The sequence below is a fragment of the Vigna umbellata genome, chromosome 2 (genome assembly GCF_029865625.1).
Source record: "Vigna umbellata cultivar VRB3 chromosome 2, Vumbellata_1.0, whole genome shotgun sequence".
Lineage (NCBI taxonomy): Eukaryota > Viridiplantae > Streptophyta > Magnoliopsida > Fabales > Fabaceae > Vigna > Vigna umbellata.
The window spans coordinates 43,964,509-44,099,949 of NC_142166.1; the positions used below are offsets into that span (position 1 = coordinate 43,964,509).

The 135,441-nt window shown below is 32.2% G+C and overlaps 9 protein-coding genes across 14 annotated transcripts in view; 5 read left to right on the forward strand and 4 right to left on the reverse strand.

Moving 5' to 3' along the window:
• LOC124842594 (transcription factor bHLH93-like) overlaps positions 1–1,538 on the forward strand; it is a 1,770-nt gene extending 232 nt beyond the window's left edge. The window contains exons 1-4 of the mRNA XM_047319147.2: positions 1–449; positions 544–702; positions 850–1,014; positions 1,141–1,538. The exon at positions 1–449 is cut by the window's left edge and continues 232 nt beyond it. Of these exons, the coding sequence (XP_047175103.2) occupies positions 1–449; positions 544–702; positions 850–1,014; positions 1,141–1,227 (860 nt within the window). The 3' untranslated portion in view covers positions 1,228–1,538. The remainder of the gene's footprint in view (positions 450–543; positions 703–849; positions 1,015–1,140) is intronic.
• Positions 1,539–13,223: 11,685 nt separating this feature from the next.
• Positions 13,224–14,248, forward strand: LOC124842505 (uncharacterized protein At5g65660-like). The gene is made up of 2 exons (XM_047319041.2): positions 13,224–13,512; positions 13,619–14,248. The coding sequence occupies exons 1-2, from the start codon at positions 13,288–13,290 to the stop codon at positions 13,769–13,771; spliced, it is 378 nt and encodes a 125-aa protein (XP_047174997.2). The 5' UTR covers positions 13,224–13,287; the 3' UTR covers positions 13,772–14,248.
• An 11,857-nt stretch (positions 14,249–26,105) lies between these two features.
• On the forward strand, positions 26,106–31,198 carry LOC124831863 (auxin-responsive protein IAA8-like). Of its 4 annotated transcripts, none has more exons than XM_088106969.1 (7): positions 26,106–26,266; positions 27,282–27,725; positions 27,794–28,008; positions 28,100–28,326; positions 28,400–28,583; positions 30,072–30,190; positions 30,814–31,198. In XM_088106969.1, the coding sequence occupies exons 2-7, from the start codon at positions 27,318–27,320 to the stop codon at positions 30,849–30,851; spliced, it is 1,191 nt and encodes a 396-aa protein (XP_087963095.1). In that variant the 5' UTR covers positions 26,106–26,266; positions 27,282–27,317; the 3' UTR covers positions 30,852–31,198. The 4 variants fall into 4 exon arrangements, with proteins under 4 accessions (XP_087963095.1, XP_087963097.1, XP_047161911.1 ...); XM_088106971.1 differs by having other exon boundaries at positions 30,129–30,190; XM_047305955.2 differs by having other exon boundaries at positions 28,442–28,583; positions 30,129–30,190.
• An 18,348-nt stretch (positions 31,199–49,546) lies between these two features.
• LOC124831862 (Zinc finger (C3HC4-type RING finger) family protein) lies at positions 49,547–52,448 on the forward strand. The gene is made up of 2 exons (XM_047305954.2): positions 49,547–50,297; positions 50,386–52,448. Exons 1-2 carry the CDS (start codon positions 49,962–49,964, stop codon positions 52,309–52,311), a joined length of 2,262 nt encoding a protein of 753 aa, XP_047161910.2. The 5' UTR covers positions 49,547–49,961; the 3' UTR covers positions 52,312–52,448.
• Positions 52,449–56,135: 3,687 nt separating this feature from the next.
• Positions 56,136–59,201, reverse strand: LOC124831860 (glutamyl-tRNA reductase 1, chloroplastic). Its single transcript, XM_047305952.2, has 3 exons — positions 58,747–59,201; positions 57,793–58,034; positions 56,136–57,550 (listed from the first exon to the last, which is right to left on the reverse strand). Exons 1-3 carry the CDS (start codon positions 58,988–58,990, stop codon positions 56,420–56,422), a joined length of 1,617 nt encoding a protein of 538 aa, XP_047161908.1. The 5' UTR covers positions 58,991–59,201; the 3' UTR covers positions 56,136–56,419.
• A 3,351-nt stretch (positions 59,202–62,552) lies between these two features.
• LOC124831859 (ubiquitin-fold modifier-conjugating enzyme) lies at positions 62,553–64,785 on the reverse strand. The gene is made up of 3 exons (XM_047305951.2): positions 64,392–64,785; positions 64,238–64,299; positions 62,553–62,865 (listed from the first exon to the last, which is right to left on the reverse strand). The coding sequence occupies exons 1-3, from the start codon at positions 64,722–64,724 to the stop codon at positions 62,736–62,738; spliced, it is 525 nt and encodes a 174-aa protein (XP_047161907.1). The 5' UTR covers positions 64,725–64,785; the 3' UTR covers positions 62,553–62,735.
• Positions 64,786–70,436: 5,651 nt separating this feature from the next.
• Positions 70,437–99,023, forward strand: LOC124831858 (symplekin). Of its 2 annotated transcripts, none has more exons than XM_088106973.1 (27): positions 70,437–70,850; positions 71,394–71,553; positions 72,217–72,309; positions 74,922–75,024; positions 75,190–75,358; positions 81,250–81,424; positions 82,046–82,174; positions 82,289–82,903; positions 83,018–83,632; positions 84,105–84,170; positions 85,213–85,326; positions 85,414–85,659; positions 89,359–89,406; positions 89,489–89,641; positions 90,033–90,191; positions 90,286–90,348; positions 90,787–90,897; positions 91,000–91,083; positions 91,176–91,223; positions 91,950–92,024; positions 92,266–92,361; positions 93,717–93,797; positions 93,875–93,946; positions 94,401–94,445; positions 94,526–94,609; positions 97,510–97,613; positions 98,192–99,023. In XM_088106973.1, the coding sequence occupies exons 1-27, from the start codon at positions 70,648–70,650 to the stop codon at positions 98,304–98,306; spliced, it is 4,026 nt and encodes a 1,341-aa protein (XP_087963099.1). In that variant the 5' UTR covers positions 70,437–70,647; the 3' UTR covers positions 98,307–99,023. The 2 variants fall into 2 exon arrangements, with proteins under 2 accessions (XP_087963099.1, XP_087963100.1); XM_088106974.1 differs by lacking the exon at positions 98,192–99,023 and adding an exon at positions 97,748–98,115.
• Positions 99,024–100,482: 1,459 nt separating this feature from the next.
• IRX9-L (Nucleotide-diphospho-sugar transferases superfamily protein) lies at positions 100,483–104,590 on the reverse strand. 2 transcript variants are annotated; one of them, XM_047305947.2, is made up of 4 exons: positions 103,460–104,590; positions 101,291–101,540; positions 100,975–101,163; positions 100,483–100,730 (listed from the first exon to the last, which is right to left on the reverse strand). In XM_047305947.2, exons 1-3 carry the CDS (start codon positions 104,269–104,271, stop codon positions 100,993–100,995), a joined length of 1,233 nt encoding a protein of 410 aa, XP_047161903.1. In that variant the 5' UTR covers positions 104,272–104,590; the 3' UTR covers positions 100,483–100,730; positions 100,975–100,992. The 2 variants fall into 2 exon arrangements, with proteins under 2 accessions (XP_047161903.1, XP_047161902.1); XM_047305946.2 differs by having other exon boundaries at positions 100,960–101,163; positions 103,460–104,589.
• Positions 104,591–130,501: 25,911 nt separating this feature from the next.
• Positions 130,502–133,084, reverse strand: LOC124840646 (protein DETOXIFICATION 48-like). Its single transcript, XM_047316731.2, has 2 exons — positions 132,339–133,084; positions 130,502–132,113 (listed from the first exon to the last, which is right to left on the reverse strand). Exons 1-2 carry the CDS (start codon positions 132,483–132,485, stop codon positions 130,626–130,628), a joined length of 1,635 nt encoding a protein of 544 aa, XP_047172687.2. The 5' UTR covers positions 132,486–133,084; the 3' UTR covers positions 130,502–130,625.
• Positions 133,085–135,441: the final 2,357 nt, after the last annotated feature.

Below are 135,441 nucleotides of genomic sequence, written 5' to 3' on the forward strand. Positions count from 1 at the left end.
ATCAAAACTCTCTACCTTACCTCCCAAACTCTTCTTCTGGTCAACAAGTTCCTGAAAGCTACAACGACTACTACCCATTCAATGAAAACTATGGCTCTTTACTCGATGAATCCTCACCACAGATTATCGATTCTTACTATAGTACACTTGATACTCCACTCAACACCCTTGGTCAAGAGGATTATCCATTGTCCTTTATGGAAGAAGAGGACCCCGGTATGCTTGGAGAAGAGCTTAAGAATTTGGAGCTGCAAACTACGTGCAAAGCGGAGCCAACCCGGTCCTCCGAAATGCCAGTTTTCAACATCGGAACGGGTCTGGAAAGAAAAAATCGGTCAAAGAAGCTTCAGGGGCAACCCTCCAAGAATCTAATGGCGGAGAGGAGAAGAAGGAAGAGATTAAATGACAGACTCTCAATGCTGAGAGCTATTGTTCCCAAGATAAGTAAGGTATGCAGTGAGTGTGATTCATTCGTTGAATGAGTACTGTACTAACAGAAATGAATGAGCAGATCTAATTTTTTGTGTTGAATGCTTATCACAGATGGATAGAACATCTATACTTGGGGACACTATTGATTACATGAAAGAACTTCTGGAGAAGATCAACAATCTTCAGCAAGAAGTAGAAGTGGATTCTAAAATGGCAGGCATTTTCAAAGATGTGAAGCCAAATGAAATCCTAGTGAGAAATTCACCCAAGGTATAAATGAAACCGTAATGTTCTTTGAACTTGTAATAATTTCTGATAGACCCTTTTGAAATATATGTTTGTTGATATGATAAATCTCCATTGTGATTGGTGTAATCCTGCGTTGGTTTTTATATTATAGCCTTTTGGTGAATGCAGTTTGAAGTGGAGAGGAGTGCGGACACACGGGTGGAAATTTGCTGTGCAGGAAAGCAAGGATTGTTACAATCAACAGTAAACACTCTGGAGGCTTTAGGCCTTGAGATTCAACAATGTGTTATTAGCTGTTTCAATGATTTCACAATGCAGGCTTCTTGCTCAGAGGTACATTAGCACACCATGTTTTGGCACTCCTTACAAATACTTACATAGCTTCATATTTTCCGTTGATGGTATTTGTTGGTTGAGGCACGGTGTAAAGAAGTATCCTTTTTGTCTGTCATGTAACAGGAATCGGAGCAAAGGGCAATGCTGAGTTCTGAAGATATAAAGCAAGCGTTGTATAGAAGTGCAGGATATGGAGGAAGGTGTTTGTGAGAGTTGAACAGAGGAAGAAGAGGAGAAAATGCACTTAGGATAGTTTTCTATAATGTTCATTGGTTTTGTTAAGACAGAGGCTAGTTTTTTTTTTTTTTTCATCAAATCTCCAGATTATGTTGGACTCGTCCGTGTGATTCTGAGGCAAAGTTAGCAATTATTAATGTTGAATTGTGGAAGTGATCATGTAAGTGTAATAATAGAATCGAAGGACGAGAATCTAGTCATTGTCCCTGAATGCATGTGGAGGGCACAAGCAAAAATGTTAAGACATAATAATAAGAGTAAAGTTCGGATTTTGTTTCTATTCTTTTGATACGGCTTTCCAATATCTCTCTTTGTGTGACTTCTATGTACAAAGACACTTTTCTTTGTAATGATGTGACATTCATAATTGAGTGCTTTTGATCTTCTGTTAGTTTTGTAAACGTAAGAACGTGATCTTCAGTAATTTTCTAACTCTAAGAAAACTCTTCCTTTATTTTCTGTGCAATTTCAATCAAGCCATGTATTATTTATAAACTTTGCTACTTTTTATTTTATTTTAGACTTAGTTTTTGTTTGTACTTCCAAACTAGTGGTGGGTTTACAAGAGCGACACTGAAAAGTTTAAAGTTTACGTACTTTTCTCCATAAAAACAATTCTTTTCAACAGCTATTCGTCCCTGTCTGTTCGTCTCTCTCTCCAAAATTCGAAATGGACTTTAACCAATATAATTTAACAAGCAACCATAGATTAACAAGACCATGAATATGCCATCTACGGTGTTCGTTATATAATAACCAGAAGAGACAATTTAGAGTGTCACGTAATGTTACACTTTTTTGGCCGGATCAAAACAACCATACCTATGTAACTATATCCTTAAAGCATGATTTATAATAGGATGTAATATGAATCACAAGGATGAATTTCAGTTGTCTCTACAGAAGAAGGTTTCAAATTTCAATCACTTTTGGTCGGCACTAGTTGCCAGAAACATGAATGTGAAAGAAATTGGAACGCAACGTGAAGATGTTGCAGATAAATCCAAAACTAAAATAGCTCCAAAAACATGAGGTATTATTATTATTATTACTGCATGTTAGTACTAACTCCAAAACTGTTGTTTGAGTGAGGGTTCATATGTGTCGTTTACTACTATCCACGTTCACATTCTGTAACAAAGAAACGTAGATTCCAATGATATAATACGATGCCATTGTTGCTAAAATCAAATCAAAGTCTTATCCAAACCTTGTTTTGGTTCTGTTTTTTTTTTTTTTCTATACTCAGATTTGAGTTGCCATTGCTATATAATCCAAGAGAATCTTTCAGACATGATCAATGCACTGGCGTCACTGCTTTTTAGAAAGCTCAAATGTGAAAACAAATGTGGTGTAAACTCGTAAAGCCAACAGCAACGGGAAGAAGCATTTGGTGTTTTTGGATGCATGAGAGAGAAACGCATTCCATAATTTAAAAAAAGAAAAATATTCTTTTCCCACACTTAAATTTTTTAAATTCATTTCACATTCACGTTATTCTTTTCTACTTTTTACTCTCTTATTTCTTAAAAAAATACAAAAATTTATAGTTTTATTTATCTTTTTACTTTCTTTAAAAAATAAATAATACAAATAAAATTAGTGTAAATATATTAAAGTAGTATAATAGATTCTACAGTTTTTAAACTTTTTTTTAATCTTTTTTCTAGACTTTCAAACACTCTGTTTTTTGTTATCTTGTTTCTTCTCCAATCCTCTTCTATCCTAACAATTAAACTTGTTTATTTTTATAAAAAATAAATAAATACTTAGTAGGAAAAACATCAATAAATCTGCTTTATATATGTCTATTTTATTTTCATTTAACCAAAATAGAAATATCTAAGAAATGAATGCCAAAAACAACCTCGTATACCCGTCCCACGACATTATCGTCCCTACCAAGAACTGTCACCCTACATTGTGAGTTTATGTTGAAAAAATCAACTGTCAAAAACAAATAGCTTCAATAACAAAGAAACACCCAAATCCAATTAATTAATAAACTTTTATACAATATTAAAATTGTATAATTTAAGTTTAACTTAATATCATAAAATTAGTTAAATAAAATAAAATGTATTCTACTTATATAAAATCGTCTTATTTCACATAAAATCTTCAACTTATTATAAAAAATTAAATATATGTAAACAACCTTTCATTAATAATGACGATTAATGAAAACATAATGCAGATAAATCTTTTCTTGAAGAGTTTGTCCCTAAATTACTTCCGATACCTGCATCTCCCAATTATAGCCACTTATAAAACTATAGGAAGTTTGAATTAAACTAAATATAAATACAATAATGCTATAGAAGAATTTATTATATCAGTATCAGAGTAATTTGGACAGGTTAAAGCGTTTCTGTTGAAAAAATTAAATCTGGGTAGTTGTTTATTTTTATACATACGAAACATGTTTTAAATAGTGAAGAAACTTCTTTTTACAGCAATTTAAAGTCAAAAAAATTTTACTAGTTTTTTTTATACATTATGACCTTAATTTTGCTATTATCGGGATGCAAATAACTACACAATATTTATATTCTCTTGCGTTTCTTGTCAATAAGCATGTGTTTATACACATTGCGATATTCACTGCTATGAAAATAATATATGTTGTTTTAATATTAAACTCTAGTAACCATTTTTAAAATTAAAATAATTAACTTATCCTTTAAATGTTTTTAATTTAATTAATTTTTAAATTTAATTATGTTCTTAACTAAAATTAACTATTTTTAAAAAATACTTATAAAATAAAATAAAAATTATTCATTATTTTTGTTATTATAAAAAAAATACATCTTCACTAATTCACTAATTACTGTAATAAGTTTCAATAGTTTTACAAGATTCATTTATTGAATAGTAAAACCTACAACTTTTTTAACAAGTTAAATAATTTATCTTGTATGAAATACTGGGAATAGTGTTAAAAATACGATTATTGGGCTGTAGTCAAAATAAGCAATTGCTTCTTGCACTCCATAACTTTTTAAAATGACGATTTTATTATTATAAAATTCACTTTTGGATTATAAATTCTGGATCAGGCTTTCCAAAAAAAAATTTAATAACATTTCCATAACGAAATTTTTCGGAGAAGAATTTCTGAAGCAAAATTTTGCGGAGAAAATTTTTCAAAACAAGATTTTTGAAATAAATTTTTTGAACAGCATGAAATACATTCCAGAATACAATTTTCATAATGCATATAATATTTTCCAAAATAACTTTTTGGAGCATTTTTATATGAAATAAAACATAATAAATATTTTCTGGAAAAAGAACTTTTTGCAATAGATTCTTTTAGTATTTCCTCTCTTCTTCTTCTTATCCGGTACCAGTCCGGTTGCATCACAGTGATAGCAACAATGTAGGAGTGTGATAAAATAGTGAAGGGTATTTAAGTATTTTACTATATTGATGGAACTGCAGAAATAAACTGATGCGGTGCATGAAGTAATTTCCTTCAAAATTTATAAGCCTGACACAAAAAATTTATGGCTCAAATTATTAAATGTGGTGCAATATTTGTCAGTAAAACAAAGGCCACTCTTTATTTTTGGGCAACGATTATTTGCACTCAATTTTTACTACGCATACTCCCATGTTCTTAAATTGCTAAATTATTCATTCTCTTCCTCTGCGTCATCCACTGCTTTTGTAAATAAGTTTTTTTTTTCATTATTGGTTGAATCAAACAAACAAGTCTGTCTGTCAAACGAATGTGAAAAGAAATCGTATTCCGTTATACACTTTTGGTTCTAAGTATTTTAAATTTTTATTAATATGTTTTATTACTGTTTTGGGTTATTGTTATTACCATATATTATTTTATAATTTTTTATATTAAAATTTGTTTTTATTATATTTTTGTTATAATATTATTTTTCCCAGCTTTGTCAACGATGAAAACATAATTTTTTATTTTAAAATAATTGACTTAACATATTCTATATTTTATAATGATAGACTATAATGTTGACAAAAGAATTTTAACTTTAGATCTAAGTTGCACACGAGATTAGAGTACTAAATAAAAAAATTTATTAATCAAAGCAAATAAATAAATTGTGTTAATTATATGAATAAACTACCATTTTGGTATATCAAAATTTGTAACATTAAAGTTAATTTGAATTTTTGTGATTTGGTGTATTTAAGCACTAAATTCAATTGTTCAGCCTAACATATGTTTCTAAACATATTTATCATTATTATTATTTAAATTAAAAATTAATAGATATAATTGACATTTTAAATATTGATTTGAAAATTTCAAATTTCATAAACTAATGTCATCGTTAAATTGAATTTAAAAAACATAAAACAAAATTTATAATATTACGGATCATATATATATATATATTAAATATTTTAAATAAACTATTAAATAAAATTTTTATACATATTTCTATGTATATATGATTAGTATAATTAATTTTTAGGTAATATCAATTTAAATTTTAAGTATTAAAATATGAAGAATATTCAATAATAAAAATATCTATATTATAAATTAATTTACATAAATTTTATTATTATAGTTTTTTGAGATAAAAATATTATTATTATTATTATTAAATGATAGTATTTTATAAAATAAAATTAAAAATATATTTAAAATTTAATTTTATTAAATGATTAAGTAACAAAAAATTATAAAAGAAATATAAAAAATATTTAATTTATTAAAAATATTATTTTATGAAATAAAAGTAAAATAAATTAAAAAATTAAGTAACTAATTTTTTTTTATGATATAAACATTTGTCAAAAAATTAATTTGCTTCTTCTTTTATATTATAATATAGAGAATATATTTGAGTATTTTGAATGATTTTCCCTTGACAGTTAGCTTTTGATAAGTTAGGTTAGAGATTATAGTGCCCTCCACCTAGGATTTCCAATTTTGCGACAGGGACTGAGACCTAATATTATCATCTCTCAGATGCAGAATTCAATTTGACTCCCTTTTTAGGGATATATATCAATCCAATTAGATTAAATTATTACAAAATGTGAGTTATATTTTAAATCTTTAGAACTAATCTTATTTTAAATTATATTTTAAATGTTTACAAAATGCGAGTTAGACTATATGTTTAAGGTGATAATAAATATCAAGTTATAATTAATAAAATAAATTATTGATGTAGACAAAAGTCAAATTTTCTCTTTGAAACAAATACCATATATATAACTAGTCATCAAATATATAAATTAATCAGATTATGATTGTTTCAGCTTGATTAGTAATGTTTCGTACAAGATTTACGTATTGTGAAATGTGAAAAGAAGTTGTGTTATCCATAAGGATTTAATTTATAATGTACTCAATCAACCATATGATCGTTGAAGACTGTTTTTTAATTTATTAAAAATGGTTTCCTTAAAAATTTGTGTGAAGTCTCTGTTGTGTTGTGTATAAATTTGATTAATCATTTAATATAGATTTACATATTGTACATCTAAGTGAATATTTATAAAATCAATTATAGTAAACAATTATGATTTATTAAAAAAATCATTTAACATTCATCATCATCATCATCATCATCATTATTATTATTATTATTATTAGGGTTAAATATGTTTTTAGTCCCTAAACTATTGGTCGTTTCTGATTTTCGTCCCTCTTTCAAAGTAAGGTACAATTTGGTCCTCATTCTTTTCGAAACGTTCGTTTTAGTCCTCGGAATTTTGGTTTTAGTCCTCATTTGTTGCTAAATGACGACCAAATTTTTAAACAGTGTTTAGTTTTCGAGGACTAAAACGAACGTTTCGAGAAGAATGAGGACCAAATTGTACCTTACTTTGAAACAGGAACGAAAACCAGAAACGACCAATAGTTTAGGGACTAAAAACATATTTAACCCTTATTATTATTATTATTATTATTATTATTATTATTATTATTATACTGTTTTGGAAATAAATTGTACTTACAGGTTCTTTATTTATCTGATACAGTCTTATTTATTTCAAAATTGAGAGGTTTTGTGGTAATAAATTTATTTCAATATATAATATACTTATTTGGTCTAATAAATATGTTAAAGAATACGATCAAATAAAATTTAATTAGTAATAAGTGTGAAAAAGAGTTGTTTTTACACTTATAAATGATCTCAATCTTGGAATGATTCATGTTATTACTTTCAGTAAAATGTTGTAATAGGAAGTAGATTGTTTTGTAAATCATTGTACAGTAAAAAATGTATAATTGGGAGTCTGTAAGCCAATTCTCGCATAGCGCAAGCCAAAACTCGCACTGTCAGGAAACGGAAATTCGCATAGCGCACCATTACTTGTGCGTTGTGCGAATAACATCAGTTGAGAGACAACAGTTACACGAAATTCGCATAGCGCGCACACACCTATGCGCTGAACGAATTAATGAAGTTATGATGTTTTAAAAGACGTGACAGAAAGGCAGAAAACATTTTTTGACACACGAAAATAGCCAGAAAAATAATGGTGAATTCAAGAGACGATCAGGAGACCTTTCAAGACATCAAGACTTCACTTTCTGCAAGGAATTGCTGCAAAGAGTACGTTTGAATTGGTTGTATGACGAAACATTAATGTAAATTTCGTGTGCAATATATGTTTATGTTCTTGTTCTTTTCTTGACTTGCTTTTGATTATACGGAAGTATTAATCTCTTTAAAAGTTTTGTTGTATTGGAAAGTATTTTTAGAACCAGAAACGTAAGAAAAGAAACTAAAAGTAACTACGTTGTTAATTTCATGCTTAATTCCAAATTGAAATCACAAATGTTCTCATCAGTAATTGATCTTGATAAACAATTATAGTTGAATAACGTAACTCAAATTCCCTTAAGAGAACGATACTCTTTTACTTATTCACTGTATTACTTGAAACGATTTGGTATAGTTACCAAAAAGTTATCCATTAGCCTAATATTTTAACAGTCCAAAAATAATGTCTATAAAAATAAATATTTTCATATTAACACTAATCGTTACAAATATCGTCAGTACATTATTATTGTTATTTATGGTGAAGTACTACATTATTATTATTATTATTATTTTATTATTATTGTTACTTGCTTGAGGTATGTCCCTATTTTATTATATTATTTAATATTATATTAATTTTATAACATACTATTTGTCAATAAATATTTTTTTTTACTTTTGTTCATTCTCTTATATAGATTTAATTTTTTTTTATTAATTTAAGCGATAGAAAATCCTTTATAGATAGATATTTCTCATATTTCAGTCTTCAAGAATATATGTCAAAATGTTTAATTTATTCAAATCTTCTATAAGGACTACACTCAAATCTTCATAAAAACATATATCATCTTACTTGTTTGGAGATTGTGAAGTTATATAGTGATAAGTTTTACTTTGATTTACTTTATATAATCTTATTTACTAAAAAAATAAAATAATTTATAGTGATAAATTCAATCTGATTTACTTAATATAATCTTAATTGTTCAAAGAATGAAAGATTGTATACTGATAAGTTAAATCATAATTTAACTGACACTATACTACTCAATATAAAATAAATCGAGTGATTATATAATGATAAACTCAGTTCCCACGTGATAATATTTCTTGCTATAAAAACTAACTAAATACACCCAGATGCACATTTATTGAAATATATAAATATTAACAATATTTATCATAATATAATATATAATCAAGACAAATTAATGTAAAATAAATACATTATAATGTGAAACGAATACATAAAACAATTTATAATAAGAGTAAATGAGAACAATTAATAATTAAATTAAAGAACAAATAAAAGTATATGATCTTAATTTAGAAATTATAAAGATACGTGACTACAAAAAGATTGTATCATCCCAACAATAAACTATATAAAGGAGTTATCATATAATAATACAATAGGATAATTAATGGAAATAAAGTGTGTAACCTTACCGTTATCACAAAATAATCATAAAATTTAAAACTTTACAAAGTTCATATACTATTACAAAACTATGTACACAACTGAACGGTGATTACAAAATTAGAGTTGTGACCGAACGGTTCACACAAAACTATAAACAATAGTGTGAACGACCGATCATAAACTAAACAACAGGGTTCTCGTCATCCAACGCATGCTCCAACGCACACTCTTGTCCCTCTGCTCACACCCAAAAAGTGATCATCACAAAGAAGAATTACCGAACGGACAACATAACAAAAAGAAAACAAAAAGGATAAGCTAGAGTAATTTAATTAATCATTCAATTAAAAGGAGTATAAAATAACATGCAACATACAAACATATCAACCATACCAAGATAACCATAAAATACATGCTATGACCGACCAAATGACTTGACCATCCGGATTGTATGAATATGTAGCTTGAGGGCGTTCATGCACTCGGGTGGTGTAGTAACTAGCAAACCATCAGCTGCCACTGAGGTTAGTCCGTTATAACTCACCCAAGAACCTATGGGCTAGGACCTCCTGCCATTCTCACACAATGCATTACCCATCTCTACTTGAGAATTGGTAACCATCAGAATTTCAGGATGAACTCCGTGGATTTCGTTGTCCATACTCATATTTTACCACCTTGATAATCAGCACCAAGACATCCCTCCTTGGAATTCTCTTTCATACCAATAGGAACATCATACCTTATTTGAATATCAATATAATTTCTAATACACAATAGATCAATGCAACTATAACGAGCAATCAGAACCAAACAACGAAATCAACATTTAAAGACTAAATAACCTTTCGTAGAAGAAGACCAAACGACAACAACACAGACCCTGAGTACAACCGAACGAAAACTCACTAACTATGACAAACTCGAACACCATTATAAGACTGTGTACCAGTACAAGGCTGAACGCTAGCACTAAACAAGATACTTATACAAGACCGAGCGCTATGACATAAGACGAACATCTACAACTTAGTCCGAACACTTAAGATTGATACTGAATACTATTCATAAAACCTAGCACTACTGAGAGACTGAGAGTTACAACAATATGACCGAACTGTATACAAGAATTACTATCCAATCATAACCGAATATTCACGAACATGTAAAGTCCATGAGAAGCCGAACACCTATAACTTAGACCGAACGCAATTAAGCCGAATACAAGTACAAGGTCGAGCACTAGTATAAGAATGAGCGCTAATAAGAGACCAAACACTAGTGCGAGAACAAACGCTATAGAGAAATCGTATACTAGTACGAAAATGAATGTTATGCAAGACTGAATACTACTAAAACTGAAAGTTAACACAACACCGAGCACTAATCAGACAGAACACTTAAAAGATTGAAGGTGAATACAAAGCCTAACACTTACATGAGTCCTAACACTACTAAACTGAACGTTAATACATAGTACTACTAATAACGAACGCTAATACCTAGTACGACTAAGAACGAATGATAATATCAAACCGAATACTTGACCTGACCAAGCATTCAACAACGAGCGCTCGACTTTCTGCACAACTTCTACAGAATGAAATACATACTAAAATTTACTACAACTGAATATTTTTCTCAACCCATAATTCACCCAAGATCGGTATAATCTACAACTCGACAATCACAACATTTAACATGTCAAACAACAATGTCGATCACCCAAACATTCAATTTCACTCACATGCAAAACCATCAAACAATTAAATTAACTAGCTTCCCTTACCTCTTAACCAAACCGAACGACTTTTATCCTTCCAAAAATTTGATCACTTCCAGAAAATCCTAAGGACACCTATATAACTCACTGATTGGTGAGAAGAGACCCACCAAAGTACCAAAAAGGAAGTTAGAAAGAGAAAGAAAAGACTGATGAACACATGCAAACAACAAAGTTTACTTGCATGTGCCAGAAATTCCAGAAATTCACAAGAATTAAAGGAATGAAACTTACCAGCCCTAAATAAGAGTTTGATCGGTAGAAATGGAAGCTCTTGACACCACGATTCCAGAGGCACAATCTGATTGTAGAATAAATGAAATGAGATGAAAGAAATCAAGAGAGAATGAGGAGAAAAGAAGGATTCAGAAAGTTAGAGTGAGATGATGCATGCAGAAAGTGGAACATGAAATTTGAAAATTTCATATATATATCACTGCCAAAACCGATCGGTCCAATCAATTGCATACACTTGTCCTTCTCCACTTTCTTTGAATTTCTTAGTCCTTACAAAGATGATTGACAAGCGGTCAAAAGAAGACAAACACTATTTAAAGTATATGTAACAATTTCTAACCTATTATTAAGGAATATGATATTGGATGATGGTTGTTCATGATGGCATAATATAGTATACTCACAATAAAAATGACAATTTTTATTCTCTTTACACAAATATGCATGCTATAGTTTTTTTATTCGTTAATATAATATTTGAGTTTTGTTAACGAGAGTATCAATTGTATGGAAATAATTAAGGTCAATTAAATGAAGGTTAGATATGTTTAAGTTAGAATCAGATTTAGCGCTTTGAATGTTTAGTTCTTTTAAATAAAAAAAAAATTGTAATCTAATTATTATTTATAATTTTAGTTCTTACTTTAAATTAAGTCATAACATATTTCTTACTTTGATCTAAGTTAAAATTCAATTGTAAAAATGACAATTTTGCATATAAATAATTTTAATTAATTAATTGATTAATAATTTTAGAATTTGTTTTAATTGATAAACTGATATTTTTATTGGATAAGAAGGAAATCAGAGGAAGACGTTAAAAGATATAATACTAATAAAATCTAAATTTAATTTTATATAATAATTAATATCACTTTTTATTTAAAATTTTAAACCAATATGTTAATGAGTTTTACTTTTACATACTGTCTCAATTTCTCATTTTTATCAAAGATTCATATTGGATTCACAATTTTTGAAATGGGAATTGTTTTTAACTTAAGAAATGAAGTGATTTAAAATGTTTTATTAGACTATAATGGTTATAGAGAGTTTCCATTAGAATGGAAGGCACGATATCGATGGTAATCCATAGTTTTATGAGATTGGGAGTGGCACTTTAAATCCTGTGGTCTGTTGGTAGTTTATTATTAGTGTGTGGATGGAATTAGGAAATGGCAACAAAAGTTGAAAAATATAATAAGCAAGCACAAAACCCTTATTATTCGTTAATTAATGCTGCTTTCCATAAAGTTCTCCACTAACTATTATTATTATTTTCGGTCCATTGAAAAGAAGTGACTCCACTGTGAACGGTATATAATAATGTGTGTCGACCTACCCAACCAAACTCAACCTTTGTCAGTGTACATCAGTGTTAAGCACGGCTGCTTATAAAGCCATATTTTTCACATAACACTAATCTCCATTTCTAAAATCATTTCCTCATTTACTTAAATTTATGTTAATATACAGACTAATAAGATTACAATTAGAAAAATATACTTTGACACACCTAATTTTTTATATTCGTTTAACAACATTCTTTCTTTTCTTAAAAAAAAAACTACAAAAATTTATTCTTTTAAAATCATTTTATTCTTATTAAGAATGTTAAATGAATGTCAATGTATGTTATGTTATTTTTACTCTTATAATTATACAGTGTAAAATAAAAAAATAATTCTTTAACGTACTTAAATTTTTACATTTATTTAACCCTATTTTTATTTATTTTTTACTTTTTTTTTAAATACAAAACTTTACTGTTTTATAACTATTTTAAACTTGTATCTTATATTAAATAAATATAAAAGTATCTTGTAGCAGTGTTTATCTAATAAAAAGAGTGACATATTGATTCCGTACTAAACGGAAAATGTACCTCCACCAACTCATATTCTAAAGTCACATCAAACATCTATCTCTAAAAATCATGTCACACCCCACTAACCACTAAGTGCACCCGTTGTCAACGATCCAATGAAACCCTTCGCACTCTCTTTCTCTTTCTTATAAAAAAAACTCATGCTTTCTGTGACTTCATTCATTCATCCATTCAGGTGAAATGACAGCAGAGAAAAAAAATGGAGATTGAGGACGCATCAAGTGGAGCATCCATTGCCTTCCCTCTTGGCTTAGCTCTTCTCATTGCCGTATTGTTCTTCTTTTGCACCTTCTTCTGCTGCTGCTTGCATTGGGAAAAGCTCAGACCTTTCTTTCCATTTTCTTCTCGGAATATCACCACTCTCCCTCATCACCCACTCACACCCATAACTCCCCCTCCTCACAAACCAGGCTTTCCCGTCTTGGTAACCATTGCTTTCTAGTTTTAATTTATCATCGTATTGTTTTTCCATAAACAAAACATGTTTTTTTTTAGGATATAACTGATTGGATTTGTTTGGTGGTGTTCAGATGATGAAACAGAACAGTGGTGAGAGCTTTCCGGTGCTGATGCCAGGAGATGAGGTTCCAAAGTTCATAGCTTTATCATGCCCGTGTCAGCCTCCGACAAATGAAAGGATCACAATCCATGTGCACAAGGCAGAACCAAATGATTTTTGTTGAGCAAAGTAAAAAACTGTATAGCCTTGCTTAAATACCAAGTTGCAATCGGCAAACTCGTCTCAAGTTCCTGCAAGAAATTTCGGCTCTACAAACTCAAACATCTGTGGATAGCTTTGTGTTGAGTTGAGAGAAATGATTAACAAAAGCTCGCGGAGTTGAAGTGATGATTGGAAAATTAAAGCTGTGCATCATCATCATCTCTAGCTGTTTATAACTTTCCTTTTGGATGGCACAGCATAGAATTTTCTCTTCTGTAGAATTTGTAAGTTGGTAGGAAGATGCTTTAAATGACAGGGTAGAGGTTGGTGACAAGATCTTGAATACGACAGGGTCCTTCTGTAAGATTGCAGAGATACGGATTGTTAGCTAAGGAAATTAATTTTTCTGAAACAATTCAAACATTTGCACGGTACAAATGTTTTGTAAATGAATAAATGTTGTGTGTTTGAACATTATAACATTTTTTTTTCTTCTCGAGTTTTGCATTAAATTGTGGAAAATCAGAAACTGGAAAAAGAGAGTAAAATATTAGATTTTTTAATTATGTGAAAAATAATGAAAATGAGATGTTTTTTTAATTTTTACTATTATTATAAAGAAAAATGTAAATATCAATAACATTAATTGTGTCGGATTATGTAATATATTTATGAAATAATCACACGTAAGGCAAATATTAACTTAATGAATTATGCAATTTTGTAGTTAAATTTCTTCACTTTAGAACGAAAATTTTAAGGAGTTTTTTTTCTGCCGATACATAAATTTAATAATTCAAACTTTGCCACTTATTAAGAAAGTTTTTTTTTGTTGCTTATTAATTTAATTTGTGTATTTGTGTGTATTTTAAAATGAGGGAAAAAGAAGAAAAAGCCAGAGATGGTTTATAAGAATGAACAACAATGAGTTGTACGGTGGACATCGACATCAGTTTAATTAAGCGACGGACTTTTGATAGGAACGAGGAAAATTTATCTAACAAGGTAAAGTCGTTGTGACTTTCCTTCAAAGTCACGTATGCGCATGCTTTATCGATATGTTTGTTAAATAAAAAAAAAATAAATAAATATTTGCATACAGATTTTCTTTTAATTATGAACTCTAGAGAGCGCATATGGTAGAAGTTACTTACTACTTATGGATGGTAATATGTTTTCATCTAAAAAACCTCGTTTACTTTACAGTCAATATTAATAACGGGATAAATAGTTATTTCAATATAATTAGAGTTGTCAAAAGGGATCACTCGGTCTGATCCGGCCCGGTTCACCACAGGTTGATCGTTTATTGAGTCAATTTAACCCGGCTCATTTATTAACGAGTCAGAAACATTCGAACCCAGCCCGACCTATCACGGGTTGGTGGGTAAACGAATTGACTCATTGACTCATTTATTACAATTTTTTAAAATAATTTTTTTTTTACAAACTTTCTATAATTCAAATCTAAACAAATTTCACTCTCAAATTTAACTCATAATATGGATGTTTAACTAATTTTGAAAATAAGGAACTTAAATAATTTTTTTAAGCAAAAACAAAATAATAAATATTTTTTTATAAAATTAAAATTAAATTTTAAATAAAATAAAATTAGGTAGGTGGGTTGGTGGGCCAACTCGGCTCACTATGGGTTCAACCCGTATGAGCCGGGTTTAAATGAGCCGGGTTGAAATCTAACCCACATAAAAAAAATACATTTTTTTCAAACCCAACCCGGCTCAAACCCGTGGTGGACCGGGTTGGCTCGCGGGTTGTGACCCATTTTGACAGCTCTAAATATAATGAGTATTAACTAGTACAATAGTTAAAAAAATTATAATTTTAATACACATATTTCTATTTCACTAAATTAAGATACACATATGCGTATTTAATATTTAATAATCATCATGTTTATAATAGAAGAAAAATTAACACTAATATACAATTAATTTTTTAAATTATTGTTTTAAAATTTCATGTTTTAATTTCAATAACTTTTTTATTTTATTTTTATGCATAATGTGACATCCCAATTATATATAGAAAGCATATATAATAAAGACATCATCATTGCATAATATAGGAAAGCAGTCAAGAGTAATTAAGGATTACAGTCATCCGTAGAATAACGTGGAATTGAAAATAGAGTATTAGAGTTTCTTCCTGGAAATTACAGAGAATTTAAAACTTTAAATGCACAAAAGTTCTTCAAAGCTAGCAAATCTAAGCTGCAGCACTGCCGTCTCCATCAAGAGTTATTTCCAAAGTATCCTCCTCGCCATCTGCTCCCACCCAAGTGGGTGATCATCGCAAAAGAATCATACACAAGCAACACAAACAAACAAGGGTGAGCTAGACATAAAAAGCATGTTATTCAACCTCACACGACATGCAAAAATCACTCAAACATGGTAAAATGACATCACAAGACTTGTTACTTTATAAATCGACTCGACCGGACTAGAATGATTGCCGAGCTATGGCGGGTTATGCACTCGTGGTGGCCTCTACTGCTTTGCAAAGCCATTGCCAATGGGTTTCACCCTACCACACTAACGAGGTTAGTCCGTTATCACTCACCTTGGGTCATACTGGAAGCACCCAAGACTAGGACCTCCTGCTACTCCTCACCACATGAATCAATCCTCTCTACTTGAGAATGAAAGACCATTGGAGCGTCAGGAAAACCCCAAAGACTGAGCTACCATGCGAATCATTCTAGACACCACCAGGACACCACCATGTATCCTCTCCTTGAGGATCATGGAATTACGTCCATGAACCATACTATCACTGTGAAACTTAACCCAAGACATGAATAACCAGATACCATCATATTATCACAGTGAATCCAACATATCTCATACATTCCCATACTTCCCACATAAACCACATCATACTATGCATGCCAAGCAATTGATCCAATCAAAGATATCAAAAGAAGAGACTTGACCCAACAGGAGTCGCACAGCGCTTCGCAAGGCGAGACAGGAGGATCTCGCACAGCACACACCTTAATTCGCATAGCGAATTAAGTCGCAGCATACATAAGACTTCAAACCTCTCGCATAGCGCACCCAGGTCGCACAACGAATTTCCCAAACAGTGAGCACCCTTTACAGGGTCTCGCTATGCGAGACAACTCGCATAGCGACTCTGCATAATCAGTAGAACGAAATTTCTGCAGAATTATCTACTCAACCATTCCTTACCACTTCTAGACCTTTCTTCTAACTTCTAATGCCCCTAACTCATATTTCATACCTAGTTAAACTTGTCTAGGCGCTCCTAAAGTGGCATTAACATGATTCTAAAGTGATCACTACCAAAATTTTCATTAAAACTCTAATGTTATTAAACTAAGGACCCAATTTCAATTCTACCTTGTTGCTAATGACTTTACTCAGTTTTTTGACCCTAACAAGTTCTAATTTACTATCTAGACTAGCCCAACATGCCCAATTGGTCATCGGAGAAGAACCCAATGTCTGAACGCATCAAACTCACCTTCGACGCCAGCACATATGACTAGTCACAACTGACTGGATCAGATCAGGACTGCTCTATGATCAGGGATGTGCCAACTAAAGTTTTTAAGGTTCCTCTATCCTACTAACAAAGTACTCTCAATAAGTCACCATTTATTTATCTAAGTCATCCAAAGTGTCCTATGGTGTTCTAGACTCCAATTGCCCAATTACAATACTTCATTTCCCTTCTTAGTAACCGAAAACAGTATATGTACACCCACTCACCATCCATATTAACTATTTTACAACATTCTTACTCCAAACCAGTAATCCAATACAACCAACAAGCTCATCCAAGTCAGAGAATACTTAGTATACCATGGTTACACAACTTTCACATATTCAACAAATACAAATCAACATGCTCTCCACAAAAAAATATAACTCAACAGTAAATAATCATAAATTATCAAGCATACGCATCATATAGTTCAAACAAAACATAACTAGCTCCCCTTACCTTTATTCCAAACTTCTCTTGCTCCGAATTTGTTTCTCCGAAAAAACCTCCAGAGCCTCTACTCTTGCAACTAAAAATTTCTTCCTAACTCTTTATTCTCTATTTCTCAAGGTTTCTCACTTGATTCTTCCTCTCTTTGTGCAAAATAGCCTCCCCCTCATGGCTATTTATAGTCCAAAAATTTTATTATTCATCAATTTTTTAATATTATTTATTATTTTAATATTATTTTATTATATTAATTTCTTAATCACCACTTACATAATTGATTCATAATGGATTCCTCAATAATGCTTTCTCCATTATCAATATTTTAAATTTTATTTTACTTTTTCGTTTTTTTTTTTACAAAAAGGTAGAAAAGAGTTTGAACCCATCACCAAAATTTTCTACCAATTAAGTTACCAAAATTTCTTATTTAACTTTCCACATTTTATATTATAAACTTATTATATTTTCCATTCCTAAAAAAATATATTTTTACTAGTAATAAAATTGTAAATATTTTTCATGGGTCTTACACATAATCCTATTAATTTATTTTAGTTTCTATAAATTTATATTAACGGAACTTAAAAATTAAAAAAAATTGTATTAGACTGGAGAAATTAAAATAGTATGTGTAAAAATTAAAATTCGTAACTTTTAAATATGGACACAAAGAATTGTAAAGTTTGTATAACTTGTTAAAGTTAAATGATTGTTTTTTTTTAAACTCGTTCTAATTTACTTAAATAAATTATGGCTTAAAAATTCGTATTATGGTCATTGTCTTAAAAAAAATAGTGTTTTCGAAATTTCTCTTTTTGTTTTTTTTATTCACGGATGTCTAACTATTTTTATTTAATTAAAATATTGCGATTATTGGGCACGTGGTCTTCGAGAGGACGACATTAGCCCAATATGAAAGCCCAAGATTCAGCAGGTAGTATGAATTTGTCAAAGGAAGTGAATTGGAAGTAGGCAGTTTCTTTCTCCACCTTCCTGCACTTTCATATAAGAATATTTCCCAATTTTTCCTTTTCCAGATTATATAATATTAAAAGAAAAATACTTTTGTATATATAACTTGAAATAAAAAATAACTTTTAAATAGTATCATTCAAAAGTCAACTACTTTCATAACCATTTTCAATCTTATTGGTTGGAATTGAATTCTTGCTACTCAAAAACGATAAATCTAGTTGCAAAAGATTTTATGACGCTCAAGTTAGTAAGAAAACTTGAATCTTTTTTAATATACACTTAAGTCAGTAAGAAAGTTTAAATCTTTATCAATATACTGAAGATTAACAACTATTAAGTGTGTATTTTCTAGAGAATACTAGTTGTATTTATAAAATTAATACGGATTGTAAACTTATGTTATCATTAATACTTATCTCAAGTATATAATAAAAGAATAATAATAACATCATGATATCTTATTATAAATAATAAGCATAATATCAAATAATCGAAATTATAATTATGATAAATGGATATTGTTTAAATAGACGTATGTTTGGATTGCTTCAAAATAAAAAGACCGAATAAACCTTAGGAGGTTGTATTATTTGATATGTCTATTGAATTAGATAAAAACAAATGTTATTAATGATTTCTAAATTATGTGATTAATGAATTATTTTTATTTTTAAAAAATTTAAATTACACGATTTAAAGAGGATAAAATAAAAAGTTCTTTTTTATATGTGGAAGCATGAAGAAGCTTATGAAGGTGGTGGAAGAAAGTGCGATAGAATTATGATATAAGACGTAATTGTTATTGGGTCAACTGATTAAATACTATTAAAGTCCGTCTCCTTATGTCCTTACTTAAGTATGTTGAACACCAAAGTCCTTATGTCGAATTAAATTTTGAGTACAAGAACGTTATTTCTTATACCTTATGTGAATAAGCACGAGGAGGGAAATAAAACTACATTTAAGGATTATGATTTTTGTGTGTTTAAATATCATGTGTGTAATATTTTATTAATGATAGGTAAGTTTGATTAATCTTAAATTCTTCACGTAATTGTTGATATAATGTGTATAATTTTTACGTGATAGAAGTGAATAGTAAGAAATATAATTTTATTTTAGGAGGATTTCCTTTGACTGTTAGGCTTGCATATTTTGTAAACTTTGGGTTGTCTGCGAATGTAACAAAAGAAAAGGTGAACTTAGTATATATTTATAGTACCATCAGTATGGATATTGATGGTTAGGTTGAAAAGGAAAAAACGCTTAACTCAATAAAATTTATCTTTGTGTTCTTTTCACTCCTTTTTCTTAATATTATTTGGTCTAATAAATTATTAAAGAGAATGATTTTAAGTCTCTTCAAACCTATTATATTTTAATCATATTTATATATCATAATTAATATTGATACTTTAATATTATAATTATTATTTATCATTCTATTATTATTTATTACAATGTTATTATACCGATTTTAAGTAAATATTATTATTATAATAATACAAACTCATTATTCATATTTATCCTATAAATAATATTAATATTTTTAAAAAAATATTTATTTCATAATCACTCATATTCCTAAAATCTTAAACTTTTTTACAACAACAACATAACCATTTTTTTTGGTGTTTTTCTCAATCCAAACCAACTACTCAGATTATTTTTTGAAGTTATTTTTGGCTTAGTTAAGCTTTTACTTTCTCTTGATTCCAATCCACATTTTTCTTTACAGTTCTGCATGTAGTCTTTGGAGTTTCGAAATCTTAGTTTTGATGCTTAGGAATCAAACTGCTATATGGCGAAGAAGCTGTTGTAAATTGTGTTTCAATCACCTATTTTCAATTCTAGCTTCTTCTTTGGAGCACAAACAAAGATAAGGGATGTTAGTGTTTTGTTTGAATCTTAGATTATAATTGAAAAACCTAAAATGGTTACGAGAAAAGTGTTGCAAAGCGGTGTTCTGTTATCAAATGATTGAAATTTAGAATGTTCTGTTACTGTAGGTGCTATAATGAATGGTCTGGTTGAGTAAAGAAAACTTTCTCTTGTTTGATGAAAGATAAGAACATTGATTTGTATTAGCTTATAATGTAGATTCATAGAGAAGGAATTTTGATTATCGAATTGATAAGTTTTTTTACTTATATTATTTTTCATATTCGATGAATTGAATTACTTGGTTTCAGAAAGAAAGTATTGTTTTAATTTTGTTGATATCAATATAATTAATTAGTTTAAGTAATAGATAAATGTACGAAATCGATAAAAAAAAAAAGGCTGTTAAATAAAACGTTTTTTTTTTATTTTGTGAAAATGTGCTGCTAGCTTGACAGGTGGAAGGTTAAAACGTAATGAAAAGAGTCTGAGAATGGCGTGAGTGGTATGATTGAGAATGTTTAAATCCAACGGTGTTGAACAGATATCATAATTAGCATGCAGCACCTTCCAACATTGAGCATCATGCATGGTTTTATTTAACAGCAGAGCGTGCAAATGTAGCACTTCTTAATCATTCTTTCTCTTAATCATCCAACACTCTCTACTTTTTATAGTTAAACATTACTTATGATTACTGTATTTATTTCAAAATGTTTTCTTTCTTCTAAATAACATTTTTTAACTATTTCTTAAATCCCATCTCTTCGGTTATGTTTCACTTCAAAATAATAGACCAGTAACATTTCAACTACTGGCAATTTGCAATTGAGCATGATTCATTTTAATTCAATTGCTAATATTGAATTTGAATTTAAGAGATGTAATTGTCTTAAATATTTGGATATGAAGGTTTGTCATCTACAACAGCTTTATTTGTTCTAAATATATATTTCTGATAATAAAAAATGTAATATATGTGATCTCTTAAAAAACGAACTGGTGATATATGGGTATAAAGTCGAACACTTTAAAGTAAAATAAAAATAAAAATAAAAGTGAATGTCTAATATAATGTGTAATTACAATTTAATGTTAACATGAACAGGTGATTTTGAGAAGTTAACTATACATTCATAAATTACAATATTTAATTGAATGATTATATTTATATTTATATATTGTTTATAATTTTAATAAAGATGTTGAAAAGATAGATAGTTCTTTATTTAGAAATAGTTCTAAAAAAATGGTTAAAGAATGAAGGTGTTGGATTAGGGAAGAGAATGGATGAATACATTTTTTTTAATTTCTCTTTTAAAATGTTTTATTTCTTTATTTGTTAATTATTAACAAATCTCTTCCTAACCATTCGTGTGGCCGACAAACCATACCTATGTTGAGTCTATCAAGAAGAAGGTTCACTGAAAGATACAATCACCAATAAAATTTAGTGCAATCATATAAAGGATTGATACCACTCTCTAACACAATAAACTAATGAGTCTTTCATCTTTATATATTGTTTTACTTTCTCATTTCTCTCTTAAACTTAGATTCACAATTGGATTCGCAACAATAAATAATTGTAAGAAAATAAAATTTGATCCTAAAATGTAATTTTAATAAAATTTCTATAATTTAATTTTTTTAAAGTAAATTTACATAAGTTACCATTCTAAAAAATTCCATCTTTAATATTTTTCCTAGAATTTATTATCTTGTAACTCATTTTCTTTCTAAAATTCAATGACCATGAATAACGAGGGTTTACATATTCGATGGGGTAATATTTATGAATGATCTAATTTATTAATAATACTTATTAATGAATAGATAATAAAAATATTTTAATTATAATATTACATTGAATATAATCTTATTGGGCAGTTAACTTAATATATATTTTTTTGAGAGGTTGGATATTGGAGAATGAAGTGTTGGAGCATTGTGGTTGGAGAGTGGAAAAGAGTGACAGAAACGAGAGCGTGATAGAGAGACAGTGAAGAGAATAGGTTATATGTCGCACTCTGAACCCGACAATCCAAAATTAAAAGCCGCTTTCTTGTCTCCCAAAACATCATTTCACTTTATACTCTTTTTCCTCTGTCTCCAAACACACTCTTTCTATTTTTAATCCTTCATCCTCTTTCAACTCTCACACTCCAACTCAATTCATTTTTCTTCCTCACCAATTTATGCTCCACACCACTATTTTATTACACTTATCACTCAATAAATAAAATATTACTATCATATACGATAATCTTACATGATTTAAAAGTTAAAATTAAGTGTACTTTAAATATTGTTTTTACCTATACTTTTTAGAACTGTATAAACTTAAAAAAAATGCAATTATGTAAAACATTCATCTATCATAATTAAATTTTACTGTAAGTGTTGGATAAAATCATCCTAAATTACTGCTGATTTAATTAAGATTATTTCTTTGTTTATAGTTTTATTGTTGATACTATATTCATATTGTACCAGTAGGGACCGGGCGCCGTACGGAACGGCCGCCCACGTCATTGGACCATCGAACGGACCAGACGCCCCTGTCATCGTATGGGACCCAGGAGATTACCTTTTTACTTACTGTTGGAAAGGGTTAGGCATGGTAGGGCGGAGGCCCGTATGCCTATAATCATGCAAACTTACCGCTCAACACCTGGGGAAAACAACTTGCACGAAGAAGGGCGGCTGGCCATGGGGATAATTCCCACGAGGACGGCCGCCCAAGTTGCTAACCAACTTAACTTAAAGGTAAGTAGGGGTTTAAAAGCTATTGGGCTGATTTGGGCCGTGATTAACTTTTCACTAATCCCAAACCCATAGCGAAAACTATAAATACAGATCCAGGGTGAGTGGTAGATAAGTGGCATTTACTGTACATTTATTACTGTATGAGAAAAACGCCATAGCTCTCAACTGACTTTGGCAAGGAGCGAATACTGAGGGTCAAACGTACGAAATACGAGAAGAGAGTGACGTGGAGACGTGAGACTAGCACAACCCTTCATATTCCAAACACATATAATACTCAATTAGGAAAAAAAAAACGTTTTTAGTGTTTTAAATGATGGCTAACAGATGCACCCTAGATTTATAAATGAGTTAAAAACAAGTTCAATTATGTCACTTTGTATTTAAGTAACTCACTCATATCTTATTTTATTAAAAGACAATCCAACATTTTTATTGATTCGTTAATCTTGTTAATTAAATATATATAAAAAAACTTTCTAAAAAATATCTATATTCCAAAAAAGTAAATTACTGAGATAATAAAAGGTGTAGTTGTGACAAACTACATTGTTTTCTTTGTTTTTTCTATACAGTGAAGTATTTTTTACTGAATAAAAGGCTACTAAAATGTAGTGAAGTAGGTTGATAAATTTTGGTGTTGTATTTATGTTTCCTATTTTGGATGAAATTGTGTTGTTGGACCACAATGCATTGAAATTTAATATGGTGGCCTAGTGATTCTTTTTCAGGTTTGCTGTATTCCTATAGCACTATGAGGAGGGAAACAGTTTGAATAATGAAAGAATGTAGAACTAAAATACTTTATTGTTGTTTTCCTTATTTGCCCTTTAATGTAACCTAAGAGCCTTACAAGTATGACCCACAAGATGTATGAGAGACAGTAATGAGTGGGATCCATACAGTGGTGATGCTTCTGGCTTTGCGTGCGTGGACATATATGGTAATTGCATTAACTTAGCATTTTGTAAGTAAAATGATATTTTGACAATATTTTTTTATAATATTTTAATATTATTTGTGATTGATTTATATTAATGTTTATGAATCGTGAAATAATTTTGAACCAATTATAGAATAACACATAGATAATATTAAAATATTATAAAAAAAATATTATCAAAATATCATTATTTGTACTCAGTGGATGAATGAAGTGAGAATCTTACCACTTTTATTTTATTTCATTCCTTCAACTTATTTATCTCATTTTTACCAAACAAATTAAATATAATTTCAAATTTCAAGTGCATACGTCCTACAAATAGTTTAATAGTTTGTAGAGTTAAACTTAAATTCATATATACTTCAATTTCATATCACATCATATATTTTATATATCAAGTATTAGTTTAAGTCTTATATGAAATAAAAACAAATTAAACTCATGTTTCAATGTTATTATATTTTCCAATGGAATGATAATCAATAGAAAACTAAAATAATACATTCAAAATTTATAGGTTTAAAATTTTATTTAATATGGAATTTATTTTAAATAAGTTTTTCTAAATTCATTTCTTTGATGTTTTTATACTTGATGATCTTTTTTTTATCACATTCTAAATAATTAATATCAAATCCTTACCTATAATTCTTTAAATCTTTAAGAAATAACTCATCTAATTAAACAATTAGATAATTAATATCATATTTAAAAGTATATAAAGAAAATAAGTTGAATGTGTCTTGTTTTCTTCTTCACAACTAATTTTTCTTTAATCACTTTTAAAAGATAATCTATCTTTTTAAGTTTAAAATTAAAAAACTTATTATCATAATCTAATTGAAATTTCGTAATTACTAAAAAATAATCTGTAATAATTGAGCCACAATAAAAAAATGTTATGAAGAAATACATGGTATATTTATAAAAATTAAATATACAAAAACTCATGAAATAAAAAAAATAATAATATGAATTATTACACTAATATTTCATATCAAGTCAAATAAGAGTTAATTTTTTTTCTTCAAATATGAAAAAAAGAAGACATAAAAAATGGAACAAAAATAGTGAAATTATGTCTATTTTTTTTCTTCAAAAACAAAAAATAAATAAAATTGAAAAATAAGTATAACTTATGAAAAACTCAAAAAACAATAAAAAGCTAATTTAATTTTCATTATATATTACATATAATATGAAAATTTAAATTTCTTTTAAAAGTTTCTAATTTATAAGTTTAGAAAATTTTAAAAAAAATTGGGAAGACATGATTTTGTGTTGAAAAACTCATCGGAATACCGACTTTACCTGAATAAATGAAAACAATATTTTGCAGCAGAATGATAAAATACATGTTATTTTCTTTCTGTTTCATAAAGTTTTGTATTTTGTTATTTTGGAAGCACGCAAGCATGGTTCAGAACTCTGCAGAATTTAGATCAGAAAAATACTAAATTGGGTCTTAAAATGAAGTTTTGGCATGTAGCTCTTAGTTTCCACAGATCAATTCATACAAGAAGAATAAATGAGCCGTGGTGCGCTCTCAATCATCATAAAAGCAGGGCCATTCAGGACTGAAGGTGTGTTCCATAGTATATGTTCGGCGGAATACTATTAAAAAGGTGACAGTACCTTACTCAAATTTAAATAAATTAAAATTAAAATTAAATGAAGGGATACTGCAAACAAACAAACTTTGTCTTGGACATAGGAGGAAAATTGAAAATTACAGAAAGAGAAGTTTTTTTTTTACAAGAGGCTTTCCTTTTTATTAAAGTCATATATTTTAATGCATGGAGTTTCACATCAGACAGCAAAAGCTTTAGTTACTTTATGCCCAATGGAGGGTCCTTAGTTCTCTCTCTCTCTCTCACTCTCTCTATCTTCTCTTCGTCTCAAAGTTTCAATCACTCTTCTTCTTCATCTTCATCCTTTCTGATCTTCTGTTTTTTTCAGGTAAAATGTTTTCATATTGCAGCTTGTGTGCTTTGCTTCCACGTTTTGTTTTCTTATGTTGGTTGGACTAAGCAATTGGACCCTGAATTTCTGGAACCTTTCTGCAACCAACCCTCTGTCTGTGTGTCTTTGTTTTTACCCTTTTTGCTTTCATGCCTCTTACTTTGCCATGGGTCTTTGTCTTTCTCATTATTAATGGCCGAAGATAGTTTTCAATCTTTCTTAATACTTTCCCAAATTCCTCTCAGACCATTCAGACAAGTATGATCTTTTCTTTCTTTCTCTTCTTTTTTGAGAGTTTTTTTTTTACTTAATGGTTTGTGATCTTTCCCCCATTTATCTCTCTTCAAGGTCTGCGCATAAAGAACCGATCTTTGTTTTTTTCTCTTTTTCTAAAGTTTGTTTATAGAAGATTTAAATGATTGAGTGAAGAGTATGGTTCATGAATCCAGAATTCTCCCTTAGCCATCAATTTCTCTATATATTTTTTGCTCTCAAGATTTATCCTTTTGGTTATTTTTGAGAACTTTTTAACTTTTTTCCACCAGAAAAAGTAATAATTACCCTGTTTGCACACTATGTGACCATAAAAGATTGTCGTATTTTCTAATATTTTTATTGTTTGTTTAATTATTATTATTTTTTTTGTGTGTTTCTTCTAACTCCCAAAACTCAAATCCTTAGTGTCTAATTTGGAATTTGCATTATTAAAACGTTAAAGAAATGTATAGTTTGATGATTGTTATTAATTTCATGCATTTTGGGGATAAAGCAAAGAGATTTTGAGAAGATAGGTATACTTGAGTTCAATACATTGTGGAAGTTCTGAGATGAATTGTTTGTTAGGGTTGTTTACAGATTAGAAATCAAGTGTGGCAAGCTGTTTTTCAGTGTAGCTTTTACGTTTTCTGTTTGTTTGCTTGCCGATCTTGAAGGTTGTGGCATGTAAAGTTAGATAGTTGAGATTACCGAGTTTGGTTTATGAAAAATGTGAAATGGTGTCATTGCTTGATAGGGCATACAAAAATTGAGTGCTTTGGGTTAAAGTGTGATGTCTCCACCATTGCTGGGCATAGGAGAGGAGGAGGGTAAAAGCAATGTCACTATGTTGGTTTCCTCATCAACCACCATGGAAAGTGTGTGCCTGAAGACCTTAGAATTGAAAGAACGCAACTACATGGGGTTATCTGATTGTTCTTCTGTAGACAGCTCAGTTCCGTCTTTCTCAGAAGAGACTAAAAGTAATCTGAACCTGAAAGCCACCGAGCTCAGGCTTGGGCTTCCGGGATCACAGTCCCCTGAAAGAGATTCCGATTTTTGCTTAAGAAGCTCAACTCAATTTGATGAAAAACCCTTGTTTCCTTTGCGTCCTCTCACTGACGATCACCATTCTTCAACCAAGACTGCTGTTTTGGGAAGCAAGAGAGGGTTTTCAGATGCCATGAATGGCTTCTCGGAGGTAAACACCAATTCACTCGAAGGATATGTACTTTTTAAATTTTTGCCTTACCTTAATCTATCATGCAGGGGAAGTTCCTAATTGATTCTGATAACAATCCTATACTATCTCCGAGGCCCGGTTCTAACTTGGGATTAAACCCTGGTTCTACACTTGAGAAGGCTGGGGCTCAGCAAATCAAAATGAAAGAAGCAGCAACAGCAAAGGAGCCTCATTCTGCCAATGAAACTAGACCAAGTATTAATTGTTCTGCAAATAACAGTAACAGTGCACCAGCTACCAAGTAAGTGGAAAACTATAACCGATCACATTAAGTTTGGAAGTTGGTTTTAACTGTGGGAATCACCTCTAACCATATCATGCTTGCGTTTCAGGGCTCAGGTTGTGGGGTGGCCCCCTATAAGATCATTCAGGAAGAATTCATTGGCAACTAATTCAAAGAACAATGAAGAAGTTGATGAAAAAGTAGGGGGTGGTGCACTGTTCGTCAAAGTCAGTATGGATGGTGCTCCCTATTTAAGGAAAGTGGACTTGAATAATTACTCTACATATCCAGAATTATCTTCTGCTCTTGAGAAGATGTTCAGCTGTTTTACCATAAGTAAGACTAAATTAGTTTTACGAGGAAAAATTGACCTTAAAACTTGACCTTTTTCAATTATTTACATGGACAGTCTGCTTGGATCCAGTTACTGCTTGTTTTGGTATGATTACAGGTCAGTGTGGATCTCATGGAATTCTGGGCAGGGAAATGCTGAATGAAACCAAGCTGAAGGACCTTCTTCATGGATCAGAATATGTTCTTACATATGAGGACAAAGATGGAGATTGGATGCTTGTGGGTGATGTTCCCTGGGAGTAAGTTCTAACTCATATGCACTTACTTTTCCACTGCCTTTTCTTTAAAAGAATAAAGTCCTCAGTGACAGCAACTTTATATTCGTAAAATGCTTATTCTCATGATATAGTTTTGATTCCTCTTAGCTTGTCTTGGGAAAGAAGCTAGGAAGCACTAAAACTTCAAAATGATTCCATAGTTAGATTAATATAGTATTTTACCGTGTCTATATATTTTTGTCTTAATATTAATTTAGGATTTCTTATTAATGATAATTATATTACCTTATATGGTGAATCTTAGCTGCTTCGTGTTGTAAAATTTTTAAATTTATCATATCCGCATATCAGTTTTTAGTTCTTCTATACGTGTTTCGTGTCTCTGTTTTCTGGGAAGGAACTTTGATAAATTGTTGAAAAATGATTTGGCGTGTAAGGTTTGTGCACGAGACATTTGAGTAACTTGTAGCTTATTTTCATAAGAAACTTCAACTAACTTATGAAAGGAGCTATTAGTTATAACCTGTGGGTGTGGATCTGTGGAATGCATTTCCTGTTTTGTAGGGGACATCGAAGATTAAGTTAGATTCCCGGGAATACCATTATTACTAGGAATATTAGTCCCATCCAAATATGGTTGGTAAATACTAGGAAACATCTTCCGTTTCTATGGGAATATATGATTCTTGTTTGAGATTTTACATCAACTAAGACCAATTTATAATATATAATTGGGAGCAATTCTCATTTTACAAGATGGTTTTGTAGGGATGAGTTAGGTTTAAACTCATTTTCTAATATGGTATCAAAGTTTATCCATGTGAGGTTTGTTGGGAAACAAACTAGTCTACTGTTAGTCCATGCCATATGAACCTCCATATTCTTACATGCTGAGTAACTGTCCTTCCTGTGCTATTATCAGTTTATGAATTTTCAAAGGAATTTTTTGAATGCATAATGAGTTAATGAGTAGTTTAACATTAAATTTTAGTACTGGAGAAATAAATTTCAATCTTGATAATATATTTCCAGGGATTGCCACAACTTTTATTTTTTGAGCATAGTGATAGAACTATGCAATTTTATGAGATCATGATTTACTTTTGCTGAGGTAATGGATTTTGTAGCAACTTGTAGGAGTAAGATTGATTTTTTAACTATTTTGATATGTAAAACCATAATGTAATTTAGGTTTTCTTTTAAAGAACAATAGATACTCCTTTATTTTTTTCGGCAACTGGGCTAGCTATATTTATTTACATCTAATTTTGGTTTAATGGCAATTCCCAAAATCTTACTCTTATCTATGAATTATATGGTGTAACGGTGCGATGGTATAAGAACATTTAAAAACTTTTGCTACAAGTGAAATGTTGTGGTTATTCAATAATGTGGTATCTCCTCGTCTTCTAATAATAATAACGTATACTTTTCCATTGATAAAAACCACTTTCATATATATTGGTCAAGCTTTTTGCATGCCTAATTTAATCTTTTCATGAAATGAAGTTGCATAATGTTTGTTTCCCAGCAAACGAATTTCAAAAATGCATCAACTCTTTGCAGGATGTTTATTGAAACATGCAAGAGGTTGAGGATCATGAAGAGTTCTGATGCCATTGGTTTAGGTATGTTTTATCGAACACATCTATCTTATAAGTATAACTTTGAACATACTTGTCTGAAAATCGTGTATGTAGGAAAGGAAAAGCAGTGAAGGAACAAGCCTCGAGTTCGTCAATTCAATGCATATATAACATGGTTAAATGGTTTATCAGTCAATAAGCAAACAAAAATTTCAAATTGCCTGATAGTTATTTCAATTGTGCAGTGGTGGTGGCAAGAATACAAGAAGTTATATCTATAATCTTAGTAATAAAGTAGTCTTATGGCTACACCTACAGTGCTAAGACTTCTAGTTCAAATAAAGTTTGAAAACAAATAGCTTCTACCCAATGAGTTTATTTTGCATTGATGTCAAAAATGCTTGAACATGTTCAGAATCTAGATATGATTAGAAGTGAGCAATTTTTTCAAATTTTACGAAAATGCTTATAAAAAAAATGAATGTGAACTATAAAAATTGTGAATCAGTAGATAATCATAGAAACACAAGTTGAAATTATTTTACTGTCACAATTGTTTGAAATCTGATTTCAACTTCTGTTAATGTCCCTGAGTTACACGTACTAGAAAATTTAGTCTATTCATATCTTGTTTGAATTTACATTTTTTTTGTGCCAACTTGCAGCTCCCAGGGCTGTTGAAAAAAGCAAAAGCAGGACCTAGGAAGTGCAGTGTTCCTCTCTATCCATCAAACTCTCTGTGGTATTAAAAGCCTCTGGGCTATTGGGGGCGAACAAATCGAGGGCGTGGTGTCTTGGAAGCGAGAACTGAAGGCGTTTTTGAGTGGATAGAATCTCATACTAAGCTGCATCAATCCTTGTATTGTTTATTATGTTATGCTTAACAAACTTCTTTTAAGATTGTTATATTCAAACTTACAAAACCTCCAAAGATTTGACTGTGGGAGTGTTTATGATGTTGTTGAAGGATCTGTGTTGTGTAAATTTTGCAGCATACCTTCAGCAGGGTGTTCTGTGTTTGTGTGAAAGAAAAAAACAAGTTGTATGTCAGTATGTTCCTTGCCATGTACTACTGTTTACAAAATCATTCCCAAAAAAGCATACTGTTTGTAAGGATCTAACAAAATACTGACACCAAAAGGCTAGAACTCCCAAGCTAGATAGATGTTTCTGAATCTGATCATGAACTGTTTGCATGTTTTCTGAAACAAATATTAAAAGAGTATGCTATGTGAAGCTTTGAGATTTGAGCCTTGCAATGAACTATTTAGATTTTGTCTAGACATTTCGGATATGGTTGTTGGGCAGTGTAGGATAAGCATGTGAGTCTCTGACCATTGGTTCCAGTGCATTGATCTTCCTGTTCAATCAAAACCAACACACAGCAGTGGCGTGACATTATGGGCAATTTTTTAGCCATTTGTGGCTCTAGTTCTATGTTAGCGTACAAAGTGGTGTCTTGCATGCCTCATCTAATGGGGAATTAAAGTAAGTTGAGTAATGGGCTTTTCACTATTTTGTCTCCAACTTAATGCTCCATGAAAGGAAGAGAATGTTGATTTGACGTTTTCAAATTTAGCTGTTTGTTGTTACCATGATTTACTATGTGCAAAAATGACAATGGCAATGCAAACACCCAAACAAAAGAGGGTTGATTTTAGATACCCACTTGCTTCATACCAATTTTGTCTACTTGTTTTGGGTAAAAAAAAGTGTTTTTGCTGTTTTGAAAGAGAAAAGAGAAAAAAATTATTGCCATATTTACTGTCTAAGTAAAATTATAATTAATGATTCGTTGGATTAACTAGAATTTTGACATCAAGTTTGCGGTATAGTTTCCTCATTTTAATAATTAGGTTCATCGATTGAAGGAGGTAATTGGGTTTATCAATTGAAGGAGGTTTGTGATCAAAGAAATCACTCTTATATTTTTGTTTTATTTTAAGTTTTTCTTTTTCTTTTTTCTTTTTATATTTGAGAATATTGTTGTTTTGATATATTGATTTATTATAAATATTTGTTTGTGTTTTTTATATAACTATCTTCAAATTATAAATTATTTTAATGCAACTTGATTGTAGTAATGAGTTTTCATTTTCATTTGAAAGTATTGGTGTTCTCTTTTATAGTTATTAATGTTGTACTGTATAACCATTTAGTCAATTATGGGTCGGATGATCAACCATCCAATAACAAAGAGGAAAAACCGATCGGTTAAACCAAATCATATTAATTATCAAGAATAATTAGATTAATCATAATTTATGTTATAGGTATATGGATCCTAATTGGATCGATCTTAATCAGAAGTCCATTATGACAGTTTATAAATACATGTTTGATATTCCAAGTAGTTGGTTATTTTTACTATGTATTTATTGTTAAAATTGTCCAAATAGATATTGACTTGAACGTAAGAGTGTTTTCTATAGTGACGTTGGAGAACAAAACTATGATCTAAAGTATGAGTTAGAAAATAAATCGTGTGAGAAGATTTAACCTCGACTCCACCAACCGAAATGATTGGTTTTTCTTTTGATGTTTTTCATAGACTTTGGCAAGTTTTTCTGTTATTATTGTTTCCTCAATACCACTTTGATGCAAACATGAAGTTATGATTAGAAGATTACAAATGAGGTGTATGTAGTGAGTGTTTTGCTCTGAATTATGTTGGAAAAGTGTAGATTGAGTTGAGGTATGCATTCTTGGCATGCATGGGATTCTCTTAAACAGAAGCAAAAGAGCATGTGCCCTCTAGTCTAATCGGTTTGGTTCATCGTATTTGAAGTTCCTGGAAAATATTGCAAATCTTATATATCCACGGTTTCTCTTTGCAGTTTTAACTTGTGATAAAAATCCAAGGGTGTAAGTACCAAGATATTTTAAAGTACCGATAGAAAACAAAACTTTAAATAGGAAATAAAGAATCCGGCAAAATAATCTTAATCTATCTTATCTCCTATCTCATATCCACTACTCCTTACCAATAAAAAGAATAAGAATATGCATTGGTTTAATTTACAAATGTATCACTACGAATATGTACTGTGTACGGACTTAAGAGCCTTTTACCAGAAGACAACCAAAAGAATAATTTTGAACTGCGACTCTATAATATTCTATCAGTATATTTTGACCGAATAAAAATTACTTTTTCTAACTTTACCTTTTTTATTCTATATTATAACATTTTAATTTCACTATTTCTTTTATAACTTTTTTGTGATCCTTACAGAGACTGCAAAAAAATAAAACACAGTATAGATAAAGAATGACAATAACTTTTTTAAATATGAATACTATAATTAAAATCCTGTTGACCTATAAATACCAAATACTAATTTAAACTGCCGAGAATATAATAATATAAAAGTAATAAAAAAAGCCTAAAAATAAAGAATTGTTTTAGTTTCATGACATTTTGCAAACCCATTTCATAGTTTAAATTTTCACAATCAAGTGTTAAATGAATTTTACAAACTAAATAGCTTATTATTTTTCAAGTACTTCGTAGTAATCCCTGAGTTGAAATATTACTGAATATGAAACTATAAAATTAATAGTTTTTCACTAATAAAAATGAAATTTAATTTAGTTAAAATACTAGTAACTTTGAAATGAACATATTTAAAATCCAGAGGCAATTTGCCCACATTCGTACACGTGGATCTAGCCGTGGGATTTTTGTCAATAAAGACGAAATACAAAGTGGGTTTAGTTTGGGTTTGTTTGTTTGGTTGCATTTGCACCTTTTGGGCCCATCTCCAAACATCATCTTGGTATGGATTCTGGTGGGCCTGGTGGCCCTGGCTCTTTCTTCTGGGCCTACTACTACTCTCTAAATATCAATAATTATATTTCAAATTATAGAACTCCCTACGGGTTATGCATAAATTGATATAAGCCTTGTTGAGTACTAATATTTTTTATTTAAAACATGTCAAATATACAGGATTTTTCACATTAAATGAATATATATATAGGATAATACATATTATATAATACTTTGTTGATGAGCTAATTAATAATTAGTACCTGGTTTAAAAAAAAAAAGGGATTTGAGAGTGATTATAATTGTGATGAGAATATAAGGTGAGTTTTTTTAGGGCTTATGGGAAAAAGACAAAAGCAATACTAGTTTGTGAAAATAAAAAAACTAAAAGATTCTCATTCAATCAAAGTAGAACATGATTTATGACAGGTTCGATATGCACTTGGTATTATTAGGCATTTATCTATTTTTCTATCTTCTGGGAACCAATCAGATTATATTGTTTTGACAATCATCCCATGTGGTTTCAAGACAGATGCAAAATGTGGTCTTCCAGCATCACACAAGTCAACTTCCTAATGCATGCACCATCATTACATCCCTTCACATTGCTCAATATATTACTAATTATATAAAATATCACAATTTATTAGCAAAAAAACTATACATATATTTATAAATAAACTTAATGCAGCAGATTTGTCTTATTCAGGAACCCGTCAACGCTTAACAAATCCATGGAAAAAACAACCTAATCAGTTTTGGCATATCCAACTGCTCAAATTTTTTTCAAGTTTTTACACGCATAAAAAATAATTCTAAGATTTGTTGTGCTTATTTTATGACAAAGTTATGCAGTATGATTACCACAGGTTGTACCTGAACAGAATTTTCATGATTATTACTCGTATTTGCCTTATTTTCTCACTGATTCACTGGTAAATAATATAAATGTAATTCAATTCATAAATAATTATGCTTCTTTATTCAATACTTGATTCTTTTCTTACCATTTATTGTCCAGCAACTAACCAAGATCTATGCCCATGCCTTCAATCATTCACATGGAAGAGCTATTGTGGTAGAGCTTGCTGCAATTCAGCAGCAGCATGGGATGGCAAAGATTAACAAACACCCATACTTTGCTGGATGTGAAGCGGTACTGTTACCAAACCAAAGGAAATTGAAAAATATTTTTTTTACATTATTTTCATACATTAACAATTTACTTTTAAAGGTATTTTTGGTTGTAAAAATAATAATACCCAAATAAATTATCTCCAAAAAGTTGATGATATGCGAAAAAAGTGCAGTCATAAAGAAGTCCAAAAGAGAGGTATTTTATTGTGATGATTCAAAGGCCTATTAAAATGACATAAAAATAAACTATTTATTTGGAAAGTAGTTTAGAATATCCTTGAATTTCAACAGCAAAGGGACCCCACCTCATCCCAATCTCTTTGTTTGAAAACTTAATTGAAATAAAGCTTGTTATAAAGAATTGAATACGAGAAGGAATTATGTGAAAGGTGCAAAACATGGCCTAAGATGGTAGCCAAAGCCAACTATAGTTCTCTTGGACTTGCTCTACCTGCCTTATACAATGCATGATTGAAGGAAGTTGGAGTGGTTAGAAATGGTAGTTGCAATTAAAAGTCATCAACCAAGGAGATCACAGAATAAATTATTGTCACACTGTTAATTAATTAATTAATTGCCGACCTTAATCACTTCCACTACAATCTAAAAAGTGGATTACTTTTGACAAACTACAGCTACTGCACAAGTGATCTTACTGTAAAAATTATGCAGATGGAAGGCCAAAGGGTGTGTGCTTTTTTATTGACCGCAAAAAAAGTGGTATCATAGTTATACTTAGATCATATTTGTAGTTAGTTAAACATGTTATTTTATTCGTTATTGGGTCGTTATCGGATCACTTATTTAGTTTCACGCTTGAGATGTATATATCTCCGTGAGATAATGTGTTGAAAGTCTCTCATCGACTAGAGATAAAATCAATTTAGAGTATATAAATAAATAAAAATTTCACCTTACAAATCGATTTTGTCGGATTAAGTTAGGTTTAAATTTCTTTTTGTGAACCTTGTTAACCATACTGTATGACCTTAAAATCTCATAAAGTTGTTTGTTAAAGAGAGTGTATAGTTGTGCACTTTACCAGACCTTGATAGTTCAAATCAGCGTTTCAAATCAGACAGTGATAGAGGAAACACAACCATGCGGGGTCGTCGCTAATTTTGTGTAGTGTGTCTTGAAATCTAACCTGCTGCCAAAGCAATGCACATGACCGACCACTAATTGCAACATTCTTAATTATGTCTTTCTGGAGTAGTGTCATCCTCCTAATCATTACATTATGCAACACAACGTTTGAACCCCCGTTTTAAACTTTGAGTTTAAGTGTGAATAATGAATCAGTGAAAGGCTTTGCATCACTCTTAACAAATTGCAGTTCATGAAACTGTGTCTTTGACCAGACCTCAAACAAAGGAGTTCATGACAACATTAGACTAATCAATACACGGTACGAGATGAATTTGAGAGTTTCTATCACTGCCATGTTCATCACTCTTACATCTGAAATTAATGTCACTTTGAGAACTCCCCAAGCTCTTGAGCGTGCGGCCCAGAAAGCTCCTTTATCTGTGCAATTGACAAGCGACAACTTTCACTTAAATTGAAAGATGATAACACAGCATCATCATCTGCTATTATTATTATTATCATTACCATCCCAAATGTAAATGGATTTTCTTTTTCTTTTTTCTGGCTTGTTTCATACGATATTTTATTTCTTTTTATATCTTACTTAAATCAAATGTAATTATGGAAGACAAAAGTTTACGTACGATGAATTTATGTATAACATACGTAAATATACGTTTGATGTTTGTACTGCAGACATAAATTTAAGTATGCTATACTTTGGTAAAACGTAAACAATGAAATCTACATATGTTAAAAGTGTATAAAACATAAATTTTAAGTAAATATTAAAAAAAATGTCAAATTTAGGTGTAATCCTTATGAATGAGACGTAAATTTGATGAGGAGAAAGGTTTTTTCTGTATTAATTAATAGAAAATAATAAATATTTATTGGAATCACCATAGAAAATGTTTTCAAGAGAAGGATTTGCTTATATAATTTGAAGGTTGAATTACTACAAGTTGAAAAGGATTAAGATGAAAGGGAAATAAAAGATATAGAAGAAGTATATATATAAGGTGGTTTGAGATTGATGTAGTGTGATGAATAGGGGCGAATATTTGAAACAGAAAAGCATGTCCGAGTGTTGATGAGTTTGAAATGGTGATTGTACTTAATGAGTTGCATAGTGTTACAATTTACAAACATAGTTAGATAATTTGATAGGGTGTGTCGGTACGTGTGTTTGTAAGAACCTTGCAATATTCAGGACCCAACACAAAGAGTCACATCCTCATCGATGAATATCCTAACATGCTTGTTGAGAGGGTAAAATACAAAAATCACTTTCATCTCCATGCTTCTGTACTACTCAATCTCGACCCTTCATTTTAAATCAATACCTCAAATGCACTGTCCAATCATACATCTGGGTCCCATCCCTTCCCTTCCTTCTTTTTTCCACTACGGAACAAAATTTCTCAGAGAATAAGCCATCAACTAACAAAGGTTAAAGTATAAGCAAACCAACTATTATTACAGTTTTTCTGCTTTCTATTTCTTTTCAAGGTTGCAAAATTATTTTTCGAATCGTTTAATTTTGTAAACTTGGCTTTTATTAAAAGTTTTTTGCAATCAAATAATTTCTCTTTGCACAACTTTTTTAACTTCTTTATTTATTTAAAGAGAAGTTTAAAGGAAAATAACTCCTCCTTTCAAGAATAGGACAGATTACTATTCTCAATGACAATCTCATTACATACTGCAAAAACTCTTCTATTCAATTAATTCATTTAATTGATACATGTCTTTGTGTTTATTAAATATAAAGGCTCAAAATATGATAATTAAATATTTCATCCCTCTATGCCTACCTTCTCTCTAGGCAGAAAGTGGTAGTATATATCAATCAATGAATTGAAAAAAAAAAATACGTGTAAGAAATTACGTGGCCTTGATAGATTATTATAAATGCCAATTATATTGTACTTTTGGGAGGAAGGCATGTTGGTTTGTGTGACATGCAACTATCTGGTGAACTTTTATATATAGGAATAATGTTATTTTAAAGAAAAGGAAATAATAATATTTGAGTATATTATCTTGTGTTTTTAGAGGAGAGAAATAATTTTAAGAAATTAGAATATATAATATTTGAATTACTTGTAATTAAATATATTTATTTTTTAAATATTTTATTTGGATAAAATAATTAAAATATTTTGCATCTTTTTCATGAAGTAATTTTAATTTATCTTTAAAGATAAAATTTCATTTAAAATTATAATTTACAAACAATATTAATTAAATTTAAATATTCTAAATAATATTTAACAATTTGTTTAGGTTTCATTATGTATCTGTGTATAGAGAGGAGTGATCAGTCGTGGAACTTCAAATTTGTTGCTTTTAATTTTTTTTAAAAAGTTTACTAAATGATAAAATTATACTTTTGTATAACTTATTCTTATATACAAAGTGATTTTAAACGAAAGATGCTGATATTAGTGAAGATTCATATCAATACGTTATTAAATTTAATCTTAAGGACTAAATAAGATCAAATATCAAAATTTACATATACTTGCAACATCAAATTTTTATATATAATAAGTAGAAGAGTATCAAATCATCATATATAAGAAGAGACTATGGTCTATTTACATATAAACTAAATTAATTTATAATAATCAAGATGTTCTCTTCTAAAACAAAAAATAAAAATAAAGTTGGTACAATATACTTTGCATAAACTATTAATTAAGATAAAACTAATTTACTAGACTTTGTTAATTTGCTTTCTTCAATGGAGACCACGAAGGTCTTCGGCTGTACCTATCCTATTGTCTTACAAGGCAATGATTTGGGACTACTATGCCATAATGTCAATACAAAAGAGTTGCAAGGATTCAACATGTTATTTTCAGCCCAACAAGAAACTTTACATATATACTGAATAACTTTTTTTATCACGGAATAATTAAAGACTCCAATTATTTGTGGAAAACGAAATTTTCCTTAAATTTCAGTGAAATCAGTATTAAAATTAACATAATTATAGCAGGTACACACACTATGTAAAAAATAAAAAAATATCATACTGTTTCTTCTACCTCTTGACAGAAGCGCAGAACGATTGAATCGGTGACAGGAAAACATAATTTTTCTTAAATATATAACGTTTGGAGGAATCGTGCATACGAAACCTAGGTTTTGGTTTTTTGTGTTCAGAAGTATGAAGTGAAAATGTGTTGTGCTTTAGCATAACTGTGCAACACTACGACACACTGCTACTAAGCAGAGCACATGGGTTGGCAGCGTCTATCACACATGAACTTCAACTTTATTCAACAAATAGCCCTGCACTTTGCAGTCGTATGTAAAATTGTTTCATTTTTTTTTAATTATATGATTTTGTATTTTTTTTGTTTTTTTTTTTTGTGATGTTGTCAAGTATAAAAACTTATCCTCAACATAAACAAAACAATGTTTTAGATTTAGAAAAAACAATTTGTATTATTGTATACTATTATTTAAAATACGTTAATCTGAAATAAAAGTAAAATGAATTATATGATTGTTCAATAAAATCAAATGTTTTTGTATAATTCTTAATATGGTCGAAAAAGTTGGATACCTATAAATATTTTGATGCTCAAGTTAAGTGAAGTAATATAGATAATATAATCTAGTAAGCATAAATTTTCAAGATTTACCTAAAAATGAATCACTTTATATATATATATATATATATATATATATATATATATATATATATATATATATATATATATATATATATATATATATATATATATATATATATATATATATATATATAAAGATTCTGTATACTTAACTTTTTCCATTTTGTATTTATCAAAACTCACGATCCTAGACCTTTTAGAAGTCCTTGTTGGATGAAATTTAAAACAAATGTGGAGTTAGTTATTTGATGTCAACCTCCCTCTTCCATAGGATCTATGAAGATTAATTTTTATATATTTTTTTTCCTTAGGGCATTAAAGATGATACCAATCCTAAGCAAAATGTATTCCCTTTATAGATTTGTGGAAATAAGCTTGATAAGTTATAGGCAATAACATTTATGTAAGTGGTATTGAATTTCAAAGTCTCCATGCACATGAGAGTTTGCGTAAAACATAATAAAATAATAAGTATTTGGGCTACTTGATTGGTCGTTTGTATTATACTATACTAAATTGTTATATTTTGGAAGCTAAAAGTACGTGGTTGTTATGGATTGTGTGTAATTAACAAGTTCATGGCATGTGACCCAATATTGACAACATCTCAACAACCAGCCAGAAACAAAAGCTTTTCATTTGAAGCCCATCCTAACATAATAATATAATTAGTTGTTATTACTCAAAACGTATTTTCCACTTCTCTCTTCTCAACATATCATCAACCTCACTCCACCAACCAATTTCTCTCATTAAAACCAAAGCCATTAATAATAGATAATACGTATCATCGGTTTTAGTACAACTTTTCTTTTGCTTTTTTATTCATCGCCAATTTGACTATCTAGCTACCTAAGCTTAATCACCAAAGTTGGCTACCACCAACAACAAAATTTGAACACAATTTAATAACGATCTTCAACAGAAATTAAATCATTTATCACTTTTCTTTTTTCTCGTAGGGGCAACCATTTCAGTGCTTTTCGACTAATCAATTCCTGGGCGACAAACAAGCAAATCCAATTCATTTGCATTCAGACAAGCAAAATAAAGGTTATTTTTTCGTTTTTCTTTTTAATATATAGATAAAACACTCATACCATTCCTTTCAACCAGGTGATTGTTACCATGCCCATTTTTTTAATCGCTGTTTTAAAATTATCTTTATGTATCTCCATTTATTATGTTTTATTTTTATGTATACGAGCAAATCCATCACATATATTATCACAATCAACAAATTTTAAAAAATTTATAGAAATAAACAAGTTGTACAGTTTTTTCACAATTTTATATAAAGAACTCCTACGTTCTTAAAACGACTTTACTTCTGTCATATTTAAAAAGTTAAAGTTGACTTGTTCCTCACGACTTCATTACAATGTAATGGTTTGCAAAATGTGATAATCAATTACATTATATTAAAGTAAAAATGATTCCTTGACATGTTTAAATTTTTTTGCATTCTTTTAACTCTATCATTTCTTATTTTTTATTTTTTTTATTTTATAAAAAATATAAAATTTTACACTTGTATGATAATTTTACTTTTATACTACATGTCAAATGAATGTAAAAGTGTATTATGATACTATTATTCGATAATGGACAACCGTCTACGAAAATGTTGAAGAGTTTGTTGTAACTTGAAAAGTAAATAAGTTTAAATATAATCAATATACAACTAGAAAAAAGTGACTCACGTAGCAATCACCTTAAACTAAATACTTGATTTAACTCAACCAGAACAAATTCTTAAGTATTTTTTACTCTTCTAGACCGTGTGTGTCTGAGGATGATTTTCTATGAAAGATTCACACACTAGTCAAATCTTTGATACGCGATGCATATGATGAATTTTATATTTGAAAGGTGTGAAGTGGCTTTGATTAATAAAGAGTAGAAGGCATTAAATGAATGAGTTTGAATCTGCAATTTGCAGGTAGCTTATTAAATAACAAACAGGGGAAAAAATGTGACAAACTTGGAGTATGTAAAACGATGGGATCTCTTCCACAATAGTTTGTCAAGAACTCCAATTTCAGTTCTTTAAAAGACCTAAAACCTTTAAAAATGGCATCATGTGCATCAATAACTCTAAATTTAAAAGTGTCATAGCATTAAACAATCGCATTAATTATATCCATTCTCCAGGCAGAGGCTACTAGACGCACCTTCGTTTCTTTTATGAACACCTGTGAGTGGGTCCGACTTTCACAATGCAACTATTAATATAGAAGAATGGTGTTTAGGATAGTGATTTTTTTAATCAGGATTCAGTTTTCTTTTTTAATTTTGTGTTTAACCTACCAATCTTGACTGTCGTGCCACATGTCAATCATTGGCACGAATAATGCCTCTATTAATTACAGTTGCATCTCTTATTTATGATTTATTTTTTCTGTCAAATAAAAAAAAATGATAATACAGAAGGGGTGTTTGGGATCCTATGATATCCAAATTTTTTAAACAGCTTGGTATTAGTCAAAAAGGTTCATGGAGTTTGGTCATGTTACTCCATCATTCAGTATTAGTTATTCTCGTTAAGATGATTAATAAATACTACATACTTAAAATATTACATTAATCAATGATTGAAGATTATACATTAGTGCTAGATGAAATATTTGATATTTCAAGAGGCATAAGTCTTCACGAAACCATGTTCGTAGAAGATATTATAAAATTTTACTAAATAATAGGATATAATGCTATAGATTTTAGTAGAAGCAATAAAGTAATAACTTTAATAAAGTGAGTGTTTTTTTTATTTTAAATTTTTTTTAAATACTTGCCACATAAATTTCACTGTGAGTTACGTCTAGTTTGTATTGACCACATTCAAAGTTATTCATGGTTTGACTTGTATTTGCGTCATTTGTCTTAAATCTTATTGAAAAAATGGTTTCTCACATTTGCACAATTTAGTATTAATATTTAAAAATTGTAATTAGTATCAGAAATAAGTATTTATTTATTGGGATTTTTCTGATCATCTCAACTTATAATTTAATGACCAAAATCAACTATTAACATTGTTCTGTGAGACAAATAACTAAAAGTAAATTGTCAGGAATATATGTATGATCTAAATAACTAAACATCTGCCTCGAATTGATCTGATTTTTAAAGGATCAAGATAAAAATAAACTTATTTCATGAATATACATTATATTTTTATTTTAAAGGTGTTGTCTTATCTCATTCAGAATGTCATCAACTTAAATCCATTAACTTAGGTTAACATCATTGATATTATCAAATTAAATTCACATTCATATATATATATATATATATATATATATATATATATATATATATATATATATATTAACACATTTTTTTTACCTATATCACTTTTAGCTTTTTTACGTATGAGATAGGTTTAATGTTAAAACAAGGGACATAACTTTACATCAGTCCTATAAATAATCCACATAAATATAAATTTACATCGAATAATGAAACTACAATAAAATGAGTATTTTTTAATTTTATTCTTTTATATGTTTTTATTTAATTAACTTGAAGAAGAATTGGTGAATAAAGAAGTCAAACTTATGATAAAAATTAGACCAATCACAAAGAAAATTGAATTATACAAGTTCAGAAACATCGAAGTATAAGTTCATCTTTCATTTAAATATTCTTGAACATATATAACTCAATTTTTTCTCGAATGACTAACCTCTGTTGAAAATTTGACTTTGTTAATTATTAACTTTTTTTTCAACTTAGATAAATGCTCATTCACACCACAAACAACACAAAACCAAAACACATTCAAAAATTCACATTTCATCATAATTTTTTTATTGGTTAAAAAATGAAGTAAGATGAAAATCAAGGTTTGATTTTGATAAATGAAATACAAAAAAACAAAAATCAAAGAAAATCAACATTAATGTAAAGTCGTGACTAAGTTTAAAAAAAAATTAACGTCACAAATATAAATAGAAACTTTAGTAAATAAACCTCTCATTAAACATAAATACTTCCAATAAGAAATTCCATTCTTAAAGATGAAAATTTATTAAAAAATTATCACTAAACCACTATCATTTCATTATCAGAAATGAAATCCTAAATCGGAAAAATATTTTAACATATTTTTCCAAAAATAAGGAAAATATATATATATAAATATAAATATAAATATAATTATAAATTTACTCATATCCCGAATGAGTTGACGATTTTAAATTAACATACGTTGAATTGAGTTTGATGTTAAATTCTTTAAATTATTTACAAAATGCTACTATGTTTTTTTTGCATGAACTTTTATATCGCTAACATGAAAGTTGTGATGTGGATAAATTAACATATTTTGTATTAGTGATTGAAGATTGATGCAAAACAAAACTTTTTTTCAATTATACATTTACATTATACTCAATTCCGATTTAGTCTTATTTATATTGCAAAGTTGGGAAATGATGTTGATCAATGTCAATCATATATTTATAAAATGAGGATTGTTATTAATTTATATAAAATATTTTGTTTTAATAGTCGAAAAAGGTTCGCTAATTTAAAAAAGGTATTCCACGTATGTCTTCAACTTAACTATTTGTGTGATCCATGTCCATCCAACACTAACTTTCCTAAAAGATCTAATGGGTCAAGGATGTCAGAATAATCTTCTACAGAAATCTTAAAAACTTATCTGAACAAAATTCTCCTTCTTCTTTTTCTTTTTCTGATCAATTAAGACCTTAATTATCTCTACGTGCAGTTATCATTCTTAAGAAAAAACCTTAATTGATGGGTAACTAGTAATCGCTTTTTGATGTACTAAATTACTAACCATCTATTTATGTGGTGGCTTGAATGAAATCAAATAACCATTGTATTATTGGACAACAATATTAGTGACGAAGGATTCAAGTTTAGAGGAAAAAGGCAAGTTTGTAATTCTTCCAAAATATTTTAAACATTTTTTCGTGTTAAAAAACTTGTAATTAAATCCAAATATGTATAAAAAAATAAATGTGCACTTATAGTAAACACTTCACGGGTTTACTATTGTATATAATATATTAATGTCTACAGCAATAAAGATAGTTAATTGCAAAAAGAAAATGAAAGTGTTGGAGCATTAAGAATGTAGCATATCTTCTCCCTAAAATTGTAGGTATCTGTAAGATGATTATGAAAGGCACAATCATAAAAGGACTAAAATACCAAGAATAAACTTATACGTACATTAAGGGAACAAGAAGTCACAAGATTTGACATTAAAAGATGCAAATATGGACAATAAACCTCAATATCTAACAGGACTCACCAAATTATTATTCAGACATTTCCACCGAAACACAACAACCTGTTCTAAACCTATAATTTTTGTCTATTATTTTCACTTCTGTAAATAAAACTATGTTTATGTTACATATTGTCAACTGAGATTGTATATGTCTTCGAATGAGATAAAAAAACATCCAAGTTTTTCAAACTGTAATCAATCTTGCTTTGTGTGGGCTTCAGAAACTTTCTCTTTTACTTTGAAAAGGATATACAAAAAAAATAGCAGCAAATTAGTTTCAAAATTAACAAAGTGGACAATAGTATGTACCCTTTTATGAAAAAAAAAATCTTTAATACTAATATTAGAATATATTTGTTGTAATCTTTGCAAATATATATTGAGTGAATAGTATAACTAATAATTAGTTATATAACACCTAGTTATGGTCTGTTTTGTTGGAAGTTTCACCTTAACTAGAGATAGGGTTGATTTAGAGTATATAAGTGGGTGTAAATACCATCTTATAAGTTAATTTTTTGAGATTAAGTTAGACTTAAAGTCCGTCTCTTAATATGGATAAAAATAGAAAAATTAATATTAATGTGTTGGATAGATATGTTTTCTATTTTCAGAAGAAGAAAAATCATTTAATAAAGAATTATTTACTATTGGAAAAACATTTCTTCCACAGTCATCAATTTGATTCTTGAATTTATAAATTTAAGAATGAAATCTTCAGAAGAGAAGTAAAAGGTACTTCTTTTAATTTTGAAGAATTAAAATTTATTTTATTGGAATAAATTTTATCTGAATTGCTTAAAAATAATGTGACAAAATAATTCCTAAACCCTAATATGAGAGTTTCACGCCATATTTTATTGTTTTAAAAAAATAAAATCCAGATTCAAAGAAAAGAAGAGCTGTTATTCAATCTTTACCGATTGTGCTGCTAGACACTTGCAGTACATGTTTGACAATGAATAATCTGCAATAGTGGGAGTAGAAAAATAAAGTGTATAAAATATGGTTTGGTGAAGATGCCTAATTATTTTATTTGGAACACTTGCTTCTTTAGACAGATATTACTGTCTCCAAACCCATTACAAGTAAAATTAATTCTTTTTGTACTCATTAAAAATCATTCTTAAATTTTTTTTATGATGTTTAAAAGTAATAATATTGAATGAAATAAAAAGAAATTTAAATTTGTGATATGATTTATTTACTATATGGTAGCAGCATAGATGTAGCATTAATTGGAAACAGAAGATATGCATATCATGAGAGATCCGGTGGTGGGCACTTACGCATGATATCATATGGTCAACAAATTTAATGCATGCACATCACTACATCATTGTGAGTACCGAGGTAGTTATGTGTTCTTTCACACACATTTCTTCCTCTGTCATTTCCCCTTTCATATAAAAATAATTCTCCATTTCTAACCATTATCCATACCATCTCCATAGACTGTCATTCAAAAAGTCAACAAAGTTAACCCAATTCCTGATTAATTAATCACTAATTTAAAAAATCAACCCTCCTCCGATGCTAGGCATAAATATTTTACGGAAATTAAAGAAAACAATAAAAGAATAAATTAATCTAACTAAAATTAAAAATAGAAGAGTTTTATTTAATTTTATTTTTCTCATTTCCCCTATCCACCCGCATAACACAATAAAAAGGGGAAAGCCATAAATAAAGGTGGGTTTTTAATTTTTACAGAGGGGTTTGAGTGTTGTCTCCCCAGACATGGGCAAGAACCAAAATATGGTTTAAACCAGAGCTAAAACCTACCAAACTTTATAGGTACAGCCTCGTAGCCATTCTTAAAAAGGCCATCACACTACAAACTCAAATCCTTCATTGTCCATTCTTCATCGCTTTTTTGTATTCATTTTCATCACTCTAGTTTAGTTTTCTAAACTCTTCGTATTCAAATCCACAAAAGCTCTAATGTCTGATCATTATTTTGTTTTCCTTCTCATTACATTTCAATATTGAAAACAAAATAGTAATTAACTTTGAATACCCTGAAAAAAAAATGCATAATGAAAAGCATGTATAATATGTTAATATTTAATAGTTAATCTGTGGGATATATACTTCGATTTGTGGAAAGTTGACAAATGAGATTTGACGCACGCAGTTATACGAGTGGGTTTGTTTTGTTTTTGTTTGCTATGCATTGCACGAAGGAACACGCACAGGTACTGATAGTAGCATACGAAAACGTCATCAGCTTAGGGTTTAGATGCGAAACGGCGTTGAAAGTCTCACTCTAACCTAACCTCGCGACGTGCGTGTCGAAATTATTGACTCTTTGATGATACTTGCAGTCAAATCTCTCTCTCCTTTTCTCTCTGTTATGTTCTTTTGGGAAGGTACCAACCTACCTCTGTGTGCGAGGCTGTGATTTCTCTGCCTAGGTTTCATAGCTTTAAGAAATCTACCCCTACTGGTTCATTTTGGTGGCTATATATGCATTTGTCAACAACGACTTTACCTAGTTCTTTATTTCTCAATCACACCACACTACTATATACTTAACCTATAATCAAACCCCAATGATCAACACTTCACTAAACCATTAACAAACCATTCTGCTTCGTTTTCAAGGACATTTACTGTATAAACTGTTTTTTTTATCCAATTTTTAGGGTTCATCGTAAGTAAAAGTCGTGGTTTGTAAATAAAGTTTGAATCTTGTAGATGTGTGAACAAATATATGATTGATAAAGGTGTTAGTTGAGAAAGAAGAGTAGGGGTGGGTGTGAATTATTGAATAATGTTGAAATAATATAGAAGAAGTAACTGGGTAAATGTAAGTGAGTGACATTGTAGGGCAAGGCCCATGCACAGAGAAAAGGGAGGGTATGGGGTTTGTATGTAGGGTCTGTGTGGGAGGGGGGGCTTTCTGCGTAGGTCTCCAAACTACTGACACACCAAGAAAGGACGGGTCATGTGGATGTCTGATGAGTGAGTGTTTTATTATACAATGTAGTAGTAATAGTAATTCTGACTTTTTTATGGCAATTAATGTTTTCACCTTTCTGTACTCTATTCTACGTTCTCCTAGCTCCTGCTCAAAAATACATTGCATGGAGTAGAATTAGCAGCAGTAGTACTGGTGTACTCCAAAAGTTGGGGTGACATCTAGGTTTTACTGTTTATGAAAATTACCACACTGTAATCCGAGGTTAACGTCAGGGTAAATTTGGAGTTGTACACGTCCTCACACCTTTCACACCAAACTCCACGAATAATTCAAACACTGTACTGTGTCGTGTGCAGCAGCAAGGTATATGCATTGTTACGGTGAGTAGTAAAAATTAGAATTGGCTTTTGTGGGTGTGTGGCTGTGTGGCTGTGGCTGGAACACACTGAATCTTCTCTCGGTGGTCCCACTTTGATGCCCTTGATGGTGATGCATCAAACGGCCAACATTGCATGAGAGGTGGGAGTAGAAGTAGATTGGAGTAGGATGGGTGTTTTTGAGTCGAAGGGTTGTGTTGTGTGTGAGCAGTGTATGGCACGTGTTGGTGTGTGTGGAGGTGTCACAACACTACACAACTAACAAGGTGGTGTGCATGGGAACTGCGTCATCTGTTCGGTTATCAACTTCCCCTCTCACCTATGACTGCCATCTCACATACATCATCAACAGTATCTTCAAAACAATTACTGCTTAACCACAAATTATTATAACTTTTTCTATATCTTTTCTTGGACTCCAAATGTTTTCTTTGATTATTATGTATTGTGAAAGGAATATTCTGAATATTAACGCTCCAACCAACTTTACCTCAAACTCAGATCCCTTCGATTCAAGCATGATTTTAAGATTAAATGAATTGGTCTTGTCAATAATTTATACTTATCCGAAACTCCTAAAAGAATGTTATCTTTTTTTAACTTACGAGGTTTACATATGCCGAATTTAGCATATAAAAAGATTTCGGAAATTATAAGTAGGTAAAATTTGAAAGCTTTGGAAGAAGAAAAATAAGGTGAAGTCTGAGATTGAAGCATGGAAATCTTAGATTACTACTATTTGTCTGATTTGAAAATACTAATAAGCATATACTTTAAAAATTAATGATGAAAAGTATAAATAAGACGGAGATTTGAGTTAGCGAAAGATTTTTATGATTTAAAAAAAATGTTTATGAAAGAGTTGATTTTTGAGTTTTAAAAGTGTAATTTTGAAATGGGCGAGGGTCTGAAGGAGGAATGAGGTTTGTTGTTTAGTGGATGATGTTGAGTAGCTTTGGCAATTGTGAGTGATAGGTTAAAGAATAATAGAAATGATTAATGATTAGTTAGATAGTTAGGGAGGGCGGGGAAGAAAGAGGTGGCAGTTATGGTGGTAAAAAGTGTGTAGTAAATGATGGTTTAGGTTTGATTTGTTTAATTATTGGAAGTAGATGTAGATGTAGATGGTAATTTGCGTCACTGTTCTCCTTCCAAAAGCACCACCATATATAAATATGCAGACGAAGCAGGCCTTCCCTTTTTGTACAAATTACACATATACAGACACATAGAAAGAGAAAGAGAAAGAGAGACAGATCTCTCTCAAGGCGTTTAATTGCAGAGATCTTTTGGGTTTCTCGATATAAGAGAGAGAAAGAGAGAGAAGTGAAGATCGAAAGAGCCATCCCTGCCTCTCTCTGAATATCTCCTTTTATCTGAATCCATCCCTTTAGTTTGTCTCTTAGCCTTATTTTCGTTTGATCCCATGCCCCTCAACCAAAATTCGTTTGTCTTCTGTGCCACCTTCAGATTCATCAAAACAAACAAAACTTGTTTTTTCCCCATCTTTCTCTCCCTTTGAGAAAAGCGAAAGAAAGGGATCCATTCTCTGTAGATATATATTCCTCAGGTGTAGCCATCACTGTAAACATGGGTACTGGTTGGAGGAGAGCCTTCTGCACCCGCGACCCAGCTTCTACCATATCGGATAAACAGCCCGGAAGCCCAAGCCCAAGCCCCAGCCCGAGAAGCTGTGCCCGCTTGGGTTTTCTCTCCGGAGGGAGCAACCCTTCCACCCCACGCTTGCGGTGCACAACTACACCAGAATCTGCTTCTCAAACAGTTACTGTCAACGAAAGCCCCAGAGTTCAAAGCAAGAACACCTCCAGAACAACCAAGTCTCCCAAAACGCTTGCTGTCTCAAATCCATCTTCACCGCGTTCTCCTCTCAAGCTCTCCCTCTTCAAGAACAGTTTCAAATTCAGGGTATGTTACGTTCTCTCTGCCTATGCGGTGATAGATGACGATAATAATAACAATAATAATAAAGTATTTGAATGTTGTTGTTGAACAGAGTAGCTGTGGAATTTGCTTGAACAGCGTGAAGACGGGACAGGGTACGGCTATTTACACTGCGGAATGTGGTCACGCGTTTCATTTCCCGTGTATCGCAGCGCATGTGCGCAAACATGGTAGCCTGGTGTGCCCCGTCTGCAACGCCACGTGGAAGGACGTCCCACTACTCGCGGCGCACAAGAACCTCGCTGCGCAATCCGCCACGAAAAATGACGTCGCTCAGAGGACCACCGAAAACACCAATGCCAACGTCAAAAAGCCAACAGAAAACACATCCCCCGTTTTCAAGACCTACAGCCAGGTGGAGACCCCACCCAAACATACAGATTCGGTTCGGTCCTACGACGACGACGAGCCACTCCTCTCTCCCACCTCGGGCGGAAGGATCATTCCTATTCCCGAAGCCGACGAGAATGTCGAAGAAGACGACGAAGAAGAAGACGCCGGGGAGTTCCAGGGCTTTTTCGTCAACACCAAGAACTCGTCCTCCTCCAAATCATACTCCGATTCCTTCCAAACAACTGACGGAGATTCCAGAACGGTTCAGGTGAAACTCATGCCGGAGTGCGCCGTTATCTCGGCTTCCCGAACGCACGAGACCTACGCGTTGGTGTTGAAAGTCAAGGCTCCGCCTCCACCATCTCCACCGCGGAGCAGCACGGCGCCATCGCAACGTGCGCCGATAGATCTCGTCACTGTGCTGGACGTTGGTGGAAACATGACCGGAGCGAAGCTGCACATGCTAAAGCGCGCGATGCGTTTGGTTGTCTCATCGCTTGGCCCCGCCGACAGGCTCTCAATCGTCGCTTTCTCAGCCACTTCGAAACGGCTATTGCCTCTGCGCAGAATGACGGCCCAAGGTCAGCGCGTGGCTCGACGCATAGTTGACCGGCTCGTGGTAGGTCAAGGCTCGAGCGTAGGCGAGGCGTTGAGGAAGGCGACGAGAGTGTTAGAGGATCGCAGAGAGAGAAACCCGGTGGCGAGCGTGATGCTGTTATCGGACGGTCAAGAAGAGAGGGTTCAGAATCAGAGGGGTAACAGTAGTGGTCAGAGGAAGGCTTCGAGTCACGTGTCGTCGACGCGGTTCGCGCATATCGAGATTCCGGTTCACGCTTTTGGGTTCGGAGCGAAAAGCGGTTTCAGCCAGGAACCGGGGGAGGAGGCGTTCGCGAAGTGCGTGGGTGGGCTTCTGAGCGTGGTGGTGCAGGATTTGAGGATTCAAGTGGGCTTTGAGTCAGAGGCGGTGGAGATGAGCGCGATTTACTCGTGCAGTGGAAGGCCAAGTCTGCTGAGCTCAGGGGCGGTGCGGCTGGGCGACTTGTACGCGGAGGAAGAGAGGGAGCTGCTGGTGGAGTTGAGAGTTCCCGCGTCGTCAGGACATGGGACCCACCACGTGATGGCTGTACGGTGCCTCTATAAGGACCCTGCTAGCCAGGAGATCGTATACGGTAGGGAGCAGGGTCTTCTGGTGCCGCCGCCTCAGAGCCTGCGTTGTTCCGGTACTAGGATCCAGAGGCTCAGGAATCTCTTCATAACTACCCGAGCCATTGCAGAGTCCAGGAGGCTTCTTGAGCATAACGCTGACTTCACCAGCGCGCATCATTTGCTTGCCTCAGCGCGTGCACTTCTCATGCACTCCAACGCCGCTTCGGCGGATGACTACATGCGCGCCTTGGAGGCTGAGCTGGCAGAGCTTCATTGGCGAAGACAGCACGAGCAGGTTCAGGTTCAGCAACAGCAGCAAAGTGTGCAACAGCGGAGAAGAGGGAGTGAGAGAGAGGTGACTTTGGTGGACGAGAATGGCGAGCCGCTTACACCGACGTCGGCTTGGAGAGCCGCCGAGAAGCTGGCTAAGGTGGCGATGATGAAGAAGTCTTTGAACAGAGTCAGCGACTTGCACGGCTTCGAAAACGCTAGGTTTTAATTTTATTTATTAAATTATGTTTTGTTTTTATTGTTTTAAAATGTGGAGGCATATGAGAGAGAGAAAAAGGGATGGGGCATGGTAGTAGAATGGAATGGGGACAAGGTGGTAGCAGACGGCGCGGCCCTTTCTGCATTGGAAGATGACCAGAGAGAAAAGGGCATGGCCCACCCTCAAATGGGAGAAATTCATTGGATGCATCCTCCGTCATGTCTTTCTGTCTTGTGCCTTTTACATACACTCTTGTTTTCCCATTTTAATCATTTGCTTTTCAACCACACAACACAACACAACCCAACCCAGAACAAATCTAAACTCCGCCGCTGCCATCTTCGTATTGGTAGTTTATGATGATATGAAAGGGTAGTAGTAAGAGTAGTAGTAGTAGACACTAGAAAGCTGTAAATGCCATTCTACTAGTAATCTATAAAGTCTCTCTCTTTATGCTTGCCTTTTCGGAAGTCGATATTGTCATTTTAAGATTTTGGTTGTCGCTTTAAGGTAGTGGGTTTGTGCGGCTAATAATTAACAAGCGGACTACCAACGAGGCTAAAATCATCTTTTGGATGAAAAACATGGCAGAAGACAGAAGTTAATGATGAACAAATGATTACTTTCCATGGCAACATGCTGCTTTTTCAGTTTCTTTCATCTTTCATACAAGTACCCTTACCTTGGCAATTCAGAAATGAAATTTGAAGGGGCCCAAAGTTAAATGCAATCATAAGCGTTACACTGAGCTACGTGACGTGACAAAAATAAAATAAACTGTGTTCGAAGGTGGTAAAAGGAGGGGGGAAATAAGTTGTAGGTCCATATCCCTTGGAGATGAGATTTCCAAAGCAAACAGTAGGCACATGAGATACATACACCTAATCCGCGAGTGATGGAGAATTTATTTATTACATACATGCGCTTATTGGTAGTGAATTTTAGACCTGAAAATTTTAAACTTGTTTAACAAGTAGCCGGAAAAAGTGATGGCCGGGGAGTCCAAAATTAAAAATGGTATGTGTCAGGAAGCTTAGCTTGGTGGGATGGACAATAAGTTTCCAGCTAGTTGGTGGGCTCAGAAGTAGAAATTGAGTAGGGATGGATGGATGGATGGATGAGTGAGTGATGGATATGATAAATGGAGAGAAGAGATGAGAGGGCAATTTTAATTAGTTAGCATGAGAGGAGGATCTGGAACAGAGATGTCAGGTGTGGAGCCCAGATAGGAGTCTCATTAGTCATATCCATCACCATCTCCCCGTCTTGTTCTTGGCCCAGTGCTCTTATGGTTTATTCTTGGTAGTGTTAATGGGAGTATAGGAGTATAGGAGTATAGGAGTATAGGAGGAGGAAGAGGAGCACGACGAGGTCTCAAAAACAACACCACCAACAACGCCAATTCTGTTTTAGCTTTGGTCTGCTCCAGGCCTACTCAACAAAGGACCTGCTTTTTATGTCAGTTTGTGTTGCGCTATAAATAACCCATGGGCTACTCCACTCTAGGCTAGGGATCCACACTTTATATCTTATCTATCAACTGATCTAATTTTAGTACCACTGTTTCTTTACACTGCTTCAGTTAAAAAATACTGTATAAACCATTTTCATTCTTTAAAATCCTCACTTCTCTCTCAAATGTCCCCATAAAATAAAGTATTACATATTCTTCACGATTTCCAGATATAAAGGCCTTTACTTATTTTTACTGACTACGTACATTGTGAGAAAATTTATTAGAGATGCTTAATCATTGAGTTAAAAAATGTGTAGAATAAAAAAGTGGGGAAATGCAGGTAGAGAAAACCTAAAGAAATAAGTGTTTGGTTGGGTGAATTTAACGTGGTATTTGTAGGGGGGTGACCACCATTCTCTTTGTACAAAACACGATGGAGATTGAACTTGCATGACAACATGGCATCGCTTTTGAATTATTGTTGTGGCAAATTTTAAGCCCACGTTTCACAATTCAAAGGGTTGGTTTTTTTCGTCCATGGACCCAAAATGAAAACAAGAGGACAGGGGAATACCCTTCACGTTTCACAATCCGGCTGTGATGTCCGTCACCATCTGCCAAATATTCAATGATTTCATTTCAGAAATCATAAAAAGTAAATTGGATAAAATTTGACAACGTATCTCATAATCTTGTAGCAATATGAAACATTTATATAAAATCATAAGATTGCCATAAAATAAACTATAATCTTGTTTAATAATTATAATAAAGTCACCATATTTTTTCCAGTTCACTAACAGATACTCTAATATTATTTTTGTAAAAGAAAATCATCTAAAATCATTTATGTACATTAATTTATTAATTTTGTTGCATTTGTTCCATCTTAATTATAATTAATGTAAATGAGCATTACAAATGTTGAGAGTACTGCTATTCATTTTCCATTTTTCTCCAGTTGAAGGTCTGGGAATGGGAAAATGTGAATTGATTATTTGGTCACAAGAATACAAAGTAAACATATGACAATTGAGTTCATTTAATAGATCTTTTAGCTGTCCCTGTTGCTCTATCACGCCAATTACCAATGCAACGTTCCTTTCTCTAACACTTACATGTGGTGTCTATTAGTTGAGTCACGAGAATTTAAGACGATTTAAGATGTAGAAGGATGGTAGTGACACGTCAAGGTTTCTGTCCGAAGCATTCATTCTAACAACACTGCAATTTCAGTAGTTTTGAGCAAGTCTGCCTTGTGTGTGAGTTGTACTCTTATCTTCTCAATCTGTTTCGACTAAAAGATCTTCTTTAAATGTATGTGTGTTGGGCTACCCTTGATGAGATTTTGCTGTCTGCTTTTAGATATTTATTTCATTTTTAAAAATATTTTTTGCTTTATTTTTTTTACTCTTTCAAAGGTAATAAATATTATTTTTATATTTTCAATTTATAAGTTATATTGTCTTTTTTTCACTCAGTAAAATCAAAGTTTTGACAAACCAAAAAAACTTTAAATATTCAATGGGTAATTTATTAAAACACCACTATGTTTTCGTGTAATTGATGTTATGTAATAAATTTATCAATTCTTATAAAATTACTTCAAACAATACACATTCTACAACATGAGAGCACACTACTTTTGTTCTTTTTCTACAGATTTCTAGGGAAATGAGGCAAAAGTAACAAGTAATCTCTTTTATTAACTTCTCTCTAATTTATTACAGCATTTCCTCTTATTTCACTTTCATATAAGATAAGTGTGTGAATAAAATATTTAAAAATATATGATATTTGAGAATATGATAATATTAAATATATACAAATAAAGTAATAAAACAAAAATGTATCTTTCAAATAGGCAAACAAAAAGGAAAAGAATATTAGTAAAGAGGAAATATTACTAACAATTTTTAATACAGCTTTCGTATTCATCAGAATTGGAGTTCTGCAGTGACCTACCTGATACGCTGAATTGCTGATGGAGCGATCGAGTGATTCGTTTGTCTAGCTTTTTCACCGGCGTTTTTGTCTTAACATATCTCATCTCATTTTAATCAACTTTCCTAATTTCACTGCTTTGACTGGCCAATGCTAGCACGCGCAGTCTTCAAATTAGAGGTAAAATAACAGTAGAGCTCAGTGTCATAATCCCTCCTCCGAGTCGAGATTGCTATTCTAAACCTGTTACAACACTTAGAAGAAACACTCCAAGAACAATGCTTGTAGATAAACTAGTGATTGGTTCCAAATATATTGTTTAAAAAATCTAAAACACTGAAAAGTGTAAATAAACCCGGACCAAGACGCGGGAAGTGCAAAACCAACCCTCTCTATACTGTAGAAACTCGGCACTTACAATTAACATTCTCGATACAGGGGCAAATTTTAGAAAATATTATTCGAGGTAAATACAAAGCTCAACAAAACACTTCATTTTGTATAATACAAAGCCAGATGGCTGGCTGCGGAAAAACAGGGTGAAAGCACATGACCCAAGAAACACGGACGATTTGATGTTAGGCCATGCAGACGAAGGACCACATGGACACTTTAGGTGTTTTAACTATGCAACTAAGTTCCTAACAGGTGAGGATGTTTCCTCTTATTCTAATGGAGAGAATAAATCATTATGATCAATGAAATTGGTGTTGGATTTCATTTCTGGTTTTGTTCTACCTTCGCTCGAATCTTTTGCTCCAAAACAGATATCTCAGTATCAAGGTTGAACATCCTATTCAAAGCATGCATGTTCTCGAGTGTCTCACTAAGAGTCCGACTGTCATTCCCATCGCACCTTAAATGTTGCATTGGACCATGAAGCAACTTATTCACTATACCCCGACTAAGATCATCCACAGCCCTCCGTGTTTTTTTTGGTATATCATCACCCATCTTACCTAAGCATTTCTCCAGCTCAGCAAGCCTGATTCTTTCTGCATAAGCCCTCAATTTTTTTATAGTAGGGACAGTTTCCAGCGAGTCCCTCCAAGCTTCAAATTGCTTAGATTCTTCAGCAATGATTGTCTGTGCTTCCATTGCTTTTCTTAGGCGATCCTCTTTATTGGCAGCCACAACCTCTTTAAGGTCATCAACGTTGTAAACTCGCACATACTCAAGGTCTGAGACACATGAACCCACATTCCGGGGAACAGAAATGTCAACGAAAATGCGACGGCCTCCAACATCTTGACTTGCAGGAGGAAGATCTTTGACATTACTTTTCAAGAATAATGGGGTTTCTGATGCAGTACTGGTGAAAACTACATCAGCTTCACCAGCACAGGCGAGCATTTCTGAAAGGGGTTTGTAGATTATTTCAATATCCTTCAGTTCTTCTCGTATTGCAGCAACTCTCTCCTCGGTTCTATTGACAACAACCATCTTTTTGCAACCTTTAGCCACCAAATGTTTGATCACGAGCTTCCCCATCTTCCCAGCTCCAATAACCAACATTCTGGCATTGTCAAGTGAGGCTTCAGGTAGCTTCATAAAGGCCAACTCCACAGCAGCTGAGCTCACAGAAACTGCTCCGGAAGCAATGTTAGTCTCAGTTCTAACCCTTTTACCAACAGTAATTGCATGCTTGAATAGCCCACTGATGTTTCTCCCGAAGCCGTTAACTCCTTGTCCAACCTTGACAACTTGCTTTACTTGGGCAAGGATTTGACCTTCTCCCAAAACAAGAGAATCAAGACCTGCTGATACTTCAAAAAGATGTTGTGTGGCATCATTGTTGTAAAGTAAAAATCGGTGCTGGCTTAGCTCTGAAACAGGGACAGAACTTGTCTGCAAAACAGCACATGCATGTAAATATTTAATAAAGCGCTTTAGATACCATCTGGCTAATAAACTTTACGCATACTGATTCGGTGACTTTTTTCCGAGAAAATTTAATGTAACTTTAGTTAATTTTCATGTGTTGAATGACCAACTTCATTTTTCCGAAAGAAACCAGTTAAAAATTGAACAAAGTTAACTAAAATTATGTGGAAAAGTCACTGGATCCGTTCCCTAAACTTTACACATACTTTTGACATCCATTCCATGACTTCTTTGACACCACGATGTTGGGACAGTGCAAGAACATATATCTCCATTCGGTTGCAGGTGCTGAGAACAGCTGCTTCTTCAATATGATTAAGACTACACAGCTCTGCAATAGCTCTAGGCCATTCCGCTTCTGGAATTGCAAGTTTTTCACGCATTTCCACGGGTGCCGTGTGCACACTTAGCCCAATGACAATAATGCTGCTCCTTTCCTTTGTATACCCTGTCAAGGTTAATTACAAATTATTTAAAAGCTGCAACAAAAAAACATCAGATAAATAACCGGTACAAATCCAATGAAAGCCTTTGGTGTAAACATTGCCCTGGATCTTCGCCTCAAGTCCCAATTCCCGAAAGCTACAAGTCTACATAGAATATAATTTAGGCGTACAACTCCATTCATGAAGTACAAAAGCCCAATCACTTGGAACATTCCAATTCCTTTCGTTTTTTCCCTTTTCAACATTAACAGAAAGGACCCGTAATCAAATTGAATACACCAATGACAAAATCATCAACGCAAAATAATCAAAAAGGGAAGATGCTACGGTGCAAAACTCAATCCTTGAATACTGATCGAACAGCGATTATATGGTTCCAAGTATTGTTGCAATTGTTTAATATTTCAAGCACCCACTATACTATTCCACATTCAGATCAAACAGTAAAATCGCCCAACAAAGATAATTGAAGAGAAGAATATGCGAAGAAATTCTCCACAGAGGTACGACTAATGCCCATGCTTAACATGATCTTAAATAAAAGACCAAGTATAAATAACACGAGTGTTTTTATTCAACAAAGGAAGGATACAAAACGACAAACTCAAGCGTAATTCCGGGGGGAAAAGATCGAAACCATGGGGAGAAACGGGAATACCGAATTAACGAGATTACGAAGGCAATAAAAGAAAATGTAAAGTTATCTGGACTTACTATCAGCAGCAGAAGTCTTGAGCTGCTCAAGAGCGGAGAGAGAGATAGCATTGTTGGGACCAACGGATGCATCAGAGGGCTTAGAGTCGCAGCGAACAACCCCTCTCCGGACGAAGGTTGTTCTGTTATGGCCAAGAAAAGCAGTGGGTAATGCCTTTGAAGGAAATTGCGAGGAAGAGGAAGATGAGGATTTGAGGTACAAAACATCAAATTTTGCAGCCGAGAATGTGGATGAAAGTGCCATTGTGGCGCGAGAACCCTAACCCTAAAAAAGAAGGGAAGGGGAATTGAGGCGGAAGATGTTAGAGAGGAGGGGCAGTCGCACAAGAGAAGGAAAATTAGAACAGTTATGCAAACTTTGACCCTCCTCTCTCTGATTTGGTCTAAGGCGTGTGGCTTTGTTACGAAAAAGAGAGCCTTTGTAGGTTTCATTCATATAAGAGATTTCTCTGACTTCTCATTGGAGGCCGCTCACCATGCTTTATCCACACTCCTTCCTCTTCGACATACTTATTTGACATGTGTTAAATCACTCTAAAAATATCTCAAACGTAATTTTTTTTTTATTTTGTCTTTTCTTTAATTACTGCAACACTTCAATTTATCAAACTCCTTGATATTATTCATTTTCAGATAAAAAAGAATTCATTTTCGTTTTCTTGTTTTCTTGTTTTCTTTTACCACCTTATACACTATGATGTCCCTTACCGTTTTCACTGCTACTGTCTCCATCTTACTGTTGTCGTTCAAGACTTTGTAACTGACCAATAATTCCACCATCATTTCCATCGCATTTGCTACTGTAATTTTCTTTTATCATTTTAATATTTGATATTTTACATACTTCTAAAGATATTATGAAATATCTTTACAGATATATTACGATCATAATCGCTACGTAATAAACAAATAATATTTAATTATACAATTTATTTGATATATTTTATTAATTATGGTGGTGGAAGCTTATTATTATTCATACTTCATATTCATACATTTTATTTATTATCATATATTATTTAGATTCTTTAATCTCTTATTAATTTAAGTGTGAGTGAGTATTTTCTACAGTAAATTTTTCTTCTAAGTGTATGATAAGTCGATTTCTAGTTAACTTGGACTTTGACTATGAACATTCAATTTCAACTTTTTGTAAAATAGACAGCTTCTCAATAACTCATCACTCATTATACTTGTTACAAATCCAACTTATTTATAAATAAAACATAATTATTGATAATCTTTGGATTGTAATTAGACCAATTCTAATTAAAATTTCACTTGATAAAGTAAGAAGATAAATATGTGAATTTAAGACTTTATTATACTAACAATTGAGACATATATAACTAATTTAAGTGTAGAAGTATTTTTGACAAATATTTATATATATAACTAATTTAAGTGTAGAAGTATCTTTCACAAATATTTATATATATAACTAATTTAAGTGTAGAAGTATCTTTCACAAATATTTATATGTTCATTTTAGAGTTTGAAGACAGATAACTCAAAATAAGTTTATAAGAAAAATTTAAGATAGAAATAGAGAATTGAAAAAAAAAGTGTGAAAAAAAATGTTAATTGTGATTTTCGACCCTTGAAACATATATTATTGTTTTTTTATAAATAATTCTCTAAATGATTTTCATATTTAGACCATGCTATTATTTAGAAAAGGATGTGGTTGGTCTTCCCAATCAGCTACAATATCACCAATTACAATATCACCAATTATATTTATATATATATATATATATATATATATATATATATAATTTGCTAACTTATGTAATGTCTTGAAGTGTATTAAATTTTAGTTGATAAAAAAAATTATTGATAAAAAAAACATACTTTAACCATAAGAGTATTTTAATAATTTTTATTTTCAATTTAAAATAAAAAGATAAGAGATTATTCAAATACCTTTAACCTTAAAACTTAGAATATATAAAGATTTTTTTATCAACTAAAATTTAAAGATTACCAACATCATATATATATATATATATATATATATATATATATATATATATATATATGTGTGTGTGTGTGTGTATATGCATTATTTAACAGATTTGTACAATGTCTCGTCATTTAATTTTGATTTGAAGGCACCTAAAATGTTTGGTAAGAAGTAATTAAGAATATATTGCTTGGAGTGATGATATTGAATTGGCAGGAACAGCAATGAGTTTCCATTTTTAGGAAAAATAGGACATAGATAGAAAATATTAAATAGGAAAATAGGCAGGCATGAAGTATGAAACCCCAGCAAGTTGATTCAGAAAAATGAGTCCAACTACTGCACTAGGCTATGAAAGCCCAACATCTGTTTATAAACAAACTTTAAGCATTTATGTCTGCTTTATACAGACCCCATCAGATATGCTTCTCTACACATGTCTTTCACAGCTTCTCACTCGTGCTCTGTGCTTCTCAACTTGTATCAGTTTATCATTATCAGATGTCTTTAGCTTGAAATTACCTTCATTCCATTTATGTGCATCCCAGGATATTTCTTCACCTTTCAGTTTACTTCTTATGCTGTCTACAACAATGTCCTCGCCAGCTACTTCCACCTACGAACTCTGCACCACCTATAATTTCCTACGCCAACTCAAATATTATTATACTCACAAAATTTCCTCAGCTTCTTCTGATTAATAATTTCTTTAGATAATCCGAACCAGACAACATTTCTACTCCTAATTAATTAAAATTGCACTCTCTTAAGGGCTGAACTAATTAGAACATTAGATACCTGTTCACGCCAAAGAAAACCGCTTAGTAATTTCTTTGTTTTATATCCCATTCACCACAAAAGAGCAGAGAGAAAGTTAAAATTTTCATTTTCGTTGTAAATGTGAGAAAATTACGCCAAGATCAATTCTGGTTTTTTCGTTCCACATCAGACTGCCACGATGATTATAGGCATCCAGAAACAAAATTATCTATAGCAAGTAAACCAACTCTTCTAAGACCAATCAGTCACACGAGTATGGGGCTACAAGTTTCTAGTAAACACTAGTTGTAGAGTTGGTGAATGCAAAGGCAACACAGGTTTATGTATTATTCTTGAAAATAATTTTCCAAGGGAGAAGGGTTTTTTAAATATTAACAGCTGATTATGGATGTTCTGACCCCATACAATTTATCAGAACAATATGGAGTTTACCGACAAGCTGTGTCGCCGATATCAGAAAATGAGAACACTGGCATTATGATAATAATTGTGAACAAGGGATAACTTGAACCCACAATAAGTTTTTTTAACAAGGAATTGCAGTTATAAAAAAGATTTAGAAGATACAAGGGGAAGAGGGCTACAAGAGCAGGAACAAAGTCAAACGAGGCCGGTCTATATATTTAATCACGTAGACGAGGCCAATCTCACGCTGTATCAGATTTTTTGCGTACAAATCAGAACATTAAGACACCTCTCTAGACTTTACATTGCAGGATAAAATATGGTTATAGAAAAAGTCTGCAATCTGAATTATGAATTAACAAACTTAAGCGTGTAGAACAGTTCTTGGTGAGGGATGGAGAGAAAAATCAAAGGCTTAAGCAAGATGAGAAATCCAAGTGAATAGAATTTAGAAAGAATATTAAAAGCGATCAGCAAAAAGCTTGGACCAAGTTGACCCAAGCTTCATTTTCTTTTTGATTGCCATCATATCTAGTGTTTAGACAAACGTTGTCCTTTCAGGAAAGTTTCAAATAAACCTTCATTTAGCCCATAAATTTATCATCAACACAAAGGAGAAAACTTTTTCAACCGAAAGCTTGACTGAAAATGAAGCTCGGATAAAAATCACTCATGTTGCATATGCAATATATATTAATTTGCCAGACTACGTCAATATCTGCAGTTACATAAAGAAAATCCTGTGGTCATACAGCTCATTTTATTTCCCTCGACCAATCAGGCAAGAAAAAAAAAACCTGAGTTCTACTTTTACAGTTTCAGCAAGACATGTGATTAACTAAGATTCAGTTGATGTGGTTGCATCATCTTTGTGCTTAATCATACCAGAATCCACAAGAATGGGAACCTCAGCTGCAAGCCATGGTGCAAGACCTAAGCAAAGTGCATGAGCAATACCAAATCTGGGGCTGTAAGAAAAGCCAAGAACAAGAAACACATCGTTATTTAAATTGAGAAAACATGAAGAGGATGCTTACTAAAATCTCCAGAAAAAAAAATGTCACTTTATCTACGAAAAGGATTTCACAGTTTTAAATCATTGTTAAGTCAGTCAAAACGAAACAGCCGTAAGACGAAATAATCTCAAATCACTATTAGAACCCCAGTCTTGAAACAGAAACATTAAGCCCCGTATCAATATTCTGCTAAAGTAAAATCAAGTGTCATATTAAGCTACCTTAATCTGCACATGCAATAAAAAACTCCAGAAAAAAAAATGCCATTTGATCCAAAAAAGCAGGTTATTTATCTACATAAAAGATTTTACAGCTGTAAATCATTGTTAGGCCAGTCATTACGAAACAGCCCTAAAACGAAAAAAACTCAAATCACTATTGGAACACCAGTCTTGAAACAGAAACATTAAGCCCCACATCAGTATTCTGCTAGAGCTAAATCAAGTGTCATATTAAGCTATCTTAATATGCACTTGCATTAAACAACTCCAGATGTTCAGTGACGTGAATGAAGCAGAACAGATACCTTCTAGTTACCTTATCCAGCTTTAGATATTGATTAATCAACAATATCATTTGACCAAGGATCCTAAATGATTCTTGTTGGAATCTAAACAATCCTAACAATTGCAATCACAATAGTTCCTAGTCTTAAATTTGGGCTTGACTCTAATTCAACACCAAAGTTAGCTCGTATTGTGAGGATTGCCCCTCACTTAAATGCATTATTTAGGCCCTATCTTTACTCAACATGAAAATCAGGTCTTTTTCAGTACACTCCCTCCCACTTAACACTACTGTGTTTGGTGAATGGATAATATGATACAGAAAAATCAATCAGGTCTTTTTCAATACACACCCTCCCACTAAACACTATTGTGTTTGGTGCATGGATAGATAATATGAAAGGTGGCACAATAACAAATTTATATCAGACTTTAGCATGGAATTTGAGTGAGACCTTACGAAACCACAAAAACTAACTCCTAAGATGAGAGTTTTAGCTACTAATATACACAATTCAGGTACTTCAGTCAATGTGAAACTTAGGTTTTCCAGATACTCAATTCTTGTTGGTTCATTCAACACCACTTCCACGTTGAGAGCAGGTATTGTTAACACTTTGTCAACTTCTACCTAAAGCACTTAAACTATATATGTGAAAAAATAGCACAACAGTCCCTGATAAACTAAGATCTAGTTTAGCGAAAAATCCTTTATTTTCATTGGCAACTCTGTAGTTAAGTCCCCACAAACATATCACAATCTCAATCACAAACAGGTTGAAGTTAATTTTATATAGTTAGTTGAGAAGAAAACGTACCAATTTTTGGCCCAAAGAGGTTTGAAGTGCACAGTCAAGCAGATCTTCCCACCCCTGTACATCTATAAAATAAAAAAGGAGGGAGCAATTAAAACTTTGCTGTCAAAGGTAAAAAAAACTAAGGAGGAGGAAGGGAAAAGGGAAAAGAAGGAACCTTTTGGGTCTTTCCGTCCAATTGAGGGAGTTCGAGTTCGGGGGCGGTGGAAGGGTAAGTGACGGGGATATCGAATTGGAGGTCGAATTCATACTTGAGGAGGTTGTAGACGTACCAGCATTTACCGGTCCAACGAGTGCCTTCGGGATTGGCGGCGGAGATGCGAAACCAATCGTTGTCGTTGGACTTGTTCATCTGCGTGTAGGCTATGAGAGCCTTGTATTCTTCCTTCAACCTCTGCGTCCATGCCGCGCCGTCTCGAGGACCCGCCTTCGTCGCAAGCAAAGGGATCTGTGTCAGAGTCGACTTCGTGTTCGGGTCCCAACCTTCCATCTCTCTCTCTCTCTCTGTCTGCTTCAAACGCACGCTCAATTGCCTTCAAATGACGATGCTGCTCCTTCGCTCTTTTATACTAGTCAGTGAAAGATTATTAGGAGTTATTATTTTTTATTCAAATTAAAATATAATTATTTTAAATAAAAATATATTTAGTTGTCATTTTTCTGAGTAGTATTTTTAACATTGTTTTAAATATCTTTTCGGTGATACATGTCTTCAACGTCTTATACATTGAATTGAGTTTAAGTTTTTTAAAATAATATTCAATAACTAAAACAGGAATAATCACGATATAAATTGTTATTACAATACTAAAATACACTTTATTTATTTATTGTTTATTATAGTTATAATATAATTTCCGTTATTTTGAAAAGTTTACAATAACATCTAAATTGCAGTACGTTATATAATATAATGTTAGAATGAACCAAAGAATACAAAATACAATAATTATCAATAATTGAGTGTATTTGTTTTCTAACCTGGATCTGTGGATGGATGAATTTGAGAGGATTTAAATGAGAAGTTTATGATGTTTATTTAAAAGTAATAATAAAGACATAAAATTTATGAAAAATTGTTAATAATTTGATGAATGTAATTTATAAAAAATAGAAAGTTTGAATAGATTAAATTGGAAGTTTATGTTTTAATTTAATTGAATATAAATAAAATTAATTAAGTTAATTTTAAATAAATTGAATAATTATTTTTTGTACAACTCATTTTATATATCATGTACAATTATTACATTAATTTTAAATACTCTAATTTTTCACTTCCTAAACTCTATAATTGACTTAGATTATATAATTAAAAAAATATTTTATTTCTTTTTATTAGAAATCTCTATAAAAAAATATCATTTTACAACACATAAACTTTGTTAAAGAAAAAACTTAATGATAAAATATTGTCCCAAATATCTTTCATATTAACCAATCTATTTAGTATTATACATTTTCTACGAATTCTCATATAAAAATACAATAATCTTAATTACACACGGACAAAATAAGGATGAATTAATATACAAGCAATAGATCTTGCAAACCGTTCATAACTAAAATATAAAAAAACCACACCATATTCCTCAATCAACATTTTAGACTTATCCATTATAAATTGGCCTGAGATATTCAAGCAATAGATCTTTGCACCTCACTTATATATTATAAATTGGCCTGAGATATAGATATCTCGTGCGTGATAGTAGAAATTAGGTAGTCCGATAACAACAGCCTAACTCAATCTCACAAAACCGGCTTGTAGGGTGAGGTTTGCACCCACTTATAAACTATGAATTGACTTTATCTCTAGTCGATGTGGAACTTCCAACACATCCCCCTCACGCCGAGGTATATACATCTCGAGCGTGGGATTATCAGGTGGAACAATATGCGCAGTAAACAATAAATATCGCTGGGATATGCTCTAACCATGGCTCTGATACCATGTTAGAAAGTGGATTTTAAGCCTAACTCAATCCTACAAAACCGGCTTGTAAGGTGAGGTTTGCACCTCACTTATATATTATAAATTGACTTTATCTCTAGTCGATCTGGTACTTCCAACACTGTCATCTCATGGAGACTTATAGGCAAAGTTCACCAATTCTACCATCATGCAAAGTTTACCATTTATTTGCTCCTGCATAGTTAAAACATCTCATACTCACCAAGAATCTTATAGCATAGCTCCTCCCTCCTAGGGCGGAATCCTCAGGTTTTACTTTTTACCGTTCTCCCATAAAGTTTTATAGACAAAATTCCCTACCTTTTGTTGAGTCAAACCACAATTCTAATTCAACAACCAACACATATATCAACTTATACAATAACATTGAATATATAATATCAATCAACCAAACTTTACTTAAATAAACTAAAACACCTCATGTTTAACAATAAAGATATACATACAAATATTTAATTTTTGTTATTTTTTATTTATTTTATATATTAGTAATCCTCTCGGATTTTAAATTAAATTATCAAAATCATACCTATTATCTTTTATATTATATATACTCAGTAACAAAACATAAATCTATGTTTATGTGTAATTTAATTTTACTACACATAATAAAACCAAATTGATTACCAAAGTGTCATTCAAAATTTTAATCACATGCCAAAGCTTAACAATTCTACTTTTAAAATTGCACAACACAATTGATGTCATTTCATATAATAAAATAATGATTCTCTCTCTCTTCTGCTCCTCTGAATTCCTCAAAACACAACAGCCTTTTCTATTTGCTAAACACATTTTAAATTTAAAAATCAAATTGTATTGTTTCAAAAAATTTTATTTCTTTCTTAAAATTTAAGAATTAAAAATATATTTTAACTTTAAAAATAACATAATAAAAGAAACAAATACGCTAAAATAATTAAAAATAAAATTACGGTAAAATATGCTAACATGTATTGCTACTAACATATATTTCTTAACACGGACAAATTATCAACATAATAGTAATACTTTCACGAAAATTTTGTTGTCTTAAAAAAAATCAGATTTTAAGTCTTGCCTTTTATGCTTCTTTAATTACTTGAGTTTTTAAAATAATAAATGTTATTTCTTATAAATATTGTATGATTTTTATTTTATTTATTTGTTTAATAACTTTTGAAATAAAAGAAATCAAGGACACGAAAAATTAAGTGATCAAAGAACTTATAAAATAAAATATTATAGTTGGTAGGTGTTTTAAAATAATGAGATAGATTATTTTATTTTAAAATAATTTACTAATATAAATATAATTTCTTAAACTCGTCTCATTACTTAAAATATTGTTTGTCTCCGTAAAACTCTTTCTCTTTGTTTTCTCTAACATCTTTTTGAATTTCTCATCCCTTGATCATCTTTTTGATGATGATGAAGTTCCTAGATTTATAATTAATTATTGGGTTGTTTATGGTACTCTAGTGCATGATCAATTATTGTATATGTTGGTATTCAAATCTGAAAGTGTATGGACATGTGTATATGGTTTCAAATGATTTTAAGGTTTGTAACGTTGGTTCCAAGGTGGAACTTCTTGGTGTGGTTCAAGTGTGTTAGAATGAATGTAAGTAGTTTAGTCTTGGGGTTTTTCTGACACTCTAATGGTCATACATTCTCACATAGAGAGGTTTGAAGCATGTGGTGAGAGTAGTAGTAGGAGGTCTTAGTCTAGGTGCTTCCAGTATGGTCTATGACGCGGTACAAACTAATCTTGTGATGTGTGGTAGGGTAAAACCCAATTGACAATAGCTTTGCAAAGCAATGATGATCACCACAAGTGCATAACCCGCCATAACTCGACATCATTCTAAGTCTAGACAATTGGTTTAAGTTTTTGCATATTAAGATGTTTGGATTGATGTATGTTATATATATAATTCAAGCCTGATATGTTATAAATGATTTTTAACTTGTTTTGTAATATAGCTTTGTTGGTACCAGCGAGCGTGCAACGAAGTAGAAAAAGCGATCAAAGAGTGTTAAACGTGTACCAGTCAATAAACAAGATAAAATAATCTGTTTAAAAATCTTGATTTTCTTAAAGAACTTTTATCAAATAGTTGATGTGTAGAAAGTGTAAAGAGTGTAGGGAGTAGAAAAAATCACACAAAGGATTTTTATCCTGGTTCGAATAAAAAGATTTTACGTTCAGTTGTTAATCACTATAAAGAGTGATTAACGATTTCACTAAAAACAGTTTTACAGATTACAAAACAGTGAATGAAATAAGAATGATAAAACCTTCCTTCGACGAACGAATTGGAAGGAAACTTCTTCGACAAACGAACCGGAAGCAAGCAGCGAACACTTTCCTTCGAATGACGAACCAGAACAGTGCAACAGAAAATCTTGATTCGACTAACGAACCGGAAGAAAATAACTCTACTAACCTGAAGAGAACCGCTCCGACCTTTGACACACAAAACGCGAGCTTCTTCTATTCACAAGACTTGACAAGAGCGATGAACTAACACTTTAGAACTTCCTCAGACCACACTGTATTCTCAAATGACTTAAATTCCTTTTCACTCACAGAGAGCTTCCCTTAGGCACGCATCTCTAATACTCTCAAATGAAAAGTTACTAAGAGCTCTGGAAAATACTATTTATAACCCAAGGTTCATAAAATGAAAAGACAACTCTCAACTACCAAATATAATCTATTATCATAAGTGATAATCGATTATTTGTGTCCATTATGGGGTTTTCAAAAACTGATAATCGATTATCCTGAATGATAATCGATTATTTGTGCGGCTTGAGCAATACTGACTCAGACTGAAATAATCAATTATCTGCGCGAGGAACTCTTTTCCAAACAGGCTCGTAATAATCGATTATTATACCAAATAATCGATTATCTGCGCAAAGACTCTCTAAACAGGAAAACTTCTAAAAGTTCTTACATCAATAAAGTAATTCCTATACAATTAATTCTACAAAATGCTTTTAAATAAATACAACAAAAGTCTTTATGTTCTTCATCTTGTAGCATCATCAAAACCATAATGTCTTCAAGACACCAATGCTCCTCGTTGGTAACGAGCTTATCCTTTTGTTTTTGTTTGTGTTTGTTGTTATGTTTCTTGGTCTGGTTTGGCTATGATCATCCAATAGATATGAGCAGAGGATGATGAGATCTCAGTTGAGCAGACCCTTGGTCGAGATGTTTCTGATTGTCTGTTGTAGTAGTAGATTTATCTCTTTTAGTTTTTCTTTATTGTGGTTGAGATCACCATTTTTTGTATATAGTTTTGATACAACTATATTGTATATAAAATTTTAAATTTATGATTATTCTGGATGAATGTAAATTATACTTTATAATTATTTTTCTAATTGATCGTTTATATTAAACACGTGATCATGTAACGATTATTATATAGTTTTATCTTATATTTTGGAATATTACATCATTATTCAGTTTGTTAGTGTTTAATGAATGAATAAAATTAAAGTTGCTTAAGATTTTTTTTTCTCTAAATAATTTTTTATGTAAATAATAAATTAAAAGTTAACTTTATATATATATATATATATATATATATATATATATATATATATATATATATATAACTATTTTTTATATTTGGTATGTGAGATGAACTTTTTTTGATACATAATATCTACATGCAAATAAATAATTTTTTTAGCAAGAACCTATTAATCAATACTCATCTCTCATAGATTCAATAAAAAATAACGATAAGATGATTTGATAGATATTACAATAATAAAATAATCATAAAAACTATTTTTTTTTTTATTTTTAAGAAAGACACTTAAGTAAAAATAATAATATAAAATAAATATAAAAAATGAATATAAAAATTTTGTATGTCAAATATAATTTCTCCTCAATGTAATTAACCTATTTGTATTAATCATGTCGTGACAAGTCTCTGTTCATATATGGAATTTGTTGAGATTATGTTTTTTTATTTTTGAATTGGTCGATGAAGAAAAAAAAATTCAGAAAAGAATAAAAAAGAAAGAGATATTGATATGTGTTTGATTTTATACCAAAAAAGTTAAAAATTAGGTTAGAGTTATTTATTTGTTTATTATATATTATTTAGTTGTTTATCTTTGGTGGATTTTTGATTTAATTTGATATATTTTATTATTTACAGAAAAAAGACAAATTTGTGTTGATAATAATAATAATATGTGTAGAACACAATGGATGGATAAATTTGTTACTGACCATCCCAATGAGCAATTCCTCATCGTTGCAATCAGGGAGTGACTGGGATTTAGATTCAGCCCGCCGAGTTTTTGCTTCAATCCAATTCGAATATCAATCCTTTGTTTTCTTCTTCCTCGTTGTTCCCAACATTACATAAACCTTCTTCATCCATTCTTCGCTCTTTCAAAACCCTAAAACATACAGACATCCATGGCCGCTCCTACCAAGGACCAAGTCCTCTCTCTTCTCGCTACGGCCAACAACCACGGCGACCTTGCCGTTAAAACCTCGTCGCTCAAACAAGCAAAGGACCTTCTTCTCTCCATCGACCCCTCTCTCGCCGCCGAACTCTTCCCTTACTTGCTTGAGCTTCAGTCTTCTCCCGAAAGCCTCGTTCGCAAATTGCTCATTCAGTTAGTTCCTCACTCTATTTTTAATTTTAAACATTTTCTTTCTTTATTTGATTTCTAACCCTGTGTGGGTGCGGCTTTTAAGTTGTTTATGCATTTTCTTGAATCCACAATTCGTTCTGTCGTGTTTTCTCTTTGAATTTGGCGTTTTAGGGTAATGCTGCAGGGCTACATTTCTGCCTTTTCATTTTAAATTTTTCTCGTGTGCATTTTTTTATTACTTTCTTGAAGTGATATCCTCTGTTTATTGAGTTATGCTGTGAGAGTTTGTTCGTTGGGTGCAATTTGTCTCTCTGGAGTTTTGTAGCTTGCTTGTTTCCATCCATAATTTCTGCCACCTTTGCCTTCAGCTCTCCAAATGCAGCAGCTTCTGGCGCGCGCGCGCGCGTGTTTGAATGATATATATATATATATATATATATATATATATATATATATATATATATATATATATATATATGTATATATATATATATGTATGTATGTATGTGTGTATGTGTGTATGTATGTATTTACTTTTAATTTGATTCCTTCGCTGCATTTCAGGATAATCGAGGAGATTGGTTTTAGAGCAGTTGAGCACTCTCCTACGCTGATATCTGTACTATTAACATTTTTACGAGACAGTGATGTAATTGTTGTAAAGCAGTCTATTGTTAGTGGCACAAATATCTTTGGTAGTGTTTTTGAGGAGTTGATTGTGCAGGTACTTTCTCCAGTCCCGCTGCCTATCTTCATAATTGCGTGCTGATACGTTAAAATACATGCACGGATTTTTTTTCTTTAATTATCTATGTAGATTAAATTTGTTTTAAGGAATGAGTCTTGCTATTTATCTGATTGCTTTGTGTACATGTTTATTCTGGTGATTCTCCCCCTCTTTAACCCTTAACTTTCTTTGGTCTTGTATGAATTAGCATGATATACATGCATATTAACTATGGAAATGATACGAGGTTATCCATTTCTGTTGTTTCTATGGTGTCATTATTAAAATATGATTTTATACCAGATTTGTTCTGTGTTAGAGCATATTGATTATTTCCAGTGGTTCATCTAATTGCTGGTCATTGTTAGATGGATTTTTCACCTCCTTTAATACCCGTAGCCCATATGTTTCTTAAATAAAGAAACACATCTCACTCCCATTTCATTAATTAATTGTCATAAATTTTATGTATTATAAGCATATGATTATAATATTAATCTGGAAAACCAGTTTAGTTAAGACGAAGAACTGAACTATTATTTTTAAGAAGATGCAATTCATTAATACGAAGAGACTCTGCCCATCTCAACTTCTCTATTTTATATGCTTTGGTACATAGTATGATACTGACCCAGTGATACTAATCTGGAAAACAAACAGTTTCAACAAAATGGTAAAGTTGAGAGGTGGCTAGAAGATACTTGGATCTCAATGCTTAAGTTCAAGGATGCTGTTTTTGGGATTGCTGTGGAGGTAATTAGCTTCTAGTTTTTAATCCATTGTTGTTGCCATAATTGTTTGGAGGACCATTGCACTTGTATGTCACTTTTAAGTTTTACTATCTTGTGCAATTGTTACTTTCTAGTAGGTGGTATATTGGTGTGGAATATACTAACGAGCTATATTCAGCATATTGAACCATGATATTATTTAATATTTGAAATACAATTGAAGTTTAGCTAAGAGGTCTCTGTTTTAGAAGCTTTGTTAGACTTTTGTGCAATCATAGGCAATTATTGAGGGGAATCCTCATTCTATGGGTTTTGATCATTGAATGCATGTTGTCAGGTCTGTTTGAGTATTCTCTTTTCTGTGGCGCTTTTCCTTGGATGGAACCTATGAGTCGCAAACATTTCATCAGACTGATTTTTCCTTTGTGAAAACATTTCCGACTTTGACCCTCTCAGACCTTCCTTGGACTTGTGTCACACAATCCTTTGCAAGTGTCTATAGTAAAAAACAGGCTTAGATATATATTTAGTCTTTGTAAAAGTAGTGAGTTTTGATTTTTTTTTTGTATAAATTATTTTCTTTGTTTTTCATCCTGTAAAATTTGAAATCTAAATTTTTAGTTCTTATAAAATGAATGAAATTTGGTTTTAGTCCCTTTTAAACAGTTTCTTTAATTTTCATCCCTCTAAACTTTGAAGTCAGTATTTTTGTTCCCTAACATTGATTTTAAGACAAATAAAAAACATTTATTTTATGGATCCTAATCTTTTTAAAGGTGTCACATGCTGACATAGTATTGTAAACATTAGTGGGGCGTCCCTTGAAATAATCACACTTGATCTTTTGTTCAGCAAATAAGCTATTAACAAGTGTCACATAATACTAGAGATCAATAACAGTGATTTCAATTTTAGAGGGACTAAAGTTTAAAGAATTTTTTAACAGGAGCCAAAATAAAAGCTTGTTCATTTAAGGACTAGAAGCATATTTAAACCTAAAACTATTATTTTTTCTTTACTGTAACTTTTTTAAATATAAACAGTCAATGAATTATACTAAAATATCTAGTAATTTTAACATCTATAGGAGAGTACCATTGTTTCTTTGACCCATATGAAGCAGAGTCTTTCTTAGTTCATCCTGCATGCCCCTGATTTTGTCCTGGTTATCCTGCAGCGTGGTTTCCATATGATCCTCCAGCACAGTTTTTCCGGAGTACCATCATTGTTTTTTACTCACTCTTGTTTTGGTGTTGTGGTTTTGTTATCAGCTTTGGTTACTCTCCAGCAACTCTCAATTTAGATTTTTGTCATGTTGATATATATAATTTGTTAAGTGTGAGAGGGAGACCAAGAAGGAAGATGGGAGAAGCTGTTAAGGATTCATGGTGAATAATATAATATCTATGAAAATCTGGTCTTTAACCAAGCCTATCAGTGTTGTGTCATCCATTGGCTAACATCATGCAGTGGGAGGAAGGCTTTTGTTGTTGGTGGTCAATTTTTATTTGTCAATCATTTAAAAAAGGCTCTTCCATTATATGTATATATATATATGTGTGTGTGTGTGTGTGTGTGTGTATAGATGAATGACATAACATTTGTGTAAGCTATACCTACTATTTCACTATCAATGGTTTCACGTATAGTGTTGCACTTTGTTTTTCAATTCAACTATTGAGTTCTAACTGTTGTACCTTGATTGATTGTGTTCAATTATTTAAAAATGAAAGAAAATGATCAAATAAATCAAAATTTTATATTTTAAAAGTCTCTTTTACGACAATTTTCGACATATGAATGAGGTATCTAAATAATTTTGGATAAATATATAATTTTGTAGTCATGATTGATATGAAAAGAAGGTATCATCTAACGGTGAATTTTAAGATAAACTTATCAAGTGAAGTAATAATTGGTGTAACTTATACGGGTGTAGTTTGATTCCTTTATGCATAGGGTGTTCAAGCATACTATGGGACTGTTGAGATCTTTCGAAGGGGTTTGTGGGTTTGTAGGTTTAGGTTTTCTTCTTTATATGTTTCTCGATTTTCTTAGTGTGAGACTTAAACTTACTTGGATTCTAACATGGGCTCTATCTGTGTCTATGTTGTATCTTGTGTTTTTGTTGGAGTTGGTACTTCCGAGAAATGAGCCAAAGCAATTAGCTACAAATTAATGATAATTATTTGACACCTATAGGGGGTATTTTTGTGAAGTTTTCTCTGGTGGAGGCAAGGAGCTTGATGTGTAGAAGTTATAGTTTGATCATATAAGAGGCATTTGCAATATATGAAATAGGATAGTAATTTTATTGCAATTTTGGCTGAGCAAAGTGGCATTTGAGCAATGTACTTGTGGCAAGCGATATTGGAGTTCTCATGTTTGTTGGCTGTCATCGTCACTAGCCTCTTTCAGTCTGAAATAATACTTGTATGTGTTTTTGAAGTACATATTATCCTGTTTACTAGCTTTTGGGTCTCACACTAATCCTAATCCATATACAACTTCTTCAGTTTAGACCTTGTTTCGAATCTTATGTCATTCTTTTTAACTTGAACTTGTCGTGGCTACAACAATGGGCTTTAATTTTTTTCTGATTTCTGACTGAAATTAATTTGCTTGCTATTGTAGCCTGGTTCTGTTGGAATAAAGTTGCTGGCACTGAAATTCCTTGAAATGTTTGTATTACTATTTGCATCTGACATCAGTGATTCTGAGAAATTAGCCACAAAAGGTACTGCTCTTCACATTTAACAAGTTTAATGTATGTGTGAGTTTAATGGCTTGAGTTCTAGTTCTTACAACACAATTTTTACTTAAAGTTCCAGTTTAGAATAGGGAATTAATAGCTTAATAATCATCTAGTCATATGTTATTGCTAAAACCAATCTAAATGCAGGAGGTAGACAAGCTTTTAATGTGTTGTGGTTGGTTGGTGGTCATCCTCACCCTGTTCTTGATCCAGTGGTGCTCATGTCAGAAGGAAATAGGACTCTTGGCATTCTATTAAATTTATTGCAGTCTGTTGGCACTCTTCCTGGTTGCTTGACTATTACTGTTGTAAATTGGTGAGTTTTGATGTGGTAGCAGCCAATGGCCTGTGTTTAAATATCATTAGCATTTCTCTGTATTCTTTTTCAGACAATAGATCTATGGAAATTGTGTGGTAGGCAACTCTTTTTGAATATATATGTGGTTGCATGTTAAGGCTTGTTTTCCTTTATTTCTTGAAAAGTAGGCTGATTAACATTCTATTTCATTTATTTGCATGTTGGTTTTTAAACCCCCTTTAAATCAATTCATGTTCTCTTTTGTATATTGCTCTTCTCAAAGGTGTACTCTTCTAATAAAGGCAACAAGAATGTGAGAAACATTCAATACTCACTTTTTATTTTTAAACTAGCTAGAAGCATTTCGTGGGGTGTATTTAATGTTCCTTGACCGATAACCTTGACACACTGGTCACCAGGACCCTTTATTAAACTCGTGGGTAGATTTATGAATATAGAAAACGAGATAAAGTTACAAAAACAGTGAGAGGGAGAGACATTTGATCTGAAAACAGAAGCTAAAACTTGTATTGAATTGAATAAATGTCCTGAGTTCAAACACCATAACCAACTGAAACTGATGGCTAGTCTTTGTCAACTGAAACAGAATTCAAACAGATTAGTGGACTAGTTGGATGTGCATGATATGATGATATTAGCTGTTATGAAATTTAGTCTTTTTCTGACCATATTTTTTCATTGCCTTGTAAAAAAGATAGAAATGCATATCTAGGCACCTACCAGGCCCGTTTTTAAAATTGGCTCTTTTAGGAATTTAATAGTCTAATTTGATATGCTTTAAATATTTGTTTCTATACTTTTTATTGGTACACACTTTGAATTTGTGTCGTCTGCTTCACTTTTCATTATGCCATCGTATTGAATTTCAATGGCTCTAGATGAATTTTCATTTTTTATTATTCTTTTACTGTTTTTTTATATATAAAATAAAGAGCAGTTATATGCATACACCTTCATTTTATCTACACCTGTTATACACTTGTTTTTTCTTTCTATCTCTCTCTTCTTATCACATCATATAACCTATAAACCTATCATTTTTACTCCCTCTCTAGGTGTATATTAAGTGTTGATGCACCTTTCTGGTGTACATAAATTATTTTTCTAAAATAAATGACTCATGCCATTAAGTTTATATCTACGTGAAATTATATTTCCAATGATCTTTCATCTTACAGATGGCATCACTGCAGTAAGTTTATAATTTTTGTCCCGAGCATATCTTCTGTTGTCTGGTAAATTCCTTGTAGCAAATTTTCCGTTGTCCATGGTATGATTTAAGTTTTGGAAAGTTTTCTTCTTCAAACTAAGAACTGATTTGTGTGCATTCTGTTTGATGTCTACCATCTGCCATGGGAGTAATTAATATTTTTGTCTGTTCTGTTTGTTAGTTTTTGTCCTTTGCTCAGCGGTGTTGCTTACATGCTTTCAAAAATCCAATTTTTTTGTGTAGAGTGCTTCTGATACTGTTTGTTTCTTGAAACATGCAAGAAATAGTTTTTGGTATTGATTCTTCTATGAATTAAAAACCACCTTTTCATTTCCTCATTGGTAGTTATAGATTGCTTTATACAACGGGTGTGTGGGGTGGCGGGGGGAAGGGGTTAATTTTTCAGGCTTTGAACACGGGCAGTAAACATAATATAATTATGTATTATAATTGGTCCCAAGAATAACAGTGAAACTGAAAATAACATCAGAGGACATTTGTTATTGTTTGGGCATTTCTTTAAGAGTAAAAGAATAAATTAAGACAAGATGGCTACATGGTTAATATTACAGAGGTGTTGGGGACAGGAAAATACATAAGGTCAAATCCAGTTACCTCAAAATATATGGCTATGCTTTTCTGGTCAACTATTTTTTCTCTCTTATCCCTCTTTTATTTGATTTGTCTCGTATTTATGTATTTACTGTGCATGTATTTGAGTTCACTATTCATGTGGTTGGCAACCTGTAAATGAGTTCACTATTTATGTGTTGTTTCCAAATACAATGGTCCTAAAGTTTAATAATTTAAAGTTGTATGCATATTTTCTTAGAAACCTTTGTTGCAGCTGCAATATATTCAATGTAATGTTTATTTTGAGCTTGAAGTACTGTAGTGTTTCTGTTCTGCCTTACTCATTTCTATGCAGGAAGGCTGCAAGTGTATTTCTTAAGATTCTAGTATATCTTTTTGTATTGGGATTTCACGTCAATACAATTACATGATATACTCAGTCCTTAATCATTACTGATTACGTTCTTAAATCAATGAAATTCATTAAAAATTGAGCGTATAACTGCATTTTGCCCTGGTTTTACTATGTTGAAAATGGAGTGATCACTGAAGCAGGACCTCATCGATCGAATAAGTTCAACTACTTGTTATTTTAGTAACATTGCAGCATGCCGACCAGTTCTTTATGGGAAGTTATTGGCCTTGGATACTCTGCATTGGTGGTTCATAAGTTGGAAGTTACCTTGATAAGGCTATGTAAGATGGTTCATTATTTATACCATGGAGTGCCAGTTGGCTGGGTGTTAGAAATCGAAAGTGATGCACTATAATGGACATCTAGTGAACCGAGGAAACATGGTCGTCAAGTGATGCAGTTTATTATTGTAAACTGTTAAGAGACCATTTACCATTTAAAAATTTCATGCTGTAACACATTTAATGTATTTATTATTTTATAACAGCTGATACACAGTTAATGCCTCAATAATTCAATATATATATTGTTGTTTTTGTGTTATATATTTGTTTTGGCATTTTTATGGATTTTCCATTCCATTTGTTAGCATATCAATAATGCTAGAACCATTTCATAGTGAACCCATTAAACTTCTATTCAGCTGATCCTTAGATTGTTCTGGCAAAATCAGGTTCTAATGTGCAAGTGTTGTGTTTATCCCTCTTCATTTTTGCAGCTGGTGTGCAGTTTAAACCCGCCTTTGAAATTAATCTTACGACATGGATATTCAATATGGAGTTTCATCCAAGCTAACAATTCTTCCCCCCTTCAAAAATATCAGCAAGCAAGGAATATGATAAATGATGGAATGAATACCAACTATTTGTCAATGTTACATAACAAAAATTACACTACTATTAGCCTTTTGTTTTGAAAACTAGATTCTTAAAAACTTCGCAATAAATATTAAATAATATAACATGATTTCATTAACTCTAATCAGTTTTTAAGCAAGCTGAGGGGGTTCATTTTCACTTATGCCAGCTTCTCCATGGTAATGCACAATGCATTTTAAGTGACTATGATTAATGTATAAACATCAAAGGAGTATGACAGTCGATATGAAAAATTTATCTTTGCTCTGCAGCTGCATGCATGTTATTTCAAAACTGTGACAACATAAGACTTTACTTCTAAAGTTTTAGAAGAAACCTTTTTAGCATTTCAACATGAGATGGCTTGGGTTATTTGATTTTGTCTAGCAGTTGGCTTATAAAGGTTCTAGTGATAGCTACAGTTCAGTTGAGTATGTGTGTGCTGTTCAAACCCTTGTGATTGTTTCAATCACTTGTAATCTATAGAGGTTTATTTCATTATTTTACCCTTATTTGTTTAGTTATCCTGAAACTATGGATGGTTTTATTCTTGGTAACTCATATTATGCCCTATGTTGAACTGTTTAGTTGCCTGTGATGTGGCTTTTAGCCTATGTGTGAAAATAATATGAATTTTACAGAACTGTTTATTGCTTGTTTTATTATTTTAATTTTAATTTCTCCTGGCGATAGAAATGTAATTGTCATCTGCAGCATATTTTTCTATAAAACGCAATTACTTATCACTTTATTTTCTGCATTTTCTTCTTGTTCTATGTTTTGGGTTCTTGGTACCTGTTTTGTCTGGTTTTTGAAATCCTTATGTGTCTAATATTAATATGAAAAATTGCACTTCATTGCCTTTGAAGATAAGTACAGCTATCTGTTTAGTCATACTTCATATTTTACAGATTTGGTTGAATGAAATGTCCCACTAAAACTCTTTAGTAATCTTTATTTTTGCCATTGTGTTCACCCTTTGTTTTTTCCTCTACATAGTGGCATACCTCCATTTGTTAACGTGGAACAATTTTGTAAAGATAATGTGTTGTGTACTTATTTATTAGTTTGCATCTTATAAGAAGTTCATGCTGGATTATTCTTCATCACTGCTTTATTTTTGGTAATATTGTGTTGTAGTCAAACACTGACAAAGGTTTGACTTAATTTTGGATATTTCTTATGTTCTTTAAGTTTCTGCATGCAAACACTTTTTAAAGGATACATAAATTTAGTATACAGACAATTGAGTTTTTGATTGTGATATTAAATTTTGAATCATGAGCCACTGGGGTTCTTTTCTTGTGCAATGACATGGTTATCCGACTGTCTTTTCATGGTAATTTATTTGTTGTCATTTCAAAATTATAATAAAGTTTCATTTTAATAGTTGGCTACCAGCTTTTGCCCCCAAAATTGACTAAAGAAATATATAATGTTCTCACATATCATCACATGACATGGTATATAATTTTTCGCAATGTATCTCTGATATCCATTTCGTTCCTGTCTGATTTTATTTTTAGTAATGGTTAGGTATTCTTATATTCTGACCAGCCAAAGCAGCTTCTTAAAGTCTTTAGCTTTAGCTCTTTCCCCTTTAATTGCCTTGTTCATATTATTTTACCAAGGATACAAGTTAGGCAAATTTTAAACCTGGTTTTTGATAAATACGGAAGTTTGACAAAACAAGTTTTAAGTTTCTTAAGTGACAACGGTTCAGTTTAGTATTGAGGCATACTTTTCTTGAGCTTCTTGTATTGTGTTTTAGTTTAGCTATGTTACATGATTCATAACAGTGTTCCTTTAGCTTGGTTTATATGGAATGAATAGAAGATGGAGTTCCAGTAAGCTGTAGGTCACCTTATTTTGAATGACTTTATTTAGATGACCAAATAAGACTGATAGGAATGCAAAAAAGATTTAGTGTTGCTCTCAGTTTGTGGTTCTCTAGCGTATTTTGTCTGAAAGAAATGCTAGAGTTTTCTGTTCTGTAGGCTTTTTTCAAGCACATTTGGGATGTAAGTAGTTTATCTAGGTTCTTTGTGATGCTCTGCCAATGGTCATTTTAGGGGATTTTAGTATCTTATACTTTACTCTTGCATCTTTCTTTTCCTTGATAAATTCTTAAAAGATCCTTAGATATGGTAAAAGTTATCTAGGTTCTTAAGCTAATAGTCCAGCATTCATTTTTCTTCAAAATGCGTTGGTCTAAAAGTGCTCTAGCAATTTGGAAACAGGAAGAAAGGAATATCTCCGCAACGCCTATTGCTTGAGTCTGATTCCAGTTGCTACTAAACTTTCTATGTTTTCCAGCAAGTATTGGCTCAATAACTAAATTCCTTGATCAGATCATGATAGATGAATTCTTTGTTTATCTTAAGCAGTGATAACCAAACTTTTATTTAGAGCTTTTGAACATCTGACAGGCAGTTCGGCCAGGTTGTTTCTAACATTCTTTGAAAGTAGTTGCCCACCACTTAAGCAGGCAGACATTCACTAGGTTGTTAAATACGAATTTGAAATAAAATGTAATCAATGCGACACAATTTTAGGACAATTGTGCATAGGATGCTGTTTGTTATATGTACTAAAAGAATACCCTGTTAATGGTTGGTTTATTTGTTTGTAGCTAGAATTATGAATGAATATGCCTATGGTGACATGTTTTTTCCATAAGTTCTTGGATTTAAATTTTCTTGGTTTTTTCTTAAACTATTATGTTGCTCCATAGCATAATTTGTAGTTGCTGTTGTTTTTATAATGTTTCGCTTCTATTGCCTCCATTCATAGTCATGTCAAACCTAATCCTCTGAAGTATTTGTTTTGACAGTTTAGCAGCCATTGCAAGAAAAAGGCCACAGCACTATGATACTATTCTTTTAGCATTGCTTGAATTTGATCCAAATGTTCAAACAGCGAAGGGATGTCACGTTGCTAGTATTCAGTACTCCTTAAGAACAGCTTTTCTGGGATTTCTTAGGTGCACTTATTCACCAATACTAGAGGTAAATGTGCTTGCCTTTTATATTTTTTCCTAACTTAAACCTCTGACATAGTTCTTGGATTAACGTACTGTAAGAATTATTTGGCCTCAGAAGACTGTATATACATGAAAAGTTGCTCAAAAGGAATAATGATACGTTGTATATTTTTATTGTTAAAAAATGTTCAAGTTTTTACTTTTTCTTATTTATCATCACACTCCAAATTACATATCTGTACTAAGCATGGAATCTGTGGTCCTACTTTTCTCAGATATTTCTCAATCTCTCATTTTACTGTTGAGAAACTATACCTCAATGATGGTAAATGCTTTATTTTCATGTTCGCTTGTTGATGGGATCCTAGAATATGCCATGGAGGAATTGACTACAATTTTTCCTGCATGCAATTACTGTTTTCCTACGTTTCAAGAATTGTGTCATTTTCTTCTCAACTTTTTGTAATTAAGCATTTATAATTAAGAACAAATTGCATACTGGCTAGTGCAGGTATAAAGAATACAGTGATGAACTTTTTCGTTAGGAACTCTTGATTATTGCTTTAGAGGACAGGGACTGGCATTTTGTGGCTAACCATGATTAGATTGATTTTCTTAAATAACTGTTTTATTCATATTTTTGCAGTCAAGAGAAAGACTAACAAGGAGCCTGCGAGCTATGAATGCAGGGGATGCTGCAGATCAGGTGCTTAGGCAAGTTGACAAAATGATTAAAAATGGTGATCGTCCTACTCGTGATGCACGAGTTAACAAGGTATGTGGTGATTTGCTATCTTTTTGCTGCCAAGTAAACTGCTGATACTGAGCAGAAGTTTTTATTTTTTTTCCCTCCATTTATATCACATTATATTTGACTTTTAACTTTCAGGATGAACAACCATCAATTCAGTCATCTGTTTCAGGGGAATTATCTAGAAAAAGACCTGTTCCTCTAGATAATGAACAAATGACCAATGGTCATGAAACCATATCTAAACGGATTCGTTCTGGTGCTGACTCTCAGTCTACTTTACCAGCTAAAATAAATGATCCTGGACAAGATCCTAACTCTGTTAATGGAGTATCACCTAATGTTCCTTTGCTAGATAGTGAAATGACTGCTGTAGAGCAAATGATTGCTGTGATTGGTGCTTTACTTGCTGAAGGAGAGAGAGGTGCCGAATCTCTTGAGATCCTCATTTCAAAGATTCATCCTGATCTACTGGCTGATATTGTCATAACTAATATGAAGCATTTGCCTAAGACTCCCCCACCACTGTCAAGGATTGGGAATTTACCAGCAACACGACAATTAAACTCCCAAGTCAGTCAATCACATGTTATAGCAACTTCTGTTCCAATAAATTCTGTCCAATCCGTGTCTGGTACTGGCCAAGCTGTGTTGCCTTCAACTACGGCCACTGTTATTGGCACTAGTTCATTGCCGTCTGACACTTCTATCTTCAGTAACCTGCCTGCTGATTCTAAACGTGATCCTCGGCGGGTAAATCTTGCTTTTTTTTTTGTTCAAATTGGCTTTTGGTAGTCTATATTTCCAAATAGATATTTTTTACAATACAGCCTGTGTTACTTTGAACCATCTGGTTCAAATTTTCAGGATCCCCGTCGCCTTGATCCCCGGCGTGTTGTGGTAGCTCCTGGAGGAGCAACTGTATCAGTTACAGATGATAATGGGGCCACAAAAATTGAGTTTGATGAACCTGTTTCTTCAATTAAACCTGTTTCACTTCCTGTCGTTACTGCTGATGACAATACTCCATCAGATTTAACAGTCAAAATAAAAAACGATGATATGATCTCTAAAGGTGCAGCTGATCAGGTAACTCCTAAAACAGAGGTTCAGGAAAGGCCTGGAGATATTCATCAGATTGCAGAAGCAGATACTTCCTTTGGTCCTTCAGTCTCAACCACTGATTTAAGAGAGGAGGATCCGAGTTCAGTGAATATGTCAGATGAAATTGAAGCAATTGGTACAGATTCATCATCTATTTCAGAGTTTGATCAGTTTTCTCTTGATGTTCAAGTTGAACCCACATTGGAAGATACCTGTCTGGAGTTACCACAGCTTCCACCTTATGTTGAACTATCCAAAGAACAGCGACGTATAGTGAAAAACATGGCTGTTAGGCACATAATCGATTCATACAAACATTTACATGGAACATATTGTCAGCAGTTTTGGATGCCACTACTTGCTCGACTAGTTGCTCAGGTAGAAAACTGTTTCAAGGTTTTATTTCTATCAAAGATATCAAAGTGCTGTTTTTTTTTTCTCTTTTTCTTTTTATATCTTTCACATCATATTCAAATGATTCTTTTCATGGTGTTTAGTTTATGAGCATTTATCCACTACTATAGAAATCCAATAGCTAACCTTCACCATTACAAATTCAGAGGTACAACTAATAATATTTATATTGTAAGTTTATATAAGAAAGAAGATTTATATTAAAGTGTTTGTTTATCTCTTAAATTTCTTTTGCAAAAGTTTTTAAAAGAAACGGATACACATTTTAATTTTTTTTATCTTTAATAAAGAAAAATGGGAGGAATGTATAATGTATTTACTTATATGAAGCACTAAACTTTGGCTGTATTCCGACTTTTATGAGCAAATTTTATTCAGCACAAGGAACAATGGAGCATGTGTTCACTTTAATTATTTCTTGCCCTTCCCCTTGCAGATTGATGATGACGAAGAGTTTATTTTGATGCTGCAAAAACACATCTTGGAAGACCACTGGATAAAGGTGTCTGCTTTTTAAAATCTGTTGTAATTTGTTAACAAAATTTATTTTTAATTTTTTTACCTGTCACGGATAGAGTAACCGAAATTTGTTGAATATTTTTCAATTACAGTTGTTGCTATAATTTGCTGATGTGTTTTTATCCTTTTAGTATCTTAAAATGTGTACTTTGCAATTACAAAGATTCATCATCATTCTTGAATCAGAGTCAGAATTGCATATCGTTTTCCATTATAAAATGGACTAGACGTACACACATTCATAGAAGGAGGTGTAAAATGCATATGATGGTAATAAGTAATGAATGATATTATATTAGAGTAATGATTTATGTGTAAGAAATCACTGCGTTGCTTGTAAATTTCCACTACATATGTGAAGTAGGTTATCTTGTCAACTTTGGTTTTTGTGAATCTAGACATTTGTAAGATACATCATAGATTGTAAACAGGAGTGGCACAGTGCACAAGGCTCCCACCTAGTGGGGTTTAGGAAGAGTGTATGTTTGCATTAACCCTGTGAGTGGAGAGACTGTTTATTTGAATGGCTAGCCTTGAATCAAGAAACAATTAACCATTCAATTCCTTGAAGGCTCAACCTCATACCATAGATTAACCATGGAATAATTGTCAGTGCTTGTGCCACTCAAGGTTTGTACTACCAAGCAAAATCATATATAGTATTGTATTTGAAGCTCATGAATAGGATTTTACTTGGTGTAAAATGTGCTGTAAAGTATGTTTGGGAACATGATAAATAGATATAGTCTATTCTTCAAATCTGCATACTGTAGGGTGGTGTGAATCTTGCTATTGTTCCACTGTATAAAGAATTTATAAAGGGAGACTAGTTGGTAAAGTAGAGTTCTGTTTTATCACCTCGGATGTTTTTATAAGTATTGCTTAGATACAAAACTGATCTTAATTCTTGACTCAACTTTTTTAAGTACTTTTTCTAACATTTTACAGACGTTTTTTTTGAAAATTTGTTTCTGTTGTTTAATTTCTTTTATAGACTAATTGATCACTTACTGATGGATTTTCAGGGACATGAACTTGTACTGCATGTTTTGTACCATCTGCACTCCCTGATGATATTCGATTCAGTTGAAAATGCTTCATCTTCTGCTGTTTTATATGAAAAATTTCTCTTGGGAGTGGTATGCTCAAAATTAGTTATTTGGTCGTAATGAACAATACTTTTCTATCTTTTTCTTGTAAATGTGGGATATACTACTTCCTTGTAGGCCAAAACTTTATTGGACTCTTTTCCAGCTTCAGACAAGTCTTTTAGTAGACTTCTTGGTGAAGTTCCACTTTTGCCTGAGTCGTCCTTGAAGATTTTGAATGATCTCTGCTATTCTGATGTTATTGGTCATGATGGAAAAGTTATCCGTGACATTGAACGTGTGACTCAAGGCCTTGGTGCTATCTGGAGTTTAATTTTGGGGCGTCCACAAAATCGCCAAGCCTGCTTGGGAATAGCATTGAAGGTAAGCTGTCATTCATGAGACTCTAAATGCAAAATATATCATTTTGATAGTGTATGATATCTTAGCTATTTATTTATAGTCATCATCTGTGGCGTATTGGAGGCTGGCACTTAGTCTCATGGAGTTCCACAGTAATAATTTGAAATGAAAATACTTGAAGGACTAAATAATTTGGGATGAAAGCAATCTGCTAAAAGTACGATAATATTATTTAGAGCTTAAAGAATTTAAAGTGATAGTATTCACTATACTGCTTCCATGCAACCATCTAAGACAACTTTTCAGCTAACTTAATTAATTGTGTGCCATGCGTACACTATATATATGTTATATGCTAGGAAAAGTAAACATTGAGTTGAAGGTGTGTAGACAACTAGGATGCTTTATTTATACTGAGAAAAATGAATCAATATAATAAATAGAGGAAATTTGATATCCTCTAATAACAAATATATGATACAAAAATAAATAAAAAACATATCTAATATTGCATATATAATCTAGATATTTGTAATTATATAGGATCAATTCCTTATTTCTCTAACTATAGCACCCCCTCTCAAGTTGAAGCATATGAGTCATATGTGCGCATCTTGTAGCAAATATAATTGATCCTTGGTCCTCACATTGACTTTGTGAATATGTCAACCAACTTATCATTAGAGTTGACTGATGTAGTGGTGTTGTCTCGCGACTCCAGCTTTACTCTTATGAAGTGGCAATCCACCTCAATATGTTTGATCCTTCCTTGAAAGACAGAATTAGAGGCCATGTGTAATGCTTCTAGTTGTCACATACAGGGTGTTTTGGGAACTTTTTTCAAATTTGAGCTTTTTGAGGAAATGTTTGTGCCATGACTAATGCCATTGCCTTCTATTCTGCAACTGTACTTGATTTTGCCACAACCTTGTATTTCTTACTTTCTCGCAATATTTAATTACCTATGCAAGAGAAAATTACCCTGAAGTGGAATGCCTATTGCTTGGTGACTTTGCTTAGTCCCATTAGAGTACCCAACATTGAGTATTTCCCTTATCTTCATAAATGTGGTCTTTTCCAAGAGCCTTATTAGAATACTTTAGGATCTGTATGCCTGCATTCCAATGGCCTTGACAATGAGAGTTTAAAAATTGACTTATTACGGTAATTGCGAAGGTGATGTCAGTAGATGCTTGGGCAATATTGTGTGAATGAGGGGGTGTTTCCATGCACTTCCATCACCTATTAATTGTATGTCTAATGCAGTGATAATGTTCACATTTTGGACACTTTTAGAATTATTTGTGTGAGAGCATCCAAAATTATTACTAACACAAAGTCGGTGTTTTCCCCAGCAGACAGTATGTGTGTCTGTATTTATTTTCTGAGGAACCCGGAGGAGTGTTAATGATGTGGAAGTCATGTTAGGGTTTATTGATAATCCTAAAATTTGATGAAGGCATGGGTTTGAGAATTAGTCTGAGTGAGCTGTGCATAGTGGATTTAATAGCACTACAGAGTTGAACATCTGTCTTTATCCATTGTTCTCAATTTTCTGTAGGAATGAACTCACTAGTGGTAGTGAAATTGATTTATACACAACTCACTTAACCATAACCTGATATTGGAAGCCCATGTGGATTAGTTAGACGTCCTTCTCAATACTAACTATATATATGGTTAGGAAAGATCAGAGAATCTGTTCTGGAGGTTGATACGGTGTTGGAAGAAATTCTTTTTCCTAGAGAGTTGGAGAAAAGGCAATTATAACCTAAGGATAGGGAAAACTAGCTGGTAGAGAGAATGCGAACCTGGGAGAAAAAAAAATCTTTTGGAGATAGTGGCTCTATATACCATGTTAAAGAGAGAAACATTAAGCTGAAATTGTGTTTCCGAGATAGCACAAGTACTTTATTTATATTAAGAAAAATGAGTCAATATTATAAGTAGAGGGGATCTGATATGCCCTGATAACAAAAATATGATAAAAGAATAAATAGGAATTTTCATAATAATATATATATATATAATTTAGATATTTTTTATTACATATGATTAGCTATTTATTTCTATAATTTTAGCAATATCTTGAGATACATACATATATATATATACATACATACATATATATATACATACATATATATACATACATACATATATATACATACATATATATATACATACATACATATATATATATATATATTGTAAAATCCCTATTGAACAAAGTCTCGAACAGTGAATGATTTGGGTGTTAGTAATTATTCCTTTTGCTCTTGCAACCCCACTGTAATTTGCTATCTGTTTTTTGGAGTGGGTCATTCAACACATGTTTCTCACAACACGCATAGTTTTTATCATATTTTTACTTGTTATTCCAATCCTTGGCATTTCATATAAGGTAGACAAATAAGTTAGATGTCTAGAATCTTCTTGGAATGTTCTTTGGGGGTGGTTTACTACTCATTAAGATTTCTATTTGTATGTCAATACCTGGTAGAGGCAGTGTTACGTTTTAGTTTACTACTCCAAGGAAAAACACAAGAACCGTATAAATCTTATTTCACATCTACTGGGTACTCCTCTAATAGGTGCTTCTAGTGGCCTCCTCTGTGTGTCCAGATTATGTTAGGATTCACGGAGAAAAGAGATTAGTTAAGATAGTTAGAATATTTATGACTTAGTTACTTGAGGGTGTTAGGTAGATATATATATATATATATATATATATATATATATATATATATATATATATATATATATATATATATATATATATATATATATATATACATATAGGAAAGAAGGAGAGGGGAAGGAGGTGAATTTTGTAGATTGAGTGTTAGTTCTTTGTGAAGGGCAAGCCCTTGAAGGATAGAGTGCTCTCCTATTTCTTGTTCTTTTCATTATATTCAATAAAAGCAATTCTTGGTTCCTAGCATATTACCTTATCTAATTTTCTCGTTTCTTTATCAATTGGTAATATACTAATATCTCATCAATTTTGAGCCAAGAAAACAAAAAGCAACAATCACCCAAATACATTCAGTACGTTTTTGGTTTGACAATTGGAATTTTGATCCACAGTCTGGTGTAAACAATGGGTCATGCATGGCTTGAATTGATCCAACGAGAAACCAAACTCGCACTCAATCCAAAGTCCAAAATTGCCACATATTGCATTGTAGCATTTTAAAGATAGTTCAGTGAAAGTTGAGGTTTCTAGTTGTTAGCTTGTGTGTAGAACCCCTGGAGGATTGTTTTAGTGATTAATGATTAATTTGTTGTAACCTTCAGATGCATTATTTTTGTTTGTTTGCATGTTTTATAAACTTGGTTTAACGTTTTCCATTAATATTACCAATAAAATGGGTGATTGTGCGTGAGGCTCCCACCAGGTGGGGTATGAGGAAGAAGATATGCAGTGTGATGCTTGCAAGTAGTTGCTGTTTCTGGGTTGAGACCTGGTGAAAAGGAACCAACTTTACTGTTATGTCAAGGCTTGCTCATCACCCGCCATTACTTTTTTTTTTGTCTTCAATACATTTTTTAAAATTTATCGCTCTTGTATTTGAGTACCGAGTCCCCCTGTGTTTTGTAAAATGACCAATATTATTTGTTTGCCTGTTTTCTTAACCTTGACTTTCCTTTTCCTCTGATGTAATCCTTTTATGGTAACATTTTTCCGATGTCTAATTTATTGATTTACTATGGCAGTGTGCTGTCCACCCACAGGATGAGATTCGAGCTAAAGCTATTCGGCTGGTATATGCTGTATAAGATTTTATGGAGTCTGCCAAACTGTTAATTGACGATGAAGCTGAATGTTCTTGCTTATGTTGAACAGGTTACAAACAAGCTCTTTCAGCTTAGTTACATATCAGGAGATGTTGAAAAGTTTGCAACAAAGATGCTGCTTTCTGCTGTAGAACATGAAGTTTCAGATACGGGTCTTTTGCAACCTGGACCTGGACCTACTGAACATAGAGCTGAGGCAGAGGTGCATTGCTATTTTTCTTGTGTCCCTTTAGTGTATCTTCTTTGTGATGAACCTTCGAAGAATTCTGTAATATATCTGTTTATATATTAATTCTGATTTTGTTATATATTCTACCTTGGATTTGTCAGATTCATTCTTATGCGTAAAACGTTTCGAAATTATTTTTTTCAAATTTTTTCTGGTATCCTTTTGTTTATGGCTTTGAGACACGAGCAATGGAACTTCATGTAATATGGCTTTGAAATCAGGCTTAAGTATCCTTTTTTCCTAATTATTTATCTTTTCTTTTGTGTTTTTCTGTGCATAAACTGCTTCCCACATAATGGCTCAAGGCTCGGTCACTTTTGTTCTTGATAAACTGATTATTGGTAGCGTGTACTTAATTTTATAGGTTGAAGGCCCTGAAATAAGTACTTCCGAGGTTTCAGAGTCTACAATTTCTGAAGATGAATCTGCTAGAATGGCTAAACCATTGATTCAAAATGTTCCATCTATATCATTTTCTGAAGCTCAACGTCTCATTTCTTTGTTTTTTGCCTTATGTACTAAGGTTAGTTTATGAATACTTCTTGCGATATTGAAATGACTACAATACTCTTCATCTGTTTTAGTAACATTGATGTAGTTTTTTTATATCTTTGCAGAAACCCAGTCTTCTTCAGATTGTATTTAATGTGTACGGGCAAACCCCGAAAATTGTTAAACAGGTCTTATTTTGTTGATTATGTTAGTTTACTAGTTTTATTGTTGTAGTATTCAGTGAGTTAGGTTAATCCACCTGTTTCTTTGGTCATGTAGCAGCTGATAAAATATGGGATTGATAGAGTTTGCTCCCATCTCATCTTTGTAGCATAGTAAATAGATTTTTATATAAAAAATTGTGGTATGGGATTGAGAGTATGTGCCGGAATTGACATCTCTCTGAATCAATTGCTCATGTGATTGTGGAACAGTATGTGAATGTAACTATTTTCTGCATAACGAAAACATGAATTTTCCACAAAAGGTTATGACTGAATCATGTACCAGTGTTACCAGGAAGTTCACTTTTTCACCTTTTTGCATTGTGATTTTCTTTTAGCTATTATTGGCAGTAACAGTTCTTTGTTTGACACTTCTGACTTTTCCTACTCATGCTTTTGTAGGCTTTTCATCGCCACATTCCTATTGTTGTCAGGGCACTGGGGCAATCTTATTCTGAACTGCTCCGTATCATATCTGATCCACCTCAAGGAAGTGAAAATCTTCTGACACTGGTAGCTTACTGTTCTCATTGCTCACTATGGCTTATTTAATCATTTAAGGATTATCACCAGGATGTGAAAAGAGACATTAATGTTGATCTTGTTTTTTTGAAGGTACTGCAAATATTGACTCAGGACACGTCGCCATCTTCTGATTTAATATCTACGGTTAAACGTTTGTATGAAACAAAATTTAGAGTATGTATAGCAGTCAAAATAATTGTAAAATTTTTCACCAATGATTAGATTTTTTGTTTCTTTTTCTTATCTGTGCTGGTTCTCCATTGCAGGATGTTACAATTCTTGTTCCATTATTGTCTTCGCTTTCCAAACAGGAGGTTATATTGATATTTTCTTTTATTACCTTTCTATTTATATTCTTGCTTAGTTTCCTTTGAAATTTGTTTTTTCATTTGTAGGTGCTCTATTGTTCTGGCTTATAAAATATATTTGAGGAAATTTCATACTAGACCCGAAACCATTTTATGAATGCAAGGAGCTTAAAACCCATTTGTATTAATGTTTAGGGTGTTCTATTTTGCATCTCATTTTAGCTATTTCTCTGTATAGACAATATTCCACTTTCCTCTATCATAGATCTGGGAAATTTGGATCAGCAATTTAATAATGCTGGCAACCACCATCACAAATTACGTGCTGCTGACATAAAATTGGAAAGAGATCTAATGATTCAGGATCTTATCCAAAGCATTTGTTGGTACTTATAAGATAAAATATATTTGGTATTCTTATTCATAACACTTGCCAGATGATAAGGTTCTCATCAATATGCTTACTTGCATTTGTTCTTTAATTTATTTAAAGTATCTATCCAAAGTCAAATCTAGATTCAGTAGTAAATATTATTCTAGAACTAGAATTTATATCAATGTCTTTGTGACTAGGAAATTAAGTTGATTCTGGCTTGCCTGAAGATACCATTTCCATCTGTTTCAGCAATTTCTCCATAAATAGTGCTGATCATTTTTAGCACACCATGCTCTTGCTGTTTAATAGTAGATATTTTTCGTAATCAGCTTGATTTCAAATTTTGATGGTGACAGGTTTTACCAATATTCCCAAGGCTTGTTGGTCTTCCATTGGAAAAGTTTCAAAGAGCACTTGCTCACATACTACAGGTATATGTGAATTCTAATACTGGATTTCATATTTGTATGTCTCTTATGCTTTTTATTCTTGGATGCCTTGTGCTTGGAAAATTGACTGCGCTTTCATTCATAGTCCATGTTTCCTTATAGCTATTCCTTTTAGTGGATGAGGATTTATGTTCGATTTAACCTCAATATTTCTTACAAGTTATTTCTTTATCTTTTTTCTTCCTTTCTAGATAGGCTAAGCATTTAATGCTGTTCATGGCAGGGTTCAGCTCATACAGGTCCAGCTTTAACTCCTGTAGAAGTGTTGGTTGCAATGCATGGAATTGTTCCGGAGAAGGATGGCCTTGCACTTAAGAAGGCATGTCTTCTATTATCTACGCTTATGCTTCAATTACCCTTACCAATTAAATGTTGTTTGTAAAAGAGTTTTTCTGTCGATTATTGATGATCTATGAACATCTGATGTATTAATGCTTTTGGAAGATGTCACATCTTATGAGTTTTTGTAATAAGTAAATAAAAAATATTAGTGCCATATAATCAGGAAGTAAGCTTGATCTTTGCTATTAAAAAATTAAGCTTATTATTTCTTAACCTGATTGATATTTAGTGGAACTAGATTTGGTAGGTTGTATTTGATTTGATTTACAACTCTTTTTAGCTGTAATCCAAGTCCATATATTTCTTAAGAATGTTGTTGATCAAATCATATATAACTGTTTGGTATATTGTTGAAATAAGTAATAAATAGTGCATTGGGAACTTTTTTCCTGCTGTACTGATAATTAGTACCTAGTCATGTACCTAGGAGTCTAGTGCACTCTATGAGTTGTACCTAAGAGTCTAGGGTGGTCTTTTGATCTTTCGTCTTCCCATTGTATCAGATTTCTATCATTATAAATAGAAAATCACAAGAAGGATCTTGGAAGCCCTCCAATTTTATATTTTCTCTCATATTAATCTCATGTTTCTTTTTCGTTTTATTTAGGGTCATTTGTAATTCTGATCTACTTCTCACCCTCCTAGTTTCATCATTTTTCATTTTTGGGGAAGGCATGGTGTTTTGTGTACATATTCTAAAATGAAAATAAAATGTTTGTTGTAATATGGTATCAGAGCACAAATAGGAAATAATTGATACAAAATGAAGAGCAAGCAACACATCAAAATCTCAATAAGGATAGTTGTTGTGTCTTGATGCAGCTTACTGTATGTTGTTTTTTCCTGATTGCCCCCTCCCCCAATAAGAAATAAATAAACTATTTTGTTAAACTGACAAAATACCAAATAACCACTGTTGTGTCTTAGTGCAATGAGCAGTTCACTACTTTTTTAGATGTATTTTTTCCTATGAACTGTTTCAATACCTCGTGCCTCTTATTACCTGGCTTCAATTTGTCATGGTAGTGTTGTTTAGAAATAATATATTGTTATTTGTCTTGAAAAGCTTGTTTAGATGCAAATCACTAGTATGGTCTTGTGCATAAAAAAGTTCCAGCCTAATTGGATTGTCGTGTAATGTTGCCTTCTATCTGGAATGTAGAAAAAGTTATCCAAATATTTTTTCCAAAGGCTAATACTAGTTACCAAACCCATGTCTGATTTGTATAATCTTTTTCATCAATGTTAGTTGAACTAGTTCTTCTGTGTCAACTATTGAAAAGCCTTAAAAACTTTGGACGTGAATTCTGAATTATTTTTTTGCACCATCAGATAACAGATGCTTGCTCGGCTTGTTTTGAGCAACGTACTGTGTTCACACAACAGGTTCTAGCAAAGGCATTGAACCAAATGGTAAGGAGATTCAGTGTTTTGGTCAATTATACTGGATTTACTTCAAATCTTCATGGCTCTATTGTTTAAATTTTCAGGTTGATCAAACTCCTCTGCCTCTACTTTTCATGAGAACAGTTATTCAGGCAATTGATGCTTTTCCTGCACTGGTAAATTTCTTTTCAGATTTTTTTCATGCATATCTGTTTTTGCTAATGCATTTTTGTTTGTTAAGATATTATGTTGATGTTGAATTCTTTAGATGATATATAGCGTACTGGTATTATAGGGAATGGGATTATGAATACGTTACATTAAGCGATTTTGCTGACAGAGCTATATATTGATTTTCTGCCTTTTTCTTTTGAAAATATTGGGTTAACCAAAGTTTCAAACATAATGGTCAGATCAATTTCCTGAAAATTGGCTTAATTATTTTTCAAGTAATTCATGAAATGCAAAATTATTGAAGTAGTTAATACATCAGTAATAACAATGGCATCTGTGTGGTGCTTCTAGTGTTGTTACAAGGATTCTGCTCAATTTCGATCTTTATTTTCAAAGGAAGTCCTGCCATGTAGAAAACATAAACCTATACTTCTAATGTCAATATTCTGTTTTTAGGTTGATTTTGTTATGGAGATACTCTCAAAACTTGTGACAAGACAGGTATGCTTCTCTGGAACACATTTTACTCTGATCTATGGACTTTGAACTGCTGATGTTTAACTTTAAATTACTAAATGCAGGTGTGGCGTATGCCTAAACTTTGGGTTGGTTTCTTAAAATGTGTATATCAGACACAGCCACGTTCTTTTCATGTTCTATTGCAGGTACTGCATTCTGAACTTGCCTTAAATCATAACTGTGGTGGAGAAACGAGGAAATATGTGCTTCTAAACTACACAGCAAAGCTGAATTATAGACAAATCAGTTATATTAATTACTGTAGTTATTATGATTTGATTGGCCTATACGATGTACTTAAACACTATTTTGCATACTTTTTAATAAACACTATCAAACTGGGGCATATAAGCCGTGAGGACCAGGCTTTATTATGTATCTAACTTATCTTAGGTCCCCTTAATGATTTGGTGAAAACGTTCACTTACTTGTCATTTGAATTAGTGAGTGGTGTAGGTAAGATCATTTCTATGTTGAAAGGAATCTACTCATTTGTTCCTCATGAAATACTAGATTTGATATGTAGTGAAGCTTAGTTATCACAAATTAGTTCACTACAATCTGATGGCATGGCTTAAACCCTAACCCTTGACCTTGCAAGCTTCAACTACATTCTGTTGTTTTACTTTTCTGATGTCCAATGACTGTGCAACTGCATCTCCAATCAGTTGGTAAATCTGTCCAATGATCCAGTCAACATTTTATTGTCCAATTATCTGAATGTAACCTTTATCCTCATAGATAAAAGTCCAAAGTACTACCTCCCAGTCACAAGCTGAATTTAGGATCCAACTTACAATGCCGACTGCAGAAGGATGTCGTATTTACCAAAATAAAACATGCACAACTAAATTCTAACCACACGCATTGTGTTGAAAGTCTCAATGCAGCATCAATTTTCCTTTGTACACTTAATAATTAGGCAGTTTTGAATTGCATTTAAGAAACCAGACAAAAAAGAGTAACTGTTATGAACAAAATTAGTTGCCTACTGGAAGAAATTCAAACTCTCTCCAATCGTATGTAATCACATATCTGAAAAAAAATAATGGTAGAAACTTAGAAATCTTAAAAAGATAGACAACAAAATCCAACATAGAAAAAATAAGGGAATGAATTCTTTCCTCGATGAGAGTGGGAATGCCAAATTGTCTCTCAGTGGTGACCGTGCAAGTGGGAATGAATATGAGAACCAAGGAATGAAATTGCAAGTTTCAAGAGAAATGGTGTGTATGAATGTTTGATTCAACTGCAGTAGAACTTTGACCTGAAGGAAAAGGAGGCACAGGTTCAATTATATGTGGAAGCACTGGAAGGGCGTGCCCTCCAGTTGTACCGAAAACGGAAATTTCAGATCCTCTGGTTTGTGCTCAATGATGGAACCTTAATTGGGAGAGCATGACAACATAGGAAAAAATTAAAGTTCTAGATCAAGAAAATAAAGAAGGTTCTCTGGTCAAAAGGCCAAAGCAAAATGAACTCTTTAATGATGATGTAGGAAATGAACTGAAGGAGCAAAGGGAGGGGGCTGATGGGAGCCAATAATGGGGGATAATAATGAAAGGTAAAACGTTCCTTGTGAATGGGTTCATAAATGAGCCCGATGTGGATGTGTAGGGAACAACTGTAGACAGTGGGGTGGGGTGGGGTGGGGGGGGTTCAATGAATAGTAAATTGTGTTTAATCACACATGTAAATCCTTTATTTATAATCAAAGTATAATATAGGATCATTTGATTGAGTACAGTACTCTGGTTCTTCCACGTTAGGGATGGTCATTGATTGTAGATTTCTAGCGATCAAGCATATTAAATAAGCTTCCGCTCTAGAAATTCTAGACATTGTTGCTTTTGTAGAGGTAGAAGCAACTCCAATGACAGTGACAAGGATGGTGTTGGTTGCTTCCCTCCAACTCTAATTAAGAAGGCCTGTTCACTAGTCATGAAGCTACGACAGCAAGAGCAGGAAGGTAATCCCAGAAATAAGTCAAATTCCAATCCTTGTGAGCAAATATTGGAATTTCAAAATATAGTCAATTTCTTGAATCAATTTCCTTGACTTTAACCAACAGAAGCAAATTTACTTCCAGCAGCACCATGGCCAGGCTCTCCTGTAGCAAGGAAATGGGTGGAAATGATGAGTAAATGGAATCTCGGGCAGTAGACTTGTGGAGGCATTGGTGCTGTCTCACGGCTAAAAGTACAGCAGAAAATAGAGAATCGAAATATATTGGAGATGGCATTTGTCTACAGTTGACCTAGGAGGGTTTTGAGCAATTTTGGTGCTGCTTTGGTGGGGTTGGTTTGACAATGACGCTTAATGGGTTGAAACTCGGGCATTATTTTAGCAGTTAGAAGCCAAACCTTTAGGGATGAAGCTTCATGGAAAGATTTTTTTAATATCTTAGTTGTGAGTATCTGTTAGATTTTAGCGAATTAGTTAGTTGTTGATAAAGAAAAAGAAGTTAAGTTGCTAATAAATTTGAGGAGAGGTCGAGAGTGTTGTCACTCAGTTCTGCAGAGTTCTATCTTCTAATTGGGGTTTGTTTTAGAGGGGCTAAAGGGTATGATGCTGAATGATAAGAGTAGTGCTGATGCCAGTTGTGGTCTAAAACTTCTGGAGTTTTTTCATACTTAGCAGAGTATCCAAGGTTCGGGTGGAAAAGACTCTTGTTGACAGTGCCAAGTGAAGGTGCACAGCTGGTGAAGCTTATGGAAGGATTTCACAGCACAAGTCAAAAGTCAAATTGAGATGTAGCATACCCAAAAAAGATACTAATCAATGAATAACGGGTCCACTGGTTATGCATAGGGAGGGTTGACTCTAGGCTCTAAATCTAAATACCCTCTTATGAAAGAAGAAACCTGAGACTTCTGAAATGCTTGTCTAAACTAAATAACGTTTTCCTGACAATATGGCCCAAAAGTAAAAAATGCAAATTAAAGCTATCACGTTTTCCGAAATTATATGTTGCTATTTTTAACTTTTGCATTTGATCTTGATACCATTTAGGTTCTAACAATAACCTTTTTCGTCCTCCTCACAGTTGCCACCTCAACAACTTGAAAGTGCACTCAACAGGCATGCTAATCTCAGAGGTCCCCTTGCTTCATATGCCAGTCAACCAACTATAAAATCAACACTTAGTAGGTAAGTTTTTCTATATGTGAGTATTTGAAAGGCTTAATTACATATTTTATTCCTGTCTGTGATGTTGGACTCAGAATAATTTTTTGCTCTAATAATGCCCCCCTAACTTTTCTAATTAAATAAATTCTGGCCAGCTGTCAATCTGCCATCCAATTACTAGGGAAATAACTGACAATGGTCTTATCGCATGACACATGATTCTCAGATGTTGCAGCATAACAGCATGCTTCTGAGTTCAGTTGGACATACTGTGACATGTTTGATCGAACGCAAAATAATGTATCATTACCATGCGTTGTAATTTATCTATTCTACAAGTCATACTGGGTTCTATTAAGTGATTACTTCTACAATATAATACCCTCATCCAAAAATTGTATGGTGTCAGTTATTTCTCTGAGCAATTGATTGGCAAAATTAATCCAATCTTACACCCGTTAACAACGTTTTATGATTATTTAAAAATTCTAGCAGTTGGAAAAGCATATACGAACGTTCTATATTTTCTAGTTGCAGTTTCTCCTTCGCATTCTAGTATTATTGTTGTAGTCAACTAAATTATGTGTAACCATGTGCAGATCAATTTTAGCAGTTCTTGGTCTTGCAAATGAAACTCATGTGCAGCAAAATTTGTCAACTTCGTTGCACCCTTCTGACACAAGTTCATCAGTTCATGGAGCAACACTTACGTGATGGTTAAGTTACTGACTACAGGAAATTAGTAACTGGGCCAATTGATAATTGTTGTCGATAAGATTGATCGACTTCTGGATTTCTTGGCATCCAAAGATGCAGAGAAACAAATTTATACGGCGTCTTGGAGCCCCAAATGCAGCCTTTTCAGAGTCTGTGACCATCCCGACATTGGGGCATGCACCCGATCATATCTTAGTTTCCATGAAATCCACCGCGCCTTCTAGGAAATGTATCATAGTTTTCTTTTTGTGTTTATTTTATTTTTTTCATTGTAATATTATTCATTCAATTTTGATGTTATATTCCTGCCTTTTCTGGGGTAAGAACTATGGACTATCCTCGTGTATGTGATTGCATAGTCATCACCATAGTCCTCTCCAGACGCTATGATAATGCTAAAAATGAAATCATGTCTCTGAAACCCCTTTTCTACCGTCCATTCCTCGCTTCGGGAAGACTTCCTAAAGAGAAAATTATACCATGGACTAGTCAGATCAGATTATTCCGAAATTCAAACACTAAACATGGAGGCTTTCTATAAAAATACCAAAACTATTTATGTGATGATTATAGCAAGGGTGAAATTGTTGACACGTCATTTTCATGTGATACATTACCGACCCATGTGCTGTTATGCTATTTGTACACACATGTTTATATTTTTTTTAAATCATTAAATGATATATCAGATATGCAATCACGATTCAATTGTTATGATCTATTATACGGTAACTTAAGCTGCTACATGTTATCAACTGCTTTTCAATATTTTTTGGATATTCGAGTTAGAAATAGTATTTTCTTTACGTAAAAATTGGGACTTCTGGTAAATTTGTAAACAAAATCCTATATAACTTGTTAGTTTGATGACATTGAAGATATCCTGTCATTACTCTTGCTTTAGGTCAGAAAGGTACATGATCGTTTGAAGTTGTAGGTGTATGTTAAAGCTATTAAACTCTAATTTTTTAAACATTTATGAATAATTCGTAAAAGGATAACAGGTGAAATTGAAATGTTTGAAGTGAGAGAAGCGAAAGGAAGGACAAGCTTTAAAATGATTTTTCTCTCATTTATTCTGGTTCCATATAACGTAGAAAGCAATACGAAGAAAAAGGAATTTTAAGAACATTTATTGGATCTTTCAGTTCTTGAATGTTTTCATTTGATCTCTTGATTGTGAAAGAAAGAAGTTATATATGACAAATGTCATTTTCATGTATGGAAATTTCATGTTGATTCCTAAATGTTCTATTTACGTGAATTTTAAAAAGGTCAAAGAAATATCGTTATCATTTTGATTCATTTAACATGAATATCACGTGGTGGACATCGAGGATTTGGGCTAACTTCACCGTCAAACACGTATTTATTAATAATTTTATAATCTATTCTTTCAAATAATAACTAGCTACGACTTCACTTTTAAAAACGAACAGTGGTTAATCGAAACGTTTTTCTCGTCCATTGGTTGCTCGTCAATAGTCATCAAATTTATCAAAAGTGCTATAGCTACTGTTTCATAGCACTGTGAATTAAAATTGATTAAAAATTAAGCAATCGTCAATTTATCATTTTGTCACATATCAATGAGTTTTTTCTCTTAAGCAAGGAGGTTTTTTCAAATTAAACTTTTTTATGTAGTTTTTTTGTATCAAGCATGTCATCCTTTAATTATATTTCTATACTTTATAAATACTATCATAAACTTAGTTAATCTAATTTTCAATATTTTTAACATTGAATCTTAATATTACCTTTTAAACAGACAAACATGAATTGAATTTTAGAAGTTATAATCTGACCATTCTAATATAAAGTTTTAAAAATGTGAAATTAAAACACTCATATATGCTAACTTGAATAAGATTATTTTTATAAAATAATCTTTCACGCATAAAATTTAAAATGATAATTATGTTTAAACAGTAAAATAAGAGGGGAAAATGCTTCGTGTAGACTGATAGACTTGAAATATATTGAAGATTTAACAGGGCAATTAAGCAAGTGGTGAGAAGAATTGCATGAATTGAAAGAATAAGAGGAAAAGAGTGTACATTTGAGACATTACCCTCTGCAGATTTTGATGTACGGCCTAAATCAGAAACGGTATGGGACGCCATTAATTGGCCCCAGATGATATCCACCTATACATAGCTGTGTATAATATTGAAATCCAACAATCGAGTAAAAGTTCTTTTTTTTTTCTTCTCAAAGAATCTATTTCTCCCAAAGAAATAAGGTACACATACTTTACAACAGCAAAAATTTTCCCTTGCAAACATTTTTGTGCAAGAGACTTCGGGAACAAAGTCAATAGCCTGTTCCAGTGTGGCCCGGCGACACAATGCATTAGTGCCAATGGTGGCTAACTCATGCATCCATATATTCTGTGATGAACCAATACCAAATATGGGCTAACTGTCATGAACAAAAAGCCAAGTTAATTTTGTCTCGCATGAGGTTAAAGCTATTATTAAACCTTTTAAGATTTTCTCAAACTAAATGAATTTCAAGTTGATGAGAGGCCCGAGAGGAGCAAAATTTCTCAAGTATTCTTGTTTCTTCAGTATCACTTTAAAATGCATCCTGCATTCGCTTTGAGAATTACAGATAAGTTTCTATATGCACATTACAAATCAGATCATACCTATCACACACTCACAATAGAATTGGTGGAGGATTACTTGACAGGTATGATAGCATCTAGGTTTTTCTGAAGCACCCAACCTTTTGGGTAAACTGTATTATGAGCACTTAAATGAAGATGCCAATTCATTATTTTGGAACAGCCATGAGGTGAGCCTTCCATTTGACTTTCATCTTCCACTAATTGTTCTATAAAGGTGGTCTCCTGTCAAACCAAAAGTCTCATGAGTTTAATGACTATAAGAATTGCTGATGATATTAAACGGCTAAAACGATAGTAAATAGTAAGACCAACCGAATGTCAGATAAAAGACATAGAACATAAATCATACTTGAAAACCTTCCTTCACTGTGTCTAACTGTCTAATGGGATTTAAAGAAGGGCGCCTCCATCGTTTTGGATCCCACAAGATTGTGCTGTTGAATGCAAATCCAGACATATCAACATGAAATCTACGAAGTCTTTTACTTTTCTCATTTGTATGCCATCCGATCACTTGGCTTGCATTGCATACAGGACCCTCCAAAATGGCCTTGTTCTTGCTTGGTGCAAGCATGGCAACAGGCCAAGTGCCAAAGCGGCTACAAAATCAGTTCAACATTAGAACGTAGGAATACAAATTTACAATAGAGGACATAATTCATTATTACATGTTGCACAAACATAAAACCAACAGATATGACTCAAAGAAAGCTTAACGTTATTAACAATTCCAAATACTTGAATTCATTTAGGTAATAGGTAGCTTTTAACCTGGCTTTTCGTATTTGGTGACTAAAATATAGAATGAGTAGGCACCCCCAACACTAGTGGGCAGGGCGCTTATGACATTTTGGGACTACCGGAAGATTTCACCTATGGGATTAGGACACAAGTCCAAACCACAAGCTGTTTGACCTAGTTGCAACTACTCAACTAGTTCCTAGGCACCACCATGGGATCTCACTTAAAAGGAAATTGCTCACCAAGCAGGAAGAGTGGCTACAAACGAAGTTTAAGTTAAATCTCTTTCTCTAATCTTAAAGTTACTTTGAAGTTGAAGGTAAAATGGAATCTTCATAAATAAAGATAAAGATGCGTGGGAATTCTTTAATTTCATATTTACATAAAAACTATTTTTAAACCATACGGATGAGAATAGCACCAACAAAGCTCCGTTTTTGGGACAGAAGCTCGTTATTAGAACAATTGAGGTTTGTGACTAGCTCTAACCTTGGAATGGAACTTCCACTCCCCAAAACTTTAAGTCAACAAAAAAAAGGAGAATGTAAAGCAAGATTTGGTTAGATTTTGGTTTTCATTCAGTAAACATGTTTTCTCGAATGATTCCATAAACGTCACCTTACTTAGTTCTCTGTTTTCAAGAATTAGCAAAGAAAATAGTGAAAACAAGGTTTTTGTTGTTTTCTCCCTTTCCCTTGTAAATTCTTGAAGACAAAAACAAAGACAATATAACATTACTGCTATTACGAGTAAAAACATATCAATTGGGGGGGGGAAGCTACATGACTATCAAAGATGCACAAATGGCAAAAGTCCCACAAGAAGAAACGACATTAGAATACTACTTAAAATAATAAAAAGAATAGCTCGTGCCTTCAAGAAACCACAAACCAAGAACCATTGTTTTCCACTCTACTGAAAATTTGGGACATAGCAGATTTTGGTGCAAGAATAGAATAAAGAAAAACTCAAGTATATTAAAAGTTGTGTTAAGTCTATAAAAAGGCAAATGTACATCAAAAAAGGTTCATTGCGATCTAGCTTGAATAAACTTCTCACTTGTAAAAGAAAATAAGGAAGTTTCATAAATCAATATTAAACATTTTTCACGAGTTAAAATCAACTTTTCCACTTTAGCTATTTTAGACACTGTCTCATCTAATTCAAAAGTTGAATCACTTGCCTTCCTAGTTCTTCCCTTATAAAATGCTTATTACGAAGTTTATATGAATTGGGCCTATATATTTTTAAAAGTAAAAGAAAGTATGAATCAACACCACAAAAAAGGACAGTTGTATCAACTTTATTGCCGAGATGCCATATATCCTAAAGCTAAATATACAAATATAGTAGTGTAATTATTTAAATCAAACCTAAACAAAATAAGAGTAATTTGTCAAATGCGTTCCCCAAAACACATTAGACCCCAAGAATGGAATCCCACGGTCGCTTCCCTCAGTTAACCTCCAAAGTCAATCATATTTCAATTATCTAAATTGATGTTTAAATTAAGCGAAACCTAAAGGCCAAATGCTACCAAAAAGCAGGCGTGCCAACCGCTTAGAGCCAGTGGTAAGTAACTTGAGGCAACTAACAAAGAAGTGGTAAAAACTCAGTTTCATACTAGCAACAACAACAATTACCACTCCAGAAATGCAAGATAACATGGATCAAATGCAAACACAACACCATGATACCAACTAATTAGAAAGCCCAAGAAGATTAAAAAAACAAAACAAAAACCGATAGTCCAATCAACTAGAAGCAAAGTAAGCACCTGATGTCTCTCAAGGAGTCAAACAACTCAAGAGAATACACATTATCATCGTCCGCAAAGTAAACAATCCCATCGAGCCTATGACGCTCAATGTGTTCCAACGCTGTGTTCCTCTGATGAACCCCCCTGTCCTTCACATCCGTCAAATTCTTATTGCACACCAAATGCCTATACATCACTCCCGTCTTCCTCAGTACCTCCGCCGTCTCCATCGACGCCGCCTTCATCTCCACCACAATCCACACCACCGGCGGCGGCACCAGCCGCAACACCTGCCCCAACCGGTTCAGGAAATACGCCTGAAAAGCTCGGCCGTACGTCGGCGTCACCACAATCAGCGGCTTCCTCGGCACAAGATCGAACCCATCACCCTGCCTCTCCCTCTCCGCGCTTAGGCTCACCGGATCGATCACGAAACCCTCATCGACGCGATTCCGCAGAACGCGATCTTCCTGGAGAAGCTGCTGCGCGTTGTTCGAATGCGGCAGCGGCGGCTTCATCTCGAACGAGATTTCGTGCGACCGAATGTCCTCCGCCATGTGGCCGAAGGGAAACATGCCTAGCAAGAACCCTACGAAGAAACACAGAACGCACCTGAACGCCGCTCGTCTCCACTGCCCTTTCCGACCGTGCCGGCGCGTGAAAACACCGCCGACGAGTCGCCGAAACGCCGCCGCAAGAGCCGGTAACGGCGACGAGTACTTGGCGTTCCCGGAAGCGAGCTTATGCGTGGGAGAGGAAACCGGAAACGAACCGTTTAGGTACTGGCGATCGGGATACGCCGGCGACAGTGTCCGCCGAAACGAGGCCATTAATTTAAAAAATTGAAGAAAAAAAAAGAAAAATGAATTTATGGCGGTAACTGAAATTGAAAAAACACTACATGAGGGAGTGAGAGGGAAGGATCAGAGATTGAAAAGAATGGGATAAAGATCCAGAACCCTATGAGATTAGGGATTGAATTAGAGAGAAAGTATTTGAAGAGAGAATTTAGTGAAACCAGAAAGAACGAGACGATAGATCTATTGCTAAATACAGAGTTATGAGTCGCTTCTATGCAGAGAACACGAGACAAAGAAACATCCGGGTCGGGTTCGGGTACCATTTAAAGACCAGGTGCACCTCCGGGCTAAAACGAAATACGTCTCAAAGGTCACACTGGGCAACTCGTAAAAACAACCAAACCTCATTACATACATTAAAATAAATCAAAAATATTAATTTCTCAAAGTTTTTTATTTTTAAATTGAACAACTTTTAGTACCCTTAAGTTTTATTAAAAAACATGACCTTTACCTTTTATTAAATTATAATCAATAATAAAATGTGTTAAAAAATTATTGTCAACATTGAATAATATATTCTCTAATTTAAAAAACATGAAAAATAATTTTTATTAATTACTATATTATTTGTTTAAAATAGAAAAGAGAAATGTTTCGCACTCTTACAATTTCACGCTACTATTCAACTATAAACTATCGATATATAAAAAGTTCAGTTTTGAAAATCATTAATAATATATTTTTCAATATATTTCTTTTAGTAAATTTTTTCTTTTAAGGAATAATCATTAAATTAAGGCTAAAAATAGTAAATGAAAGGTCAGATTGACTAAATTGTAATTTTTTATTGAATTTTAAGGAATATAAAAAGAATGTGGTTAAGAAATTGAACTTTTAGTATCTAATTAAAGATGCATATTTACTAAGACCAGAGCTTGTTTAGTTGAGATCAGGTACAAAAATGGTAGAGAGTTAATTTGTTTGATTGAAAAGAAGGAGAGTTAATTTTAGGAAAATGATGAAACATATTTTTTTATTTTTTTATCTATGTTAATTATTTATCTTTCTACTTGTTTTTTTTTTATGAACTTACTACTTTAAAAAATATTTTTATTCTACAAAATAATTAAACATTCAAATTTATTTTTCACGTATTTTTTTCAACTTATTTTTTATCTATTTCCGTGGTCTATATTTTCTTTTATCAAAATAATACACAGCATTAAAATATATATTATATTTTAAATGAATAGGCTTATAACTTTGTCTAGAATAATAATTTTTAATTTATTTTTCAATAATATAATTAAATGTATAATATTACTTTTATTATAAAGAGACGGAAAAGTTATTAAAAATTACTTTTAATAAAGATATATATATATATATATATATATATATATATATATATATATATATATATTAGTTAAATATTTCTTACCCAGTATTTTATGAATGACAAAAATTATAATTGAATACCTTTTTCTTTTAGAATCCTTCTACTTATAAATGTAAACTAAATAAAAAAAAATCCTTCTATTTGTATTTCTGGCATATTTTCATCTCGTGCCCTTTGTTTTTGTTAAAATTATATGCATTGACAGCAGAAAAACACGTAAAAAGCACCTGAAGAAATCGTGTGTATTTAACAAACTATATATTATAAATAGTAAAAGCGACAGATAATTTATTTAAAAAACAGTAATGTATTATTCAATTTAATGATCCAAAATTAGAAAATAAAAATACAAAAGAAAATATTGAGTGAACGTCAAATCTTTAACAACCCGCGAAGAGCTTAAAATAAAAATCTCGTACACTTCGTGTCTAAAAATATAACAAAAAGCACGTGTTAAATTGAGGCAATGATAGATTTTCTTTGAGTCAATATTTGGGTTAGTAGGATATAAAATACGAATCATGTATATTGACCCATGGGATATAACTTTCCTAAAAGCGTTTTTATATGTTTCGATTTTAATAAAACCGATATGTATATAATGTCTTAAAAAAACGTTTTTTTACTAGTAATATATCGATACTGAGACAATGTTCGATGTTCATAAATCTCTTGGCTTTGTGTTTTTAATACTAACATAGGTTGATAGTTGTCTGTATTGTGGAGATGATAGTCAAAAGACATTAGTTCTTGATAGTGAATCTCTCCAACTCGGTTATTAGCATTATGAAATCGTCTTATGATATAATCTTATAAAAAGTACGGTAGTTTTTTACTTTTAATTTTAAAATAAACAATTGTCCTATGATAAAAAAGTGTAATTTTTTTTCATTAAACTTTCATTTAGTTTTTTTCACTTGAATGGATTGGACGAAGTGATTGAATGAATTTGACAGAATTTGAAAATAAATTTTGTTGTTGTTTATTTGAGTGGATTTGAAAGCACATGAGAGTGGATTTGAAAGTAAATTCTTTTAATCTGTCATATCAATCAAATTTTTTTAATATGTCATATCAATCAATTTCAAATTCACTCTTACTTATCTTCAAATTCACTCAAATAAATAATAAAAAAAATTATCTTCAAATCCTCTCAAATTCAATTAATTACTCTCCCAAAATCTATTCAAGTCAACAAAGAATTAAAGATTATTCAATATTAGCCATTAAAACCCAAAAGTAGTCAACTTACTTCAACTTTTTAATGGAGAGTAAAAAACACAAGGAGTGTTGCTCTGGTTTTAACAATTTAATGTAAAATAATGCTTTTTATTTTTCAAATCCTTTTATTAAAGTTTAATGATTACGCATGGGTAATATAGAATAAATTTACATTGTTTAATAATAATTTAGCATTGATGTGATTTTAAGATAATTATTATCAAAATATACATAGTTAGGTATCCTATAAATTATTAAGAGTAAAAATAAATTTCAATAATATTTTTAGAATTTAAAAAATTAAATATGATTGTTGATGATTTTTATTGTCATGTATGTATGATACATCTTTCGTCAATTCATTTTTTGGTTTAAATTAAATAACATATTTTGGTTGGTATTCTTTTTATTTGTATAAATGCCTTAGCAATAATGAGATGATCTACATTACATTTTCACAAAAACAAAAAAAAGTAAAAAAATACGAACAAGTGTAATATTAGAAAGAAAAAAAAAGTAATAATAAAATATCGTGTAAAATTATTAGAAAAAAGGAAATATAGCCAACAGGGGAGAGTTTTCTAATTGAAAAAATACACTTCGAAAGTGAATCTAAAAGAACTGGTTTTATTCAAATATAAAGTGCGATTCATTTCTAAGTGAATTTGGACTAATTTATTTAAGGGTTAAATATGTTTTTAGTCCCTAAACTATTGGCCGTTTCTGGTTTTCGTCCCTCTTCCAAAGTAAGGTACAATTTGGTCCTCATTATTTAGAAAAACGTTCGTTTTAGTTCTCAAAATTTTGTTTTTAGTCCTCGTTTTAGTCCTCAAAACGTTCGTTTTTTCGACTAAAACGAACGTTTTTTAAAGATTGAGGACTAAATTGTACCTTAGTTTGGAAGAGGGACGAAAACCAGAAACGGTCACATAAAGCGTTCTTTAAAAAAATTAAAACAAATAATTGTTAGAAACAAAAGTTATTTATGTTTGGTTATAAATATAATTTTTTTTTATTAAACATCTTTCTTCATAATAGTTTTACATACGCTTATCAAACAGCTTAATCATTAATATATTTTACCAGTGTATGTAACGCTTAAAAACAATTAAATTTAACGTAACGTTTTTCCAATTTTCTTAAAAGTAATTTTATTTTCCAGAAAACAGCATTAATACAAAATTTTGATTTAGGCTCTCATTTTTTTTTTTAATTCTTGCTGTAAAAAAATATATATATTTTTGGCAACCGCTGTCAAAGTAGATTTCTTAACTTTTTAACAAGCCATTTCTTTATTTACATAAACAATTCTTTATTTCATTTAAATTTATTTTAATTCTTAATCGGGTCATATTTAAAAAATAATAAAAAGGTCATCTGTTTTCGTGATAATGTCAAGTTACTTAACTTGAATAACATGTAAGCAATTTCAAGAAAAATGTTCGAAGGTTAAAAAATAAAATACAAAGATACAAAATTATATGATTTTAACAACGGCAGTCCTAAAAAAATAATTTCAATTTTTATTAATTACTTCTTCAGTTTCTAAATAGAAACATTAAATACTTTTATACATGAAATATATTAATATATTTAATACATTTTCATTAAATATACTATAAATTCTTAAAAGTATTAGCAAGATATAACGTACCCTTTAGTTGTAATATCTAATTAATTGGATTACAGTGAGTTATTTATTGCTTTAATTAGCACAATGGTTAAATGAAATATTTTCAATTCAGCAATTGTTAGCGTATTATAAAAATAGATTCTACATTATTAAAAAAATAAATAAAAATATCATATTCCCACGGTGAATTTTGATTAATTTTTAACAACACGATCTTTTAGTTTTCTTTTAGAATTAACATAGTTTAGAATGAGGTGACTAAAAATAAAAAATCCATTTTCTGGAGTAAAAATAAATACAGATTATTTTGAAAACATAAACAGTTCTAAAATAAGAAAAGTTAATAAAGAGCACATCATCAATTATATTCCACGTATAAAAAGCATTTGCTACAAATAAAAGTATGTATAATTTTATTAAAAAAAAAATAACTATTTAAAATATCAAGTGTCGGTTCATCTTCTTCCGACAAAAAAATAAAAAAATAAAAAATACAACGTGTAATTGCTTTTATAATAAATAAGTAATAAAGAATAAAGGTCTGTCAACAATAATAGGAGCACTTGATTCTCTACATCAAATTCCATGAACAACAATCTATGACACTGCTTCTTCTCATTTCTGATTAGGGTTGTTGTTTGAATTTCCTTTTATAACTCAACACAATCTCCATCAGTAAAAGTTAAATTTTGTTTCATCTATTTATTACGTGTTTAAAGAATCTCCATCACACCTAATGTTTTCTTCTTTTGCTCCATCCAAACACTGCCTTACAGATGTTGCTCTTTTCTTTCATCATCCCCAAGTTGACTTTGCTAAATGTCAAACTTTTTTTTTATTTGGATTTTGTTTACTTTTTAGAACATACATATCTTCCCATATTAGCCAGCAATTTTATCTTATCGTACTAATTAAATTGTGTTTAGTACTTTATAAATATAATATTATATCATCAATTTTATTTTATCGCACTATTAAATTACTATAATTTTTTCATTAATTGTTTCCTGATATAAATGATTTTACTTTTTCACTTTCTTTTTTAAGATTTACTTTGTAATAATTTAACACTAAAATGGGATAAAAAAAGCATGTTCGATTCTATAAAAGTAAATCGAAACTTGTCTATTTTCTATGAACATATTTTTAACAAAATATAATACTCTTTTAAAAAAAAGTCTAACATCGTGGCAATTTACATCAAAATATAGTTTTGCATTAGAGCACGAATTTATTTTTTTTTTAAAAAAAAACATAGATAAGTTCAAGTTTGGATCTTTGTATAAATTTAATATATTTTTAAAAAATGAATATAATAGTTATAGCAATATGTTAGATTGACAATAGGTTGTCCTAAACAGTATAACTTATATATATATAACAACTGTCTACTTTAAAAAAAAATTACTATATGGTATGTGTTAATTTTTAGATAGACGTTGATTTCAATCGGAATTGAAGTATTACCTCGATATTTTACACTAAATATTTTCCTGAATATAACATAGTATCACTTAAAATTAACTTTTAAATTTGATTGGGAGAAATACATGCAAAAATGTATTTAAGTTTAATCTTTAATGCTTCTTAAAATTATTTTCCAAAATTACTTACAATTTAAATAATACATCAAATTCAAAAGTGCTAAAATATTAACTATTGTACTTTTCAAAATGGGTTGAAGTTTAATCCATACCCGAAAATAGTTCCAAGAAAAACAAAGAGCATAAAAATATATATTAATAAAAAATACCATTATTGTACATTATTTGTAATATTTTTTTAACATATTATGTTCTTCTCTGCTTATTGTTTTCAATTTCTTAAACAAGATTTGACGGACATAATTGAATTTCTTCCTCTGTTTACCGACATCCGTATTCAAATTTTCATAAAATGAATTCCTGTATAAAAATATTTATGGGCTATACAGCCGTACTTCTCTCCAGGCTATTGCTTCTTACACCCCCCTTTTGAATTTCTTCTTGCACGTCCATGATATCTTTCTGGACCTCCTTATGGGTGTGTAAAAAGTATAAATGTCCTTAATTTTTGTCATCTTCTCGCGGGTGTCTTCTTTTGGTCATACATTGTATATCTTTCATGTTTTTTCCTCTTAGAAGAAATCAAACTACATTATGGTGAGATTCCTTATGACCCTCAACAATGACTTCAGGAAGTAATTTGCAAGTTTATTAAATGTAAAAACTAACTTTTAAGTTGTGTAGTCTCAAAAACACTTCTAAATCACACAATCCAAAAACTTATTTTTTTTTATGAAAAAATTACTTTAAAATTGTGCAATTCAATTTTTTTTTCAAGAAGAAAAGTGACTTCTGAATTTGTTAATATGGAAGCTAGAAATGACTTTCAAATTTTTTCATTCGAAAGTACAAAATTGCTCCAAATTGTGTAATACAATATTTTTTATACCAAAAATCTAAAACTCATTTTTCCATAAATAAAAAAGAACAAAATGAAGACTTTCATATTTATAAGAGTGTAGAAGGAAAATAGGGGTGCAAAAAGAAATGACCCATTCTTTATTGCCAGCTTGTTCGGAAAGTGAAAGCCTCAATTGGAAATCCGAATATAAGGTGAGAAATCATTTTCTTTTATCTCGTAACAGTTCATATGTACGAAATTAATCAAGATAGCGTTGATCCCTTTGATATTAATTTTATGGTTATGCATTAGTTGGCATGTTATCTACGAATACATATGCTTTAAGAATTTGACTAGAATGCACTGTAAGCATATGTTATTGTTTTTTATTCTCGTTACATCATATCAAACATCAAAAGTACACCCTATCAAATTTCTTCCTTCACCTATCATTTTCAAAATTTATTTTTCTAAACACAATAAATACCTCCAGAAATTCTTTCCCGCAAAATAATCACTTTTCCCTGTCAGAAAAAATTTTCCCATAACTTTTTGGTGGGGTGAAACAGAAATTTGATAGGGTGTAGAAAGCAATACCCAAAGTTTTAATAAGATAAAATTAACGAAAGCCCAAAGAGGTAGCACTGCTAAGAAGGTTGAAAATTCAAGAGTGTTCATTTAGCAGGAGAGTTTAGGTCCAGCAACGAAGCCCAATAGTTGAATTTAATTTTAAATCATTACGTCCGGCACCCCACTATTGCTAATTATACCCTTACAATAAGATGAAAACATTCTTCACCACTGCATCCCACTGTCACTACTGTATTGTTGCTAAAAAGGAACAAGAAGAAAGAGATAATGTTTCACATGAAGAATAGAAAATGTAAAAAAAAAAAAAAAACCAGAAAACTCTTTTCATGACGCATTTCGTGTGTTTGGAAAAGTTCTTTTCCAAGCACATTTCACGAGTTTAAGAAAGTTCTTTTCCCCAAAAACGTTTTGAAAGACATTATTATATGCATTCTGAAATATATTTTATGTATTTCCGAAATATGTATTCGGAAAAGAAGGTAAAATGGATATTTTGAAATCTTGAGGGTGTGCACGAAGAAATTATGGGAGTGCAAGAAGTAAAAGCCATTAATTTACAGGTAGAGGGTAATTTTCTTACGTTAGATATAATGCTTTGATGGCATTGTCTTATTGATGGAGCTGTATTGTTACGAGAGCAACGTGTTGAAAAAATGAGTTGGAGGTTGATGAAAGTAAATAAAAGTTGGCTTATTTAATTCGTTTTTATAGATTTAATTAATGTTATCTTGGTCTTGAATGTTGTCTTAGCTTCTAAGATAGAAGTTGAAGAAGTTGATACGCAGGTGATGAGAATGTTAATGTATGCTTCCGTATTACTCAATGCCAAGATCAGAAGAATCAATGCATTACGCATAAATAAACCACACCATGACTCGGTCCAAATTCAAGTCAAAACGCTTTACTTGAAAGACAAAAAGATGGACACAATCTTTTACTTTTTCTCTCTTTTCTTAGCTCTCAATTATCTTATTGCAATTGAGCCATGGCTACCATATACTAAGCTTCCGTATCCCAAATTTATAGCTCACAAGACTTCTTAAACAATACGAGTACATATTCTTTTCTAGGGCAACTTAGGCCTTTCAAATTCACTCCAAAAAATCTCACTTTTCTCTTTGCGTTTTTAAAAAACCAATGAACATTAATTCATATAAATTGTACCTTAGAATTGAAATGAATAATAATAATAATAATAATAATATAATTGCCTTTGCACTTTGCAAACCCCACTCACAAACTAAAAGGAAAAAGAAGGAGCTATGTTAGTATATGATGATTACTTTCTTTGTGCTTTTTTGTGTTGAATGAATTAGTTTTAGTATCTATGCATAACATTGATTGGTGTTTATAGCTTCTTGGATTTCCTTTTCTGCAGAAATCGCTTTTCGTTTTGGCGCACTAATTCTTAATCAGTTATTAATTCAAAGAATTAATTATGTTGATTTTTTAATAGTGGGCCATGCACCCAGCAAGACATATGGTCAAAACACGACCACAAATGAAAACTGGTCAAATGCAACAAAAAACTGATAAAATCTCAAACAATCACTACTACATTGGGTAGGCGGTGGCAATTAATTGCCAATTTGACATATTCTTGTTGCTTTACTTTCACTTCAACTAACACAAAACTATATGGTCAAACCAATCATGAATTACAAAACAAAAAAAGAAAGAAAGAAAAACAAACTGATACCGATCAAAGTTGATATCACATTCACAAACGAAACTTTATTATACATAAAACTTAAAATATTTTATTACTAATTTCTTCAACTCTATGATGTTACATTGCTATACATTCATTTAAAATCGTGAATACGTATTCAATAAAAACTGCTTATTTAATTAATTTGCATGTCAATAAAAAAAAGTCTGATGGCAGAAATATAAAGAGCTTAATCTAAATTTTGTTATTTTATTACTCTTTTATTCTTTTTCAGAGTATCTAAGGCAGATTTATTGAAGGGACATATATCACTTTCTCATTTAAACCTGCACACTTTAATTAATTCTAGAGTATCCACGTGTTTCTTCATAAAGTCTGCATCTTCATCCATATCCTAATAAATAAGCTATGTCCTTATTCTCCATATTTTGGCATTTGTTTTAAGACATTCAAATTTTGCGTTGTTTTCATAAAATGAATGCATAATTCTCATTAAAAAAAAACTAGAATTAATTACCAGTTGTCTCTCTCATTTCACAGAAAAGAAGAAAACCTAGTTGTCCATGGCCTAAAGCAATAAAGCCTAAAGTCCAGTTTTGCCAGAATGACATTTTTGTTTCTGCTTATTGTACCAATGCACGCATTCACTCTCAAACTTACATTCTCTTATCCTATTCCTATAGCTTTCCTATACGAAACATTGTTTCATTTGATGGATATTGCAGAAGCCATGAAAATAGTCAAACTGTACCGTACCGATGCCACGCCATGCAAAATAATATCACAATATACTAGTGATATTATTATTATTAAACGGTTTAATGTTGATGGCAATTAATTCCTTTTTGTTGATTAAGACAATGTTGTGGGGCAAGTGAGTGAAGTTGATGTGAGTTATAGCATGCAGAAAATGGGCCAGTATGAGTTAAGAGAAGGTAGTGCTGAATATCACAGGATTGGCATCTTTGAAATGGTACTTTCAACTTAACCTATTCTATTATCTATACTATTATCTATTCTATTGACTATTCTAGTATTAGCAGCGTGCTCTCTGTTCTTCTTTTTCGTCCTTCACTCCAATTATTCATTCTTCGTCTGCATCTTCTTCATGCATGCTCACAACCCTTCTCAAATTATGTATTTTTAAGTGTAGAATGTTGTTGCATGAGCAAGCAAGATGGTTTTTTTGTAGATATGATTAAGAAGAAAATGAGATTGTGAAAGTGAGAAAATGTTATTGAGTAAAGTATTTTGAGTGGATTTGAGTTGAAAATGGAGAATATATATAAGAATGATTGGTGGAGGTGAAGGTGTTGCAGGTAGACAAGACACCTCACTCCCACCTAGGAAATAGGAAATGAAATAACAATGTGATGGGTGGAAAAAATGGAAGATGCATGAATGTATATGTAATGAGCCGTGCAATTCGTCTCCAAAATCATCGGTCGTAAACAAAGACTTTGCCTTCCTAGGTTTTTCCTCTGTTTCGCGTTAATATATAGGCTAGGCCATGTCACTCCCACTTCTCCTTCGTAATAATAAAAAAGTATACTAAAAGTCCAATTCACATAATAAAATAATTGATGGTACTTTTTTTAATTTTTTTTTAAAGATAATAAGATTATAGATTTTCTTTATATTATTTAAGTTTTTTTTATTCCATACATACTAACATGTTTTTTGTGTTTGTATGTGTAAAAATATTTTTCAAAAACTGAAGACTCTCCCATCTATCATGCATGTACCTTTTAACCCATTATCAACGAAGAAAGATACTCAAATTAGGAACTTGATTTTTTGTACGACTTAATAACGGAGCTTATATTTATTAATATGAAAATATATACCAGGAGGCAATTAATCAAGTTTGATTCAAAGTACATGTTGAAACATATTTCTTTCATTTTTACTTTATATTTTACACATTTTTAAGGATGAAAAGATATTGAATGTGTTTGATAATACCACCAAATTAGTTACCTACTTATTTGACTAAAAGATAATTAAAATATTTCATTTAGAGGTTATAACTTAGATAAAAATTAGTTTGATACTGTAAAACAAAATCACGTATCTATATTTGTTGATGATAATTAACTGTAAATTATTGACTACCAATAGATAGAAATTCGTTGATAAAGAAATCATCGCTAAAGTTTATCAATAAATACAAATATTCATCAGTAATTATCGACAATCCAAATCTTTTGGTAAAATATGTGATATGATTTCTTTTTCCACCTATTTTTTTCTTCTCCTTTGTTTATCTTCTTTCCTATAAGCATCACTGCACACCACATATCCATGTCATTTTCATCATACCATCACTTTCATCATCAGTGACAACCTTAACCGGCATCAATTAAAGTAATTAGGTTCTTAATTTTGTTGAGAAGTCTCAATTAGGTTTTTAGTTTTTTTTTCTTAATTGGGTTCTTATTTTCGAAAAATTAAAGTAATTAGGTTTTTGCCATTAGTTCCGTATTAAGATCGTTAAAGGAGGTGCCACGTGCCATTTCCTGATATTGTGCCACTTGGCAATGACAGTGTGACATGACACTGACAGTGCCACGTGTCGTTTTCATCATTGCATTTGTCTCAATTTGACACTGTATTTTTATTGTGTCTCAATTTGAATCATGTATTTTTATTTTGTCTCAATTTAGTCTTGATTTTAAAATTTAAACAATTTTGTCCCTCTTCAAATTCAAACAAAATTTTTAAATTGTACATATATCTTAACAAATATTTTTATTAAAATTGATATTTTTATTGAATATTTTTAACAAGATTAAGTTTAATTATATTTATATTACTTAATTATATAAATGTTAATTATGTTATTTAAATATACCTATAAAAGTTTAAAAAAAGAATGACATAACATGTTGGTGTGAATTTTCGAAATGAATTAACTCACTGAACAAATTATTTATGTGAAATTTCACCTTTTTTTTAAAATAAAAAATTGGAAATTTTTTTTGTGAAAACGGTAATTAATTATATAAATTGATATTTTAAATTTCATGATTTTCCATTTTTCTCCACGAAAATTCACACCACCATGTTGTGTCATTGTTTTCTTTTAACTCTTATATAATAACATAATTAACATTTATATAATTAATTAAATAAAAATATAAACAAACTTAATATTGTAAAAAATATTTAATAAAAATATTTGTTAAGATTTATGTACAATTTTTAAATTTTGTTTGAATTTGGAAAGGGACAAAATTGTTTAATTTTTAAAACTAGGACTAAATTGAGACAAAATAAAAATAGAGGAACCAAATCTAGACAAAATAAAAATACAAGGACCAAACTGTCAGTGCCATGTCACATTGTCATTGTCACGTACCAGTTTGACACGTGGTAACAATAAATACAAATTAAAAATTAAAAAGTAATTAAAAATTCCAAAAAACTAGGAACTAACACGCGACACCTCTTTAACAGTGTTAGTACGAAACTAGGGCCTGATTGCTTTAATTTTACGAAAATAAGAATCCAATTGAGAAAAACAGTAACTAAGAACCTAATTGAAACTTCTCAACAAAATTAAGAACTTTGAAAACGATTAAATCAATAAGAAACATATTATTAACACCAGAAAGAACTCAGGTTGTGCATGTTATTTTATAATTAAAAAATGTTTTTTTCTTTTTTTTAGAAATGAAATAACAAATTCCAACATTTTAGTTAAGTGGAGTAAATAAGTGATATATAATAGATTTTTAAATATCTTTTAATATAATAATTTTAAAAATTATTATTAGATTAATCATATCATTTATAAACAAAAATATCACTTCCAATTTAAATTGTATTAAAAAATTATATATTTTATATTTATTAAAAGTCTAGCCAAACACATTCTTTATCTACAAACCTAATAATACAGGAAATAATATTAAAAAACTTGAAACCTTAATTTGATTAAATATAAAGTAAAAATATATATTATAGGTAATGATTGAGAATGACAGGTTCAATACAAATAATATATATTCATTAATTAATCTAAAAAAAATTATTCTTTACCTGTTTAGTTACTAGTTGAATGATCGTTTAAAAAAATATTTTAAAATATTTTAAAATCTATGGATATTTATGAACATTCGTAAATATTTCAAAAAAAATATTTTATAAATTTTAAAATAAAATCTAAACAAAATTAATTAAAATATAAAATATAATATAAATTAAAATAAATATAAATATAAAATTATTTTTAATAATTTAATTAATAAAATATGATTTAATTTTAATTAAATTTAGTTTAATAAAATATAAATTAAATTTTAATTTTAATTCATTTAGTAATGGATATCTAAATGTAACATCCCAATTATATAGGAATTATATAATATAAGACGTCATCAAGTATAATACGATAAAGCAGTTAAGACAAGTGATTAGGACAATAGGATTACATTTATCCTTCCAAAAGAGCTAGAAAATTAAAACTTGAATTACAAAAGAGTAGAGTATTTCAAAAGAATAGAAGTAGGTAAATCTATAAGCTCCTAGGCTACTCAGCAGCATTGGCACCCTCCAGCTCCTACTCCACAGATGCCTCATCTCCCTCTGCTCACATCCAAGTGGATGATCATCGCAAAAGGAAACACAGACAAAGAAGGCACAAACACAAACAAACAAGGGTGAACTAGTTATATAAAAATCATACAACCCATATCAATTTAACATTTATATAAGCATGTAACAATCAAGTATTTCAAGCATGCAAGGATCATAACACAATACAAACTAGGACCGAATGCATTATCCTGATACAAATGACCGACCACATGATTTGACCATCCGGACTAGTATGAAATGTCAAGTTCCAGGGGTTTGTGCACCCGGGTGATGTAGTAACTGGAAAACCATCAGCTGCCACCCGAGGTTAGTCCGTTATAACTCACCCAAGAACCTAGGGCTAGGACCTCCTGCTATTCTCACCACATGACTCATCACTCTCTACTTGAGCATGAATGATCATTAGAATGTCAGGATAAACCCCATAAGGACACTCCGCCCATTCATACGGTCAATCACAACAACCACAGGGCACCACCATGTAACCTCCCTTGAGGATCATGGAATTACGTCCATCAACCATACTTATAACCAACCGTGACCCATATGAAACCATATACATATAACCTTTCACTTTTATATTGCATACAAACATATACATAATCTTAACAATGTACATTAACTTAATCATCACAAGTTTAAAAGTAATAGCTCCATAAATTTAATCTAAATTTCTCAATACCAGAATCTTTATAATTTATTTCCAATGCCTAAACTCCTATACAATATATATGTTATAATAATATTAAGTAACATAATACCCTTCGAACATTTATAAAACACTAAAAATTAATTTAATATTACGTGTATATATATATATATATATATATATATATATATATATATATATATATATATATATATATATAAATATGTATATATATAGCCACTGCATGCACCAATTTACATATATAATATAATATATAATATGTCACGCATATAATATGTTACATATATTTAATATATATACTATGTTACGTATAATATATATATATATATATATATATATATATATATATATATATATATATATATATATATATATATATATATTAATATAATATATTATGATACGTATTACCTCCGAATAACTTACAATGCTCCCTTAATTATGAAAGGGCCTGTTATATTATTCATTACCACATAATGTTTGCTCCCAACCTATAACTAGTCACAACTAACAAGACCAGGCCAGGGCTGCTCTATGATCAGGGATGTGTCAACTCAGGTTTTTAAGTCCCCTCTATCCTACCAACAAGGAAAGACTCTCAACCAGTTTTAATTAATTTATTTAAGTTACCTAAACTAGTTTGTTGTGCTTTAAACCTCAAACGCCCAATTTTTATATTTTACCCCCTCTCACAGTACTCTGAAATAATACTCATGCATCCAAGTACTACCCAAACAATGTTAATTAAAGTCTCACCCAAAGCCTTTTCAAAACATCATCAATCAGAGTCAATAACTCATTCAGAAACAATTAGATTCATCAAACAATGCACAGGAAATAAATCACAGGTTCCCCTTTACGCAATCAAGCTCATACCAAGATCAATTACATAAGACAACAACAAACAGTCCCAACCGTGCATCCATTTATCAATTAACATGCATATATTTTATAAAATAAATTTACACAAAGTAATTAGCTCCCCTTACATCAAACAGTTCCAATTATAACAATCAGTTCATCAAACATTCCACAAGCCATCAATCACAGTTTTATAATTTCAACACATAACACCCAATATTTCTTAATCGTAACAGAAAATTCCAAACATGTCAATCAAATTATCATACATACAGAGCATATAATATTAAATCAAATAAACATAACCAGCTTCCCTTACCTTAAAGTTGAGCAGTCTAGCACACAACACAACTTTCAACAGTATCCTACCCAGGGAAGAACTTAAGCAGTGCCCTACAACCATCACATTGGTGATGAGAACAACCCTTAGAGCTCAAACTTGACAGGAATTGGAAAGAGGACAGTTCTAATTGCACAAAAGCAGTAGAACCATAGGCCCTAGATTTTGAAAATAGCGGAGAAAAGAGGAAGCCACTTACCGGCTGAAGAACGTAAAACCAATTGGATGGTTTTGAAGCTCTCTACGAGACGGTCGCTAGGGTACCACCTAACAGAACATGCAACGGCTAAATCAATGTGGAGGCTAGAGAGAAGGTAGAAAAGAATTTGGGAAAAGGGGTTTTAGAGAGAGAAAGGAGAATTGGCAAATGAACTTTAGTTTTTTCTTTTTAGGAGAGCCCCTTACCGAGGTCATGAGCCCAAATTGCTAAGGGTTTGGTTGCCACAACTAAGGCCTAATAACCCTGGATCCAAATTTTTAGGTCCTTACACTAAATGTATAAATAATATTATATTCTAACTCGTTTATAAACTGATATTAAAATATCCGTTATTTATATATAATAAATATTTTTAGATATTAACTATTTGTTTTTAATTATTTGTCAATTATTTGTCGTTAATTTTATCCGTAGTATATGCGGACAAAAATATCTTTTCATTTCTATAATTAATATCATATTTTTTATTCTATACTCACTAGTGCAGAAACGGGCATAGACGTCCGTTCTTTAGGCCTTTTAACGTTCGACCTCCAACGGACGTCTATTCGGGTGACGTCTATGTAGACGTCCGTTGTGTCAGGTCGGACGTCTATATGGACGTCCGTTGTGTTCGGCCGGACGTCTATATGGACGTCCGCTGTGTCAGCCCGGATGTCTATATAGACGTCCGCTGTGAACCTCTCGGACGTCTATATACTACTGCAGAAAGGGCTTTATTAGACGGCTTATTTAGGGTTATTTAGGATTACGGGTTAGGATTATTTAGGATTACGGGTTTGAACGTTTGTTTGTGCACTGCAACACGTCTGAAGAACAGATTCAAAATGAAAATGGAGGAAGATGGAGGAGTAAACGACCTAAAAATGTAGGCCAAAAAACGCCGCCCACGAACACGCAACAAACTGCACCAAAATGCACCGAAAACGATTTTTAATCGGTCCAAATGAAAGATATGTCATCACTGAACAATTTAATCGGAACAAAAGTAAGATTAAATGGACCAAAACGCATAAAAACCAACCTGGAAATGCAAGGCGCAGAGGGAAAGGTTCGCATAACTCCTCGCGGGTTCGCGTTTTGAAGTGTGTATCTTTATTTTAAACGTCTTTTGAACGTCCGTCCTGGAGGGGGACGGACGTCCATATATAATAGACGTCCGTCCCCCTCCAGGACGGACGTTCAAGAGACTGACAGGGTAGTACAACCCCTCAGTCTCTTGAACGTCCGTCCTGGAGGGGGACGGTCGTCTATTATATATGGACGTCCGTCCCCCTCCAGGACGGACGTTCAAGAGACTGAGGGGTTGTACTACCCTATCAGTCTCTTGAACGTCCGTCCTGGAGGGGGACGGACGTCCATATATAATAGACGACCGTCCCCCTCCAGGACGGACGTTCAAGAGACTGAGGGTTGTACTACCCTGTCAGTCTCTTGAACGTCCGTCCTGGAGGGGGACGAACGTCTATTATATATGGACGTCCGTCCCCCTCCAGGACGGACGTTCAAGAGACTGACCAGGTAGTACAACCCCTCAGTCTCTTGAACGTCCGTCCTGGAGGGGGACGGACGTCCATATATAATAGACGTTCGTCCCCCTCCAGGACGGACGTTCAATAGGCTGAGGGGTTGTACTACCCTGTCAGTCTCTTGAACGTCCGTCCTGGAGGGGGACGGACGTCCATATATAATAGACGACCGTCCCCCTCCAGGACGGACGTTCAAGAGACTGAGGGGTTGTACTACCCTGTCAGTCTCTTGAACGTCCGTCCTGGAGGGGGACGAACGTCTATTATATATGGACGTCCGTCCCCCTCCAGGACGGACGTTCAAGAGACTGACAGGGTAGTACAACCCCTCAGCCTCTTGAACGTCCGTCCTGGAGGGGGACGGACGTCCATATATAGTAAACGTCCGTCCCCCTCCAGGACGGACGTTCAAGAGGCTGATTGGTTCACTACCCTGTCAGCCTCTTGAACGTCCGTCCTGGAGGGGGACGGACGTCTACTACATATAGACGTCCGTCCCCCTCCAGGACGGACGTTCAAGAGGCTGACCGGGTAGTTCAACCAGTCAGTCTTTTGAACGTCCGTTAGAGGGGTCTGTCGTCTACTATATTATAGACGTCCGTCCCCCTCCAGGACGGACGTCTCCACACTCAATTATTTACATTTATGCCACCGGTCAATTATTTACGTTGGAGTTTTCGTGGACGGACGTCTATGGGGTGACGTTAAAGATCAATTCTGCACTAGTGACTTATCCAACACTAATAAAAAAACATTTTTCTTTTAAAATATAAAATAAAATAAAAAGAATAAAGATATTAGCTTTTATTAGATATAGAAAAAATTAAATATATAAATTAAGTTTTGTTACGAGTATTTTGGAAGAAAATTTAAAATAAATTTATACATAAGGTAATGGTAAAAGTTGAGTTCCAAATGTGTTATTTTAAAGTTATTTATAAAAAATTAGTCCTAACTTATGAAAAAGTTAAAGTTTTAAGTTATATCTCTTCAAAGTGTCTTAAAAGAAGTTGTCCATTAATTTTGTTATAAGATTAAATGCAGAAGGTTTTTGTAAGTTGAAGAAGGGAGAGATAAGAAAGATATTAGGAAGGCATTGAGAATAATAAGAAAAGTTTAAAGGCTTGTTATGGTAAAATGCAAAAGGCATAGATGGAAAGTATGGAAAATGGCCACTCATTGATTGTTGGGTATGAATAAAGGGTGTTGTGATGAGACATTTGAAGGAATGCTGAATATATTCTTATTGCCAGATTAAGCCAACTATTTCCTTCATAAACACACACATTCTCTCACTTTTCAAGAATTCTTCTTTATTCTCTTCCTACTTTTTCCTATTCATTGTTTAATTCTTTACGTTTATTCAACCAACACAGTCCCATTATACACATATATGGGGACGGCATCTTCATGCCTATTTTAAATCAAAAGTGACAAACATATAATTATGTAATTTGCTCAATTATTCTCCTTCAAAGCTAACTTAGTATGCAAGACATTAAATATGTTTGCATTTTTTTACTTCCATATAATAGTTTTACATCATTTAAAAATACAAGTCTAATACAGTTTAATATTTTTTTCTTTTATCATTTATTTAACATGTTTTTTAAGAATAAAACTGCAATAGACAAGACAGACTTAGAATTGAAATACTAACATCCATTATAGAGCTAATAATAATAACGCAACTTAAATACTCTTTACATCCTTTAATGTGTTTTTTTAAAGACAAAACCGTTTGAGACATCATTTTTTTTCTTCAAAAACTTACATTGTTTTTATTTTTAAAACAAATTTCCACAATTAACACTACAATCTAATTATTTAACCCGAAAGTGCACATTATGTGTTTTTAACTTAGTATACACAATTTAAACTTTTAATGGTATTTGAACAACGAAATTCGATCGTTCGTGATAGATTTGAATATTGGTATTTGAAATGTAAAATATTGAATCATATTATACCAAATTTGAAATATTGAAATAAAATAAGATAATTAAGCTTTGAGAAGAAGAAGAAGAAGAGAGGTTTAAGAATTAATTCAGCTATTGGTTTGGAAAAAATGGTTATGATGAGAAAGTAAAAGTTTAAGGAAATTCGGATTTAAAAGTGAAAAAAGTAAAAAAGTTGTTTAGAGAGGAAATAGGAATTAAGATGATAAGGAAGAGCAATAAGTGATGAAAAGTATATGCGTATTAAGAAATAGGTGACAATAAGGTTTTTGTGTGAGACATGTGTTTGTCTTTAAGGAATTTGCGTGTCTGAATCAGAGACAAAATTATTCTAAATAATTATTTGTAGATAACCTAACTAACAATTAACTATAAGATTTTGACATGTGTACAATTGTATTTATAGTAACTCTTGTCTAATAAGATGCTAACTATAGCTGGATTAAATATACATCTTCAACTGGTTTTTGCCATTAAAGACCATAAATGTCTACCTTCTTTATTCTTCAAACAATACCTTCCATAACTTCAACCTTTTTTCCACTTTACCACCTTTCTTTAATAACTTTTATGTTTTTAAGCAATTAATCTATCTTCTATTCTTTCAAAACTGTCGTAATCAAACACAAAGAAGTTTATAAGGGAGATGGTAAAGCCAATAATAAATATAATTTCATAACTTTTTATGATTTTAAAAATACTTTTTTATAAGCTTTTAACCTTTAAAGTATGCGTATAAATTTCAAATCAAATATATCATACAACTAGTTTCATTAATACAAAAACATTTTATTAGTATCAACCTTGTATTTAGAATGAAAATTAAAATTTCAGGTTAAGTTTATTTTTTAAAATTAAAATAATATTTTATCAAGTAATTTCAGTAATGAACTGTGAATCCCTTTTTTGGTGGGATTTGATTTTTTTTTATTATTATTTTTTTCTTTGAAAATTGAATAGTTTACTTTAATTGATTGCAATTAATTCATCGATTTTACCGGTTCAACATGATTATAGGGAAACCCAATAAATTATAGAAGAAATATTTTTTTCATAAAAGAAAATTCATTGATAACATATGAAAATCGTCTTTAAAGGTAATTAAAGGGAAATGCAATATTAATAAAATCTTATGAATTGAAATTAATTTTAATATAAAAATTTAAAATATTAAATTTATGAGTGTCTTTTTCTTTTCTTTTTATCAAGTACTCAATTTTTTTTTAATCTAATATAAAATTTAGATTCTTAATATATATATAAAATTATATAATTACACTGTGATAAAAATAGATCTTAATTAAAGGCACGTGACTAAGGCAATAATTAATACAAATCTAATTCAAAGCAATAAACTTCCCAACAATACTCATAATTGCATTTTCTGTCACATTGCAGACATAATCTGATTGTGAGAAGTAAGCAAGCAAAGGTCTGTTGTTCCTGTGCACATAAAATCAATCGATATTCAATACGTGCTTGCATAAAAATGTTACGATTTTTTTATATATCGGTTGAAAGTCACGTTAGAAATAAAATTAATTTAAAATAAACATATGAACGTGAATCTCATTTCAAAAATTAATTTTATAAAATTAAATCAAATTTAAAATTTATTTCTTAAATGAAAATTATAAATTACAACTTATCCTAACAAAATTTATATTTATAGAATACATAATTTCACTCGGACTATTATCAAATTACTTATTAATAACGTTTATGTTTGACTTTATTTTTAATTAATATAAGTCTTTTAATAATTTCAAAAAAGAGTTTCAAATACTTAGTTTTAATTTTTAATGTGTTTTTATGTTTGTATGTCATTGTTTGTAATAACTTATAAGGCCTGAATGAGAAGGAATAGGTGTGAGGCTGTGTTACTTGATGGATAGGGATCAAAAGAAAAATCCGTAACCCCCACGGATATATGTGAATAAATTTCGTATTTAATAGAAGATGCGAATATTATTATTTTTTTAACGGTTATTATAGTATCAATATTTCCGAATATTATATTTTAATCTTGATTTAAATTTTAACAATAATATTTTTATATTGATAGTTAGTAATCTTTATGTAGATGATTTTCTTTTAGAGTTAAATAGTCAAGGTAAAGTTGTGGGTAAGAAAAGTATTAATCAAAGAATTATTTATAATATTTAAAATTTTTTAAAAGGATTTTTTTTTTCATAACTTAAAATGCTTTACGATAAAGACATGTTGTGGGTTGGATAAGAAGCTTTAAAAGAAATTAAAATTTTATAAGAGTATTTGAATCATTTAAAATTCAAAAAAATTAAAATTTACTTAAAAAATAAGTATGAATTCAAATTTATTTCGTTCTGTTATTCTTAAATTCATAATTTTTTTTCTGATATTTTTTTAACTTTATTTTGATCGGAATGTCATCAACTTAAGGATGACTAATACATTGTTAGCTTGAGTGATGTTTCGATGTCATGGTTTCAATTTCTTTTTATTTACAAATGTTAGAGAATATTTTTCTAGACTAAAGTCATTTGTATTTATTTTTCGGTTGACATCATTGATGTTATTTTATTGTTGATATTATATCAAAGTATTTTTCCATCAATGTTAGTCAATGTTTTATTTGTCAATGTTAGTAGTGTATTTGGACTCATTTCAGATATATTTTTTCAACTTATAATAATTGAGGTTATTTTTTCAACTTATATTAATTGAGGTTATTATATTTTTTGTTTTCTTCAAATAAACCAATTTGTTAATAGTATGTTACCATTTTTTTTCTTCAACTTTTATTTGAGAAAATATTTGGCCAACATTAACTAAGATTTTTTTTTTGTCAATATCAATTGGAGGAATTTTTCAGCTACATCAACAACTACAAAAAAGAAAATCCTAACCAAGTACGCTATAAAAACAAATTCAATCGATGTCAGTATAAATAATTATGGTCAACATCAACTTAAAACAATACAATAATTGAAAAAAAAATAATTATGAATGTTAATTAAAAAAATCTTTGTGAAATATTCGATATTGAAAAATAACATCCACAAATATTGAAAGATTATCAACATTTAAAAATATTTTTTTTTATAAATTTAGGAATTAAAGTTGTTTAATTATATATATACCTATAGACCTAAATTTGAGTTTTAGTTTGATATATTTTTTTTAAGTTAAGAAGTATGCATATATATACCGGTATATACATATAAAGTTTCTAGATATTGTTTAAATGGATACTGAAGTAAAAGATAAATTAATTAAAGCCTGAGAAGAGATAGCTGGTAACTGTTGTTAAATTTACATAAATAAATGTTACTTTCATACATGAACTTTTATATTTATTTGATCATTTTATTTTTTTGATCATTTTATTTTTATAACGTGTATGAAATTAAATGTGGGAGTCTAGCATTATTTTTAAATTTATGTGGATCTAGACGTGTTTTGATATCCCTGCTTACAGAGGTGTTACAGTGTAAATGGGAGAATTTATAGGGTGGAATAGCTGAAGAAAAGCCTAAAATCATGCAAAAGAAAGAAGAAAGAAAAAAGAAGATGATTTTTTAGAGAAGGTTAAAAATCTGCAGATTTATCCCTTACAGGTTTGTACAATATTTATTTGTTCGGAAGAGTGAGAATGTGCGAAGCCCACCAGAGAGTAGAAATATTATTTACCTTTTGTACAGCAAAAGAAGGAAGAAGAAGCAATGGTACAAAGATAAAATATAGTAGTAGTGTGGGTTTATGTTCATTTTCTCTTCCCCATCGACCCCACTCTCATCTACCAATATACTCACCAACACACTTTCTTATTACGTCCCAATAAACTATATATATGTTTTTTATCTTCAAAAATATGCTCTTATTATCTTTTATCAGGAAAACAACTTAAAACAGCATCGTAATAATCTATCAGGGCGTTAAAAACATATATCATAGCATGCAAGCATGCACACATATCATACATGCTGTATACATATAACCTATGTTATTGTGTGTGATGAAAGATGAAAGATGAAAGATGAAAGGGAAAAAAGTGGCAATACGGAAAAAAAGGTGGGCATGGAAACAGCTTTCACTAATGCAGATATATGATGGCAATACCAACTTGCACCAAATCCTTGTAAGTGGAAATCTTGTATGCAGGTTTCGTTAATTTAACCCTTTTAAAGTTCTGCACTTTATTCTCAAGTCCCATTGCACACACATATATATATATATTACTGTAGAAAGTAGGAAACAATACACGTTTTTGACTAGGAAATTAGTGGTCTGTTAAGTTTTGATTTGCAGAAGGGTGCATCTGATAAGATAGTGCACGGTTGCAAATAGTCAAAATAAGGGGAATTGATTACCCTCTGAGGCCACACTTTTTCAAAAGCTTTACCATTTTTGTACGCCTTTCCGAGGAATATGTATAATATCAATAACGAATAGGAATAAAGGTTTATGGTTGGATGGAAAACACAGAAGATATATAAAAAGTTGCAGAATGTGAGGTAAAATAAAAGAAAGGGCTTTGGAAAGAGGTGGCATATATCCACACAATCTGTGTTGGAAACTAAAAATGTTGGATAGCCATGATGAAATGTTGGAAATGTTGATGCTGTACCACCCATTATAAAGACAATTCTTTGCCACAAGTGTATAAATATGAAGTAATACTAGGATAGATAGATATATAGATAGGGATGGAGATATTGTTTATATATATAAACAAGTTGAAAAGTAGAAGATAAGGTGGTCTGAAGCACTGGGTCGGGAGGAAAAGAAGGCCAACACGACAAACATGGCCTTGGCGTTCCACTCTAAACTGCAAAATATGAGATGGGCCCTGTACCATATCTCTTCTCTTACAACACAAGCACTCATAGTTGTGAATGAATGAAGAAAATGCAGCATGTAGAAAAATAAGAAAAAGGTTGTTTTTTTTTTTCTTTATTGAATTTGAATGTTGTGTGTTGTGTTGATTGTAGTGGTCTGGTTTGGTTAGAGAAAAACAAATGAGGTGGTGGGGAAGTGGCAATGCAGAGGCACTGTTCCAATATTTTTGTCATCTGAGAAGTAGACAGAGGCAATAATAGCTGGATTTTGTTTCTGCAGTTCCAAACAGGGCCCCTCCAATACCCTTCTCCAGTAGATACTTCTCTCCTACCAATTATTGTTATCATTCTTTTACTGTTTTCTCTCAGTAGATACCTCTCTCCATTTGCGTGTGCCCTTCTTGTCTCTGTCTCCTTGTCTTCAACCTCATTCTTGCTTTTTTTTTATCGTACACTTGAGACCATTAACCATGTAAAATAAAACACACACACACACACTCACTCACCCCAAACCATTACCTAACCTGTTTTCATTATAGCTCTCACCCCCACCAGCCACTCTGCCCTTCTGCACTTCTGCTTCTTTGCCACTCAAAAACTTCATTAATCCTTTATTAAATCAAATCCATCACTTCCTCCATTCTCAATCTCTGCTGCTTTGACTAAGGTATTTCCATTTCTTATTTTTATACTCTTCTCAACCTTAGAATTCTCTATTAGATTCTGATAAAGAAGCTTTTGAATGTTTTACTCTCAAAACTCGCTTTTAAAGGAGGAACTATTTCACATATCTTTTGTTTCAACGTAGTACTTCTGGAAGAGTTTCAAATTGGAAAAATTTGAAAGTCTTAAAATTTTTTTTCTCAGTTCATCAGGATACATAAATTTATATTGGAATTACAACAACACTTGTGTAAACTTAAACCAGACAACATGAGACTTCATTTACATCCCTGACGACAATATTAAATAAATCTCCAATACAAATTTCATTAAGGAGTATGCAGCATCAAAAAGGAAGTTACTAATACTCCATGGAAGCAAAAACAGAAAACATAATGAATTACAAATCTGTTAGTAGATTTTAAAAATAACAATAATTTTGAAACAGAAAGAAAATGCTATAGCCATGGATAGAGAGAGTGTTAAAAGGAGTTAAATATGATTTTCCACTTACCAATATAAACTGAGAAAAAGTAAAAAGTAAGCTGGTTTAAGTTTATGTTTATGCATCAAAGATTTGAAGTTGTTAAAAACGTATATACATTAAAAAAGTTGAACGGATGATTTGAATTTGTTATTTGAATTTTGTTTTTGTTGTCTTTTCGCGTCATTGTCTGTGTCTATTTGTTTCCTTGCTCATCCTTTCTTTATTTGTCGTACAGACACTATGGAAAAGAGCAATTAAGTAAGAAGCATATATTTCTACGCATTTTTCATTGCCACTGTCACAACTCGTCTACCACTAATCATTCTGCCATATGTGCATCGTGCATTGAAAAACATTACAGAAACATATCATTTCGTAAATGTAATGTTTCTTGCATACAGACATGTGTCATTCAATCATATACAGTGGTCCTAATAAAAGTTAACGAGAGGGGAGAGCAAATTGTTCAACACACACAACACGTTAGGGTGTGTGAGGAGAAGAAGCAGCGCAAACTTAAATAATAATAGTAATGATAATACACACACTCATGGGGCCAATTTTCTCTCTGTGCATCACACGCACATTACGGAATTGTACGACAACCATTTACGAGAATGTACAATTAGAGCTCCAGTTTTAGATACTCAACACCAACCCTAATGAATAACCATCATTATCATACAGTCATTGAGCGACGTGAGGATGAAAGCTATTTCCTTCACGCCCCAAATACCCTTTTCTTTCAAATAATTCTTATTATTGTTATCTTTTAGAAGGAACAGTGAGAAACGAAACCGATCGAGTTTAAATCACGCTTTAGGCTTGGTTTTGATTGTCTTAGAGGTATTTCTTTTTTCCATTTCTGGACAGTCAAGAGTTTTTCCCTTTGCGGAAGAACAGCACGAACGTTACTCAGAAACCCCTTTTTGTTCTCCTTCAATAAAAACCGACATCTGAACCCAATGCTTTTCTCTTTCTCCCAAAGGTTCTGAGAAAAAAATAATAATAAAAGACTCCTTCTTTCTTTTATACACACTATATTTTTCCTTTCCTCAGGTAAACCCGTGTGTAAAGTTCATATCATTAAAATCTTAATCCACTAAAATATTAAAAAGAAGGTTACTTTACGTAATAAAATCGAGTTTATAGGGGTTTAATTTTATCATTACTATCGCTACCACCTGAAAAAGAGTGGATAATGAATGCGAGAGAAACAGGGGGAGAAGATAAATATTAAATTTTTTTGTCCTCAGTACAAGTTGTACAATTCAATCTGGTGTGGATTCTGGCGAGGAATGATGAAATGGTTAATTAAATAATGGGTGAATTAATTTACGGTGTGTATAATGAGAGGGTCTGTTTCAAGAGAGGGTGTGTGGGGAAGGTGATCATGGGTGACAAGAGGCTCTGGAAGAGAAACATGGTTTGTGGTTGTTGGCGTGAGAGTGGTGGGTAACTTGGGAGAAGAAGAATTAGCAGTGGTAAGGTCATTGGCTCTTTGCACTTGAGCGTTCCAGTCAGTGGTGCAGAGAACGAATATCATGAGAGAAGCGCAAGAGGCTTGAGCCGCAAGCAACCCAAGCCAGAGCCCAGGAAAACCCATTTTCACGACGAACCCGAGGAGAACAGCGACGGGCATGCCCACCAAATAAAACGAGGCCAAGTTGATGTTGGCTCCGACGGTGGGCCTGGCGCTGCCGCGGAGGACGCCACAGCCCGTGGTCTGCGGGCAGTTGCCGAGCTCGCAGAGGCCGACGATGGGGAGCACGGAGGCGGTGAGGTCAAGAATTTCGGTGTCAGAAGTGAAGAATCTGCCCCATTGATGTCGCATGAGGGTGGTGAATGCAATGGCGGCGAGGCCGAGCGCGACGGCACAGGCGAGTGAGACTATCATGGAAATGCGGGCCCTGGCGGGACGGTTGGCGCCGAGCTCGTTGCCGACGCGGGTGGAGACGCCGAGGCTGAGGGAGGAGGGGAAGACGTAGACGAGGGAGGTGGTTTGGATGAGGATGCCCATGGAAGCAATGGTGGCTTTGGGGTTGAAGAGAAGCCCGCAGAGGATTATCATGAGTTCGTACCACCACCATTCGAGGCAGACAGAGACGCAGGTGGGAACCGCAAGTGCAAGTAGGGAGGACCAGCCGCGGAGGCAGTCGGAGCTGGGTGGGACCCACGAGTCTTTGTAGACGCCGGAGAAGTAGACGAAGGAGGAGAGGAAGAGGAAGAGGTTGAGGTTGGTCCATACCATGGCTATGGCGACGCCGGAGACTCCCATTTTGAAGTGAACGACTAGGAGGAAGTTGAGGGGGAGGTGGAGGAGGAGGGAGAGGGCGGAGCAGTAGGTTAGGGGCAATGTGATGCTTTGGGTACGGAGGTAGATGCGGAGAGGGTGGAGGAGGGAGAGGAGGAAGAGGTCTGGGATGGAGAAGAGGATGAAGGTCTGTGCGGTGGAGGATATCTGGTGGTCCTGGCCGCACCATAAGAGTATGGACTTCATGTTGAGCCAGGTGAGGGAGATGGGGATGGAGGTGGAGAGGAGGAGGAGGACGGTTCTCTGGAGGGTCAAGCCAAGCGTTTTCCATTGTTTTGCGCCGTAGGCTTGGCCGCAAATGGGTTCCATTCCCATGGCAAGACCTGAGATGACGGAGTAGCCGGTGATGTTCGCGAAGCCGATCGACAGAGAGCCTCCGGCCAGCTCCATCTCCCCAAGGTATCCTAGGAACAGCATTGAGATCATGGCTCTTGAATATAAGAGCAACCCGGTCACTGCTGTTGGGACTGATATTTTCCCCAGTGCCTTCATTTCTGCCATCACCTGCACCAATGCACTCCAAAATTATAAAGTACCATGGACAAAAAATACGACAAAAACACGTTAATATCATAATCTCCCATTATTTGTTTTTCATCGTGTGATGTGACCATGAAGATGGTATCTTCCGCAACTTCATTTAAATTACATTCACAAAAAATCATAGCTACAAGGATTTATTCCCCTTTTATTAATATCTTCTCTCTCTCTCTCTCTGTGTCTCGTTACCTCGTTGGGAGTTGGCCATCTGTGAAGTTCATCCTGAAGTTGACGATGAAGCGGAGGGTGATTTTTGAGTTTGGGATCGGGAGTTATGAGGTGGGCTTTTGTGGGACACAGAAATGGGGATGATGAGGATGGTTTGGGATTACACATGATGGATATATTATGTATGTAACAAAGGGTAGCTTGAATACAGAAGAACAAGGTTGGTGGTGTCTGCTACTAGTCTCTTGGCTTGGGCTTAGTGATCGTGCAGTGCGTTTGAAGTTGTGTGAGGGAAGAATTAGAGGGTTTTTTGTGTGAGGATGCGAGGGAAAGGGTGAAGGGGAATGTGTTTTTATGAATGAAAAGGTGGCCCTACAAAGGTTACGTGTCATTATAGAGAAATATTGCTGAACTATATACAGTAATGAGTATGAAATTAATTACCAAAAGAAACAACTGTTACCAAAAGAACAGGGTGAAAGAGAGAGAGAGAAGCTTGAACGGAAGAAATGCTTTATGAGGTCCTCAGAGGCAACCGACCTTCTCTTTGTCTAGAAAAAAGAAAATAGAAGAATATGTGATTATAATAATGATAATATATTTAAAAGGAGAAAGATGAAAAACAAATTGGAAGCTAAAGGTGGTGTTATCTTCTGGATGGTGAAACTCAAGAAAAAAGAATGGACAGATTTATTCGCTTTAGTGGTTATTTTAGCCGTCAAATCGATCACACGCTTTGATTTGATAATGATGGCTATTATAGTGGTTTAAACTACCCCAGTTATTAATAATGGATGGATTATGCGTGGATAATTTTTTAAAACACCACGTTGGGTTTTCCATTTCCCTGTATAAGGAACACACAGAATTTTATCCTCAAACTGGAAATGCCAAGTGCAAGTGTTGGGCAACCCAATTCACCAAAGAAAAATTCCCCTACTTGTCAAAGAAACTTATTATTGTTATTATTAATATTCCCTTTTCATTTTGGTATGGGATGTGATGATACTTTTAGAATGGAAAGGGCACAGACGATGCTTATGCATTGGTGTTTGCACTCAAGATAATTTTATTTGATTTGATACTTTTTATAATTCTTTTACCTTTAAAAGGAAGGAAGAAAGAGAAGAGCAAAAAAGTGCAAATAAGCAACCTGAGGAAAAGAAAGAGAGAAAAACCATATAGATATAGAAGAATATAATAAGAAGAGAACAACAGTTTGTACTAATTTTAACTCACTTTTACTACAACATATTTTGTTTGGTTTTGGACAGTGGGTGGTAGTTGCTAATTTGTAGTGCTGGCAAAATGTTTGGCATTGCATGTTGGTTGAGGCAGCGAAGCCATGCATGTCTCAATCTTCTCCAGACCATGTCCTAAATTCCATTCCTAACACCTCCATTGTCTATATATAGACCATCTGAAGCAGCCGAAGGGCGAAACATTCCCTTGACTGCTACCTTATTTAACAGATTAAGCAAGTTTTTTCTTGCATCCAATTTAGGACCCACACGGTTCTATGCCTCTTGTTGTACTCCCACTATTATCACTTGTTGAATGTTTTATCCTTTACCAAGCAGATATGTTCAAATATATCTAGTGGTCGGCTGTCCACTAGTTCATGTTATAAATATTTCTTGGCATCAAACAGTAAAGGAAAATCAAAAGTTATTAAGATTTCTAAGTGAGATACATGGTTACAAATCAAAGTTACGAATCCCGTTGTCAAGTTCATAGGTTGGTTTTCCCGTAGTAGTTCATATTATAAAACTAGTGTGTTCCTACCTGCTATATTATATTGCACTTTTTTTTTTTCACTTCCCCCTTTTATAAAGGTTATCTTCATGGATATGTGTATCTATATCCATTTACATATGCAAAAAAATATGTGTGGATTATGGAGGTAGGTGTTGGTGTCATAGAGGGACCACCAGTGGTGTTAATGGGGAATGATGGTAGCTGGCCGTATGGAGAAGAGACAGATGGGAGATAGGAGACACTAGAGAGAATTACGTGCTCAAATTACAACCATTTAATCTTATATCAGAAGATGAGGGAATTAAGGTGAGTCTGTCTGTGAATATGAGAGCATGGCGTTTTATATGAGGAAACAGAAACTTCTGTATCATCATTAGCCCAAACACAGCAGGTAAACTCTTTCTTCTTTTTCTTTTTTTCTTTTTACCTTGCCGTCTGAGCAACTTCAGCCATCAGTATTTCATTGTATAATAATGATAAAAGAAAATATATTAAAAATCTCCTGTAACTCAAGGCCATCCCATGTCAGATTCCATGTGTCTGTAGCTCACCAAATTGATGTGAAATGAAAGATATGTATCATGCAAGGGAACCAATGCTTTGGAATTAATTTATAAAGCAACAGTGAAGGTTCTGGCAATGGACAATCTGAAAAAACCAGTCTCATCCAAAGAATGAATAAATATGAATGGGAGGAAACCTATCTCGAATTTGGCACACTAAATGGATTGGCAAAGTGCAGCTGCGTAAGCTCTAGATATCTCTCCAACAGCAAAAGATTATATTAAATGGCAGCCACGAGTTCAGGATCACGTCATGATGGCGTGCCAACTTACTCTTATCGATAAAAAAGATATCATAAAACAAGTTGCTATATTGGAGATCAGCCACAACTTCTTTTAACTTAATGAAAAGGAAAATAATGATAAGTGTTTTCACTTTGACATTAACAACGATCATGTTCCTCAAGACGCTCGAACCGATTCGCTAATTGTATTCCTCTAACCTTTTCCACAATCATGTAGAGAGATGGGATGTGTTCATGTAGGAACATGTCACCGGGACAAACTATTCTACTGACCCCCCCCCCCCCCCCCCCCCCCCCCCCTCGCCTTTCTCTACCAGTTCACGTAAATTGGTTTAATGAAGAGTACATATAACTGTTGCATTCCGTCACTACGCGACATAAATTATCATTTATGGAGACATACACTTGCATGTTCATATGGACGAAATCCAGAAAGCATACCTGCTAGAACTCTGATAAACAGTAGAATACGCATGGCATACAATCTAGTATGGAAATGTGTGCCCAATAATTACCAGCAACGAAAAGAATTAATAATCATGATTTTTGTATATAAAA

Coding starts and splice junctions, on each gene's coding strand:
- LOC124842505 (XM_047319041.2), top strand. CDS start 13,288: ATGGAGATTGAGGACGCATCAAGTGGAGCATCCATTGCCTTCCCTCTT. Junction 13,513..13,618: donor AACCAGGCTTTCCCGTCTTG/GTAACCATTGCT, acceptor GGTGGTGTTCAG/ATGATGAAACAGAACAGTGG.
- LOC124831863 (XM_088106969.1), top strand. CDS start 27,318: ATGTCTCCACCATTGCTGGGCATAGGAGAGGAGGAGGGTAAAAGCAAT. Junction 27,726..27,793: donor CCATGAATGGCTTCTCGGAG/GTAAACACCAAT, acceptor TCTATCATGCAG/GGGAAGTTCCTAATTGATTC. Junction 28,009..28,099: donor AACAGTGCACCAGCTACCAA/GTAAGTGGAAAA, acceptor CTTGCGTTTCAG/GGCTCAGGTTGTGGGGTGGC.
- LOC124831862 (XM_047305954.2), top strand. CDS start 49,962: ATGGGTACTGGTTGGAGGAGAGCCTTCTGCACCCGCGACCCAGCTTCT. Junction 50,298..50,385: donor AGAACAGTTTCAAATTCAGG/GTATGTTACGTT, acceptor GTTGTTGAACAG/AGTAGCTGTGGAATTTGCTT.
- LOC124831860 (XM_047305952.2), bottom strand. CDS start 58,990: ATGGCACTTTCATCCACATTCTCGGCTGCAAAATTTGATGTTTTGTAC. Junction 58,035..58,746: donor CAAGACTTCTGCTGCTGATA/GTAAGTCCAGAT, acceptor TAACCTTGACAG/GGTATACAAAGGAAAGGAGC. Junction 57,551..57,792: donor TCATGGAATGGATGTCAAAA/GTATGTGTAAAG, acceptor GCTGTTTTGCAG/ACAAGTTCTGTCCCTGTTTC.
- LOC124831859 (XM_047305951.2), bottom strand. CDS start 64,724: ATGGAAGGTTGGGACCCGAACACGAAGTCGACTCTGACACAGATCCCT. Junction 64,300..64,391: donor TGGACGGAAAGACCCAAAAG/GTTCCTTCTTTT, acceptor TTTATTTTATAG/ATGTACAGGGGTGGGAAGAT. Junction 62,866..64,237: donor CCTCTTTGGGCCAAAAATTG/GTACGTTTTCTT, acceptor CTTTTCTTACAG/CCCCAGATTTGGTATTGCTC.
- LOC124831858 (XM_088106973.1), top strand. CDS start 70,648: ATGGCCGCTCCTACCAAGGACCAAGTCCTCTCTCTTCTCGCTACGGCC. Junction 82,904..83,017: donor CTAAACGTGATCCTCGGCGG/GTAAATCTTGCT, acceptor TCAAATTTTCAG/GATCCCCGTCGCCTTGATCC. Junction 91,224..91,949: donor CTTCGCTTTCCAAACAGGAG/GTTATATTGATA, acceptor TGATGGTGACAG/GTTTTACCAATATTCCCAAG.
- IRX9-L (XM_047305947.2), bottom strand. CDS start 104,271: ATGGCCTCGTTTCGGCGGACACTGTCGCCGGCGTATCCCGATCGCCAG. Junction 101,541..103,459: donor GACTCCTTGAGAGACATCAG/GTGCTTACTTTG, acceptor CTGATTTTGTAG/CCGCTTTGGCACTTGGCCTG. Junction 101,164..101,290: donor CAGTGAAGGAAGGTTTTCAA/GTATGATTTATG, acceptor TTGGTTTGACAG/GAGACCACCTTTATAGAACA.
- LOC124840646 (XM_047316731.2), bottom strand. CDS start 132,485: ATGTGTAATCCCAAACCATCCTCATCATCCCCATTTCTGTGTCCCACA. Junction 132,114..132,338: donor GATGGCCAACTCCCAACGAG/GTAACGAGACAC, acceptor GCATTGGTGCAG/GTGATGGCAGAAATGAAGGC.